Consider the following 144,179-nt stretch of genomic DNA (forward strand, 5'->3'; position numbering starts at 1 on the left):
GCACGTGGTACAGGCTGGACACGTTGGAGATGCTGTAGGCCGATGGGGACACGTTACACAGCTGTACCACGAGGCAATATTGCTGTGACGCAATGCAACTGCTTGCTGGTGTACCATTAGTTATGTCGCGATGAGTGCTTCTTAGTAATCACAATTCTTTGTACCAAATTCATTCCTAACTGCTGAAGCCTTTGCCACATGTGTCGTAAGCTAAATTCCTTAGACCACACGGTTTTAGGTCGCGTAGTTTGCTCGTTCTCTCGTTTCATTGACTGTTATTGGCATCAGTTTTTCTCTCGCCCGGCTCTTGTCTTGTGCAAATTGGTCAACGAAGTTTTAAGTTTATCAGCATCACGAGTTTCTGTGGATGAGTAATAACAATTTTCTCTCTTGTTCTTTCCTCTCGGCAATGCCTATCTCTGTTGAAGCATGCTGGTGCTGGATCACGCACAAGCTTATAAAGTCCTTCGGCCTGTTCCCATAGAGGCACCCCCCCCCCCCCCCATGCCGATAACATTGTCAAGTCTGGATTTCGTAAGAGACAATAGCATGTAGAAACTTGGTTAGTGAGCAGGGTAGTGCAATGGCTAGCACACTGGACTCGCATTCGGGAGGACAGCGGTTGAAACCTGCCTCCGGCCCTCCTAATTTAGGTTTCCCGTGATTTTCCTAAATCGCTTAAGGCAAATACTGGGATGGTTCCTCCAACCTCCCATAATTCGAGCTTCTGCTCCGTCTCCAATGAACGGGATGTTAAACACTATTTCCGTGCTTCTCAGCTTTGTTGCTATGCAATTACACTACTGGCCATTATAATTGCTACACCAAGAAGAAATGCAGATGATAAACGGTTATTCATTGGACAAATATATTATACTAGAACTGACATGTGTTTACATTTTCAAGCAATTTGGGTGCATAGATCCTGAGAAATCAGTACCCAGAACAACCACTTCTGGCCGTAATAACGGCCTTAATATGCCTGGGCATTGAGTAAAACAGAGCTTGGACGGCGTGTACAGGTACAGCTGCCCATGCAGCTTCAACACGATACCACAGCTCATCAGGAGTAGTGACTGGTCTATTGTGACGAGATAGTTGCTCGGCGACCATTTATCAGACGTTTTCAGTTGGTGAGAGATCTACATCTACATCTACATCTATACTCCGCGAGCCACCTTACGGTGTGTGGCGGAGGGTACTTATTGTACCACTATCTGATCCCCCCTTCCCTGTTCCATTCACGAATTGTGCGTGGGAAGAACGACTGCTTGTAAGTCTCCGTATTTGCTCTAATTTCTCGGATCTTTTCGTTGTGATCATTACGCAAGATATATGTGGGCGGTAGTAATATGTTGCCCATCTCTTCCCGGAATGTGCTCTCTCGTAATTTCGATAATAAACCTCTCCGTATTGCGTAACGCCTTTCTTGAAGTGTCCGCCACTGGAGCTTGTTCAGCATCTCCGTAACGCTCTCGCGCTGACTAAATGTCCCCATGACGAATCGCGCTGCTTTTCGCTGGATCATGTCTATCTCTTCTATTAACCCAACCTGGTAGGGTCCCATACTGATGAGCAATACTCAAGAATCGGACGAACAAGCGTTTTGTAAGCTACTTCTTTCGTCGATGAGTCACATTTTCTTAGAATTCTTCCTATGAATCTCAACCTGGCGCCTGCTTTTCCCACTATTTGTTTTATGTGATCATTCCACTTCAGATCGCTCCGGATAGTAACTCCTAAGTATTTTACGGTCGTTACCGCTTCCAATGATTTACCACCTATGGCATAATCGTACTGGAATGGATTTCTGCCCCTATGTATGCGCATTATATTACATTTATCTACGTTTAGGGAAAGCTGCCAGCTGTCGCACCATGCATTAATCCTCTGCAGGTCCTCCTGGAGTACGTACGAGTCTTCTGATGTTGCTACTTTCTTGTAGACAACCGTGTCATCTGCAAATAGCCTCACGGAGCTACCGATGTTGTCAACTAAGTCATTTATGTATATTGTAAACAATAAAGGTCCTATCACGCTTCCCTGCGGTACTCCCGAAATTACCTCTACATCTGCAGATTTTGAACCGTTAAGAATGACATGTTGTGTTCTTTCTTCTAGGAAATCCTGAATCCAATCACAAACCTGGTGAATGTGCTGGCCAGGGCAGCAGTCGAACATTTTCTGTATCCAGAAAGGCCCGTACAGGACCTGCAACATGCGGTCGTGCATTATCCTGCTGAAATGCAGGGTTTAGGAGGGATCGAATGAAGGGTAGAGCCACAGGTCGTAACAGATCTGAAATGTAACGTCCACTGTTCAAAGTGCCGTCCATGCGAACAAGAGGTGACCGAGACGTGTAACCAATGGCACCCCATACCATCACGCTGGGTGATACGCCAGTATGGCTATAGCGAATACAAAAATGGTTCAAATGGCTCTGAGTACTATGGGACTCAACTTCTGAGGTCATTAGTCCCCTAGAACTTAGAACTAGTTAAACCTAACTAACCTAAGGACATCACACACATCTATGCCGAGGCAGGATTCGAACCTGCGACCGTAGCGGTCTCGCGGTTCCAGACTGCAGCGCCTAGAACCGCACGGCTGACGAATACACGCTTCCAATGTGCGTTCACCGCGATGTCGCCAAACACGGATGTGACCATCATTATGCTGTAAACAGAACCTGGATTCATCCGAAAAAATGACGTTTTGCCATTCGTGCACTCAGGTTCGTCGTTGAGTACACCATCGCAGGCGCTCCTGCCTGTGATGCAGCGTCAAGGGTAACCGCAGCCACGGGCTCCGAGCCGATAGTCTATGCTGCTGCAAACGTCGTCGAACTGTTCGTGCAGATAGTTGTGGTCTTCAAACGTCCCCATCTGTTGACTCGGGGATCGAGACGTGGCTGCGCGATCCGTTACAGCCATGCGGATAAGATGCCTGTCATCTCTACTGCTAGTGAGACGAGGCCGTTGGGATCCACCACGGCGTTCCGTATTACCCCCCTGAACCCACCGATTCCATATTCTGCTAACAGTCATTGGATCTCGACCAACGCGACCAGCAATGTCGCGATACGATAAACCTCATTCGCGATAGGCTACAATCGGACCTTTATCAAAGTCGGAAACGTGTTGGTACGCATTTCTCTTCCTTACACGAGGCATCACAACAACGTTTCACCAGGTAACGCCGGTCAACTGCTGTTTGTGTATGAGAAATCGGTTGGAAACTTTCCTCATGTCAGCACGTTGTAGGTGTCGCCACCGGCGCCAACCTTGTGTGAATGCTCTGAAAAACTAATCATTTGGATATCACAGCATCTTCTTCCTGTCGGTTAAATTTCGCGTCTGTAGCACGTCATCTTCGTGGTGTAGCAATTTTAATGGCCAGTTGTGTAACTTCATTCATGTATAAGCAACTGCAATAACTCCCAAAGCTTAAATTAAACCTTCCACTTCGACCTTTCTGGATCACTTTCAGTTGCACCACGCAATAGATTAAGAATTATATGAGATATTGCTCGAGTTGGTTTCGTGTAGATAATACCATACCATGGTGCTTGGTTCCATTGCGCCAGGATAAAAAATAGTTTTACATACTTTCAGGTCATAAATTACTCCTACTTTAATTCACCACGGTGTGGCCATTGCAATTATGTAACACGACTCCATCATCAGTGGACGCTACAGAAAAAGCAATAGCGATTGTTAGTTCCTATATTCAAGTCCCATTTTTGCCTATTCTTAACCAAAATCACAGATTAAGATCACTAGTCTACCGTCACATCACTCCATACTATGACACAGAGAAACATAGTCTGCGCCTTATACAGTGACTACAGTATCATCGAGTCACATTTGGAATCGGTCAACTCATACAAATACCGGAGAGTAACAGTACGTAGGGATATGATAAGGAACGACCTCAGAGACTCAGTCGTAAGTAAAACAGGCAGCAGAGTATGGTTCATTGGTAGAATACTAGTAAAGTGCAGTCACTCCACAGAAGAAACTGCATAAAAACAATTGTGCGAGCCGTCCTGGAGTATTGCTCATTTGTGCGGGAGGCGTACCATATAGGACTAACAGGTAACATTGAACGCATACAAAGAAGGACAGCTCGGATGGTCACAGGTTTGTTTGATTCAGGGGAGAGTGTCGCAGAGATGCTGAAAGAACTGAACCGACAAACGCTTGAGATAGACTCAAACCATCTTGCATGCCTGCTCACTAAGTTTCTAGAATAAGCTTGAAATGACGAATGTAGGAATATATCTCTAGCGCCTGTCGCGAAGACAATAATGGACTAATTACAACGTGCCGGGAGGAGTTACAGCTGTCGTTCTTCCCGCGTTCCATGCATGAATGGAATGGAAAAAGCCCTAATGATTAGTACACTTGGAAGTACCCTCTGCCATGCACTCTACAGTGGTTTCTAGGACTATGCGTGCAAGTACGTGACGTCTCTTTATGTTCAGATGGTTGGGCTGATATTACTTGGGCTATGTTTATAATCCAGCAGTGAGGCTGCATAGATTAGAAACTCTGTAGGATGTGTTGGTTGCAAAGAGTGATTACATAGACGTGTGCAACACCTTTTTTGGCATGTGACTTTATTTTTCAGGTTTGCACTCGTTTATAGAAATGTAAGAATTATATCTTGCAACTTTTCAATGCCCTTGGGCTTAGCGTGGAATTTACGCCATTGTGCATGTAAAATCACGAATATTCTTTATGCGATAACTAGCTGAGGGTCCAGCATTTGTTTTAAGATTAAACATGCATTTACTGTACTTTGTGTGTCAATAAGAGCTTCTATCCTTCTTACACCCTCCATCAACAGTAAATAAGAAGATCTTCATTTCATAAATTAAAAACACGGATGTGAATGCCGGGAGACCTCTCTCCAAGCAAAGCTTGCAATAAAATACATAAAACAAAACAATTTAATACTACAGGATCGTATGCTATTAACTCATGAAGACGACATGACTCATCTGATTATTTATTTTCTCTAAATGTGCAGTTTGACCTTTACGCTGATTGTTATGAATGTTAATACTGTAGCCAAAATTATATGTAATAGCTATTTACTTCTGCCTCGTTCGACCGCTGACCAGAAACTGTTTTGCAATCCTTGTTCGTATGTCAGCTACTGTTAGTGACATATGAACACGAAGATCTATCAACATATTTCTGCTCATGGCAGCATCCTTATTCACACACACACACACACACACACACACACACAGAGAGATATATATATATATATATACACACTCCTGGAAATTGAAATAAGAACACCGTGAATTCATTGTCCCAGGAAGGGGAAACTTTATTGACACATTCCTGGGGCCAGATACATCACATGATCACACTGACAGAACCACAGGCACATAGACACAGGCAACAGAGCATGCACAATGTCGGCACTAGTACAGTGTATATCCACCTTTCGCAGCAATGCAGGCTGCTATTCTCCCATGGAGACGATCGTAGAGATGCTGGATATAGTCCTGTGGAACGGCTTGCCATGCCATTTCCAACTGGCGCCTCAGTTGGACCAGCATTCGTGCTGGACGTGCAGACCGCGTGAGACGACGCTTCATCCAGTCCCAAACATGCTCAATGGGGGACAGATCCGGAGATCTTGCTGGCCAGGGTAGTTGACTTACACCTTCTAGAGCACATTGGGTGACACGGGATACATGCGGACGTGCATTGTCCTGTTGGAACAGCAAGTTCCCTTGCCGGTCTAGGAATGGTAGAACGATGGGTTCGATGACGGTTTGGATGTACCGTGCACTATTCAGTGTCCCCTCGACGATCACCAGTGGTGTACGGCCAGTGTAGGAGATCGCTCCCCACACCATGATGCCGGGTGTTGGCCCTGTGTGCCTCAGTCATATGCAGTCCTGATTGTGGCGCTCACCTGCACGACGCCAAACACGCATACGACCATCATTGGCACCAAGGCAGAAGCGACTCGCAACGCTGAAGACGACACGTCTCCATTCGTCCCTCCATTCACGCCTGTCGCGACACCACTGGAGGCGGGCTGCACGATGTTGGGGCGTGAGCGGAAGACGGCCTAACGGTGTGCGGGACCGTAGCCCAGCTTCATGGAGACGGTTGCGAATGGTCCTCGCCGATACCCCAGGAGCAACAGTGTCCCTAATTTGCTGGGAAGTGGCGGTGCGGTCCCCTACGGCACTGCGTAGGATCCTACGGTCTTGGCGTGCATCCGTGCGTCGCTGCGGTCCCGTCCCAGGTCGACGGGCACGTGCACCTTCCGCCGACCACTGGCGAGAACATCGATGTACTGTGGAGACCTCACGCCCCACGTGTTGAGCAATTCGGCGGTACGTCCACCCGGCCTCCCGCATGCCCACTATACGCCCTCGCTCAAAGTCCATCAACTGCACGTACGGTTCACGTCCACGCTGTCGCGGCATGCTACCAGTGTTAAAGACTGCGATGGAGCTCCGTATGCCACGGCAAAGTGGCTGACACTGACGGCGGCGGTGCACAAATGCTGCGCAGCTAGCGCCATTCGACGGCCAACACCGCGGTTCCTGGTGTGTCCGCTGTGCCGTGCGTGTGATCATTGCTTGTACAGCCCTCTCGCAGTGTCCGGAGCAAGTATGGTGGGTCTGACACACCGGTGTCAATGTGTTCTTTTTTCCATTTCCAGGAGTGTATATATATATATATATATATGACGCTCTCAGATCCGATTTTCGCAAGCCTATTTTCCATTATCGTTTCTGGTTGGTCATCTAAAGACATCAAAATCGCTTTTGAAAATGCATTTCCAACTGCCAGCTATCCCCTTCCACCACCGACATTCACTTCGATATAGACACTAAACAGTTTTTTGAAGAATGTTTCAGTTGTCAGGTTCCTGGTCTTGGCGGAACTAGTGTCAAGAAATGAGGGAAGTAGCGCCTCTTTTGGTAAACGTGCGAACTAGATGGAAGGAAAGTGAGTGTAGTAACAGAGCCGTCTGTAGTGTAGCCCGACTTCCAGCTAAGGCTGGAATGCTATAATTTTGTTGCTCACTAGCAGCAGTAAGCTTTCGGCCAACAAGGCCATCATCGGAAACGGACACATAGGCACACATACATGTTGTCTATTTCCGATGAAGGCCTTGTTGGCCGAAAGCAAACATTCTGACAGTCTTTTTGTTGTTCCCATCTGCGACTCAGCATCTCGGCTATATAGTGAGTAGCAACTATCATTTTCTTAATACTGTCAAAATTTGTAGAAATGGATGTACTTTGTTCGCTTCCATTTCATTTCATTACAGTCATAGATACGCACAATCTTGAATAATATTCACTACACATCTTGACACCTTTGTAAGCAGGAAGGAACTGTGCACCCGAGCAACTTATATAAAATGGCGTCATGGAAATTGACTACTGTTGTTGTTTTAAAAGGCACGGGAAAAATCTTGTAGTTGTTGGCGGAAAAACGGACTGCTTCTGACGAATGATATAAACATGATGAAAGTTCTTGTATTAGAAGGTACAGAATTGGGGGAAGCAGAGCCCTTAAAAGGGTTACGTACTGAAGGAGAATTTTGCTGATGTAAGTCACTGATGTGCCTAGCCTTCGACTGTCTAGTAGTCAAAGAGGTTTGCATGCATCTTTGCTGACTGACGGTCTTCACCAACTGATAAATTTTGTTCATTCAGCAGCTGCAATGGACTGCTTGTAGGTGGTACTTGGTGGATACAAAATGCGTGATATGTTTGTAGCTCAGTGCATCTACAGCTCTGACCATATGGACGACCCTGGGGCAACTGACAATGCCAGCTGCTCGCACCATGACGGAGAACACGCCCTGTTTACCAGAGCTGACGACATAACCCCTCAGTCAAAGTTCGAGGGAGAACTGCAGTGCATTCATTCTCATCAAACCATTAAAAAGGGTTGATAAGAACCAGCTGATACCACATAACTGGCACACAGCATGGTACTACTAAAATAAAATACTACTGTTTTACTCAATATAACAAATTATGTTTGTAAAAAAAGTAACTTGGTAAACTCATAAAAGTGTTTTATTTAACAAATTATATCAAATTTTAAGTTGTCTATGTGGGGTACTTGTATCATTCTCTGTGAAATTTTCTTCAGATTTGTTTGAAAAATCTCTCTCACTTTTGTGTAAAGCATTCCAGAAAAAAAGGACAAGCAGTGCATCTTCACACAACCCAGAACCATTTTATGACTCTAGCACACAGTTCAGAAATTTAGCAGCTGTATTTGTTCTTGTAGTATTATTGCCCCCCATAAACCATGGACATTGTCGTCAGTGGGGTGGCTAGCATGCCTCAGTGATACAGATATCTGCACCACAGATAGAACCACAAAGGTGGGGTATTTGTTGAGAGGCCGGATAGATGTGTGGTTCGTGAATAGGGGCAGCTGCCTTTTCAATAGTTGCAGGGACAGAAGTCTGGATTATTGACTCATCTGGCCTGGTAATAACAACCAAAATGGCCTTGATGTCCTCGTACCATGAATGGCAGAAAGCAAGGGGAAACTACAGCCATAATTTTTCCTGAGGACATGCAGCTCTCCTGTATGGTTAAATGATGATGGCGTCCTCTTGGGTAAAATATTCTGGGGGTAAAATAGTCCCCAATTTGGATCTGGAGGCAGGGACTACTCAGAAGAACGTCTTCATAAGGATCAATAAAACGCATTCTACCGATTTGAACATGCAATGTTAGATCCCTTAACTGGGCAGGTAGGTTACAAAATTTGAAAAGGGAAATGGATAGGTTGAAGTTAGATATAGTGGCACGAGGAACATAACATCTGGTGAGGTAAATACATGATCAGAAATACGAAGTAAAATGGGGGTACTGCAGGAGTGGTTTTAATAATGAATAAGAAAATAGGAATGCAGATAAGCTGTTATGAGCAGCATAGTAAATGCATGATTGTAGCCAAGATAGACACAAAGCCTACACCTACCACAGCAGTACAAGATTACATGCCAACTAGCTACGCAGATGATGAAGAAATTGAAGAAATGTATGATGAGATAAAAGAAATTATTCACGTAGTTAAAGGAAACGAAAATTTAATTGTAATGGGGACTGGAATTCGTGAGTAGGTAAATCACGAGAAGGAAAAATAGTGGGTGAGTATGGACTGGTGAAAAGGAATGAAAGAGGAAGCTGCTAGGTAGAGTTTTGCACTTTAATCATCGCTAACACTTGGTTTAAAATTCATAAAATAAGTCTGTATACATGGAAGAGACCTGGGGCCACTGGAAGATTTCTGATTGATTGTATAATGGTTAGACAGAGATTTAGGAACCAGATCTTAAACTGTAAGACATTCCTAGGAGTCTCTGACCACAATTTATTTGTTATGACCTGTAGATTAACACTGAAGAAATTGAAAAAAAAAATAGGAAATTAAAGAGGTGGGACTTGGATACATTGAAAGAACCAGAGGTTGTTGGCAGATTCAGAGGGAGCCTCAGGCAATAATTGATTACAACAGGGGAAAGGAATACAGTGGAAGACGAATGGATAGCATGAAGAGATGAAATAGTGAAGGCAGCAGAGAATCAAAAACGTAAAAGACAAGGCCTAGTAGGATTCCTTGGATAACACAAGAGTTATTGAATTTAATTGATGAAAGTAGAAAATTTTAAAATGCAGCAAATGAAACAGACGAAAGGGAATACAAACGTCTAAAAAATGGGATTGACAGGAAGTGCAAAATTGCTAATCAGGAATGGCTAGAGGACAAATGTAGGGATTCAGAAGCATATTTTACTAGAAGAAAGATAAATACTTCCTACAGGAAAATTAAAGAGGACTCTGGGGAAAAGAGAAGCAGCTGTATGAATGTCAAGAGCTCAGATCGTAAACAAGCCCTAAGCAACAAAGGGAAAGCCAGAAGATAGAAGGAGTCTATAGAGAATCTGTACAAGGGAGATGAACTGAAAGCCATGTTATAGAGAGGGGAATCAACGTAGATGAAGATACGGTACTGTGAGAAGCTCTGAAAGATCTAATTCGAAACAAGGACCTAGGAGTAGACGACATTCTGTCAGAATTACTGGTAGCCTTGGGAGACCCAGCTATGACAAAATTCTTCCATCTGGTGTGCAAGATTAATGAGACAAGTGAAATACCTTCACATTTCAAGAATAATGTGGTAATTCCAATTCCAAGGAAATCGGTTGCTGACAGGTGTGAAAATTACCGAACTATCAGTTTAATAAGTCATGGTTGCAAGATACTAACACGAATTATTTACAGAAGAATGGAAAAACTGGTAGAAACAGACCACTGGGAATATCAATTTGGATTCTGAAGAAATGCAGAACATGCAAGGCAATACTGACCCTATGACTTATCTTACAAGATAAGTCAAGGAAATGTAAACCTGCATTTATAGCATTTGTAGACTTAGAGAAAGCTTTTGACAATGTCGACTGGAACACTCTCCTTGAAATTCTGAAGGTAGCAGGGGTAAAATACAGGGAGCGAAAGGTTTTTTACAACTTGTACAGGAACCAGATAGCAGTAATAAGAGTCGAGGAGCATAAAGGGAAATAGTAGTTGAGGAGGGAGTGAGACACGGTTGTAGCCTATCCCCAATGTTATTCCATATGTGTATTGAACAAGCAGTAAAGAAAACAAAAGAAAAATTTCGAATAGGGATTAAAGTTCAAGGAGAAGAAGTAAAAGCTTTGAGGTTTTACTGATGACGTTGTAATTCTGTGAGAGATATAAGAGAGACATCAACAACAGCAAAACGAGGATTATGGAATGAAGTCTAATTAAATCAGGGAATTAGATTATGAAATGAAACATTTAAAGTAGTAGATGAGTTTTGCTATTTGGGCAGCAAAATAAGTGATGATGGACGAAATAGAGAGGATATAAAATGTAGACTGGCAATGGCAAGAAAAGCACTTCTGATGAAGAGAAATCTGTTTAACATCAAATATAGACTTTATAGACTTTAATGTTATGATAATTTTCTGAAGATATTTGTATGGAGTGTAGTCACATCTGGAAGTGAAACAAGGGCAATACATGGTTTAGATAAAAAGAGAATAGAAACTTTCGAAATGTAGTGCTACAGAATAATGCTGAAAATTAGGTGGGTCAATCAAGTAACTAATGAGGAAGAACTGAATAGAACTGTGGAGACAAGAAATTTGTGGCACAGCTTGACCAAAAGACGGGATTGGTTGATAGGACACATTCTGAGAAATCAAGGGATCACCAATTTAGTATTTGAGAGACGTTCAGGGGTAAAAAACGTAGAGGGAGACCAAGAGATGAATACAGTAAGTAGATTCAGAAAGTTGTGTGTTGCAATAGTTATTCAAGGATGAAGAGGCTCACACAGGGTAGAGGAGTATGGAGAACTGCATGAAACTAGTTTTCTGACTGAAATCCACAGCAATATTATTGATTAAACTGTTTTTTTTTCATTTCCAACAATTATCAAGTGGTAACATGATACCAACAGTTAAAAGATAACTTAAAGCATTAACCCACCAATACAATGTTTCACTCCATATCAGCCACATTTATATAGAATATGAAGCTGTGTCATACATTAAAGAACTAATCATACAATTTACAATAAATTTGTCTACCATTGGTATGTATTAATATTTCAAACACAATGAAGGATCCTGAAACTGTCATAAGGTCTCAGGAAAATGTTATAGTAGCAGAAATATTAATACCGCTATAGTTGGTTCATGGAAAAATTTGACTGACATATTAGACATATCATAACTATATCAAATTAAACAAAAAATCGAAAAGTTTCACAGAATGATAAAAGAGACATAGTTTTTAACAATCAAAAGTCATTAGTTTCACACAGAGTTTGTTTCTATAGCTTAGTGGCCAGTGTAGATGTCTGCCATGTGACTCACGTTCGATTCCCAGTATGTCACGGATTTTTCTTTGGCAGGATGACAGGAGCAGGGTGCACTCAGCCTTGTGATACTAATTGAGGGGCTACTTGATGGAGAGGTAGCAGCTCCAAGGCCTAAAGGCCGACAATGGCCAGAAAAGCTATGTGCTGACCCCACATCCCTCCATACCGCATCCGCATGACACCACATAGTAGAGGATGACGCAGCAGTCGAGTGACATCGCATGGTTTTCAGAGCCCATTCACACAGATTTTCTTACTTTTTATCGCTACTTTTCGTACATCACCAAAAATACCACATATTCAGAAACAAATACATTTAAAAATAATTTTATGCGCAAAACACAATATGTAAACACTAATAGCCAATTCTGTGTACAAAGAAGTACTATCTTTAAATAGGATGTACCAGTACTGTATTATACTGACTGGAACTGGGGACCTAGAAACGATGGAGAGGCTTTGTTCCCGCCGTAGCCCTCAGTGGTTCACAATCCCACAACAGGGTGCAGCAGTTCACTCACCCCACCGCTGTCCCACACCAAACGCAGGGTTATTGTGTGGTTCGGCCCCCAGTGCCCCCCCCCCCCCCCCAGGAACGTCTCACACTAGACGTGTGTAACCCCAATGTTTGCATGGTAGAGTAATGATGGTGTACGCGTACATGAAGAAAGTGTTTGCACAGCAATTGCCGACATAGTGTTACTGAGGCAGAATAAGGGGAACCAGCCCACATTCGCAGAGGCAGATGGAAAACCACATTGAAACCATCCACAGACTGACCAACACATCGGACCTCAACACTAATCTGACGTGCAGTTTCGTGCCGGGGACCGGTATTCCTTCACGCCAGGGAAGCAGCGCACTAGACTGTATGGCTAACTGGGTAGGCGAATGTACCAGTACACAGTTATAAAAATATTGTCAACTTTTCTTCACCACATATACAGAATTCTCTTTATTCTTGTCGCTACTCTTCGTCTTACTATCTTCCTTCAAAGCATGTAAAATTTCACAGCTGTCCGAATCTTAAATGAAACATGGTGTAAGAACCACAGGACAGAAATACAAAATTCCATTGTGTTGTTTCTTTGTTTTATGATCTCAATAGGCGGTTTAATATTTTTAAGGTTCTAATTTATTCTTTAATACACATTAAAAGCTGAACTTCAACAACTTCAATACCATTTCAATCCATCAATAACATTTCAATACACTTCTGAATAGTGATTATTATGTTGTTTACAAGTTTGATGTACAAAACACTCCAAAGGACTCTTCTCAGCTGAAGAATTCTTCGATCTTGTGTTAGAATGAATGTGAATGAATGTTCAACATAGTACCACTTTTATTTTTTATGTACATGTTCTTACAAAATGGCTCTGAGCACTATGGGACTCAACTGCTGTGGTCATAAGTCCCCTAGAACTTAGAACTACTTAAACCTAACTAACCTAAGGACATCACACACATCCATGCCCGAGGCAGGATTCGAACCTGCGACCGTAGCGGTCGTGCGGTTCCAGACTGTAGCGCCTTTAAGCGCTCGGCCACTCCGGCCGGCACGTTCTTACAAATATGTACAATAAACAGTGGAAAAACGCTGCTGTAAGAGCGCAAAAAAGGCAAATATGTTCCTCTTTAAAAGACTCTGATAGAAAACTGGGGAACCAGTTGCCTCAATCCTCATTCCACCATCCTCACTGAAAATGTTGGCTGCAAACAGTTTTGTGCTCTTTTAACACAGAACATTCCAAATCCTTTTACATGCTCTCTCTTTGTAGTTAATCCTTCAGACTCACCATCTCTCTCACTTATCACTGTCTGTATAAGCATATCCCTCTCCAACTGTCCCCTTTTGCTCCAATTGATCCCCACTGTCACCGTCTCCTCTCTCACTTACCCTGCCTCTTTCTATCTTTGTTTCCCATTGTCTCCGCCATGTCTCAGCAGTTAAAATATTCTGGGGGATCCCAGTTATTTTTTCCCCTCTACCCACTTGTTTAAAATTTCGGTCCAAAATGCTCCCTCCCCTATACGTATATGTTCGCCATTCTGGGAGGGTCCAAACCCCCTCCCCTCCAAGCCTATGTATGGTCTCCACTCACCTGCATTTTTCATTTCCACTATCTCCTCTCTCTTTTGCTCCCACTGCTCCCATCTCTACCCATCTCTCTTTGTCTTTTAATATCATTCTCCCTCAGAAAAAGCCATCTATATTTACTCTCTCTTTGGTGCCCACTACCATTGTCCTCACCCATCTCTCTTTCTCTTTCACTGTCACTTTCTCACTCCAACCATTAATGTCTCTTCTCTCTTTCTCTCTCACTCACACTAACTCCTCTCTGTGCCACTGTGACTGTCTCTCTACGACTCTCTTTCAGCACAAAAAAGTGTGAACACGTTCACATGACAAAATTTTTGGTGAAGGTGGAATGAGGATTGAGGTTGGTGGTTCCTCATGTTCCTGTCAGATTCTTTTAAAGAGGAACATATTCGTCTTTTTTGTGCCCTGACAGGAGCATTTTCCGCTGGTTCTCTTCTTTTCCTTGCTGCTTACATAAAATAATGCTGTAGAAGAGTAAATTTTTGACAGTTTAATTATATACTTCGACAAATCTATATACTTTGACACATGTAAATAACAAGTATGCATAATACAAAGTTAACACAAAATAGGTTGCTTTACGTTTTCTCTCGATACTTTGCTTATCAGTGACAGTTTATAGAAAACTCTTAGCTTATGGTTCATATCTTAAAAGAGTAAAAATTGTATTAGAAAAGCTTTAGTGAGTATGCATTCTTTCCTGTTTCACATAATGCTTGGCAGTCATTTTCCTCCCCTGCCATCTATCCATTTCTTCCTTCCCTCTCTCTGTCCATCTCCTGCTCCCTCTTCTTCCTGTTCCTCTACACCTTCCACCTTCCTCCTGCATCCCATCTCCTCCTCTTTCTCTGTCCTCCTCTACCGCTCTCTCTGATTATCAACTCCTCCCCCTCTCTCTGTCCTTCACCTTCTCTTGCCTCCATCTCCTCTGCACCCACTCTCTGTCCACTTTATCCTCCTCCACATTCTGTCTATCCATTTCTTCCTGTCCTTTCTCCATCTCTCTCCTTCTTACTACTTCTGTCCAACTCATCCCCACCTCCCCATCTGTCTCTCTCTCTCTCTGCCTATCCCCTCCCCCCTTCTCTCCATCCATTACCTCCTATCTCTGATCATCTCCTTCTCCTTCCTCTCCCTCTCCTGCTTCTCTGCCACTTCTTTCTTTCAGTCTCCTCTTCCCCTACTACATGTCCACCTGCTCCTTCCACTCTCTCTATCTCCTCCTACCCCCTCTCTTGGTCAATCTCTTCCACCCCTCTCTTTGTCCACCTCTCCATCTCCCCTACTGACCAAGGCAGTTCAGTGGTTAGCACACTGGATGCACATAAAGGAGGATGACATTTCAAACCCACTTCTGGCTATCCAGAATTAGGTTTTCCATGATTTCACTAAATCGCCCCAGGCAAATTCCAGAATGGTTCCTTCGAAAAAGGCATAGCCAATTTCCTTCCCCCATCCCTGACACAATCCAAGTTTGTGCTCCATCTCTAATTATCTCGGTGCTGACAGGATGTTAAACCCACTTTTCTTTCCTTTTTTTTCGACCCCACTCTCTCTGACCTTCTCTTCCATCCCCTCTTTCCTTTCAACCCACCCACTACCCCTTTACACCTTCCACCTGCCTCCTGCACTTCTTCCTCACACATCCACTCTCTGTCCATCGCCTCCTCCTCCTCTCAATATCTTCTTCTTCCCATCCTTCTACCCATCCCCTCCTCAGACTTCTCTCTATCCATCTCCTCTGCGCCCTCTCTCTGTCCATCTCATCCTCCTCCATTATCGATCTCTGCCCCCTCCTTTCTTTCATCTCTAGGTTCTCAATCTCTCTGTCCATCTCATTCTTCCCTCTCTCTCTGCCCATGCTTTCCTCCCTCTTCTCTTTGCCCATCACACCTCTGTCTGTTCATCTTCTGCCCTCTCCCATCCATCCCCTCCTCTCCCATGCTCTCTGTCTGCCTCAGCCTACTATCTCTGGTCATCTCCTCTTCCCCCCTCTGTACATCCTCTCCTCTCTCTGTTTACCCATCTCCTACTAACCCTCTCCTTGTTCACCTCAAGCTCCTCCTCTCTTACAGTCGATCTTCTCCCCTATTGTTTTTGCTCAGCTGTCACCATCCACACATTGTAGTCCCTGCAAGGCATGCCAATGCTACCCACACAACATACATGTTAAGCACAGCATCCTAAATGTCATCGTCGAAAATCCACTCATTCCTGTATTTATCTTATTATGGGAGATAGGAGACTATAATCCCACAGTGCTGATTCTCATACAGTAAGATAAGTGTATCAAATTTAATTGAAACCAAAGAAGTAGTTTAGGATATATAAGGTCATGATTAGCTGTATATAATTAAACAAGATGATGCAGTTGTAGGACTGTCCTTATTTACCAGACAAATCCTGTTCTGATCATCCAGATTAGTTTTTCCATGGTTTCTCAAAATCGCTTGAACTATTTGAAAGGTGCATGGCAATTGCCTTCTCCATCCTGTCCTACTCAGAACTTAGAATCCATCTCTAATGACACGATCATGTGTGGGATGTAAAACTTTAATTTTACTTCCTTCCTTGCATCATAATACATTTCTGCAGTACATCTAGACTTACAATTTTGGACATGTTTGTTGTTAGGAATACACATGTAAATTACTTGAGTACATCTTACTTACATGATTGTCCCACGTCATGTACCTATCAACAACAGTATATAAGAATTTATAATTTATAATTGAATTTGTATACTGCAGACAGACATCATTAGACATAATGTTCATTTCCTTATAAAAGCATGTCCACTTTTTTGTAGCAATAGAAAGAAATTATTTACACTCAGATAAATGTGTTTGATATCATTTTCTTGCAGCTCTTCTCCTAATTCATTACTTGCTATAGGAAATATGTCATCTGAATACATAGCTATACTGTAACTAATTGCTGTCATTTTCAATATGTATTAGCGAGCTGAGCTTTTTTGTTAAGTTTTCAGTCTGGAAGCGAGTCTAATGATCAGTGGATGGATCCAGTTATATGTTTATGCCCAACAATTATACTGAGTCCTGCCCAAATGTTGTCTTGTGCTTCTTTAGCTTATCTTGATCGACTTAAGTTTATTGTTTACTCTAATCAAATATCACTGTCATTTACCATTACCCTATGCTTTTGAAATACACTTTAGTTCACCCTAAAAATATCACTGCTAACGATTTCTGATACAGAAGCTTACTGTAACCAGTATTATCTGAGTTACACTGGTTTTTTGTATGCTTCAAACGCTGGATCCCTGTCGCGAATGCTTTGGCAGTTGATCATCAGGATTTTAAAAGTATGATTTTTGAGGAGCGATGTTTCTTTGTTTCTTACACTAATACTTCGGGATCACTAGGGTCACCACATTTATCGTCCGCCCCAGTAGCTGAGTGGTCAGCGTGACGGATTGCCGTCCTCTGGGCCCGGGTTCGATTCCCGGCTGGGTCGGAGATTTTCTCCGCTCAGGGACTGGGTGTTGTGTTGTGTTCATCATCATTTCATCCCCATCCGGCGTGCAGGTCGCCCAATGTGGCGCCGAATGTAATAAGACCTGCGCTATGGCGGCCGGACCTGCCCCGCGAGGGGCCTCCCGGCCAATGACGCCAAACGCTCATCATCATCATCACCACATTTATCGTTATCCGGACGACGTTGAGAGCAGCCTAATCAAAAAAAAAAAAAAAAAAGCCTTGTGTGAACACCACATATTGCAGTCTCTGGTGTGTAGTGCATTCCTGACACATTTTGGGGCACTCAACAGTTCTCAACTCTGTGGTGCAAGTACGTAAATTCTCGGTCCAGGTTGCTCTTGTCTCCAGTCCACAGAGAACCACTTACACACATTCAGTTCTGAGAACAATGCTGCAGAGTGTGAGTTTCGTTGAAATTCCATAAGCAAGGCTGGCCTTCTGACTCTTCTCTACTGGTCACTAGAATGACCCAAGTACGACCTTGAAGCCCAGGTGTCAGGCTTGCTCGTCCCAACATCATCCTCACTCTACAGTTGATAGAAACCTGTTCCCTCAATAACTGCTGGAACTGCCTTTCAACATGTTGAATGGAGTCCACAGGTGTGCACTCTGAATTCACATAGTCCTCCTTTCTATACCCTGCTGCTATTTGCCTATATGGTACCATTAGTCGCCATATGATTAACTGTCAACTGCTTTTTACAGTTAGTCTTGACTTCGAACACACTTGGCTGGCCACGAGGTGAAGTGTTCATACATACTCAGTTTAAGTGGGAGTTAGTACCTGATACATGTTTGAAAGAGTTCTCCCTGGTCGCTGCCTTCCCTATACAGGAACCCATAGGTCTGCCACTGACTTGTCACTCATCATCAAGGTGATATGTAGTTACAGGTGCTGTGAGAGGAGCCAGTATCCATGGGTGAGGACACTAATTAAGGAGCCTTTGGTATCTTTGTCACATGTCTCTGTGGTTCATTAACATACCCATTTACATCAGCTTCCATTTCCTTCCCAGCAGTTAGGGCAATTTCTAATGGCTTTCCAATAGCAACCAACTCATCCCTTGCCTTAGAAAACATGCACACTAGGGCTCGTAAATATTTTTAGGACTGTGAACAAATAACTTGAAATTAACCTAGCAGATTTTCATTTTAATGTCTGGACCTGTTATTTTACAAGAATTACAAGTTTCTTCTGTCAACTGAAGCTGCAACACCCAATTACCTATGTGTTCAGATGCATATTCTGTTATAGTTATCATTCCATGTCACATTTTTGACAGTGTGAAATAAGAGCTCAATGGGCGAAAAGCCTTGCAGCCAATTTATCGCTATGTGCAACCAAATTTATGTGATGACTTATCTCTGACCATGTCAGTACATTTGAACCTAGCATTATAAAATATAGCTACAATAGCATTCTCAGCAATACCATATTGCAGTTATTCAAGGAACATATGTACTTTGTGTATAAATTATAAGTTAAACCTAGTGATCATAGCAAAACAATGATTTTTCTACACAAAGCAGCGAATTTGCTTTGAATAATGAGTTTATAAGTTTGTAACACATGTAACTGTATCGTAATCATTTCCATTGTCCCAAATTTTAAGTACTTTTATAATCGCAATATGTGTGAATTTTTGAGACACTCTATATAGGTAATTACAGGCCTCTACTGTGTCAATACGAAGGCGAATGAAACATGATGTGAAGTACACTTATTTGAAAGTATTATTTACTAAAATGAATGTGACATATCGAGATGACTTTTTTTTTGCCTTTTGAGGCGGTATGCGAATCATCTGTATTGAAAGAAAGTAAGAAGGAAAGAAGAAAGTTACACAACTCATTAGCGAGAAATTATTTCTCGTTGTAGTTACAGGCATCAGTTACGACACTGGAAATGAGAAAGGTAAGTATGTAAGTAGCCACGTTAGGCTTATAATCTAACAGGTGATTAATAACGAATATAAACAATATTTGTGCACTTTGGACATGTTATCGAGAACCCGCTTGTTCTCACAACGCTGAGTGAATAAGCAGCGAAAATGTCAGAAACTTACCTACTGTCTTTCGAAGTTAAGCAAGCAGAATACCGATAAATGATTCGTAGTGATGTGATATGTATACTGGCGCCTAAAGAGTTAACACTTGTTTTCTGATACATAGACCAGCAACGCCATGAATGATGGTGTTATTGTGCACTACATTTAGAAATACGGTGTAATGTGAGTAAATTTCAACTTTACAAACGGATGTTTCCATAATAATTGGATCGTGCTACGGACGCAGAGTAACCTCTCTGGGAGAGTAGCGTCTCTGACAGAAACTTCGAGAGGAAGGCCAATAACTTGCTTAAATTCAAGGTTATTAGCTCTGTACTTTCAGTGCTTGACAGTCTGTCGTCGAGTGGGTTTGTGTGGAGTGGTTGGTTCGCAGTGTTGTAGTAAGTGTGTTAGATTATCTGTTAAGTTGTTATAGGTGTTTATTCGTATTGTGATTGCATTTGGTTACTATATTGCCTGTTTAGGTACACGTTTAGTTTGTCTTTTGTGAAAGACACTGGTACGTTCTCCTGCTCTTTGTTAACTTTCAATGAGATGTGCAGATCTGTCGATCATTAAAATAAGTGGCTTGTTGGCTGTTCTGTCAGATACAGTGTTGGTGGTGGTTAGCGAGTTATTTGAAACCAGGTACTTGGGATCTGACACAAGCGGTTGAAAGTGTATCGCCACAGTTGATATTGTTGTGTGGCTTGAGGCGCATCGCGGGAAACAGCTATTGTAGTAAATTTCGATATACTTTTGTCCTAATTATTAAATTAGCTTTGAAAAGATGCAAGTCTTCTGATTTGCGGTTTACTATAAACAAATGTGAAACATGCTTAGTAACAATTAATTGTGAAAAGCTTTGCCGAACACGCAATTCAAGATAATAAGCGCGGATGAGAAATTTCTATCGCGACTTTGAAATTGTCTTTTGGTAACGAGATCATCCGAAGAAAGGATGTTTGTTAATAGAAAAATTATTTCTTATAGCTGCTAACAAAGTCTCTTCGTAGTGTTAATGCCTATTGATGCAAAACTTAATTTACAAATAGCTTCTACCAAATGCTCAACAAATAAACCGTCCGACACTTTTAGCTGCGTTAAAACGGATAAGTAATTCATGTACTGGTGATGTGTGGAGTGTTAACTGCTAAATAACAAGTTTTAGTGCCATTAACTGATTAAATTTTGTTGCAGATGGCGCCAAAATATAAGTTAACTTATTTCCCTGTCAAGGCTTTGGGAGAACCTATCCGCTTTCTGTTATCATATGGTGATATTGAGTTTGAAGATGATCGTTTCGAAAGAGAGAAGTGGCCCTCAATTAAACCATGTAAGTAGTAGCGCATTTATTTGTTGGCTCTTACAAAAAAGTTTACCAATTGTGGACTATATTATTCTTAAAGCGTGAAGTGTAAAAACACCACACATGGTTCAGCCACTTGGTTTGTAGGAATGCAAATGTTTTACAGCAAGCAAGATAGCTAAATGAGGGTGAGAAATTGTATCTAATGTGACTGCGCATTGCGTATCGTATTGACGATGTACGAAGGGCTCTTGTGATTAGATTAGATTAGATTTACTGGAAATGGAAATAAAGATATGATAACCGTTGTTATTTCATGAGGTCTGAGAACCGTGCAGTTTTAATGTTTATGTATAATTTGCGTTTAAATTAATTTTTGTGATAACATTCGTGTCTTTGGCTGCGAAATCCATTTTTATATTACTGTTTTGAATAAAAATAGACCATTTGAATCGGATGTGTTCATAAGCTACAGGGATGTGTTCATCTTCAGAATATTGGGACTTGCCAGACATCTAAAGGTACAACAAAATAAAGGAGAAACTTTGCTTTTCAGTGTTCCTCCAAACTCGAGCAATTCTTATTGGGGTGGTGATGGTCACAGTGCTGGGATTCATTGGGAGTAAAAACATTTGTGCAAGTAATACTATATTGTTTCTATTTTTATCTAGCAACACCATTTGGACAAGTCCCTGTCCTTGAATTTGATGGAAAGAAGGCACATCAGTCAATTGCTATTTGCCGGTATTTGGGAAAGCAGTTGAAATTGGCTGGTGATAATGATTGGGAAGCTCTTCAGATAGATATGGCTGCTGACTGCTTAACAGATTTAAGAATGAGTATGTATCTTTCAATTTGTTCTTGTTCCTATATTTTTAATTTCAACATAAACTTTGTAAGACTAAGGTGTAAGATACATGTATGTTCCTAAGGTTGTTGCATCCAACTTTCCTGCTGTGATAATTTGTTACCCTCTGTTAAGAGAAAATTAAATTGTGTAAGGTACAATTTCTACATGCAAAATACTGCAAATAGCAAGACAATGATAAGAGACATAGTACATGGATTTGGGGGGGGGGGGAGGAGGAGGAGGAGGAGGTTATCAATGTCGTGTGTTTACATGACATTGCACTTTCCTGGCTGTTCGCTAAATACAGGTGACCTGCTGTAAGAGTTAATGTAATGTCAGCAATAAAAGTTGTGTTAGGAACTGTAGCCCAAACAAAAGTTAAATGTAAGGTCATTAAACATCCAAAAATCATGTGTATGGTGGATCTGGGAATGAGTTGATACGTTGTCCCCTCTCCTGTGTTGTTAATAGTAGATATTAAATGTATGTAATTTGCACCAGATTTATCTCCGGATTAGTCAGGGGGGTTGGTAAATGGTCGGTGATATGACAGGAATGATCAAATGCGTGAAAGTCCAAGAAATGTTGCTGCTAAAATGCTATGAGCACATCTTTCCCACTACAGTGGGACATCACTTACTGTTTAAAAGTGCTTGTAGTGTGTAAAGTATGCATTTTAGATCCCAAGTTTATTAGAGCTTTATGTGCCCATTGAACATTAATGTTCCTCTTTGCATAGGACAACCTGTATGATACAGTATGTTCACTATGGACTGAACAAAGATTGCTGGCTATATTGCAGATCGGTTCTAATGACTTCTTTTTTCTTTTCATGTTTGTTATTCATTGGTGTTGCAACTTGCATCAGCTTCTCTTCAAATCTCAAGTACAAATAACTCTGAAACTAAGTTTTTGTTCATTTCTGAATTGTAGCTTGCGTGCTGTTTCTGAAATAACTGCTCCATAACTTGGAGAGAATAATAGCTTCCGAGACAGTTTTTATTTTAATACAGAACTGTGTTAGCTCTACTGTGGAGATTTAGTGGATCTACATAGATTCCAGAGCTTCTGCTTTGAGTAAACACATACACTTCTCAAACAGCTAGACACCAGATTACCACAACCAGTACAAACACAAATATACTTTGTTCACTGCTTATTTTGTGTATAGTGTTAATTGTTAAATTACCAGTCTGTTGTATTGATGATACCTTTTTAACAAAAGGTTTAAGCGGAATAATTAAACATAGTTAAAGTATTTATCAGCTTTGATGTGACTTGTGTGTTAACAGAAACAAAAGATTAAGACATCAGTTTCAGAAAACATTTTGAATTTCAGAGCTGGGAAGCTTTTTCTACGAATCTGATGAAGCTGTAAAAGAGAAAAAGAAAGCACCAATCATCAATGAATTTCTGCCGTTCTTTTTGCCAAGACTTGATAACCTGGTTAAGGAGAATGGAGGCTATCTGGCAAATGGAAAGGTAAGCAGGACTGGTATTGTTAAACAGTTCATTGTAAGTGAATAGTTAACCTATATACATTTGAAAGGGGGGGAGGGGGTGACGAAATAGTTAATTTCAAAGGTTTAAAATGCAATAGTGCAGGACGAAATGCATCATAGCTGAGTAACTTTTCTTTCGTCCTGAATTATTAAGATCAATATGGAGCGATAAAAATTTAATGTGGAGGAAAAATCACTGCTTTAAGGCACGCACTGTTGTAAGCCAGAGTGTTCTTTGATAGTATACTACATTGTGGTCCAAAAACGCATGGCAATCTCTCATTGAGGATTAGTACATTCAGGAGATAAAATATGATCAGCCAGGAAATAAATGTCATAAGATATTGGAGATGGACATCAGTTACCATGTACTTTAATAATAATACTCCCTATGAAATTGCCCTAGCAGTCCTACAGTCCTGTGTGAAGACACTGTGATGTGACGGCAGTCTCTATGGACCATGGCTGAACTAGAATTACTGTTCTTTATGGTGGGCCCTACAGACTGCTCCGGCCAACATTGTACAACTTCTTTAGCACTTCACCACTGTGGTAAAGTGGGTTCCTGTAGGAACAAGTCGTGCACTGTTGGAAATGTATTGACTGCTTATTCTCCTGTGTGTACTGTTTGGCATTGGTGTATTAGGTTGTTAAGCATCCATGCATTTAAAGTAAGGTTTGGCAAAGGGCAGTGGTGTTGGAATTCATTGGTTGTATGAATCACTTTCTCCTCCAAAAGGGAAAATATTTTGTTGATACCAGCCTACATAGGGGTGATCACCTCGATAAAATAAGGGAAATCGGGGCTTGTATGGAAAGAGATAGGTGTTCATTTTTCCACACGCTATAAGAGATGGGAATAGTAAAGAATTGCAAAGGTGGTTCGATGAACCGTCTGCCAGGCAAGTAAACGTAATTTGCAGAGTATCGACATAGGTGTATGATACCCAGACCACTGGTGCCCTCGCAGAGAGAAATTTCCGGAAGTGAGCCACTGCTTATAGGAGCAGGGTAGTTCACATCTTTACCTGGAACGAGGGCAGCCATGGCGCACCACACGTAGCTGAGGAAGTTAGTTGTTGCAGTTGCAGAACGGAATCAGCAGTCTGCACTGGGTCATCAGGTGGACGTCAATCAAAACACTGTCTGGTGTGTATCTGAACAGGTGTGTGTATCGCCTGCAGTGGAGTGAGGCACTAGCCCCAGAGGATTTTCCTAGAAGATGTTAATTTTTGTCAGTGGTTTAGCCAACAATGCAGCATGAGGCTTCATTTTCCAGCAGTAATGGTCTCTGACAGACAACATTCATGCTTGATTGTATCCAGAATTTCCACAATCAGCATGAGTGAGCATACATCAATAAACATGCAGCTAGCCCGTCAAGAAAGGTTTGCCACAAATGTCTGGGCAGGGATTCAGGATCATCACTACTTTTTGAATTTGTGGGTGTAAAGGCAGTCCTTGTGCCGAAGGTTGACACCTGTGCATTTCACTAAACTGTGTTGGTAGATGTACTTATGCACAATGGTGCCTATGCCTGTTCTAGTGTTCTTGTCTGCCAACACCTGACTTAACTTTAAACTAATTGCTGCATAAGGGTGGACCAATTGCTTGGCCTGCACCTGCCTCAAATGCTTTAGACATTTTCCTGTGGGGCCACTTAAAGATGTCAATGTATACCACATTTGTGGAGTATGAAGCACCTCTTCTTGCAAGAATGCAGGTGGGCAGTCAAATATGAGAATTTTTGAATCTGTTTAGGCCTCATTGTGGCACCTTGCAGAAGCCAGACTGGCAAAGGGGGCAAGCACTTCAAATGCACCTTATCAGGAAGTGAACTGCAAAAAATGGTTCAAATGGCTCTGAGCACTATGCGACAACTTCTGAGGTCATCAGTCGCCTAGAACTTAGAACTAATTAAACCTAACTAACCTAAGGACATCACACACATCCATGCCCGAGGCAGGATTCGAACCTGCGACTGTAGTGGCCGCCCGGCTCCAGACTAGAGCCTAGAACCGCACGGCCACTCCGGCCGGCGAAGTGAACTGCATGTGTCACACTAGTTTCTCATTTGCTAGTTGACTGATTTCTGTGTCGGATATCTCAATTATATATTTCTCAATCCATGTTCATATGACTCTTTATCTCCTGCATGTGCGGAACCTAGCCGTGAGATAGTTGTACACTTTGGACACTACTATCAGTGGTGGTTAAACTCCGGATGTAATGTCGCATTATTACAAATGCAGATATTACTCCCTATAGCCAATGTAACTGAACTATCGTGCTAGAAATTGTGATACATAGAGGTTTTTCCAGGCTCTTGAGCTAAAATATTTTTTCAATGTGACAGTGTCTCCTGACAAACTACATAAAGCTGTATTATCAGGCACAAAAAGCATTTAAAGTATTCTGTGTATCTTGAATCTTTTCAAGGAGAGCTTAAGTAAATGTGTGAAAGGTGTCCATACCTTCAGCTTTTGAAACAGTAAAAACTTGGTGTACATGATGTGTTAAAATAATTAATTAGTAATAAGGTCAAGAGTAAGATATCTGAAAGTGCACTGAATATCACTTAGTATTACAAGGAAAAACTGTTTACTTATAGGCAGTTGGTGAGACTTTTTAAATTAGTTGCTCGTGGTCACCCTGCCCTCCCCCAAATTTGTGTGCTGCTTACGATGTTGCATAATACTTGCCCAGGAAATGGGGGTTCATTAGAGGATTCAAGATGAGCCTCTGTCTTCAGGGGGGGAAAAAAGACAAAATACAATTTGAACATTCACTGTCGGTTATAAATATTGGTATACTGTTGTCCTAAACTTTAGAAAGTTTCTTTTAGAGGAGAAAGACAAATTGGCAATTTTGTGCTATTTTGTAAAAGTTGTCCAATTTGACTATTAAATTTGGTACTAGACTGCCCTGCTTGGTGTTAAATTTGTACTCATTGCTCAGACTCCCATCAATCATCTAAAATGCTTACCATTACTGAATTTGTGCTGTCTAGTATGTTAAGTTAAATATTTTTTGTGCTACTTTTGCCTTTCTCTAAATACTAGTCTCATAATGGTAATTTCAGTGTTAATATCAGCTATTGCAATTAAATAGGTAACTGAAAATTTTTGGTTTCAGCTCTCATGGGCAGATTTCTATTTTGCTGGAATATTAGACTACGTTAATCATATGGCTGGCTTTGACATCACTAAAGATCATGCTAACCTTGCTGCACTCAAGAACAAGGTCCTTGAACTACCAGCTGTTAAGGCCTGGATTGCCAAGAGGCCAGACTCAGAAGTGTGAAAGATGAAATTGGAGATGATCTATCATGTTTGTGTGTCTGTCACAATATATATATTTTTCATGTCAATCTGTTTGTGTGTATGTTGAGTATAATACTGCAGTGATTCAATTTTTATTTTCTTGTGGAAGAAGTCCAGCAATAAATGTTTCAAAAAAGTTTCCTTATTTTATTCATAACTGTATTTAACCTCACAAGGATAAGGCACTTCTAGGTGTAGCCTTAATTGGAGTGTGGTTTGGCTCGCACATTGGCACATAAGCCATAAAATAAAGATGTCAATAGAGGAAGGTGTTCCAAATTATAGTAAGGTACCCTTCTAAAGACATGTCACATAATACAATGTTAACATGAGCAAAGTAGGCTCCTTTTTGAATTTAGATGATGCTGTGGTAGACTAGGTTGCTTAGATTATGTACAGCATACAAGTGGTGTAATGTAAGTGATGACTTTATTCCCAAATATCTTAAAGCCACTGGCAATATCTAGTTGACCATCCAATATGCAAAATTTAATTGGCTTGTGACCAAGCAGCTGGAAAAAAAACTGCTGTATATCTATTAACCTAATCGTGTATTGTGTTAAGCAAACTCTAAACCCATCTGCCTATATTGTCTTTGGTTCTCAGGAACAAAAGAGCAAAGTAAGACACAATGGAAAATACTCTCTGTACTACATTGCAACTGGCACATTAATTACTTAAGTTTTCTAGAAATTCTTTGAGTCTATGTGGCTCTGCATTAAGAGGCAAAATTACTCAAAGAATTTGAGGGAGAAAACTGTAGTTGACACAACCTTTTTTTTTTTTCAGCCACATTATCAGTGTCCCATGACAATGCCCAGGCAGTGATGTACCTGAGTGTCAGCCACCCTATTAAGTTAAAATAGTTCCCAAAAAACTTCTATCTTCTGTAAGGGATAGAATGAAAAGCAAACACAGGACACTATTGACCCATGAAATATTTCCATTGATAGTAACTACCGAATACATTAAGACACTTATGACAATGTGAGACAGTCTTAACATGTGTGGTGATTAGTTTTGAATGGAACCATTCTGTGGCCCTTTTGTGTTAGAGGGGTATGTGGGTTTTGTCTACTGCCCATCATACCTTTCGTACTACATTTCGATGCTGCCATGTTCTACAGAATTGTTTCAAAATTCGCCTATGTAGTGAGTGAGAAATTAAATTGACCTCGTTTAAGATAGTCCTTCTTCCTTTGAACTGAACACAAATCTCTTCATTGACTCTGCACGAAGTGCCATTTTTAGCAGCCATTGTTTCATGCCATCTTTCAGAAGTATAAAACCAGTACATAAGAGGACTAACTGGTGGTTGGGATTCAAAGTGAATACAGAAGTATATGGGAAATTATACTTTAATGTATGAACATCACAAGTCATTTGTAACAAAACTTGCGCTACCATTTCCAGGCACTGTGGCCAGAGCCTACCTCTCTTGGGATTATGGCAAGTTTTGGTTCAGACTATAGACATAAAAGCCACATAATTTGAGGAGCCAAGGGTTGAGTGACTTTAGAAAACTGAAAGAAGTCGTAGGGCATGTTCTCAAATTCTATTTTCTGTTGAAGCCCCAGTTACGTGGCAGTCAATAAGAGAAATTTGGCTAAGTGTAGATTACCACTAGTCATGGCTACCGAACGTGGGAGAAATTTCATTTGCCTAACAGAGGTCATTTCCCAACAGACTGTCATTAAAATATGAACGTAGTGTATATGACCTTCATTTTATAACACTTCATTGTTTAACTGTACAGATGCTTTTGCTGTGCTAAAAATAGGTGGATCATAGTGCCTTTCTATTTTTATATCAATTTGATAAAGTAGAACATTTGATTACTTGTGCACCATACAACCTCAAAATAATGTTTTGCATTTTATGAAGAAATTGAATGGGTAGAATTAATTGAAATTTTTATACTTAAACGCTTGATGTTAGAGTATTTAAACTTACTTTGATTTGCACATGTGCAGTCTGGTAAGAACGAAAAAGGTATTAAATGTGTTGGCAGACCTATGTATTAAATGCTTTTATAATCTGATTTAAACTAGTTGTCACTAGACAGGTAGCAGGCTGGATGACTTCTGCCACCAATAAACCAATGGGAGCATACTGGACTCAACTGTGTTGGCACTTAAGCTGTGGTGTGCTACCTAAAGTGTTGTGATGGTGGTTCGTGATCCTTGAATACTTGAAAATTGGGACTCTTACGTGGCCTTGGAAAAAAAACTAGTAAATTCAAATGAAGTTCCAGAATTCAGAACTTTCTTCTCCTATTAACTGTAACGTAGTAATTAATGAACTATTTTCTTATTAAAACGAGAACAAATAATTTTTATTCAAGTTTTTGTTGCTCTCTATCTTGTAATGCAACTTTGATTCACAAAATCCGGATGACCTTGATATTGATGACAGGGCATGTGGCAGGGGCTGTACCATGTAAATTGCGGCATCGATAGCTACGATGTCACAACATAGGTGCGCCCTGCAAAGTTGGCACTATGACACTGACGAAAGTGCCCTCTAGACGGCGCTGTGCAGCTCAAAGAGCGCCGCTCCGGATTCTGCCCATTTGATGCCAAGCAGACGACCAAGCAACATTGTTTCTATTTCACAGTGGGCGAGCCATTACTTGTAACTTTGTAACTTGATGTACAGCTTCACACCTACGTGCTCATCTCGGCCAAAGTTAAGTACATAGTAAAACCGCTTTCAATTGCAGTGCCAAGTATTCTACCTCACCTGCTCCTCCTAGCTTCCTACATTCGGCCTACCCTTCAAGTTTCAGGAGCAGACCAACACACTGCCTATCCAGGCGGGATACTGAATAAATAGTTGGACTTCCCTGTATCTCATTAACACACGTGTGCTGTTATTCTGTATACGTGCAAATATTATAAATAGCATTTTTATAGTGTACACTGATGCAATAAGTTAAAAGAGCTAACAAAATAACAGTTCTGTTGTGTTAGATGCCATGTTGGTATGACTGAATGAAAGTTCAGTTGTTGGTATACAACGTGATTTCTTATGTTGGTATACGATGCGATTTCTTATAGTTCAGATGTACAATGAAACGTTAAACATTTTTGTGATAATCATGCAAAATGTAAGGCACATCTGTATATCAAGCTTCTTTAAGAATTCTCGATTCTGTGGGTCGAGAAGAAATGTTAAGCTGTACGATGTGTATGTGATGCAATACTCCAACAAACATTTCCTCTATGGGGGGCCAGCAGCTCTTACTAACCACACACATTCTGAGAAACACAAGAAAATAGAAGATGACAGGAAAATATACCTTGCCTATGAATATGTTTTTGAAGGGTGACAGTCACAAAGTGAAGGAGAGGGTGGAATCCACCTGCAGGAATTCAGAAAAAGGTAGGTTCCGAAAACAGTGTACTGTTGAACATATAACATTATAATTCTATTATGTCAGTAAATGAAAATACTTTTCTTAACAAACAAATCTGCTGCAACTAGCTGGGGCTCATGTAAAGGAGCTAAATAGGGCCGTAGGTGCTCGAAATTATGAAAGGTAAGGTATTCAAATGAGTAACAGTAGAACAGGCAAATTCAATATTGTTTAGTTTAGATTAGATTAGTTTTTCGTTCCATAGATCCGTGCTGAGGAGATCCTCGTGGATGTGGAACATGTCAATTTATTTATTAATTTTATTTATTTATTTTTTTTAAAGCTGAAATAACAATACTAATAGTATGAATATATACAATACATCATTTGTCTCTATTAAAAAATTCGTCAATGGAGCAGGAGGAGTTGGCCACTAGTAAGTCTTTCAGGCTCCTTTTAAACTGATCTTTATTTGTAACTAAATTTTTTATGTTTACTGGCAAATTATTGAAGATTAGTGTTCCTGAGTAGTGGACCCCTTTTTGAACTAATGTAAGTGATTTTAAGTCCTTGTGCAGATCATTTTTGTTCCTGGTATTGTATGTATGAACTGAGCTGTTTGTTGGAAAAAGAGAGATATTATTTAGGACAAATTTGTCAACATAAGCAAAAAAGAAACACAACACTTTTTAAAGTAAAGCACAAAAATCACCTTAAAGCATGTGACCTTTGTTTATGACAGTAAAAACAGCTTTTCTTAAAAAAAAAAATCTAAACACACTGGTTTCATAAATTCAACTGTGGAATCTTTATGAAGTGTCCACAAGTTGCTCTTTGCCATCTATATAAATATTAAATTGCAAAACTTTATGAAAGGAAGTATGTGCGATAAGTGTAATGTAGAGTTTTTGTTTTTAGTAAGCACTAAGATTGCATGTGGCCCTTTTTCTGCAGGTTCTAAAATATTCTGTCGTGGAAACTGAAATGCCATTCATGTTACCAATCTCATTTCTGCTTTAGGTTCACTCTGGACTGATATTCAGATGCAAGGACTCCTTTCATGGCATTAAGGTGGTTACTGCAGTGGTCCCCATTAAGAATAGTGGGTTGTTTCTGTAGAAAATGGGGTAGTAATCTCTGCTATGTATGGAACACTGCTCAGTAGCCAGTGGCTTTCTAGAGAAAAGACTGTCAGCAGTAAATAATGTAAGCGACAAAATTCGTAAAAGAGCAGTAAATTTTTGCGTGTATATTGTGACAAGGCACAATCAATTGATTAGCTAGTGACTCGTCCTCTGGTTAAGAGAACAGTATGCTGCTGTGACAACTGTGAAACTACAAGTGCTATGTCTAACCTCCTATGATAGTGAAAGTAGTTTTATAAAACTGACTTAATCCCTTCACTGTTAAGCTAGGGTTTCTTACTGACCGGGTAGGAGGATTGTGCGGGGAAGGCGAATGGTATACTTTGAGAGAATTTCGGGAAAGTGTGGTCCATATATAAAGGAGATTGCATGTAGGACACTACTTTCATCTATTCTTTTTTCCTAAAGTCTTTGGGACCTGTACTACGTTAGAGTAAACAAAGATATTGAAGCTATTCAGAGGGAGGCTGCTAGATAGGTTACTGGTGGGTGCGGACAGCAAGATTGTTACAGAGATAATGCTTTAGGAACCCAAATGGGTATCAGTGGGAAGATGACATTATTTTCAAGAAATGATATTGAGAAAATTCAGAGAACCAGTATTTGAAACCAACTGCAGAATGACTCTACTGCTGCCAATATACATTTCATGTAAGAACCATGAAGATAAGATGCGAGAAATTAGGGCATGTAGATGGTCATCTTTCCACCAGTCCATTTCGAGTGGAACAGGAAAGGAAATGACTTAGTAGTGTTACAGGGTACCCTCTGCCACATGCGGTACAGTGGCTTGCAGAGTATGTAAATAGATGAAGACTTTACTCCTCTAGATCTATTTAGTATAATTCACATTCCACAGTATTTTATTTTCCATTTCGGAATTAATTATTAAGATTCTTTGTTTCAACTGACTAATTTTAATCATTATCAAAAGGGTGTTAATGATAATTCCCTCAAATGCCCTGAAGCCAACAAAAATAGAACAATTCACCTGCCTGGTAGTGCATCTGGCCAATGTTATTATGTCATGTAAGGGACCCTGTATCATTCTCAGCCATTTTGTATCCGCTGCTGGGTAAAGGCCTCCAGAGTTCTCCATGTATTATGAACTACAGCTGTGTATATCCATTTCACTCTTTGTTTTCTAATGTCTTGTACTCACCTTCCATTGTGTCATCTCATGTCTCTTTGGAATTCAGCAAAGTACTTCTTTCATTCTAATATGAACCTTTCATCTGGCTACATGTTTTTTCCACCTTCTCTTACTTGCTGTCACAAAGTTACGTCCCACATACAGAGATTTGTTACCAGTCACTCGTAGTAATTTTCTTCAAACTTTTTCTCCATTGCTTTTAGTGTACTGGACACGCATTTAGGAAGACCGCAGTTGCTGAAATCCCTGTACAGAGCTCCAGATTTGTATTTTCTGTTGTTTCCCAAATTTATTGAAGGAAATGCCAGGTTAGTTCCTAAGGTGCGGTTGTTCCCCATCCTTTGCCCCATCCGAGCTTGTGCTCCATCTTTAATGACATCATTATTGAACAGAACATTAAGTCTTAAATTTCTTTTCTATATTGCTTGCTAAACAACACTCAGATTTTGACTGGATTTCATGTTATACATATTATAGAAACCAGATAGTAGAAACTGACTAAACTTTTCTTTTCATACCTGTCAGAAATTTGGTTTTGTTAATGCAGCAGACTTTACAAAAGCACTGAAAGCTATTTTACTTTTGTTGCTTCTACTGTTAATCCAGTGATTTTTAAATATAAAAATTCCTCAGATTCAATGTTACGTGATCTATTTCTTTTTTGATAGGTTGGTTACACATTATTTTAGTGTGTCCAGTTTTCGGGCCTTCTTTTGTACATAGATTCTACTAGTTGTTGGGATTTGTAGGTACCAGAGCCAAACACCATAAACGAGGCAGATGCTTCACATATGTTCCCTTCCCTTTTTCCAACTTCAGGAATCTAAAAACACTCTAGGGCTGCTGAGAGTAGTTTGGTGATCTGGTATCCCCTTTCTTTGATCCCTCTTGAATATTTTTTCATTATATTGTTGTTTATTCAAAGCTTTTGCATTGATGTTTATATTCTTTATTACACGAGTACGCATTGTTTCAGTGCCTTGTTTCTCAGTTGCTATTTGTTGTACAGAGTTAGTTGAAATCATATCACAAAGAATCCTAAGCTGAGTGGTAACTCTGATATTTTATTCCTTCTACAATTTCATTCATGACTTGCAAATGGTCCCCTCCACTAGGGTCACTTCTGAACCCTACTTATCTATTATCTGATTAATATCAATTTGTTCTGTGAAGTTAGTGGCAATTTTAGTTAATATTACTTTTACATCAGTTTCACTCACTTCTACTGCTGCTATACTTGCAGGTGCCTTTCTTGCTTCATACACGTCTGGCCATCCGAACATTCCTTCATGAACTAGTTGTTCCGATTCATCTCTTGAACTATTCGAACATTAAAAGGAATCTTCAAATGCTTGTATAATTTTTTTCTGGTTACCTATCTTCTTAACTAATGAAATTTGTGCCTATCCCACTTAAATTTTTCTTAATCTCCATTTATTTTCCTTAACAAATTTCCATTGTACATTCCCACTTATGAAAGCCATTTCTGAATAGTTTCATTGTATTTTGTTCCTATTATTATTTGCATGAAACTCCTGCATTCTCTTTAATAGTTACCTAGTTTTATTTGAGATTTATACTTTCACATCTGCAAAATTGTTCATTCGGCAGTGTAACTCCTGTCCTTATATAATGGCCCTTTTCTCGTTATCAGTGAAATAACCATATTTTAAGATGATGAACCTAATGCTGAATTTGATTCTGTACACCATTGTGTTCTTACATAAATTTTCATTTACTACACTTCTGATTTTGTCCCTTTTGCTCTGGATTTTAATAATGAATAATTTATTGAGTAGTGTTTGATAAGAGTGTAATCAGTTTCAGTTGTTTCATTTGGTCTGTGAAAGTTCATTTTCTATGTGTTCTTCAGGAAAATTGTTGATGATGAAAGCAATCTTTACAAATTTTTCTTATGCATTACTTTCATGTTTTATCATATCCAAAATTTTTCACTGAAAAGTGATTCTTTAGTTTTTGTTCAACTTGTACATTAAAATTCTCCCCTACCATGTTACAAAACTTGTCATTTATCAATTTCGGTAAATCTTCCTAGGCATCCTCCACCTCTTAATCAAATTGTATTATGGACTTAAATGATTTTGATTGAGTGTTTTTTTTTAATCAGAATGAAAAATGCTCCTATAATAGCACTAAAAAATATATGAATATGTCCTTGGTAGAGTCGGGGATGTTAAAGAAGGAAACTTGCTTTTTGACTAATTTGGCATCTTCAAACATTTAAGTCAAAACATCTTCACATTTGTGCTTTGGTATTTGTTAGTATTAGCAGCCAGGCCATATAACATATGCATCATGGCGTTATGTTCTTCAGCCATATTGTTTTTTAACCCTGGTACATCTTATGGATTTGCAACACAGGATCAGGGACTTAGCCTATAAATCACAAGCTGCAGGTGTGCCAATATTTTGTAGCTAAGAACTCATAGTGCTGGGGAAGTAGGGTTAACACAAGTATGTCAAGATGTTTGACTGAAATGTATTTGAAACTGCCAGGTAAGTTAAAAAAAATAGTTCCCTTTTAAATCCCCAGCTCTGCCTGGGAAATATTTGCCTTTCTGTGTGCTATAACATTTTTCATTCTGATTCCCAGCTCTTACTGTGCCGTAATTTTGGCATTGAAACTGTTTAGTATAACATAAAGTTTCCTTAGAGCACACGAGCTTCACTAACACAAGACCACATGCCCACAGGAGGTTTCTCTTTTTATTTCTTTCACACTTTCATTTTATTATTTTTCATATTCTTTACTCTTCGATTTTATTTTTTCTTCATTGCTATATTCATTTTATAGGTACACACATTTCATTTGTACCCACATGAGACTGTCTATGCAAACAATGGAAAATAAGCAGAAATATTTAACATAGTGCATGAAATAACAGCGAACATAAATATGTGAGTAAACAAAATATTAAATAGTGTGCTAAGTTGATGATAATAATGTAGGTAAGAAGTTCATATTACATGGATAAACTTAATGTATGACATAGATGAACTTACTTAAAAGCTTACTATATTGGAAGCTGAATGATTTGCCCAGCTAATAATTTAACTGTTATCAAGTGTGTATCTGGTCATCATCTCCAATCTCAAATTCTTGTCATGGCTTATTTAAAGTATGAAAAAATAAAAATTGAGAAACAGTCGCCAGAAAAATTCGTGAATAATTTTGGGCATAAATTGTTCCAACCACCAATCCCATTTAAGTATGAGTATGATTGCCTGAAATAAGCAGAACTGCAAAACAACATATGCATGATAAAATACTAACAACTTTCAATCCTGTATGACAGTTGATAAACTTAAGCTTGTTCTGTCTGAAATAAATTGTCTAGAAGATACCATTGTAGTTATTGAAGAAAGTGCAGTAAAACATTTTCTGTTGGTTAGAAATAAGGTGTCCTTTTCTCTGACAATTATTGTTTTTTTTTTTTTCTTAGCAATTTTTGGATTTGTTTGATTTTCTGTGTGGTCATTGATCATTTGATCAAATCTTTTGTACAGGGCCGGGAATAATTGTGCTTTAGTACATGTACTGTTTCGTACATTCGAAGATTTTTCAGTGATTTTTAGTCACGGGTGAATAAAATCTTTTAACATATTAACAACAAACTGATAATCAACTGCAGTTACAAGTTTTTTTAATTATATCCAATTACAACACTTAAAATGCAACACATTTTTTACGTATCACATTTTCATGGGCAAATGGATGATTTTTTATTTTTAGTAAAACCCGAATGATGCAAGTTTTTTGCAGACGCTTCTTATAATTACCATAAGAAAATTGGCATGTGTGATTGTTTAAATCTGGAATTTATGTGCAGCTTCAGACCACTACATCGTAGCAATGTATGCGGATAAAGCTTTCACAAAACAAGACAAACATTAACACTTTCACTGCGGCATCGGTGCAGGTGCGCAACTCTCCAGTGCGGCCCAGCAACGTGTGTGTGTGGGTTGGTAACACTCTGAAAGGAAAGGTACCGCTCGGAGCCGACGCTCCTAAGACACCTGAGTCACAGGCCGACGTCAAGACCTTGTAAGATCTGTAGGATCAGGTTCTATACTGACTTAGTGATAACGCCTACACTTAGAGGTTTCCATTTACAGATCCTAGATCCCTCTTGTATTTTCGCTCGGCAATATGTTGACTGCGTTATCGTTCCTTTCGTCACCTACAAGTTGCAACAATTCATCTGTTACCAATAATCTGAAGAAATCCATAGGAGAATTGCCAGCAGGATGAATTTGCAGAAATTCTTCCTTCGTAAATGGGTGATACTGCATATTATGTGGTTCTTTATGCCAGGACTCACCTGGATTATCTCCATGTGACATGTCGGGCTCTTTTTCATCGTCGATTTCCACATAATCGTCGTGATTCGTATCGTCAGATTCGGAACTGTCACGAAACAGATTCGACAGCTGTGCTTCCACACTATCATCACTCTGCAATTCTTTTGAAGCCTCTAAATGACAATCTCGGTGGTATGCCTCGTCCACACTACACAGAAAATCACTGTTGTCTAGTACACTAAGTAACTGTTCCTCTGTCAATTTAACACTTTTCCTGCTCCTTTTCACATTGGAAGGTCCAGGTGTTGGTTCATTAGCTGCCATTACCAACAATATACATTCGATAACTGACCACACAAAACAAAAGTTTACACGCTTTGATGCTATTTTTTTATAGCTTAGACGCTGCAACTAAACTGAGTAATCCGACAGTGAGCGCTGACACTTATAAGCATCAGCCGCACTGGCTTGTGGCTTGTTTTGACGCTTATAATCGTCAGCCACAGCAAAAGTGTTAATTACATGTATTAGTCTACCTTCTTACAAAATTTGAACCGATTCATGCTGGTTTAAAGTATAGGAGTGATGTGCTCCAAGAGCCTCACAGAAAAATGTTTATTATTATTTATTTATTTATGTAAACGAAGTAAGATTTTTCAGACATTTAAAACTTATCTTAGTCAAAGAGCCACTACACCAGTAGACAAAATCTGAACCATCAGTCTCACTCCGGACTAGTTACTTAACTCATAGGTGACTGTGCTTGCATGTAAAATCTGACTGGTGCATGTTCTACTGTAACCATTAGTTTTGCAAAAGGAATAAATCAATTCAAATAATTTGCCTGGGTGGCAGCTCTGGTTTGTCATTCAAACCCTACTTAATTTCTGCATCACAGCTACGGTAAGACAGATCTTTGAATTGCTATATAAATAGCTGCTGGCCTAGGCTAAACCAAAAATACTCTACCCCATTACTAGCTGAAATAAGGAACCAAACACCAACACCTGCCCACCACCACCCGCCACAACTGAGATTCTGTGCATAGCCTTTCCATACACATTTGTTACAACACTTCTGCGCTGTAATGATTGTAAATAATAATATTATTCCATATTATCTTCCATTAGTATGTGTATTGCTTTATTCTCTTGTTTTAGGAGTTTTGATTTTAACTCCTCTTCCATCATAAAGGGCTTCTTTGCTAAACATTTTTCCTCAGTGCTAGTGTTTGAAGTTTTGTACCTCCACTATTTACAACATGAATCCGGCTCCACCAAGAAGGTTATATTCCTATGGCTCACTATTCTGCACTTGGTGAATACTAAGGTTGGGCTTCATATTGATAGACTGATATGAGACTACGTATCTTTATTATAAGCACCATCTTCCATAATATAAGGAAGCACTGAATTTGAAGTATTTGCAGACTAAACTGTGGCAGTGATACAAACTTGTGATTTGCATGGCGCACCAATACGAGACTTCAGTCATCATGTAACACCTACTTTTGGCAGAAATCTGAAATAATAAGTTTTGACCGATTATTTCCTATGTGCATAATGGGCACACATTGATGCCATTCCACATAGCCAGATCATTGAGAGGTTGGAGGTAGTCATTCTCAGTTTTAGATGGGCCGGGGTAAAATGCCATCGTTGAATATTTCACACCTGCTGAGAAAATTCTAGGGAGAAAAAGAACATCATCAGTAAGGTCATCTGCATGTTACTGCTCAGTTTCAGATCGGTGTCCTACCTTAAGTGCTCGCACACCCAATCAAGACATAAATATCCTGGCAAGAGACCTGCAGCAGCCTGTGGGTCACATCACAAGTTAGCCTATCATTGTCTTCAAGTGGTTCACTTGTGAACTTGGTGAGTCTCCATATCCATTCCCCCCAGACACTATATGGCATGGAAAATATGGTGTCATCTTCGCCGTGAGTAGATGCAGGAACATTTTGGTGTGGAGTGTGGTGATAGTGGTCCATTAATTTGCTTCAACCCGAGGATACATTAAAACTGTGTCATTGTTTTGGGTGGGTTGGTTGGTTGTTTTGTGGGGGATGAAGGGACCAGACTACAAAGGCCTCCGATACCATTGTTTTGGGAAATGGGACCAATATGGTGTTGGTTAGTGCTCTTTTCTGGTGTGGGATCATATAATGAGCACACAAACTAATAAAATCTTTTCCTTGATTACTATATTATGAAAATGATAGCTGCTACTCACCAAACAGTGGAGATGCTGAGTTACAGATAGGCACAACAAAAAGAATGTCAGAAAGTGAGCTTTTGGCTATCAAGGCCTTCAATGGAAATAATTAACATGCACACACTCGTGCAAATGCAACTCTCACACACTAGACCACAGACTCTGGCTGTTGAGGCCGGACTGCGAGCAGTAGTGCATGATGGGAGAAGTAACCAGGTGGTTGCAGAAAGGAGGAGGCTGGGGTGGGGAGGAGGAGGCATAGCATGTTAGGGCTCGAGATGGTAAAGTGCTGCTTGTGGGAGCATACAAGGACAAGGAGGAGAGAGGATACAGCTCAGCAATGGGGTGATCCAGCTGTTTCTTGGCCACAGTTTGTCCATGGCCATTCGTGCAGACAGATGGCTTGTTGGTTGTGATGCCCACGTAGAATGGAGTGTAGTGGTTGCAGCTTAGCTTGTAGATCACATGACTGGTTTCATGGGCATCCCTGCCTTTAATGGGATAAGTGATGCATCACCTATACAATTTAAAATGCTTAGCTGTAACACCACCACAGAGTAGCATACCTACAGATAGCACTTATCCAGTGGTTTGAAGTCTGATACACAGTATGGAGAGCTGCTTTGCTTCCTCTTTTGTAATGAAAGGATGATTTTAAAAACCACTTCATGGACATGAGCGTAAATTACTGGGTCCCTGTCCCTTATATAAGGGAATTTGTTGTTTATAAGTGAATGGTTGCCTTGACTGTAACGTATGTTTTACATTCTATATGCGTTTCTTCTGTGTGTTAATGAGCACCCAAGTCTTACAGATTTTTTACAAAATTACTGCACAATTTTTCGAATCTTCTTTGTGATGAGTGTTGTACTTGATGTACAATATTAACTAACTTTTAAGTATTTTAAATTGTTGGCTGTAATTTTGTTAAACTACTGAAGGAGTAATCATGTTGTAGGTCTGCTGCTATCTTGAGCTGGGTTTTGATTTGTGTCTAGTCATATTGTTTTTCCTTTCCTAATGTTACTGTAATTTGATTTGATGCAATATGGATTTTATGCTTTTGTTAACTGTTGATGAAAGACCAGGAGACTGTCAAACCCAGTGTCGAGACATGGTCTGTTTCTCTTAAAAAATTCCTTGATGCTGTTTACATGTATGCTTGTATGTGATGCACAGTTTTCTCCCTCCCACTCTGTTGGATAAGTTGCAACATGAAATGTAAATATTTGTGGGCTGTGCAAGATTTTGGTGCTGGCACTAAATCATGCCTCCCCAATGCTTTTAAACATATACCAGTCTGTTACTGTAGGATTGAAATTTTTCAGTTATTATTCATTTGGTTGTATGTTTACTATTTTTTAATTTCTCATGCTAAATTAAAATAACTCAGTTATTTTTATAATTTACATCTATGTTTTCCTACTTCTGCTCCTAGTATCTTGATGTTACCACTTCTGCTATTGTTTCTTCTACATATATACTCGACAAGTTGTCTTATGGTGTTAGCAAAGGGCACTTAGTGTACTGCAGTCACTTTTCCCTCTTCATGCTATAGTCTAAGAGTGGTTTGCAGGAGGAACAATCACTGTTAAGCCTCCATGTGAGCTCAAATCTCTAATTTTACCTTCTTGGACTTTCTGTGAGATTTACTTAAAATGAAGCAGTATATTGCTTGACTGTAAAGAGAACACTTACTCTTGAAACTTAAGCAGTAACCCAGACGTTGTTGCAGAATGTCTCTCTTGCAACATCTGCCACTTTAGTTGGCTGAGACTCTCAGCGATATCTTCATGCTTACTAAATGAACGTGTAACAAAACATGTTGCTCTTCTTTGGATCTTCTCCATTTCCTCTATCAGTCCTATCTGGTGCAGATCACTAAGCAATATTAAAGTATTGGTTTAAGAAGTGATTGTAAGCTGTGGCCTTTGTGGATAGACTAAATTTACTGAAGATTTTTCCAGTGAATCTGTCTGGCATCTGCCTTACCTGCAATTACTTTCATGAGATCATCCCACTGTAAATTGCTCCGTATGCATGCTCTTAGACATTCTATGGATGTGACTGCTTCCAATGATTGTTCTGCGGTCATAAAATCACACAGTAATAGGTCTTTCTGGCTATTTATGTGGAACACATTATATTTATGTTGAGGGTCAGTTGCTAATCCCTGCCAAAGTGTCTATCCACTGCAGGTCTCCCTGCATTGTGCTACAATTTTCTGACATTGTAACTTTTCCAAACTTTTCCATATGCAACAGTATCATCTGTGAAAAGCATCATGGAGTTTTCGATGTTCTGCTCCAGATCAATTGTATAAATTATAAAAAGGAATGGTCCTATAACAGTCCCTTGGGTAAAACTGAAGTTGCTTTACATTGTGAATGACATGTTGTGTTCTGTTTGTTAATCCAACCACATGGCTAGTCTGATTTTGTGTGTGTCTCTAGTAGTTCATTAAGTGGCAATGTGAACTGTGTTGAATGCCTCCTAGACGTCCTGGATAACTTCAGTCCGGATGCCAGTCTCTGTGGCTTTCTGGGTCTCATGAACAAACAGAGCAGTGAGCTGTGTTTTGCGCAAATCTTTTCGGAATCTATATTGAATACTACAGAAATTGGCAATACCCAGAAGTATCATAATACACAAGCATAAAACTTGCTCCAAACTTCTAGAACAGACCAGTGTTGGAGATGTGGGGCCATTGTTTTATGTCTGTCTTTGATTACCCTTCTTAAAAATGGGAGTGACCTCCGCATTTTTCCAGTCATAAGGAACACTTCGCTATTCCAGTGAGTGCTACTAGAGGAGGAGCTAATTCTTTCATATGATGTGTATAGAATCATATAGGTATCCCATCAGATCAGTAGCCTTTCTCTGTTTGGTGATGCCACAAGGCACTTGGGAGGGATCTGAAGTATAAGCCAGGACACTGGTGCATTCGGTCGAGAATTTCACATCACTGTCTCTCCTTCACAGGCTTTCCAAACATAGATGATAAAAATTCCTCCCATCACCATAATTAGAATCTGCTGTCTCTTGAATCAAATGTCACTGTGCAGGTGTGCATTAGCAGACTAGGCAGTGGAGGCAGGTAGCTGTTTTGTGTCCTAGCTGCATTTCAGCTTTCTCATTGGAGACCAGTTTTCAATAAGGCTGCTTCTTTTTTTTTCTTTTCCTTTTTTTTTTTTCTCTCCGGCCAAGCAACTAATTTAGTTGAAAGGATCTGAGAGTCCCATGTCAGAAAATTTGTTTTGGTACTCTGGGAATCAAGTCGTGAGACTCCGTGTCGGTTGTGAACAATGCTAAACACTGAGAATACAGCAGACATTTGAAGGTAGTGTTTATTCCCATGTTTGAGCCTTATTTGTTTCAGTTTCTCCTGAAACTACGAAGTTAACATTCTTTTACTGTTGTAGTTAGGCCATGTATAACATGTAGCTAGTAAGTTAATGAAAAAACAATTATATATGACATGCAGCTAAAAAGCTAATAAAAAGCAGTCAAGTCGATGTGTGGTATGAACACTAGAGTGCTCTGCGAGGTGTTGTAATGGAGAGGAGAATTCGAACTAGGGTGCAACTTGGATGTTTCATATACACAAAGGATTGTCAGGGGTGGAAACTCACATTAAGTGCCAGGAGAAAACTTCAGGCCTTTGCGAATCCATTCCGGTTCTCTAAGAGTTTGAAGTATCACGCACACAGCCACTAAGTTCACCATTTGATAAGAGTAGCAGGAGAAAACAATGTGGTTGTATTTACAGGGACTGGACAAAAATATGGAATCACCTCGAGAAATGCATACTTGTAGCCGCTAGCCAAGCCTACAGGTTGTGCTGTTATATTTGACAACGAGCAACACCTGTGCAATGTCAATATGTTGTAAGTGTCAGTAGTGATCAGACCAGAGTTCTGTGTGTCTGCGAGTGCATTATGTCGGAGCTAAGTTAATTCGAATGTAGGCAAATTGTTGGTGATAGCCAATGTAGCCGTAGTGTTTTCATGTTGCACCGTATCGAAGATTTATACTGCATACAGCGAAAACTGAGAAACATCATCCGCTAAGTTACAATGCGGACGAAGTAAACAGAATTGTGACGAAAAATGAGAGGACGACAGCTGCAAGAATCATTGCAGAACTGAATGTCGCGCTCGTGAACCCTTTCAGCACCAAAACACATGGGGCTCCATATGCAGGACGAGCTGGAATTCTAAAATTTCTCCACCAGTTATGCAAGTGCCCGTAAAAGGAAAACGTGGTGCAAAAAGCCACAAAACCTGGACTGCGGAACAATGGAAGAATGTTATTTGGTCGGATGACTCTTGTTTCAGAGTTCCCGTGGCGGAGATCGGTGATGACATGGGCATCCATATGGTAGTATTTCATGGGTTCCAGGGTAATCTCGAAGGTCACATTACTGCCAAGGACTGTAACCCTTTTGACTGATCAGGTCCATCCCATGGTACAATGTTTGTTCCCCAATGGTCATGCTGTGTTCCAAGATGAAAGGCCTGCTGTTCATACAGCTCGCATCATCCAGGACTGGTTTTGTGAACACAAGGATGAATTGTCGCATCTTCCCTGGCCACCAGACACCGGGTCTCAATGTTACTGACGCTTTGTGCTCTACTTTGGAGAGCAGGCCGCGTTATCGCTGTCCACCTCTATCATCGTTACCTGAACTTCCCACCCTTTTTCATGAAGAATGATGTGTGTCCCTTGAAAACCATATAGGACATGTATTTGTGCGCTGCGAAACGACTGGAAGCTGTTTTGAATGCTAACGGTTTTTTTACACTTTATTAGGCATCCTAATGCGTTGTGTTTTTGGTCTTTTCATACTATTATCCACCCCTTGTACTAGACCTCTTGTTAGGTGGTATGAGCGAAACACTTCGGTGCCACTGGTTACAGCTACGGGTGTGAACGATGGTGTTGTTGAAATCAGTGCTCTGATGTTGCTGTATTCATTACACAACGACGTGCAATAATGTGAGACATAATAGGGTACGCCTGCAGTATAGGATGTTCCCGTTGCGCAACACCGCCCCACCCACTCGACGTCAGTAACAGGCGCTATATAGCCGCCGGGTTCACGAATGCGCTGTCCAGTGTCGTTGGAAGCCTCGCTCGACTGAGATCGCAAAACGCTCACCCGGCAGTGGACGAACTTTGCGCTCAAAATCGGAAAGAATCCCTTGGTTTCCGAAGTGACTACCTTCCGCTCGAATTTCGCAAGAAATTAAAGCTACTATAAGGTAAGAGGAACTGACATACTAAAATTTTTCCTATACTGATGGTGTGTTTGGAGCGGTTGCAGGATATAAATTGTATAGATTGACATGTGACCTCAACTACTACGTACTACCACTACTAGCATCTCATCGACAGCGGCGTGTGACAGCATCAACCATTCTTGTACCCATGGGGATTGTATCCCTAACTGTTAATACGGAAACAATAGGATTTTCTTCGTGTTATCTGTCGTATTATTGTCCTGCGTAATAAGTTTTAAATAGAGCGGAAAATGTCAACAAATTAGCATGTTGCCAAAAATAAATTTTTGTCGCACTTATTTTCCATCATGAAACGGAGACGGTCCCGTGTTTAACACAAAAATGAGCTCACCTTTGATTGTGCCATCAGGCTCACAAAATAAGTTCAATTTTTGTTTTCCGGTTTCTATATTTTGCTGTGTTTCAAAAAGAAAAAAAAACAGAGGGCACAATTATGGAGATAATCCTGATGCGTTCAAGTGTAGGCAGCAGATCGGGTCACCATTTGGCTGGCGTTAATCACAGCTTTTCAGTTGTCATGAATACAGGCAGACTGAACAAACGTGAAGGTTGAAGGATCAAAATTTTCAAGTAAATAAAAACCGCAAATGAACATGGAACTTCTGGGGAGAATAATTTTACAGTGTTGAATTGGAAAATATTTTATTCAGTAAGTGATTAGCAAAGTGAAAGAAATCGCAAAAACATATGCCTGTAAAACCTGCTCAGGTTTTCATGCATCTTTTAGATGTTCTGTATCCGGGGAGGAAAAATTTGATCTCGCCCGTGATTCAAGTTAAATAGAGTACTGTCTGTCATATAATTTGTCTGAGGAAGATATGTGTTCTTAATAATCGTGCACAATACACGTTGACAATCTCTTTAACAAGAACAGAAATATATATTGAATACATATGTGACGTCGCATCACGTATCTCGGTAGAAAAGTATTCATTTAACTGATGTTAACACTCTGTTGCAGGACTTTTTTTTTTGTTAGGAAACCAGTTTCAGTGTAATATTGTCTGCGGCAAAATGCTATGTAAGAGGCTGAACATAGAAATTTTGATTTATTCTATGTTTCGGCAACAAACAGATGATATTGATTAATTATTAATCGTTCAGTTAGACACATGGGAAAATAATCTGTGCTACCATTTTACGCCCCTTAAAAGTATAACCAAATGTGATCTAACTGGCACTCTTTCGACTTCTTTCACGGTTGTTCACGGACATTCGACCTTTAGCATAGAATACCGATTTTCAATAGTTTCTGTCTACATTATGACACCAATCACAGGGTATCCCTATGCAGCCAGTGTGTGTGCGTTTTGCCAAACGGCAACACCACACATTTACGAGTAGTTTCCTTAACATTATACTTAAGTGTATGGTCTGTTGCCAACTTGCAACATCATGCATTGGCGTAGCGTCGCATTCCAGTGCTAACACTAAATTTACCGCCCCACCCCCCTCCCCAATTTTCACAATTAAGAAAAATATCTCAGCTCTGCCACTATTTCAGATGGATTCAAAATAAACGCGTTTATTTAATTAAAATTTTATTCTGTGTCTCTTTAGCGACGCGAACTCTTTTAATACATTCGCTAAGGCTAATGAGTACCTCTCATTCGGTTTCCAAACTGTTAAACTGAACGTGGACATCGCAGATCTTAAATAATTTCTAATCCGTTTCTATTTAGAGAAGCTTTTCTCGCAACTGGCATTACTTACGGCAGTTGTGGGGAATATTCTCAGCATTGTAACTATATTAGGTAGCCCTCCTTCACGTTTGGATTCAAAAACAATCTTTTAATAAACAGCAGTAGGCTGCCGGAACAATAAGTTATTTCTTACACCTTGTTGAAGCTACGAAAGTCCTTAGATACATGTACTCAAGCTTTAAATCTTCTGTCAAAATCTTGAGGAGCTTGGTCGAGGTTGCATTCCTCATCTGCGACGCCCAGTAGTAGTGCAGGCCTTAAGTATTTTTTGGCCGAAGTCTGGAGCGGCTTGAACCTTTCTCTAATTCCAGCAGTGGAGGTTCAGTAAAATTCCTCTCGTTCTTCTTCCAATGGCTCTGAGCACTATGGGACTTAACATCTGAGGTCATCAGTCCCCTAGAACTTAGAACTACTTAAACCTAACTAACTCAAGGACACCTCACACATCCACGCCCGAGGCAGGATGCGAACCTGCGACCGTAACGGTCGCGCGGTTCCAGACTGAAGCGCCTAGAACCGCTCGGCCACATCGGCCGGCGTTCTTCTTCCAATTCTGTCTGTAAGGCGAGTATTTTCTGAGCACATTCACTTCACACATCACAGGTTGCCAAAGACCCAAGAAACACACAAACGAAAATGACTGCATTGCAACTAGCAAATTTCCTGCTTCCGTTCATGCGTTCAAGCTTCTCTAGCGCTGTCAAAATCTCTTTGTAATGATTCCATGTCATGTGTTCCATCGCGTGTCCTGCACCCTCTTCATACTTGTCTGCACCGAAAGCGTAACAACCTTCCTATGTGCCGAAGAAAGTAGCTGAATTCACCTACACCTCCACCGAAGCTACATGTAAGCAAGCTGGGTTCAGAGAGTGTGGTATGAGCAGGGAACAAATTTATTCGTTGTTGCACTCCTGTCTGTCTTCTGACCTTTGTAACAGCATTATCACAAGGTTGCCTTTTACAGTTCGTTATGTCGAGTCCGTCATTGTCGAGTTTACTTACTCTAATTAATGTGTTCGGCTGTTTTGTTTTTCGTGTCAATAAAATCTGTAAAAGATTCCACTATTCGTACTTACCGATTTTCAATCATCACGTATTGTGATCTTTGTGGGAATTATCCGGGGTACTGTCGAATATCAGGAAATAATGCTTGGCCTCTCGAACCTGACCTAGTCTATAATTTTTTGGCGAACTTTCTTCACTACAATTTCCATAAACTCGTTTTTAATTTCTGGTGGTATATGATAAGTGAAACCTTATTAAATGTTCTCGGAGAATAGGATCGTACTTCGACAGTAGATGCAACAGCTCTAAAAAGTTGGCTCCATGGGCACAGGTGCCGCTTTCCCTGTGGTAACGTAGAGCTAAATTTTGTTTTGCTAAGAATGTTATTATGTCAAACGTTCTGGTTATCATTTCATGACATTTTTTAAATTTCTTTTGCCACGACGTCTTGGCTCTTTTTTATCAGTTGACTGCCCTTTCTCAAATATTGATTCCAACTCCTTCCATTTGCAAAATTTTTTTATGTAGCACTTCATCCATGGCTGGTGACTGTGGGGTTCAATTTCCACAGTGTATTGAAATAGTCAGTGAGGTAAACTTCGCGGTCTAAGGCGCTGCAGTCGTGGACTGTGCGGCTGGTGCCTGCGGAGGTTCGGGTCCTCCCTCGGGCATGGGTGTGTGTGTGTTTGTCCTTAGGATAATTTAGGTTAAGTAGTGTGTAAGCTTAGGGACTGATGACCTTAGCAGTTAAGTCCCTAGGATTTCACACACATTTGAACAGGTAAAACTTGGATGTGTTCGGTGAGTTTGCGTTTTCAAACAAACGACAGCAAAAGCAAAACAATGGTGCTTTAGAACGAGAATAAGCCACCCTAGTGCATAACGCGATATGTTTTCAAAAACCTTTCCAATCCTTATCTCACCCCCCTTAGAAGTCGAATTTCGAACAATCCCTTCTTAAATGATGCCTACAGTATGCGATCAACACCCTCACCAGATTTCAAGTTTCTGTCGTTATCGGTTTGGGCTGGGCGATGACGATTCAGTCAGTCGGGATAATGTCATTCAAAGGTCTGTGTAAAGAATGTAGATTGCGATACTCTTACCCATCTTACAAGTTAGTTGTCATGAAAATGCTAATCATTTCCATATTAATACACGTATTACACTATATGCAAACTTGACATTTGTTGCATGCCGCATTCATCATGGTCTTGCCATTTCAATGGTCAGCAGCATATATAACGAAAAGACGGCTGTTGCGGCAAAGCAGACTTTGCGAGGCACATCTGACTGTCCTTTCTGTTTATAAATAAAGTTTACAAAGACGTGTAGTGTAGTTGAATTCATACGCTCCGAATGCAGGACGTAACACGAAAGTGAGAATTGCTCCTGCCAGTAATAATCGTTGTTCAGGCTTCCTTGAAATTTACCAGTTGCTTTTAATGGTTACTAGTTTGTTTACCGCAGTTACTTAAATTTGTCTCTGAAGAGCCCGTCGTCGGCTTCGTAGCTGTATCGACTGTTTCAGCATCGCATAGCAGAAGCTTGATCGCAGCCGGTCGTATTGTGAGCCCAGGGCGCGTTACTTCTCCCTCTCCCTCGTGCCCCTTCTCTCCCTCCGTCCCGCTCTCTCTCTCTCTCTCTCTCTCTCTCTCTCACTCTCACTCTGACTCAGCTTTCTACGCATCTTCCTTTTTTCTTCGGCAGTCAGCAAGGCCGAGAAAAACGTGCCTGTCATAATAACCGGCTTGCCGGGCTCGATTGAGGGCTACACAGCGTTGGCTTCTTGGCGCGCTGTGCAACCAACCGTGTTGGTCAGAAAACCCGCGGGAGACCATTCTGTTGGGTAGCGCATATGACTGTGAAACATTCTCATATTAAGTTACTGTTGCTGATAGTTCTACTCAGTACCTCATATAATACAGCTGGATGCAAATTATTTGATGCAGAAGGAAACGGTAGATGACGTGCTGGGAGAGTGTGTTTTTAACAAAAGAGATATAAAAAACAATCTATAGTTACAATATTTGCCAAATGAGATGGGATACTTTGAACGTTTAGGTACAAGGGCTGTATAATTAGAGCATGAATGAAACTATGATGCGTCTCATAGTCTTTCACGTTTTTTATTATCGCATATACGAAAAGAGCCGCGAAATATCTGTTAATAATGCCGTGCTTTGAATTTCTTTATCATCATTACCTTTTAACAAAGCAAAATATATATATTGAGATCTTATTGTTCTGTATCTGGCCTACAATTAAAGGAACGTTTTTTCGTGACTGTAACTCATTCTAAAAATCAACATATCTTCCCTTCTTTATAGTTATTGAAAATTGAAATTACTTGGTTATGAACACTGATGTTACAGTTCGTATGATCGTTCAACAACAAAATTTTGCAGTGGATTTTGTTTCTCGGTAAAACACCATTCAATACCACGACTAGCACAAGAACATGAGACTCTTATTAAAAAAAATACGTTTTCACTATAAAGTTTGCCAGACCAGAACGGAGCACAGCAAGATTCCTATTAGATTTTGACGGTACATTAACTTATTTGTACTGTGAGTTATATACTATCAGCAGCCCGCGTCAACCTGCAACACATCATAAAATCTGTTGATCTGCACTGCAAGTCTGGAAGCTAGAAGAAATAATATTATTTTACTGTTACTTTACCGCTTCCTTGCGGTATGATAGACTATATTGGAAGTCGTTTGAATACGCCGCGGCAGCGGCTTTTTCGTTCGCCACGCAGCTCAGCACCACAGATAATATTTATATAACTGAAAAATGTCTCAACAGGATGGGATAATAGGCAAGCAAGCTTTAACAATTAATAATGCAAGTTTTCATTTACATAACTCTATTAAAACATTTAAAAATTTCACTTTTTTACACACCTTTATGAATTCACACGTAATGGCGTACATCTCTTAGTCTCGACAAAAGAATGCTACACTAGCGTTCGCTACTACGACACAGGATATCTTACTCGTTCGACTCCCAGATGAAGAAGACAAAGAAATTGCTATTCGTCACGTATTATATACTAGTTACTTATTTTAATCTTTGTTCGACATTTATCGTCTGTGGCGGTTTCATTACTCGCCGACGCAGATATTCTCAAAAATAAATAATAAAAAAAATACATAATTTTATACAATAACACAATATGATACATATAATTTTCTCGTTACTACATAATATGTTGTTTTTGTTTCTTACTCGACGTTACAAGTCGCAAGGCTTGCTTTATTTTCTCACTGATCAAACACCATACCCTGCACATTGTAAACCGCCCATATTATTTTAGTGCTTTTATTAATGAAAATAATTAATTAAAACTTGGTTTAGTCTAGCTAGTTACGAAATTAGACAACAGGTATTAATAATTAGCCAGATATTGATGGCGGACTTACTCCCAACGTATATGTGCCAACAAATGAAGTGCTGACCGTGAGACTAAGATGTTTGCCCTTTTGTCTCACATTTTTATGTGGTTCTGTCCCTTCCAAAATAATTTTATTAATAATGAAGAGGTTTTTAATATGTGAACACTTTTGTACGATGCAGTTATTTTATTGTAAAGGGATTCAAGGAAAACATACCTATTAGTTCAGATTTCATTCACACTACAATTGCAGTCGCTCATTTATCACACGCTTGTGTGACTGTACCACTAGGAACCTGCTCAGCAAGCTTGCTCCGGATCTACTGACAATATTCCGCAACATCGCAGAACTTACTCATTTTTTTTACGAGCTCCCTGCACCGGCCCTGCTGACTTGGTCTTAGGCCTGCTCGGGCTTGAATTACTCACTCTTTGCGCCAAAATATTTCCAGGCGTGACTTTCTCCCTTCTAGAACGATGGGGCAGCGATGTACTGTAGTTGTGCTGTAGCAAAAGTGCTGAAAGGTAGATTCGATCCTTCAAGTATAGGGTCGATAGCTGTACCCTTTCTACACCAGTGTGAAACAGGAAAAATGTGATAAAGAGGGTGACTAAACACCTCTGGCACACGTGAAGGTAATTTATCAGCATCTGTGGGAGCATGCGAGCCAAAGCTAACTGATAATGGTTGGTTGGTTATTTTGGGGAAGGAGACCAGACAGCGAGGTCATCGGTCTCATCGGATTAGGGAAGGACGGGGAAGGAAGTCGGCCGTGCCCTTTCAAAGGAACCATCCCGGCATTTGCCTGGAGTGATTTAGAGAAATCACGGAAAACCTAAATCAGGATGGCCGGACGCGGGATTGAACCGTCGTCCTCCCGAATGCGAGTCCAGTGTCTAACCACTGCGCCACCTCGCTCGGTAACTGATAATGGAACGAGTCAGTACCTAGTTCATATATGAAGACCACAGGGAAAGAAGGGGTTTAGTCCATTACATCGATTTTCCAGGAGAGCAATTTTAAAGGTTAAAACGTTACAGTATCATTGGTTACCGAAAGATGCTTTTGTAATTTATGTGGCAGTGGGTGTGTGGCACTTTCCAGCCACCTTGGGTAGCGGTACTTGCGTCATCAGCGAACGTCACGGCAGTCATCTTGAATGATGTCAATCGCGTCACACTGCGACGTCTTGGATCACTGTACTTTGGGATGATGTCCTTGTTGTCTGCGAGAGGCAGTGGATCAGAGCGTCTTACTATCAGCTTAGAACCTGAGAAAGACCTCGAAGTCGTGGCAGAAAAACAAAATGTTTTGCAGTGTACAGATCATATTAGAGCAGAAAAAATAATCAGTAAACACTTCCGGGTTAAGTTGCCGTGGTCGATCTATAGAACTTCTTCTCCCTGACGTTTCGTTCTCAACTACTGAGGACATCTTCCGAGGTGAGTCGACGACTGGCTGCCAGGAAGGAAAGGATGGGGCCCCTCCACGCCCGCACCAACGTGGTGACCAACACAAAAGTTCTACTGTCACCTCCGTATGCATGTTAGTTTTGAATCAGGCGTCACAGGATGCAGGCTGTGATGTTATCCATGCGTCTGGGTAAGACTACTCATTAACATGGTCCATCAGGAGATAGAAGTGGTCGAAAACGATCGAAGGGTAGCGGTTGTAAGAGCAGAGGGAAAAAAGTGCCAAGGCCAGCGCCAAGGCAAAAAAAAACCTTTGCGACAGTAGGAGGGGTAGTAAGGGCAGTAGCGGCTTGCTATCTGCGACAGTGCATGCAAGGTGTGGTTGTGTTAGTTCGAGGTATCGTGCATCATTACCTTTGTCGTTGTTGGAGCTTGTTGCGGCGCTTCCTGCAGTTGCTGCGTCCCTGCAACAGTTCAAGGTCGTTGTGGATTAATGGGCGATCGGTCATAGATCGGGTCACGGACTGTGTAGGGGTGTGTGTGTGGCTGGTTTGCGTGCTGTGTACAGTACGGTTTCCCTGCGGTTGCCTGTTTTTCGGCTAGTCGCACATCTGGGTTTCCAGTAATAACTGTGTTGCAGGGGCTCGCCAGTACTGTCGTGTTAGCGTTCTATAGACCATAGATGTTCAGTTCCTAGCCAGTAATGTCTTTGGTCTGTTATACTTCCATCTATGGTTGTGGTCGTAGTTACCCAGAGAAAGGATAAACGGGTTGCGCGAGTGTCTCGTGTTATTGTACAGTCGTGTGGAGAGTTTTTGGAATACCTGCAAGATAGTATCTAGCCGGTATTCCCGGTGAAGGTCCGCGATGCGTGTGTAGCGCGGAGCGTAGCTTATGATTTTGAGTACTTTGTTCTGTATGAGCTGCAGACGGCGCAGGCGAGTTGGCGCAGCGTATCCCCAGACAGGGGCTGCGTACGTCATCAGGGGTCTAATAAGTGTCATGTACATGGACCTAGACACCCTCCTGTTTAGTGTGCTACGCCTGTTAAGCATAGGGTAGAGTTGTTAGAGCCTCGCGTTAGCTTTGTTGGTCACGTGTTGAATGTGGTCCCCCCAGAGTAGTTTCCTGTCCAGCCGGACACCGAGGTATTTGACCTTGGCTGCCAGGAGCTGGGGCCGCCGCTTATATAGAGGTCGTAGGGGGCGCCACTCACGCGTCACGTGGCGTCGATGTGCAGCTATCTCTGGCTGTCGTCTGTTCTCTCGATTGCAGGCAATCGATTGTCACGTGATTGATGCAACGTCGACCGCCATATCTTATCCGATTTTAATCCTTCTTCTTTACGATTAAAATTGTATTGATGTCTGTGGATTTCAATTGCCTCTCTATACATACGTGTATAATAGTGCGACGTCCTCGCTAGCACGCTTGTTTCACCAAATTTTATTTAGTGATCTCCATCCTTAAAAACATGTTCCGCTACTGCCGATTTGTCGATATGTCCCAAGCGACAGTTTCTTTTGTGCTCCGTCAACCGTGTATTGATGCTTCTTTTTGTAGTTCCTATGTAAACCCTGCCACAACTACACGGAATTTTATATACCCCTGGGTTGGCTAGGGGGTGACGAGCATCTTTTGTTGATCTTAGGCATTCACTAATTTTCTTAGTAGGTCTAAAAATGATCTCTACCTGAAACTTGGCTAGTACTTTTCCAATTCGATCCGTGATATTATGGATGAACGGCAGAAATACTTTTCAAGCTGATGGTTGTTGCTGTCTCCTATTTTTAGGCATTTTTCTATTTGGGTGAAGTGCTCGGTTAATCTCGTTTTTCGTAAAACCATTTTTCGCAAAGGCCATTCGTAAACGATTTAGTTCTTCCTGTAAGTAGCCTGGTGGCGCCCCTACGATCTCTATATAAGCGGCGGCCCCAACAGCTCCTAGCAGCCAGTCGTCGACTCACCTCGGAAGATATTCTCCGTAGTTGAGAACGAAACGTCAGGGAGAAGAAGTTCTACAGATCGACCACGGCAACTTAGCCCGGAAGTGTTTACTAATAAAGACGCCGGCCGTGAAAGCCTACATGGAAAGAAAAAATAATGTTTCAAACAACGAGACAGGGTCACATGGAGCGTCTCTTGCGGCTTACAGTATGGTCTGTGGGGTATACGGTCATCCTCCTACAGTACAGGTGATGGAACTTTAAACTGGTCTGTGAAGTTGATCAATAACTGTATATTTAATAGGATCGTCACGTGCTCAATGCCAGCATGCATGCGGTATTTGTTTTCTACATACGGGAGGAGGGAGAGGCAGTAAAAATCTTATCTGGTTATCTATCAGATGAAGTTAGTTGAGCTTTTATAGGTCATAATTTTTCTCTGATGGATGGTACAGAATAACGAAGATAGCGCGTTGGGGAGATAGATGTCAATGGACATGGATCTGTAGTATGTGTATGTAGTTTAGAGAAGCACCACAATGTAGTAGCAAAACCCACGTCCTTCCCCCAGTTCCCGTACTGTCTTTTATACTACTTCATGTTGCAGGAGCAGGCCTCATTTCCATAGAATGGTCAAAACACAGCTCTGTCACAGCAACTCAGCTTCGTCTGTTTCTGCACGAATTGCAGGAGGTGATAGATGTAGTATCCTCTGACCCCTACTCAGTTCCGACGTACAATGGAACAATCATGTGCGCAAAGGTGCGGGGATGGTAGCATAGTGTCTGAGGAGGCATTTGCAGGATGCATGGGGGCTACCTAAAATTATTCGGTAATTTTACTGTAGGAGATAGATTAGAGGAAGGTGGATCGTTTGGAGACATAAGAGTGCCAGAAATACGATTGAGTAGTGGTTGTAATCGTTAAAGGACACATTGCAGTTATGTGCTTGAATGGAAAGACTTGATTCCAAATCCCAGACAGCATTTCTAGTGGATAGCGTGGCATCAGAGACCTGAAAAGCTTGTGTACATGTCTTATGACCTCAATCATCACATCATCTACTACTGTTTGTGATCCTTCTCAATCAACCATTGCCTGTAGCCCAGTGGATATATCACCGACCCTCTGACATTGCGTCGAGATAGAATGCGTTACAAATACTATAGAATTATCTAGCTGGGGCTGTGTGAGGGAGTTGCAAATACCGCTTACCTACCACGTTCCTTAGCCGAATCACCTTCAAAATGCGGTAATTTTATCACAAGGTTTCAATGTGGGCTAAGTGTTGGTCTGATAATACACATTCCTACCGTCACCGTCTCGGTATTTGTCTGGAAAAAACCACCTCATTCAGAGATTATGTCGTACCTCAATTTATAAAGCCAGTATAGCTTTTAACATGGACACTTGTATGGATCTGTAGAACCAAGACCGCTTGTGACATTAACATACAGTAGTTGCTGCAATCAGGTTTTTTTAACATCTGACCGATTACGTCTCTCTTTCTACGACACAGTGGTAGCACTCACAAGAAAAAACCTATGAGACATGCCAACCCATCATTGATTTTCGGTCAGTATTATTGTGCATCATGTGGAATCATTTATTGGTCAAGTGTTATACTTAGTAGTAGTAGGGGATACGTGATAGGATTGCCTTGAGCATCAGGCTTATAATGTATGTGTTTGTGTTCCAACAAGTGCAAAAGGGAATGACTATGTCCAGTCGTAAGGAAGGTATGGATTTGACATCGAGTACTGGGATAGCAAAGGGAAGAGTATGTCAAGTCATAAGAATGGTAAATATATTTCTATTTCCAGAGCCACAGCTGTATTTCCGATACTTCACTCATTGTCGAATGTCGCTCAACTGAGACCTCAATCGTATCATTTAGTTGTAAGCACATGGATAAAATATATATGTAACCAGTTTCCTAGGGTGATGATTCTAACTGTGCATGGTTGCCGTGCAGTGCTGGTGACATGTGTGGGGATGATTTACGTTTCCCATTAACGGTAGAAGCCCTCCGAATGGAGAGACCTGTTGGAGTGCAGGAATGTAGACGTCTTAACCGGATTGTCCTCGACTGAATAGCGAACTAATTCTTAGCATGTGTTGGATAGCTTTCGTGATCACATGGAAATTTGACTAGATTCAATACGGACATGTGTTTGTGCTGGACCATTTTACCATCCTATATGAATTGTTCAGTTGACTGCTTCTTCACATTTTACGTCTTTATTTAGTTGAGAGAACATCAATTGTGTAGTGTGCATCTAGCATGTGGAAGACACATTTGCCGGTTCTGTAGACGTGAGAAACACCTTAGTTGATCTTGTAAACTATAGGGATGATTTGGAATCTGTTACATCACCAACATCGGTATTCGAGGGTGGAAATATCAGTTTCCTCTATTTGTTTCGAGTTCTCACATAAAGGTCCCCGTAGACGGAATAAGGGCTAAAGTTTCAGGTTTGTAAAGAAATAATTTCCAGTCTATATCTTCGGAATTAGGTTGTGCGAGCGATCGGTAGGCTACTGCTGTGTGATTGATATCGAGAAGTACCGCGAAAATAGTAAAATATTAAGGCGAACCATGCAAAAATACATGTGTTCTTGTAATCCCACAGTCTGGAGATGGGTGTAGAAAAGCAAGCAAGCAATCAGGTCCGGACCAGAAACAGTAAAGTATTTGTGACAAGGGGAAGCGAGTCCGAATTTGTAGAACAGTTCTGGGCGTGACTTTGGTCCACTGAGGGTGAGCTGGTCATGCTCCTGTCCTCGGTGGGAGAGCAGTGTAATTGAGTAGGAGGCTTTCCATATTGGATGATATATAGGGTACACGATGATATATTGATGGGTCGCAGGTCGATTTCACGTTCTAATATTCAAGCTCTTGCGCTCAGTGGGTGGGCGTTGTAATTGAGTAAGAGTCTTTCCATATTTGACGATATATAGGGCTCGTTAGAGGATTTAATTGTTGGTGCAATATGGTGCCTGTATAAAATAGTTTTTTGCCGCTGAAAGCCTTGTCTGCAGAAAGAAGAAACAAGGCTGACAGTGCTTCCACATCGATGGCATCAGTAATTCGGCGGGTAAATTCGATAAGAGCCAATCATAATGCTAGATTCATTCACAAGACAGCCTTTGTGCTGGGATGTAGGAGTGTCTACAAACAGATTTGAACAAGATGGAGGCAAGGTATGTATGGAAAGTTCTGAGAAAGCAAGTGTTCAAAGACAAGTTTAAGCATACCATCCATCTCTGGTGGGGATGCTGTCACTCATCTGCACTGTAGCATTAGGACATCTCCAGACCTGTAGCTGTAGGATACCGAAAATTCGTGACATTTTTTTCTCTTCTGTATGGCAGTGCTTCGATTTCTGTTTGCGTAATTGTTCTGAAATGCCCCATCTGTGCTTAGACAGTGATCTATTTCCAAACAAGGAGAATGCTCTTATGATTAAGGGTGTTTTCGCAAGTGTGCACAGGCTTTTAGCTGTGTGAACGTTTAACGTTTCTGACAGGTGTATTGACAGCAGGATGAGCATTCCACCATGAGGCGTGACCCACGCTGGGTATGCAGGTACGGCTAGACACGTCACGCATGATCTGTTAGAATTGCTAGGGAGAAAACAGCGTATGCTATTCTGGAACTGATTTCTGCAGCATCACTCGGCAATTGGCTCTTCGCCAGACTGCAGGTAGGGGGAGGGTTGACGTCAGCAGTGTCGAACACATGCAAGCACAGCCCACCTTGGAGCGTCTGCACTTTGAAAATAGGTCTTCGCCCCTGTCCAATCGCATCATCAATGACGCCTAGGTGATCACATATTTCGAGAGGAATTTCCCAGGTGCCAAGTATGAAGCGGATGCCGCCACCTCATGCTTGAGGGACCCAAATGTGCACCTGTGCTTGGCTTGGCAGTTAACAGCGACGTCACTTCGTGGGGGTTGCCGCTAGCCCCCTCTGCGGTCCAGTGGACAGGGGGAGGTGGGCAGTGCCTGTGTATGTTCTTTGCGTGTCTGTTGCATTATTTTGTGAGCAGGTCTGTAGGCTGTGCTGTGCACTATTTGGACAGTTTACGAGTACTGAGCTTGTCTACACATCAGATGGAATGGAAAACAGCGCTTTCTGGTGGCAGTACTGTGTACTAGGTCAGTTGGACTCTAGACCTCGTGGTGGAGACACGGGATTGTGGTAGTGGCTCAAATTGTTTAAATAAAGACTGGTGCATGATTTCAACAGCTGATGATTAGCAAGCCTGGTTGCAGAGTCTTTTAGGGTTTGCATGTCTGTAGGCTGTGTGGCGTGACCCCAAGCATGTCAGAGCACGTGTTTTGTATCAGTGTAATAAATATACTCCTAAATAAATTATTCCAAAATAAATAAAGTACTCTCCTTCCCCTCTCCAACAGCCTGGCACTATTCAAGTCCTTTTTCCATGAATCTGTAGGAGGTGGCGGTTGGATGACTTAGGTTAGTGGGGGTATCCCAAGTGACCTATCTTCCCGTGCATATCTTAGGTTAGTAGAGATAACCTTGGTGTGATGCATTATCCTGTTGAAATTTGAACTTCCCGCCATTTTCTGGTGGAGGAGAGGGGTGAGGAGGAGAGTGGGGGTTAGGTTAATGGAGGTAGCCCAAGTGTCCTTTCTTTCGCGCCATTTTCTTAGGTTAATAGAGGTAGCCCAGTTGATCTATCTTCCCGCCAAAATTCAAACTTGGCGCCAGTTCCTAGGATACCTTTCTTCCCCCCATTTCTTAGGTTAGTAGAGGTTACATTGTCCTGATGGAACTTGAACTTCCCACCAGGTGTGGGAGAGGGGGGGGGGGGCGTGGCAGGGGGTGTGGCACTTTCCACCATCTTGGATAACGGTACTTTGGGCCAGAAACTGCCTTGGGGTTGGGTGACATCACGGCCATAATCTTGGATGACGTCATCAACTGACGCCAGTTGATGACGTCACCGCTGCCATCTAGGATAACAGTACTTTGGTGCAGAACTGACCTTGCCCCAATACTTACATTGATCCTGCAATATTAATCACTTGAAAATGTTATATAGTCAAATGTATTCCAAAACTTCATTACATTAATTAATTTTTGTTGTTGTGATTTTTCTTCTCAGTGTATGTGTTTTGTATGAATTTCTGTGTCTTCATCATTACTGCCTGAAAAAACCTTATGTGACGGGGGGAAACCAGTAACATTTCTGAATTTACCGTATCAAAAAACATTAAAACCAACTAAAAATATCGAGAAAAAATTGCGAAGTATAGATTGCTAGACCTGTGTTATTTGAGTTTTCTGTTTATCTTAGTGGAGGAACTTCCAGTAGTTCGCCGAATGAGGAAATGTGTTCGACATGGGTACAATTAAGCCTCGCTCACTCGAAGCGCTATTGCATACAACATTCCTTGGAACATTCTAGTGGAAACTGCCAATATGCAGGGGATCGACAATAAATTAGAAAGAGTGTGTTAAAAACAGTGGTGTGGTTAACACCAGCATTGTATGGAATAACTAAGAAAGTGAGCTATTAAACTGCTGGACAAGGGAAAAAACAAAGATAAAATTACGAGAGCTAGAAGCACTATTATTCTTCATAATAAAAAGTTAAATAGAGAGAGATCGGCACTAAAGTAGCGGAAGAGTGATGGAAACAGTGGTCTTGTTTGTGATTCACACCGGAATTATCGAGGGTCGTGCAAAAACAAACATTAAACTGGCTGACGAGGGAAAGAAAGGCATAAAGATAAGATTATGAGAGGTTGCAAGTTATACCAGCAGATAGAAACGTGCATGTCATTCAAAGTAAAAAGAGACTCCGGAAGAAATGAAAAGCACTAAGTGTACTTCGTGAACCTAGTAAGAATTTGGTATTACCGTGTTAGCTTTTGTCATTTGCCTGGCAATGTCTGAGACGTTTTATTACTGATTTACATTTCAATTCTAAGCACATTCGTTCAAAAATCGTAACTGATAATATCGTTAAGGGTCTAGTTTATATTTATTCTCACTACCAATTAATAAAATGTGTCAAGTAAGTTGCAGCTTATCACTGACAGCTACTAAGTCCCATAAATGTTGAAGCACGTGACACGCTACCGGAATTCTTATTTCACGTGGTTGTCAACCATTCGACTGGTCGTTTTAGGGAAAACTGATAAATACTCCCCCTTAATTTTTTCTGATGTAATTCAGTCCCCAAGCCGGGGTCAGTCAGTAATCCAACTGTCGAAAAAAGTTTCCAACTGGCAATAGATAACTTGCCAACCATTCACGTGGGATCATACTCATAACGCCAATTTTCCGAGTTCAAAAGTGTGTAACGCGAGGCCCGTTCAGGAGCTGGCAAACCAACTACTGCTTCTCAGAATATTTCTACTTATTGAGATTTATCATGAACAATATCTCTTTCTCTGCGCAAGAGCTCTCTTCATGGAATCAATAGTAGAAACGCGAATAATCTATATGAAGACTAATAATCATTTAATTTCGTCCATAAATGTGTCCGTTATTCAGGACCACACATTTTCTGTGGCTTCGTAACAATCGTAAAAAACTTAGCTACTAATAATGTACAGTTTAAGAGGTGCCTAGGGATATATTGGTGGACAACTCTTTCTGCCCCATTGATGTATTTCTTAGAAGAACCAGTTGATGTGTAATATTATTAGTAATGTCATATAATGTGTTACATAAATTATAACTTCTGCACATCTTCAGTGCAATAATGCAAGCTGTGTATGTAAGTGTTGTAAACCAAGTACATTTATTTGTGGGAAAGTACATACGTCCAAAAATGTACAATTCCACAGGAAACTTCAGCCAGAAACGGTTATTATCAGTTCCTCACAGCTCGACGACTACGAGGTTTGACAAAAAGAAGAGAGACAGAGAGGACTGCTTGCATTACCATTAGTAAGCAATTATTTTTAGCGCTGTACACTGATGACCATTAAAACTGCAACACTATGAAGGCGGCATCCAAATTGCCATGAACTGATGCTCGGATGTGCAAATCATTAGCATTTCATCACAACTGCACAAAGCAGATATGAGTAACGTCACATATACTCCGTATGTAAGAGAACATTACACAGCGGGTTCCTTATTCAGAAATCGCTTCTGAATATTAGCTGTATGTGAGACGATCGTATTGTATCTCATTTAGGATGGAGAAACGTGTTGGAATACGACAGCGGCAGGGTCGTCATCAATGAGGACGTGGTTTATGTTCACGTTGATCGTGACCCCGCGAATATGAAATCGATGGGTTCAGGAGCACAGGATCGCACAGTTGAGGCACGTTACTTGAGCTAGCAAATGGGCTTGTTTTACAGTAAGACAAACATCGACAAGGACAGAGCGCCGACGTATGAAGCACTACTGTCAGCACAGCTAAATATTGACATCGTGATCTGACGTCAGCTTGCATGCAATCGTCTAGTCATGGGCCCTGCAGATTTAATAGTCAACGTCTGAGCTTCCTTCCAGTCTGCGGGATGATGCGTTATAAGGAAAAACGATAGATGTAGACGTCATATTTTTTTCCTCCAGCAAACTGTTAACGAAAAATAACAACGTAACGCCCAACTACATGTCAGTGTGTTTCCCGCAGCACGAGGAGAAACGGTTCTTCCTTTACCTATTACCCGTTTGTCCAGCTGGTGACTGACTGGACAGATGTCAATTAATTCAACTCGTTCACTATTCCTTTAGCATCTCTCAATGTTAACAATAAAATTAATATAATTTAATGAAAAGCCGTTGTTAATAAGAACTTTATGAAGTCCACGACCGCATTCGGCATTTATATCACATCATTTTCAAGTGTATCTGAAATTGCCATTGTTAATGCATAATACGATGGATATATAAATATTTTACATAACAGGAAAACTACAGAAATAAATAAAAAAACAGAAATAAAACTTTCGTTGTACTATAGAGAAGCAAGGTCAAATGATAAAAACAGTAAAAGCTGCATGAATTGAAAAAGTTATATGCCCAAAGACATCTTTTTTCTTGATTATAAAATCTGTACAATTTGATACATTGAAAGTATTAGCATGCTATAGCTTTTAGAAAAGTTGTATTCTGACTGTTAAAATATCAAAATGCATGCTTTACCAACAAAAGACTAAAACTTTTTTTTTTTAGATTTAATTAAAGTGTAGTATAGTCGGAGTGGACGTGATGTCGAAGTGAGTGGAATGTTATGTCCTCTAGCGTGCTAAAGTTGAACCATAGGGGACAGTAGAGAGCTCTGGCGTAGATTGGACGCACCGCAGACTGCTTACAAAAGCATATTCGTAAACATTTTCGAAGTAGCGCAGCATCTGTAAAGGACGTTGCCAGAACCGGTTTTTCTTGTGTGTATTGCTCTTCAAGCGTGTTTTTCTGTGGTTTTTCCAGGTGGGTATAAATTTCTATTTCTTTATATATGTCCATAAAGTACCCCTTCTTCGTTGTATGACGGATTACCAGATCGTTTCCGATGTTGTGCACAGTGTAACTATCTTGTGTGAAGTGAGCTGCGTAGGTGCATTTACTTCTTAGGTTCATTTCGTTTTAATTCTGTGTGTTACTTGTATTGCATTTTAAATTTCCTCCTCTTTTGTTTGATGTAGGTAGCCTTGCAATCAGGGCACAAAATTTTGTGTGTGCCACAGTTTTGATATTAGTCTTGCGTTGCGTTACTGCCATATATTGAAAGTCGTAAAAATGTAGGCTGAGATGTATATGCGATGTTTACATGGTTTTTAAAACCTATTCAGTTTACATGAGACCTGCCCATTGAAAGGAAACAGTACGAATTATTTGTTATGTCGTACCCCGTTTTGTGTTTGTTGATTCCTTTTAGATGAAATGAAATTATAAATTTCATCATCGACCACGCTATGATAGCCGTCATTCCTGGATATATTTCGCAACCAGCGAAGTTCCTTTTTTACTTCATTAGTATGTAGTGGCAGTTTAACCCTTAGTCATTTTTTTTTTGTCACAGTCCTAGGTGGCAGCCTAACACACTGGTGTATTTAAATAGCCATAAAAATTGTATTTAACAGTTTCAGTGAAAAAAGTAGCCTACAGCTTTTATGCAAAAGGTTAGATTAATACCACACAAAATATATATTCAAATAAATTTTAAAAATTATTTTTACGAAAAAACGCATTTAAACAGAAATCTGCTCAAAATGAACACAGTTATTACATGCTAATGTTAATATTATGAAAACTCAAATACGTTGCACTCCAAACTTTACTTTTTGCTATATCTTTTTTATTTTGTATTATACATGTAATAATAAAACAGAAAAATCCCATAAAACATTCAAAAAATTAAAATTTCACTTGTACTTTTTAAATTTTTAGTTTTCTTACAGAGATTTGTTTGCGCTCCCAGGACATTTTTGAAGAGATTAGAGTCAGATTGGTTTCTTGCAACAAAGGCGTGTTTCTCTTCGTTTCTGGGCGACAGGTGGGGCATGTTTTGCGTTTTTCCAATCGTTCTATAACGAATTCCGTTCTCTACACCCAAAACACTGTGAATGGGATACCGAACAAGGTGCCGCAGTGGTGAGCACGCTGGACTCGCATTCCGGAGGATGACGGATCAAACCCTCGTCCGCCCATCCTCGTTAAGTTTCCCGTGATTTCCTTAAATCGCACCAGGCAAATGTTGATGATTCCTTTGAAAGGACACGGCCAACTTCTTTCCCCATCCTTCCCTAAGCTCTACGGTGAATGGATGCACGAAGTGCACGGGGTAGGTGATAGTTATTGACTCGCATTTTGTGTGTGGTGCCACCAAGGAGTTAGCAAAAATTAAAGCTGCATACCTGAGTGTCGTCTTTGTAGGAATTATGAAGGACAAACGCTTTCACCCCACTTATGTCCAACATGCGGAAAAATGCAATTGCCCAACGTTGGAAGAGGCTTAGACGACAAGCCTTATTTGTTTCGACCATATATACCTCTAGAAAAACCTTTACTAAAGATTCAGTCTCTACACCACTGTCTTCATTACGTGCTTCATTCAAGGCATTCACAGGTGAGAAAACAAATTCGTCTTCACTTCCGCACTGTTCCTACCCTGAATTATGTTCGCTTTCAGTTTGGTTGTCGCTATCTGATCCAACATCACTTCCTAAACTGTCCACAGGGTTTTTTTTTTTTTTTTTTTTTTTTTTTTAAACGTACCCTTGAAGTCAGGTTCTATAACACGAACAGTAGACGAAGAGCTGGCTACTGAATCTATAACGCAAAGTCGCACTTGCGATCTGAGAGACCACTAACACGAAAGAACAGTAATAGTACAGGTCGACGTCACATTCTAGTCGCTACTGACGAAGGAAACCACCGCAGCTTCAGGAAAGAACTGGAAAACGCTGTATCTCTTACCTCACCCCCATGCAGTAGCAGCAGAGTAACAATGATTTATGGCAGTGGAAATAAAAAGTTAATGCTTTTTTTCCCGCTGGTGCTTGCCAATAAAAATTATGCATTTTGTTAAAGACATTTACACACTGATCAAATTCTTGTTGTTGTTGTTGTTGTGGTGGTGGTGGTGGTGGTGGTGGTGGTGATTGGATTGTCGGACGCTCAACTGCGCGGTCATAACGCCCGTACCAATTTTTACACAGTCCATTTTCTTTTCACAATCCAATCTAGTCTCTCTCACAAATGGTGGTGATGAAATCACGAGAACACACCCAGTCCCTGGGTAGAGAAAATCCCCAACCTGGCCTGGAATCGAACCCGGAACCCCCGTGATCCAGACGCAGCAACGCTAGCCCCTTGACCACGAGCTGCGGACATATTCTCGTTGTGAGCCACAGAATATGACGGAATATGTTATCAACGTAACGTTTGTAGTACACTAAGCAGGCGTCAGTTTTTAAATCCACTTGACTTCTGTTGTTTCTGCTATTTGTCGTTGCTTCCCTATAGCGCAGAGAAGTATAGATTGTTTCTGAACTTAAACTGTACCTATCTTAGCATCTTTTAACAACGGTAGTTTCAGACACATTTGAAAAAGGCCTAGAATAAAGGTCTCATTAGCAACTGGCGCCACTGTTCATTAATTTAACATACAATTGTGCCATCATCGCCCTTCGTACATGGAGAAACTAATAATGAAATGACTTCTTACAAACAAGGGAAGCATACACACAACAGGTAATAGATTTTGCTGTCTCAAGATTGTAGTACGTACCTAGATGTAACAAAAGATGCTGCTCTAATAATAAGCTTTTCAAGCACTTTCAAGAAATCGAGATTCAAAGTTTTTCGAGCAGTTGCATACCGTACGAGAGCGCTTACCACCGAGCAGTGGCAGACCACAAATCTGTCCTAATGAAGTTCAGGTCTCGTTATTTTTTGTTCTAATCTTCCACCAAACGCTTGGGTGCCTGCTGTTCATTCGAAGTTGAAACTACTGGTAACGGCTCCAGTTACAAAATGCGTTAGCAGTATATTTGGCATGAACAGAAATGAAAGATCGTCCAGAGTGGTTATGAGCTGTTGACTCGTACCTCGATCACTGGTATCGAAATGAAGCGATCTTTAACACAGTGGGTAAGAAAGCAGGCGGCTCTGGCCCATTCCACGAATAGGGGACACAGCTGTTTCCTCTTCAAAAGTAGTACAAATACAGTGTCCATTATTCAAAGCAGGTATAGTCCGCTATGACTTCACTGTGATACGCAGATAAATGTAAAGGTAAATACTCATCACCATTCTTTAGTATACCATGCTTCGACTCTGCCATTTCATTATTATTATTATTGTTGTTGTTGTTTTTTGAAGTAACGTGATTCGTTGTAACTTACAATGATACCAGTCTCTGATGGAAGGTAAAAAAATTAATGCTGAAACGGCCAGACTTGTAGAGTTTTGCTTAGGCCGGTGCTCCGGTAATGTGTTAAGTAGTCTCGTAAAACGGAACCTCGAGACGTCACAAACCCTTGAGAAGCTGGTCGTACTAAAGCAGCAGCGTTTGTTTCAACTAAGTATGTCCAGGTACTGCAGTCCTTACGACACATGAGTGAAAATTTGGATGGGGCCCCTCCACGCCCGCACCAACGTTATGACCAAACCAAAAGTTCTACTGTCACTTCCGTATAACATGTTAGTTTTCAAATCGTGAGTCACAGGATGCGGGCTGTGATGTTGTCCATGCGTCTGGGTAGGATTACTCATTGACATGGTCCATCAGGAGACAGAAAGTGGACGAAAGCGATCGAAGGGTAGCGGTTTGTAAGGGCAGAGGGAAAAAAGTGCCAAGGCAAGCTCCAAGGCAAAAAAACCTCTGCGACAGTAGGACGGGTAGTAAGCGCAGTAGCGGCTTGCTAGCTGCAACAGTGCATGCAATGTGTGGATATGTTAGTGCGAGGTATCGTGCGTCGTTATCTTTGTCGTTGCGGGTGCTCGTTGTAGGGCCTGCTGCAGCTGCTGCGTTCCTGTAATAGTTCAAGGTCGTCATACGTTAGTGGGCGATCGGTCATAGATCAGCTCACAGTGCAGGGGGGGGGGGGGGGCTGGTTTGCGTGCTGTGTACAGTACGGTTTCCCTGCAATTGCCTGTTTTTCGGCGGGTAGAGCATCTTGGGTTGCCAGTGGTAGCTGTGTTGCAGGGGCTCGCCAGCACTGTCGTGTTAGCGTGCTATGGACCGTAGATGTTTAGTTTCTTGCTAATAGTGTCTTTGGTCTATTATGTTTCCATCTATGGTTGTGGTCGTAGTTACCCAGAGAGAAGATAAACCGGTTACGCGAGTGTCTCGTGTTTCTGTACAATCGTTTGGAGAGTTTTTGGAATACCTGCAAGATGATATCTAGTCGATATTCCCGGTGAAGATCCGCGGTGCGTGTATAGCGCGGAGCGTTGCTTATGATTCTGAGTACTTTGTTCTGTATGAGCTGCAGAGGGCGCAGGCGTGTGGGCGCAGCGTATCACCAGACGGGAGCAGCATACGTCATCAGAGGTCTGATAAGTGTGGTGTACATGGACCTGGACACCCTTCTATTCAGTGTGCTACACCTGTTAAGCATAGGGTAGAGTTGCGTTTGCTTTGTTGGTCACGTGTTGAATGTGGTCCCCCCAGAACATTTTCCGGTCCAGCCAGACACGAAACGTATTGGGCGTGCATGTAGTGTTGTTGGGTTGCAGTGGTGATGTTTGCGCAGTAGTTTCGGTCTTCTAGTGAACAGAACGGCTTCGCACTTGTCGACGTTTATTCTAACACGCCATTTCACCATCAAGGCAGTTCGCTCCCCTCCATAAATCTGGAGTTCTGGATTTTTATTCATTATAGAATTGTAATACACTTCCAGAAGCGATTTCCTGTGATTCTGCGAAACCACTCGTTTAGCCTGTTATAGCATTGCGTGGCCAGTAGCAGTGTGACAGTACTGTGGCTTTAGCAGTTACTGTATAACTTATGTTTTGTTGCAACAATGCCCATGGACAATTATACCATTTTCTCGTTGCGGCTTACACCTTCCCCCTTCCCACTTCCTCCCCGGCCACTTGTAAATTTTTGCGGACACCCATACTCACTCCCGCCTCCTTCGCATTTGTCTTTCTCAACATTTTTCAGTCTTTCTTTACTTTACTCATAGCGTATCCTTCCTCTTCTCTAACTGCTGTTAATTCTGTCACATTTTCATTACAAAACAATGTGCTACTTCTTTACTGGTGACTGCTGTTCCTAAAGTAATCTTAAATTTTAGCAGCACTACTCATCGAAGCCCTTCGAGGATGTAGGTCGTTTTGTACGTGGCAAATTGTTATGGAAACGGTCACAACAGAGAAAATATCGATAGTGAATTCAGCGTAACGGATGAGCTGAATAAGATGTCTTCTCGCAGCACCCGGCAGATAAACACACCTAAATTTCGATTAGGGGATGTGGAGAGGAAAACTAAGATTTTTTTCCCTTATTCATTGCTGTGTATTTAGGAAAACTTAAGTCGTACAGAAATAAATGTCCTACAGTAAGCAGGGTGTACAAAATGATGGATAACAGTGTACCTTCTTAGTTTTCATAATATATTGGCCAGTTTATTTGCGACTTTGACTGTATGAGATTATTAGCACTGATTTGTGGATGTAATAAACCAGTATCCTGAGGTATCATAAATTTGGTAATGGAGGGAACTGTAGAAGAAAGGGAGGTAGAGGAGGGGGGTTATTAGAATAGCAGAGGAAGGCCACTAAAGTTAACCAGGTTCAAAAGAATGTAGGTTGCAGTGGTTAAGCAGAGATGAGGCCTGCACAGGATAGACTAGCGTGGTGAGCTGCATCAAACCAGTCTTCAGGCTTAAGACCTCAACAAACTTTTGCGCGGAAGTATACGAAGAGATCCATTGCTCTTCGAGTAAGCTACTGGCAAAAACAACTGTAAGACATCTAGTAGTAAGGAGCCAGAGCGTCCTAAAATGGAATGACCGCATGAAACTGATTATAGGAGATGATGCCAGGATTGGATCCAGTGGAAAAATCTAAAAGAAATGTAATTTGTAGATGATCAACGAAGTACAGTGATAAATGTTACAAGAGACGCAGTGTGTGTCACGGAGTTGTTTACTGTCGATATTCCGAGAGCGTACATACAAGGAATAGGCAGGCAACGTATTATTTCCTCCCATATACGTCTTGCGAAAAGATCACGACGAGCAAATCAAAGATATTAGATGTCATACGGAGGTTTATCGACAGTTAGTCTTCCCATACACTATTTGCGAATCTATTAGTGAAGGGAGACAGAGAATAGTGGTACAAAAGGTGTACCCTCCGCCACATGTCGTAGGGTGACTTGCGGAGTATAGATGTAGATGTACAGGCATATAAAGAGTAATACGTATGTTTTCCTCGCTCCATAAGGGATGGACGAGGCCAAAATGTCGCTGTTATTCACACAGAGTACCCTCTGCCATGCAGGGTAATACTGTGATGTTATTACAAAGTTCCAGAGATGATGGAGAAGAGTAAGTCTATAAATTTGAGGTAAGGGACTCTGGTCCGGAAACGACGTGGGCTGTAAGATGCTTATCTCAAAAGCTATGAGCACTCATTCAGTAGAAGAGATGGACGAGTGCTGATCTCTCTTTAAGGTGCGTACTTTAGAGAACATGCCTACTGGACATTTTTTTCTAGTTTTTGACCATACTACGTCCTCACAAAATACGGAAAGCAAAGAAATTTAAGTAGAAGGGGTCCTCTGTCAGAGATATCTTCACGATATTCGCTTATAACTTTCGACTCAGTCGTTTCCAGACAGATCCCTTACCTCAAATTGATACATTTATCCTTCTCCATCATCCCTTAAAGTTTGTAACATAATGACGGAATCACCCTATATATAAACTTATTATAGATAACTGCATCGTCTGCAAAAAAATCTGAGGTTTATATTAATATTGTCTGCCACATAGTTAGTATATTACACGAACAAAAAGGATCTCAACATATTTTAATATGGTCGTCTGAAATTACTTCCACTTCAGTTTTGGGTGTCCGTCGAGGATGCATGCTGCGTCCATCCTACCAAGGAATTCTCAGCCCAGTCACTTTTTTTATGCCCCATATAATAGTGCTTTTGCTAATAAACGCAAGTGTAGGAACGAGTCAAATGATTTTCGGGAGTCAAGAAGTGGTGTATCTGATTGATAGCCTTGATCCATGACTTACAGGATTTCGTGTATGAAAAGCGCTATTTAGGTTCAACATGGTCGATATTGTAGGAATCCATTCTGCAAGCATCGACGAGTTTGTTCTGTTCGAGATACCTAATTATGTTTGAATTCAGAATATGTTAATGCTCAAGTGCTATTTAATCACCGGAGGTAACTACATTTTGTAATCAATTGGGCGATTCTTTTGTCACCAGTCATAGCACTCGCAGAAGGCGACTTGGTGTGCAGAAACATCTGGCAGGAAATATTCATTCGGGGAGATTATATTCGACGTATTACCGCACAACGATTGAAAGGCGGCTTTGTTCGATAAGAGTGCAGCAGACTGTTGACAGTTTCCAGTTGGCGGTCACGGTCAGAGATACGCGCCACAGGCGTCGTGGGTTAACCCTGCGGCAGGAACCAACTGGATGTTGGCCAGTGGAAATATATTCTAAAACAAAAAGAAGACGTACCACAAAGTGATTATCCTTAAGGGACAGAAATCCGTAGATGTAATGTACATGTACAGACTAACAAATGATTATAATGTCAGAAAAATTGGATGCTTGATTGAAGACAAGCCGCGCGGGATTAGCCGAGCGGTCTTAGGCGCTGCAGTCATGGACTGTGCGGCTGATCCCGGCGGAGGTTCGAGTCCTCCCTTGGGCATGGGTGTGTTTGTTTGTCCTTTGGATAATTTAGGTTAAGTAATGTGTAAGCTTAGGGACTGATGACCTTAGCAGTTAAGTCCCATAAGATTTCACACACATTTGAACATATTGAATGATGTGAATTGGCAGGAGCCAATTCACGGAGTATGGAGGAAGCCGAAAGGCACGCGTTTAAGCTCACGCAAACTGGCGTGAGGTCTGGAACAGTTAAAGGAGTTGAGTCTAATAAATAAAGTACGAAGCTCTTGGAATACTTAACTTTAATCCACAATTGGAGAACATCGCTCTTGTTGATACATAATGATAATCTCAATATAAACTGGTCATGGCGCCTTGCTAGGTCGTAGCAAATGACGTAGCTGAAGGCTATGCTAACTATCGTCTCGGCAAATGAGAGCGTATTTGTCAGTGTAGCATCGCTAGCAAAGTCGGCTGTACAACTGGGGCGAGTACTAGGAAGTCTCTCTAGACCTGCCGTGTGGTGGCGCTCGGTCTGCAATCACTGACAGTGGCGACACGCGGGTCCGACGTATACTAGCGGACCGCGGCCGATTTAAAGGCTACCACCTAGCAAGTGTGGTGTCTGGCGGTGACACCACATTGAAGACTCACAAAATCAGGAAGTCAATAACGCTTTGGTCCACATCTGGCCGTTATGCAAACAGTAATTCGCCTTGTCATTGATTGACGGAGTTGGTGGATGTCCTGAGAACTATAGTGCAAAATTATCTGTTAAATCGTCAAAATGCTGAGATGATTGGAGGGCCCTGTCCATAATGTTCCAAACGTTGCCTATTGGGGAGAGATCCAGCGACCCTGCTGATCGAGGTAGGGACTGGCAAACACGACAACAAGTAGAAACTCCCTCCATGTGCGAGAGGACATTATCTTGCTGCAATTTAAGCCCAGTACGGTTGCCATAAATGGGATCAAAATGGGGCGTGGAACATGATCGACGTAACGCTGTGTTGTAAGAATGAAACAGAATGGCAGCCCACACCATCACTCCTGGATGTCGGCTGGTAGGGCGAGTGAAAGTCCGGTTGGAATCCCACCACTGTCTGAGGCGTCTTCAGAAACGTGTTCTTTGGTCATCGGGGATCAGTTCGCAGCGGGATTCATCACTGCCGAAGACGTGTCTGGAGACACCTTAGACAGCAGTTGGGTACCAGTCCGACTGTCGCGCTCCATACAACCCGACAACCAGGAGTGATCGTCTGGGGTGCTATTTTATTTCATAAGAGGACATTTTAGGTTGTCATTCGCGGTACGTCGACGATATTCTACATCCCGTTTTGTTGTCCTTCATGGCAAGTCATCCTCGACTTACCCCCCAGAGGATCCACAACTCTTTTTGTGGATACGTGCGTAGCGAGCACGGGACCCCGACCTAATGAGGCCCTCCTTCCTTTCCGGGCTGCATGCCTTCCCTTTCCGCATCCTTTCCTATCTCTGATCTTCGCCCCCCCCCCCCCCCCTCCCCTCACCACTGGCTCTTTACTTCCCTTTCTCCCCCTCTGGGAGTATTGTTTGTGCCTATGTCCGGAGATGGACGCTCGTAAATGTAACACATTCTTTGCCTTCTTTGCTTGTATGTCTTCATCCTTCCTTTGTCCTTCTCTTTTTCTTACCTCTTCTCTTTACCCTTTTCTCTGCTGCGGCGTTTGAGACCTCTCTTCTTTCCTTTCCCTTTCTTTGTTTTTCCCTTTCTCTTTCTTCCTCCCTGTGCGTGTCTGAAGGCCGACCCACGCATTTCCATGCGTAGCCGGTGACGGGGTAACGCGTAATTCCCCGCCCCGGGTAGATAGGTAGGACACGTACGTACCCCCAGGTTACGGCCAGGCCCAGGGAGGGGTGATTACCCGAGCTGATACCTTCCGAAAGTGCCGACTGGTCCCTCCGTCCGTTTGTCGGGAGGTGTGACCTGAGGTGTGAACAATCACCTAAGGCGGGAGTGCCCTCAGAGAGGGCCCCCACAAGGGAGGAGCGCGCCATCGGAGACGCCGGTAATCATGGGGGATTCTTCCGCAATGGTTTCCTCACCTTCCACTGTGTCTGCTCACAAGCGCAAGTTCGCTGAGTCTCAGCCACAGACAGTTCTTCCTTCGTTGCCACAGTTCCTTGTTGTTTCTCGGTCTGACGAAGGTCACGACTTCTCCACGGTCAACCCTTTCATTATTCAGAAAGGTGTCGACGCAATTGCAGGTCCTGTAAAGTCTTGTTCCAGATTACGGAATGGCACCTTGTTGTTAGAAACAGTCAGTGCCCTCCAGGCACAAAAATTGCTGCATTCTTCACTGCTCCACACCTTCCCTGTCCGGGTTGAAGTGCACCGCACTTTAAATTCCTCACAGGGAGTCGTTTATACACGCTCCCTCGATGGATTGTCCGATGAAGAAATTCAGCACTACCTGTCTGACCAGGGCGTAATGGCTGTTCATAGAGTTATGAAAAGGGTTGATACGAACATCATTCCAACCCGCACTGTCTTCTTGACATTTGACAAAGTTCAACTCCCATCGAAAATCAAAGCAGGCTATGAGATAATTTCCGTTCGCCCTTATGTCCCAAAGCCTACGCGTTGCTATCGGTGTCAAAGGTTCAATCGCACCAGCCAGTCCTGTTCCAATCCGGCCAAATGTGTTACGTGTGGCAAAGATGCCCATGAGGGTGCTTGTCCACCTCCATCCCCTCACTGCATCAACTGTATGGGTGACCACGCTGCTTCCTCTCGAGATTATCCCATTTTTAAATGACGAAAAGCTCATCCAGGAAATAAGAGTGAAGGAAAAGGTGTCGACCTTTGCTGCTCGAAAATTATTCGCCAGTCGACAGCCCACCGTGCCTCAGACAGGAAAATACAGCACTGTCCTTGCTTCTCCTCGGCCAACAAAGGAGGCGGCCACGCAGACTTGCGACCTCACCTTTAGTGCCACGGTCGTCAGATCGGCCAGCGCAAAGATCGCCCGTTCAACCTCACCACTTTGGCCTGCCCACTCTATGGCTCACTCTTCATCGGGTTCTGCTAAATCTCGAGCTCAAAAGTCAGACACCAAGACTTCGAAAAAAAGAGCATACTCGTGAAGATTTTTTACGTACCCCAACTTCACAACCATCGGTTCCTCCTTCATCTAAACATCATATTTCCAAGAAGGCTAATAAGAAACCCAGTTCCTCTCCTTCTCCGCCCAGGCGTGCCTCATCTACAGCACCACCTGGCGGAAATCGCCCTCGTCCGTCCTCTGTGTCGCCGAGGCGCACTGCTGGCGGCCGATCAACCGGCCGATCGCTGGTGGCAGGAGCTGCTCCTGAACAACCTATGGATCAGGATCTTCTGCCTTCGGCTGAATGCCATTCCGTGCTGTCGGTCGCAAGCTCTGAGCAGTCGTTGACGGCAACCTTGGTCACATTCCTCCATTTTCTGTTCACCCTATGTCGATTATCCACTGGAATATCCGCGGCATTCGAGCCAATCGGGATGAATTGTCGATCCTCTTACGATCCTACTCGCCGGTCATCTTCTGTCTTCAGGAAACAAAGCTGCGTCCCCATGACCGATTTGTTCTCCCCCATTTTCAGTCTGTCCGATTTGATCTCCCCTCTGTTGAAGGCACTCCAGCCCATGGAGGACTCATGATTCTTCTCCATGATACTCTCCATTATCACCCAATCCACTTAAACACTTCCTTCCAAGCTGTCGCTGTCCGTCTCTCCCTTTCTGGATATACCTTTTCTCTTTGTACTGTATACATTCCATCGTCCACACCAATGGCACGAGCTGATCTCCTTCATCTTCTTGGTCAGCTTTCACCCCCGTATTTGCTGGTTGGGGACTTCAATGCCTACCACCCGCTTTGGGGATCTCCACATCCTTGTTCACGTGGCTCACTATTGCTAGACGTCTTCCACCAAGCGGATCTAGTTTGCCTCAGCACTGGGGTCCCTACATTTTTGTCTGCCTCCACGGCAAATTTCTCTCATTTGGACCTTTCGGTCGGTACTGTTCCGCTAGCTCGGCGCTTCGAATGGTTCGCCCTTGATGATACACACTCGAGTGACCACTTTCCATGTGTCCTTAGACTGCAGCCTCAACTGCCATATATGCGCCCGCGGCGCTGGAAGTTTGCCCAAGCCGATTGGACACTTTTTTCGTCTCTAGCAACATTAGAGACCGTCACTTTCCTAGCGTCGACGATGAGGTCACATATCTTACCGACGTTATTCTTACAGCTGCGGACCGTTCAATACCACGCACCTCCGAATTGCCCCGGCGCCCCCCAGTTCCTTGGTGGAACGAGGCATGCCGTGACGCAATACGTGAGCGGCGCCGTGCTCTTCGCGTTTTCCGCCACCATCCTACTTTGGCCAACTGTATCCGCTATAAGCAGTTCCGTGCGCGATGCCGTCGCGTCATCCGCGATAGCAAGAAGGCAAGCTGGAGATTCTTTACTAGCTCATTTAACAACTTCACTCCCTCCTCAGAAGTTTGGAGTCTACTTCGACGGTTATCTGGCGCGCCTAGTTTCTCCCCGGTGTCTGGGCTCACTGTCGCTCGTGATACGTTAGTGGACCCCGTCGCAATTTCTAACTCCTTGGGTCAACACTTTGCTGAGATTTCGAGCTCTTCAAATTACCCGCCAGCGTTTCTCCCGAAGAAACGTGCAGCGGAAGTGCAACCTCTTGCTTTCTCCTCTCAAAATCACGAAAGCTATAATACTGTTTTCTCCATGCGGGAACTCCAACATGCACTCTATTCTTCTCGCTCCTCCGCCCCAGAACCGGATGGTATCCACATCCAAATGTTGCTGCATTTATCAGCCCATAGTCTGCGTTACCTCCTTCGCATTTATAATCGAATTTGGACCGACAGTACTTTTCCCAGACGATGGCGGGAAGCAATCGTCGTTCCTGTTCCGAAACCTGGAAAGGACAAACATCTCCCCGATAGCTATCGCCCCATTTCTCTCACGAGTAGTGTATGTAAGGTTTTGGAGCGTATGGTGAATTGCCGTTTAGCTTGGTGGCTGGAGTCCCGCAGTCTTTTAACACCTGCCCAATGCGGTTTCCGAAAGCATCGTTCTGCAGTTGACCATCTTGTTTCTCTCTCCACTTATATCATGAACAATTTTCTCCGGAAACGCCAAACAGTAGCAATATTTTTTGATCTGGAGAGAGCATACGATACCTGTTGGAGGACAGGCATCCTTCGCACACTGTTCTCTTGGGGTTTTCGAGGTCGGCTGCCCCTTTTTCTTCGCGAACTTATGGCAGAGCGCACGTTTAGAGTGCGGGTGAACACTACTCTCTCCCGTACTTTCTCCCAAGAAAACGGGGTACCTCAGGGCTCCGTGCTGAGTGTTGTACTGTTTGCCATTGCCATAAATCCAATTATGGATTGTCTCCTTCCTGATGTCTCGGGCTCCCTCTTTGTGGACGATTTTGCGATCTTCTACAGCTCTCAACGGACCAGCCTTCTTGAACGACGTCTTCAAGGATGTCTCGATCGCCTCTACTCTTGGAGCATCGAAACCGGCTTCCGTTTTTCTCCCAGTAAGACCGTTTGTGTTAATTTTTGGCGACGTCAGGAGTTTCTTCCACCCTCCTTACATCTAGGACCTGTCAACCTTCCGTTTTCGGACGTCGCTAAATTCTTGGGTCTTATGTTTGACAGAAAACTGTGCTGGTCCTCCCACGTTTCCTATCTTTCGGCTCGCTGTCTGCGATCCCTCAACACCCTCCGTGTCCTGAATGGTACCTCCTGGGGAGCGGACCGAGTGGTCCTTCTCCGCCTCTATCGTGCCTTAGTGCGCTCGAAATTGGACTATGGAAGCATAGTTTACTCCTCTGCTCGGCCGTCTATTCTTCGGCGTCTCGACTCTATCCACCACCGTGGATTACGTTTAGTGCCTGGAGCTTTTTACACCAGCCCTGTGGAAAGCCTTTATGCTGAGACTGCTGAACCTCCGCTGTCCAGTCGGCGAGCAGTCCTTCTGAGTCGTTATGCTAGCCATCTGTCTTTCATGCCTGCTAATCCAGCCCATGACATTTTTTTCGACGCCTCCTTTGATGTAGGGTATGCAGGCCGCCCCTCCTCCCTACTACCACCGGGAGTCCGCTTCCGTCAACTGCTCCATTCTCTTTCCTTCCGCTTTCCTAAAACCTTCTTGACAACTTGGGGTACAGCTCCGCCTTGGCTCCGTCCCCAGATCTGCCTGCTGCGTGACCTTTGTCAATTTCCCAAGGATAGTACCCCTTCACTTGTTTATCGTCGGGCGTTTGCTGCTCTATGTGCACAAATGAAGGAAGCCACATTTATTTGCACTGATGGCTCGAAAACATCGTTAGGTGTAGGGAGTGCCTATATTGTTGGCGACACCCCAAATCAATTTCGGCTTCCCGACCAGTGTTCGGTTTATACTGCGGAGCTTTACGCTGTTCTCCAGGCTGTCCACTACATCCGCCGCCATCAGCGGATACAGTACGTTATCTGCTCAGATTCTCTCAGCTCTCTCCTCAGTCTCCAAGCTCTTTGCCCTGTCCACCCTCTGGTCCACCGGATTCAGGACTGTCTGCGCCTGCTCCACCTGGGGGGCGTCTCGGTGGCGTTCCTCTGGATCCCGGGACACGTTGGTATCTGTGGAAATGAGGCGGCCGATATAGCGGCCAAGGTTGCAGTCTATCTTCTTCGGCCAGCTATTCAATCGATTCCCTTCACCGATCTACGGAGCGTTTTATGTCGTCGAGTTGTTCTTTTATGCCACGCACATCGGTGCTTGGACCTCTTCCTCCCGAACGCGTCGTCGGGAGGAGGTAATTTTAACTAGACTCCGGATAGGGCACTGTCTTTTTAGCCATCGACATCTTTTAAGCGGCGATCCTCCCCCACTCTGTCCCCACTGCTCTCAGCTGTGGACGGTAAGACACCTTTTAATTGAGTGCACCTATTTTACTCCGTTACGCGCCCGTCTACAGCTGTCGCCTGATATATCGTCCATTTTAGCAGATGACACACGCTCGGCCGATCGCGTTCTCGAGTTTATTAGTGCCAGTGAAATGACGTCAGTCATTTGAAGCTTTTTTTTGGGGATAACCAACCCCTTTCTGTAGTGGATTTTTAAGCCTTCCTTCTGCTTTTAGTTTCTCCAATTTTTTGAGTTTCGTTCCCATTTCTGCTGGTTTCCATTTTCGGTTTTTACTGTTTCCTAAGTCACGGACCGGGTGCTAATGACCATAGCAGTTTTGCGCCCTAAAACCAAAACAAAACAAAACAAAAAAAATCCTCGACTTACATTTCAGCAAGATAATGCCCGCTTCACACGGCGAGAATTTCCATTGATTGTCTTCATGCTTGCCAAACCCAACCTTGGGCAAGCCGGATCTCTCCCCAACTGAGTGCGCTTGGGGAATTATTGGCAGGGCCCTCTAACGAGCTAGGGATTTCGACAGTCTAACGCCCGGACGGAATTTGGGCGCTATCACTCAGGAGGACATCCAACAATTCTATCAATCAATACCAAGCTGAATTACTGCTTGCGTAAGGGCCAGACGTGGACCAACACGTTATTGGCTTGCTCTATCTGTGAAGCTCCTTCTCTTAAATAAATCACCCAATTTTTCTGAATTTGTAATCATTTATTTGTCCGTACATTAACATCACGTCTACTGATTTCCTTCCATTAGGATAATTCATTCGTGGAGCGAAGGTTTCTTTTTCTTTCTTTTGTATTAGAGCGTTATGCTCATGAAGAGAATGTGGCAGGCACGAGAAGAGGAAAAGTAGGAGGTGCAATTCCGAATTACTACACTACTGGCCATTAAAATCGCTACACCACGAAGATGACGTGCTACAGACGCGAAATTTAACCAACAGGAAGATGATGCTGTGATATGCAAATGATCAGCTTTTCAGAGCATTCACACAAGGTTGACGCTGGTGGTGACACCTACAACGTGCTGACATGGGGAAAGTTTCCAACCGATTTCTCATACACAAACAGCAGTTGACCGGCGTTGCCTTGTGAAACGTTGTTGTGATGCCTCGTGTAAGGAGGAGAAATGCGTACCATCACGTTTCCGGCTTTGATAAAGGTAGGATTGTAGCCTATCGCGATTGCGGTTTATCGTATCGCGACATTGCTGCTCGCGTTGGTCGAGATCCAATGACTGTTAGCAGACTATGGAATCTGTGGTTTCAGGAGGGTAATACGGAACGCCGTGCTGGATCCCAACGGCCTCGTATCACTAGTAGTCGTCGAGATGACAGGCATCTTATTCGCATGGCTGTAACGGATCGTGCAGCCACGTCTTGATCCCTGAGTCAACAGATGGGGACGTTGGCAAGACAACCATCCGCACGAACAGTTCGACGACGTTTGCAGCAGCATGTACCATCAGTTCGGAGACCATGGTTGCGGTTACCCTTGACGCTGCACCACAGATAGGAGCGCCTGCGATGGTGTACTCAACGACGAACCTCGCTGCATGAATGACAAAACGTTATTTTTTCGGATGAATCCAGGTTCTGTTTATAGCATCATGATGGTCGCATCCGTGTGTGGCGACATCGCGGTGAACGCACATTGGAAGCGTGTATTCGTCATCGCCATACTGGCGTATCATCCGGCGTGATGGTATGGGGTGCCATTGGTTACACGCCTCTGTCACCCCTTGTTCGCATTGACGGCGCTTTGAACAGTGGACGTTACATTTCAGATGTATTACGACCCGTGGCTCTACCCTTTATTCGATCCCTGAGAAGCCCTACATTTCAGCAGGATAATGCACGACCGCATGTTGAAGGCCCTGTACGGGCCTTTCTGGATACATAAAATGTTAGACTGGTGCCCTGGCCAGCACATTCTCCAGATCTCTCACCAATTGAAAACGTCTGGTCAATTGTGGCCGAGCAACTGGCTCGTCACAGTACGCCAATCACTACTCTTGATGAACTGTGGTATCGTGTTGAAGCTGCAAGGGCAGCTGTACCTGTACACGCCATCCAAGCTCTGTTTGGCTCAATCAGGGAATAAAACTGTATAGTAAATCGCCAAAGGAAATGAAAAATATTACTAAAATATTTCTCTTTAAGAAGGTTGCTAAAACATTCTCCATAAGTAATGCATATTCATAATTAAAGATTACCTACAGGGGTCAGAGTAGTGGGTACTAATGAAACGGGACAACTACAACACCCTCTGGCACTTCAGTACGACATCACGGTTTACTGTTTTCACAAGGAAATCGTGTTAAAAATGTAAAATGCATGATAGGAATGTCTTGTCATTCTCATGAGTTCGTCTCACTCATCGGGAAGGGGGGCAGCTGATTCAGTTGTTCAAGTAGACTGAGAAGCATAGTAGAAAGTTTGCAGACACGGGACCTGCTTTGTGAACAGACTGTAGTTGATGCAAGAGCCATAACAGGACCTTCACAGTCCAGGAGTCTTCAACGCGTGTCCGTAGTGTGTTCGGCGTCGTAGACCGCTACTGTATTTTATGTTAAGACTTATCTGAAACAGACTGTGTGTAAATTATGGAACATTGTACAATAGGAAGCAACCGAATGGGGCAGTGTGTCTGTTCAGACAATGACCTCATATTTGGGAGGATGGAGTTGCTTGTCCGGCCATCCTGATTTGCATATTCCGTGTGGCTGTTCTGAATCACTAAGGCAAATTCCGGGAAGGCTCCTTAATCGAAATCACGGCCGACCACCTCTCTTATCCTCTTAAAGCATGTTAAATATTCAGTATATTTTGCATGGTTTGAGCTGTTGTTTTGCGTTGAATTACCTCGACAGTTCCTGTATCATAGTGAGATGATCCTTGACTAAATAATGACGATGATGATAATAATAAATATAAGATAATAATGTCCTTTTCAAGAAAGTTGCAAATGTATTAAGATGCCGAATGACAACGGTTAAGGTGGCGTTGAAGTGACAGCGATGGAGTAATTTACCGACATTACACTGCACAAAAATAACAACTGCAGCGGAATTAATAGTCGACATTTCGTGCAGGCGTTGCAAAATGCTGTTTTCACGCGGCTTAATAATATTGTCGGATATTGAGAGCATCAAAATGTAATAATCGCAAAATCCAGGTTGTTGTTGTTGTTGTTGTGGTCTTCAGTCCTGAGACTGGTTTGATGCAGCTCTCCATGCTACTCTATCCTGTGCAAGCTTCTTCATCTCCCAGTACCTACTGCAACCTACATCCTTCTGAATCTGCTTAGTGTATTCATCTCTTGGTCTCCCCCTATGATTCTTACCATCCACGCTGCCCTCCTATACTAAATTGGTGATCCCTTGATGCCTCAGAACATGTCTTACCAACCAATCCCTTCTTCTAGTCAAGTTGTGCCACAAACTTCTCTTCTCCCCAATCCTATTCAGTACCTCCTCATTAGTTATGTGATCTACCCATCTAATCTTCAGCATTCTTCTGTAGCATCACATTTCGAAAGCTTCTATTCTCTTCTTGTCCAAACTATTTACCGTCCATGTTTCACTTCCATACATGGCTACACTCCATACAAATACTTTCAGAAATGACTTCCTGACACTTAAATCAATACTGGATGTTAACAAATTTCTCTTCTTCAGAAACGCTTTCCTTGCCATTGCCAGTCTACATTTTATATCCTCTCTACTTCGTCCATCATCAGTTATTTTGCTCCCCAAATAGCAAAACTCCTTTACTACCTTAAGTGTCTCATTTCCTAATCTAATTCCCACAGCATCACCCGACTTAACTCGACTACATTCCATTATCCTCGTTTTGCTTTTGCTGATGTTCATCTTATATCCTCCCTTCAAGACACCATCCATTCCGTTCAACTGCTCTTCCAAGTCCTTTGCTGTCTCTGCCAGAATTACAATGTCATCGGCGAACCTCAAAGTTTTTATTTCTTCTCCATGGATTTTAATACCTACTCCAAATTTTTCTATTGTTTCCTTTACTGCTTGCTCAATATAGAGATTGAATAACATCTGGGAGAGGCTACAACCCTGTCTTACTCCCTTCCCAACCACTGCTTCCCTTTCATGTCCCTCAACTCTTATAACTGCCATCTGGTTTCTGTACAAGTTGTAAATAGCCTTTCGCTCCCTGTATTTTACCCCTGCCACCTTTAGAATTTGAAAGAGAGTATTCCAGTCAACATTGTCAAAAGCATTTCTCTAAGTCTACAAATGCTAGAAACGTAGGTTTGCCTTTCCTTAATCTTTCTTCTAAGATAAGTCGTAAGGTCAGTATTGCCTCACGTGTTCCAGTATTTCTACGGAATCCAAACTGATCTTCCCCGAGGTCGGCTTCTACTAGTTTTTCCATTCGTCTGTAAAGAATTCGTGTTAGTATTTTGCAGCTGTGACTTATTAAACTGATTGTTCGGTAATTTTCACATCTGTCAACACCTGCTTTCTTTGGGATTGGAATTATTATATTCTTCTTGAAGTCTGAGGGTATTTCGCCTGTTTCATACATCTTGCTCACCAGATGGTAGAGTTTTGTCGTCAAATTTGAAAATCCAGGTATTGAAGTAAATATTATTCTTTTATCACGCGTTGCTTCAAGTTTTTGGTGGCTGTTTATATGCAAACCTCAGTTAATCATTCGTCACTTGCATTAGGTTTGACACTTTTCGTCCAATAAAAGTAAAAGCCGAACGACTTGTGACGCTAAATGACAAGTTAGGCTAATGAAGGATAAATTAAACGACACATAACGGCGATTCTAAAAAGGTGATGGTGGAAGTTTTACTGTATGAGTGTTTGCTTAAATGAAATGGCAACAGTCTTCGATATTAGCGGGGTTGAGTTCTTCACATGGTCATCCTGATTCAGTTTTTCCTGCCCCCACTGTTACATCTCCCCTCTCTAAAACACGTGAGGTGATTTTTGGAATAGTGCCTTAAACAAGGCCACGACTGATTTTGTTCTGCATCTCTGTTCCGTAAGCCGCCAAATGGTGTGTTACTTCATGTTCGGGGTGGCCGAGCGGTTCTAGGCGCTACAGTTTGGAACTGCGTGACCACTACGGTCGCAGGTTAGAATCCTGCCTCGGGCATGGATGTGTGTGATGTCCTTAGGTTAGTTATGTTTAACTAGTTCTAAGTTCTAGGGGACTGATGACCTCAGAAGTTAAGTCCTATAGTGCTCAGAGCCATTTGAACTTCATGTTCGATTGTCCCTCCCCAATTTCCTGCCCAAGTCTCACGAATGGTGGCTCGAATCTCTCTAGTCTTACCGTCACGGTATTTTCACGAGATAAAAGTTTTAGAAAGCAGTTGGCTGACTCTTCTAAGAACGTATGTCCTCAGAGTTTCAATAGTAAACTACACCGTGATCCACAAACCCTCTATCGTACTTTCTGCCACTGGAGTTGCCTCGTGACGCTTTCATACTTACAAACTAACCCTGGACGAAGGGTTCTGCGATTATTTGTATCCTCCCTAGTTCACCTGTCACTTCTTCCTGGTAAGGATCTCAGACTTAGAACAAATACAGGATGCTTGTAATTAAAGTTCCAGTTTCAAAATGCTGCAAAAAACGAATGTCGTCAAATTTGAAAAGAATGCTATCGAAGAAGGGGAAAACGTTGTAGCAACAAAAAAAGTTTATCTAAAACCATGCTATTGTATGACGCTGTAAGTGGCAGACTATGCAAAATAAAAGACGCAGGGTACACGACTGCCCCTCAATTTGCGTCTGAAACGCTCGGCATGAAATGTCTCAGTGCAGGATCCTGCGCTATTGGTAAAGCTATTTTACAAGAACGGCTACTGTGCATCCAGTAGCTGTGCAGAAATTGCAGACACTCAAGGGGATGAGAAAAGGTGTTGGTCCGATGTCTGCCAAAGGTCTGGAGAAGATGGTTGAGAAATTCGAATAGACTTTTTCTTTTAAAGTGGAATATGGCAGAGGGTGGTAAACAATTGATCCGATTCAGTAGATGATGTGACCACAGCATCGCTGGAGAGGTCGAGTGGTGGTGTGCAAACTTGCAGTGCACGGGGAATTGCTCGAACTGTGGACATGCATGAGACCATGGTGCATAAAATTCTACAAAACGTCCTGCATTGCTGTCCATACAAAAGTACCCATGTTCATGAGTTGCTTCATGCTGTCCTGCCACTAAGACAAACATTTGCTTTAGAATTTTTCGCTCGTCTGGAATTAGACAGTGAATGGCTTTGGATCATTCTGTGGACAGATGAAGCATATTTCCATCTCCAACGACCTGTCAGTAAACAGAATTGCATAATATGGGCAACGGAAAATCTGCTTGTACATCAACCGGTACCGCCTCATTATGAAAGGGTAATTGTGTGGTGCGGGTTGACGGCATTGCTGATCGTAGGGTCATGTTTTTTCGAGAAGGTGGGTCCTGCGAGTCCTGTTACCTTTACCGTCACTGGTAATCGTTGTGAGAGCCTTTTTGCGCACCAACGTCATTCTATCCCTTCAACAGCACTGACGCGCGAGTAACATCATGTTTATGCAAGATGGCGCTCCTCTGCACATTGCACAGCTAATGAAGCGGCTGCTGCAGAGACATTATGGAAATGCTAGAATCATCAGCTGTCTTTTCCCTAGAGCATGGCCGTCCAGATGACCTGACCTTAATCAGCGTGACTTCTGGCCGTGGGGTTATCAGAAAGATGGTGTGCTCTGTGTCCTGATTACAAACGTAGCTGAATTGAGGTGATGCATTGCGCAACACATACTGAACGTGAGCCCTGAGACATTCCAAGTTGTTGTGGAATGTGCTGTCTCTTGATTTCAATTTGTGGCAGAAAATGGTGGTCAGGATGTTGAATGTGCCTTGCGCCAGTCTCACGATAGAAACCGATTTGCTTGTTGTTTTTTGTGTCTTTTTGACTACAGGACTGTTAAAAACCTTTCTCACTGTACCTTTTTGTGCCATTTTTGGCCGCAGGACAATTAAGACCTCGTTTTTCCCATTCGATGTGGTACGACCTTGTGTGGTGGGTGGACTTACCAAACGAACAGTGCCACAACTATTGAACACCAAACCTGAGCGATCAGGCACATTGAATAATACGGTTGCTTTAATGTGCAACTCCTACCATGGGCTTGGTATTGCAATTCATCTATCATTTGTAACCAACTACATAATGACGCTTACAGCACCATCTAGTGGGAAAATTTTCGTTTTTTGCCACATCGTTTCCCTCATTTTTTATAATACTACAGTCAAATTCGTCGTCATTTTAAGAATTTTTGCAATAAATCTCAACCATTTCTGCTATTAGTGTGATGTGGTCACTCAAATTTAAATCATTCCACGCGCATACTTCTAGATATATAATGGATCACGACTGTTTCCAGTGATTGTGTGGCAGTTGTGCAGTCAAACAATAATGGGTCTTTCTGCCTATTTTTACGCAATCCATTACATCAGTTTATGTTGAGAGTCAATCTGCTGTAGGTCTTCAAACAGTTCTCGGCATGTTTCTAGCATTCGACTACTCCACACACACACACACACACACACACACACACACACACACACACACAAACAAACAAACAAACAAAACCATCGTCGTCATTCCCGAATGTGGAGATTCTGTCACTATCCATTAGATCATTTATGTACAATGTTTCAGACTTATTGTACAGACACTTCGTCTCTGAAAACCTCAGTTTGCTTGTATATGCATATGTTTCCAACTCATACTATCATCACTGGAGTAGATTATAATGATTTAACAATTGACTTGACTGGGATAGTAACAGTTTTGTAAGTAGTTGGCGAAACAAGACACCCTGTGAAACATTGCTAAATGCCTTCTCTGAAAACTACATAAAACATATTGCAGAACCAATTCATTATGGAAATACATTAGGTCTAAATCCAATAAATAGTCCTGACTTACCTGAGGATGTCAACACTGGAATTGATCTGTGACTATGTGGCAGTTGTAGCAAAAATGTTTGCCAAAGTACAAAGGGCAACTAAAATAAGTAGAAAGATTTAGATGTTTAGTATAGTAGATACTAAGGCAGTGATATCATATCTAAAGAAGGAACATGAGACATTTAGCTTTGGCAGGAGCATATAGAAAGATCATGAAAAGTAGTTTAGGAAATCCTTCAGCTATAAAGAAATGTTAAGCTTTTACTTCCTTTATCCATGTCAAGATCAAACTGTTTAAGACTCAAACATCAGTTGATTAGATCTATAGAAGGAAAAGCACTAGATGTGAGCAAGCATTGCAGTGAAGACTATGACAGAATTACACACTGGAAATGTCTACATAACACACTTCATGTGAATGAAAAATATAATATATTCTGTCACATAAACATAGACTGTGAAAAGAATTGTTCTTAAAATGGATTTGTACAAGTAGATTAGATGATCCTAAATCCCACAAATATAATCACAATATCGTAGAGAATAAGCATTAAGGGACTTCACTGATTCTAGTGTTAAATCATATTACAAACTTAAGGAAAATCATCATAGAATCAAAATGCATGTGATTTCAAACAGAGAAGGAAAATCATGCAGTAACATCCTGTTGGCAATCATGCCATTAAAGTGGGGAAGAACAGGGAACAAAATCAGCTGTGTCCTTTCAGAGGAACCACCTTGCTTTCATCTTGAGAAACTTAAGGAAATCACAAAAAACCTAAATCTCGTTGGCTGGGTGGAGATTTGAATTGCCATCCTGAATACAAGTCAGTGTTTTACCACTGAATATATTTTTGAGAAAAATGAGCTTCTTCAGCAACAATAAAACCTGTTTGGAACATGGTAAAAAAATGAGGCACAAAAAATATTCAGTGCAATAAGTAAATTTCTTTAAACAGATTGAAGGTGACCCAAAACCTGTAGAAATTTTCGGTAATATTTTCATGAAAGCAGCAGATAATTTCAGTCTGAATAATTTCTTAGTGGATAGATTACAATTACCATAAAAATATTCCAAAACATGTTAAAGAAAGTCTAGGTCAATACACAGCTCTGTGTAGTTATCCATGTCATGTCTAAGAATGTGACTGAGCCAGTACCTGACAAATAAGGACATTGAGTCACTGCATGATGACATTTTATCCTTCCTTTTACTAATCATCTCATATTTAAGTAAAATGTCACAATTTGTTTTCCATTCTTTAATGTATTCACAACAACTCGCGCCATAACACACTTCTAACTTACATCATTTCAGCATAAAATGTGACATACTACTTACAAAGATCAACTGGTATACAGATACAAAAGATCACAGTTATAGATTACAAAATACATTGATTTTATACTTCCAGAGAGTTTCATATATATAATTAAATACTTCTTGTTAATTGTTTTCAGAATAATTTTTACAAATAGGAATAATGAGAATAGTTTTAAAATATGATTACAGTTTCAAATTAAGTTGGAGGTAAATCTTGTGTCGATTCCATATATCATTTCTATATCTGAAAAATGTAAGAGTGAGTTACGTTATTAGGTTTACAATTTTGATTCCATTGGATCATGTCGTGAATTTAATGTGAGTACCATGTTCTGTGATATTTTAGAGACATAGTAGCACTGAGCAGTTCCCTTACAACTTAAAAGTGACCAATTTCTTTGTTATAATTCTATAAGGGGAACAAGCTACCACTCACCTATAGATGATGTGTACAAATGTACAAGGGGCAGTCATAAAGTTTTAAGTATCACCTCTGAAAAATGTTGCTACATAAATAAATTTCTGCTGGCTTGCAGGTGTACAATTTTCATCCTGGTACATATTCATATTGCAGCATTGCTCTACCATAGCATGTCACCAGAGGAGCAAAAACAAAATGGTACATACCACTTATTAAGTACAGATCATGTGGACATTTTTATTCTGCATTTTGATGGGGAACAGTGCTGCAAAAATCCATGCTGAGTTGGAAAAAGTGTATGGCAACAATGCACTATCATACGACACAGTCACTAGGTAGTACAGGCAGGACAAAGAAGGAAGTAAGTGGAAAAAGGCATAGACCCAACTATCACTGGGCAAGGTGAACAAAGTGTTACCATTGTGTGCAGCTAATAGACAGGAGCCGTGGCAAGGGGGGAGGAGGGGGTTATGGGAGTCCCCCCCCCCCCCCCCCAATGGAGTATCATATTACACTGGATAAAATGACTTCAGAAATCAGCGAATATATTACTTCAACAGATTCAATCATTTGTAAAAAAGAAATGTATAGCAATATAGGTTGCAATGTATTTCAAACACATTTTAACGAAAGGATAAAAGTGGCAAATAGCTTACTATCTAAACCAATAAATATCATTTAACTTAAAATGGGTGTCTTATTATTTATTAATATGCACTGGATGTATTTTAATGTATGAGTACCACTTACAATAATCAAGAAAGCTAAAGATGCCAGATATGCCTACCAACACTTAAATTGCTGACCCCAGACAAAAACTTCAAAATAAGTGGACATCTGGGTCAAATTGTGTTATTTCCTGGGCACACACATTCTGTAGATACGTTTTAACCCTGAACTCCAAAACAGTTATCAAAAACTACTATAAGCAAATCCAAATTTTACCAGTTTGTCAGTGGAGGACCCCGACTCTCCTTTTGTTAAGCAATATTCCATTCCCCCAACCCCCTCTCTTCCCCCCCCCCCCCCCCACCATTAGCCCCCCCCCCCCCACCATTAGCCGGCCCCCCCTTGACCGACTTCTAGAACCGCCCCTGCTAATAGATGATTCTTATAATGGGTAAACTGTTACCGGAACATGCTATCAGAACCAGCTGATGAGGTATGAGATGCTCTCAAGACAAAGTGCTGCAGGAAGCTGTCCAAGGGGGGTATTTTTGTTCCATGGCAACACCCCAGTTCATTCTGCACAGGACCCAGTCATACATGCTGCTTGTTTGGGCTGTAATATTCTGCCTCATTCCCCCATATTCTCCTGACACTGAACCCAGTGATTTTTTTCAGCTTTCCTCAGATGAAGAAACTGTTCCATGAGAGGCATTTCCTGAATGACAAAGAGGTGATTTGCAAAGTGGAACATTTTCTGAACAGCCATATTACTGACTTATACAAGCAAGGTCTCCAGAAAGTCATCTATTGTTGGTGTTGCATTGAAAGATGAATATGTAAAGAAGGGCTAATGCTGTCACCTACAATTATTTCCCTTAAGACCATACTGTTGTCACCACTTACAACACAGCACAAATTTGACAGTGTGGGCCTGGAAATGACTGTGTCTATTACTTGAAGAAGTACATCTGTATAATTGCCTGTTGGTGAATAGTAGCTTGTTCTGTTTTTGAAAATGTAACAAAAAATAGTCACTTTTGACCCAAAGGACACACTGACAGTTATCTAACTGTCAGTGTGTCTACAATCTACAATTAAAAGATAGCATATGTCAGTCAGAGGTTGTCCAGAAACATGTAGATATGTCTAGTATTTGAAGTAGTACATTTGTAAAATCATCTAAGGTGAGTGGTAGCCAGTTCTCTTATAATTACTTCCATCCTGGTTTTCCATTGACATTAAATTTTTGTTTGTGATTAGATGTAGATAAAAAGTAAAAATAGAGACAAACAAACGTAATTACATCTAAAAACACTAAAATCTGTCAAATATATAAAAACAATATGCAAGTCTTTGACATTGGTATTGTATAGTTCATTAAATAAACATTATCCAGATGATCCCCAAAACAAAGAAATGTTTTCCTTTACAAAACATCTGCACTTTGTCATGGAAAAAAAGAGATGATAGTAATTAGCAATACAACATTGAAGTTTGTGCAAATTTAATGGGGTGTTTACCTTTTAACCATTTGTAACATACTTGTAATAACTGCTACAGTTTGCCAGAACCAACAACAAACAGCTTCTTTGTGGGACTGCTAAAGAGCACTCAGTGTACTTAATTTGTTTAAAAGTTATTGCAACAACAAAATGGTTGCAAATCGTCACAATTGATTCTTCTATAACTTCACACATCTGCTTCACGTAAATGGTACTGAACATAGCCTTGAAATTCTGACAGTGTGAAGAGCACAAAACGTTGTCTATCAAATACAGATATCTTGTTTACATTACTGCTAATTTCTGTTTTAACCTGTCTTAAATTTTTTCCCAAACTTGAGCTACCTTAACATTTTGCAGCCCTCCACTGAAAGCCTCTTAAACTTTAATGTTTTTGCATTTTGAATTCAGAATTGTGCACAGTTTATTTTAGTTCTTTGGGAAAGATTTGTGAAAAATTTCATTCAGATAGCAGCTCATCAGGTGGGGACCAGTGGTCCATTTGATGTGGAATGACTCAATAAGATTAAATGCTCATATAATTTCACATGAAATTGTTTCTAGTGGACACAACCAATGAAAGATTCTCCTAAATTTTAAGTACAGTTTTCTTAAGATCAACAGAATTTATCACATTATTTTCCCCTAATGTGCTGAGCAGTTTATTTTATTACCAAAACTGTTGGACTGGAAATGCTCTATGTACAACATACCGTCTTGTGTTTCTCTCGCTGTTTGGTATGTAACTTTCCTTGCAGTATTTACGCAATTGATTTTTATTAGTGTTAGCATTTATAACAACAATGATTCATCCCAGTTAATAATACAAAAAGCTTCAAAATAATTGTTACCAATGGTTTGCTTAAATGGTTGTGTAATTGTAAGTATTGTTGAAGATTCATCTGTTAACAATAGCCACATAATACAGGAAAATACCTTTTACTATTTTTTCCAGACTAAGGTCACACAGATGGTGTCATTACGAATGTTAACATTTTAGGAAGTCGTCATCAGATGATCTGAATTTGAGTAGATGCACCAAATAGCTGCTTATAGTAAGTAATCTTTATTCACAACAGTCTGGAAACACATAAAAAAAGGTATTTTCCTGTATGATGTGGCTATTGTTAACAGACGAATTTTCTACAAATCTTAAGATTTTAAACCAATTAAAAATTACCTGAAGCAGACCATTAGTAACAATTATTTTGAAACCTTTTGTACGAGGGCCGTTCAGAAAGTAACCTCCGGTTGATTTAAAAAAATACACCAAGTTAAATAAAAATATTTTAATATATACATCTTACAACTACATCTTTGCACTATTTTTCTACATACTCTCCATAGCGATTGAGGCACTTATCGTATCTCTTCACAAGCTTTGAAATTCCTTCTGCATAAAAATCGCCCGCTTGTGCCTGGAGCCAGCCTGTGACCGCATCTTTGAACTCTTCGTCGTCATCAAACCGCTGTGACCCGAGCCATTTCTTCAAATGCATGAAGAGGTGATAATCACTTGGCGCCAGGTCTGGGCTGTAAGGTGGATAGTTGATAACGTCCCACTTGAAGGACTCAAGAAGGGCCGTTGTTCTGCGAGCAGAGTGAGGACGGGCGTTATCGTGCAAAAAAACGATACCGGAAGTCAGCATACCACGGCGTTTGTTCTGTATAGCCCGTCGTAACTTTTTTATTGTTTCACAGTACACGTCTTGATTAATGGTCGTACCACGTTCCATGAATTCAAACACCACCACCCCTTTGGCATCCCAAAACACCGTTGCCATCAGTTTTCTGGCAGAAAAATCTTGCGAGGCTTTTCTTGGTTTGGCAGGCGAATTTGAATGTGCCCACATCTTTGATTGTTCTTTTGTCTCAGGGTTCACATACTTAATCCAGGTTTCGTCACCGGTCACGATTCTGTTTAACAATGGTTCTCCTTTGTCCTCATAACGTGACAGAAAGTCTAATGCAGAGGCCATTCTTTGAGTTTTGTGGTGGTCGGTAAGAATTTTGGGCACCCATCGTGCACAGAACTTACGGTAACCCAATCTTGCTGTCACTATCTCGTACAAGAGAGTCTTAGAAATCTGTGGAAAACCAGTAGACAACTCCGACATTGAGAAACGTCGATTTTCACGAACTTTTGCATCAACTGTCTGAACGAGTTCGTCAGTCACCAATGATGGTCTACCACTCCTCTCTTCATCATGAACGTTTTCTCGTCCACTTTTAAATAAACGTACCCATTCACGGACAACTCCTTCACTCATAACTCTTGGTCCGTACACGGCACAAAGCTCACGATGAATAGCTGCTGCAGAATATCCTTTGGCTGTAAAAAACCTTATGACAGCACGCACTTCACATTTGGCGGAGTTTTCTATTGCAGCACACATTTCAAACTGCCACAAAAACTAAACTAGCGCAGGTACGACGTTCACTCGACCACGGCTTGATGCCGACTGACCTGTTGAGTGCGTGAACGCACAGATGGCGTCGCTACTCCCCCCACAACCCGCACTGTGACCAATCGGAGGTTACTTTCTGAACCGCCCTCGTATTATTAACAGGTCTGAAAGAAGAAAATTTGATCAGAATGTAACTCTTGAAAAGGATGTGTACAGTAACTTGACAAAAGTGCAAGTTTTGGTGTGAAAATAATCTGATAATGACTTTCTGATGATTTTTTTTTTTTTTTTTTTTTTTTTTTTTACAATATGGTCACCATGTTCCTCTTAGGGAGTGTGTCAAGTTTACATAAGTGAAATATATTTTCACTTAGCTACAGGTATGAAAAGATTGTTATTGTACAGTGTCCTCCAGAAAAATGTATACACACTTTAAGGAATGAGAAATATTGCTTATGTGTTTATTTTACATTTAATAATTGATCACACATGTTGTACAAACTTCAGTTTAGCACATGGCTACTTTAAAAGTTCAAAATATTCTCCCTTGATTGCGGTACACATAACAGAATGTCGAGCAGTCACCACAACTACGTCAGTCAATGTTACACTGGAGATCGGTGCACATGTAACTGTAATCGCCTGGCGATGTTCCTCCAGCATGCATGACTTACATTGATAGACATTATCTTTCACAGTTCCCCACAAGTAAAAGTCCATAGGTGTTAGGTGTGGCAACCATGAAGGGAACTCTTTGTCCAATTTTATGCCCCAGAAAAATGTCATCCAGGAAAGCTCATACAGCTAGGTGGTAGTGCAATGGTGCCGCATCCTGTTGGTCGAAGACCTCTTGATCAGCTCCATAAAGCACACATGCGCACGTATACCTGGCAAAATTGATGTGCGTAACATATCCAGGTACATTTCTCCTCTGACAATAGCATCAAAGAAAAATGGTTGTACTAAGCCTCTAGATGATAGTCCACACCACACATGAGCCCCTGATAGATTGACCACTTTATCCACATAAATGTGCGGATATTCCGGTGCCCAGTACACAATGTTACGCCAATTCATGGTTCCATTAAGTTTAAATTGTTCCTCGTCACTCTACACTACCTTCATCACAAATTGTTTGTCATCAGTTACCATTTGCTGATCATTCACAAAACTGCATTCGGCGATCAGGATTGTCATCATTAATCTCGCGCAGTAATCGTGGAATGTAAACTTTCCACTTGGAAGCTTTCAGAATTCTTCGTACAGTTGTACTGTTAACCCCCACTTCATGTGCACATTACGTAGCAGAATTCTGTGGAGAATTAACAAACTTTTCCAACACGAAAGCTAACGAAGCAGGACTTGTAGCTGTATGCTGTCCTCCTGATCTTCCTTTGTGAATATCACAAATTGTTCCATGCAATTCAAACTTGTCAATGATGTGTTTAATTGTTAGGCAGGTTGGTGGTTCTGCTTCAAACTCCCACCTCCACTGACATTGCACTTCAATGGCATTATCAAACTTGAAAAACCACTTTACAATACATTTTCATTGCTCGAAAGTCAAGTGTGCTCCAGCCACTTTGTTTGTTCAAAACTGAGATGAAAGAACTGCTGTTGAGGCAAAGACCATACAACAACACACTCGTAACCCAGATTGAACGACAATATCGATATCTCAATAGAGCCTGACAAAGAGTGTATACATTTTTTTGGCTGACTCTGTAGAATGTATACTATCCATTAATGTAAGTAATGTGTCAGTCTGAATAATTTAAAAAAAGATATTCTAAACATTGGAAACATTTATCCTGGAAGGCACTGAAGCTAATAAATATCAGTAGTTTTTACATATTTTGTCAGTGCTTGTGGTACTTTGAATTTATTTTTTCATTAAAACAGTGAGGAAGGTAGTAGACAGAGATATATGAATTAGAACCATTGATGTGGCCACACTAGAAGTAAATAATAATAAATAATATATTTTTATTTATATTAAATGTGCTCATATATTTCAATTTTTAAATTTTTAATATAAATTACTTCCAGATGGCACCAAAATGTAAATTAACTTACTTCGCTCTTATGGGGCTTGGTGAACCAATACGTTTTCTTTTGTCCTATGGGAAGATGGACTTTGAGGATATTCGTTATGAATTTGAGCAGTGGCCACCAGTGAAAACATGTAAGTATGGTGTCTGGATTAGTGTATACTTCATTTAAAACATTTCTTTTCTGTATCAGTATAGTTGTAGAAATTGAATACAAGCAATTTAATCAAAGATATCTAAATAAATTTGGTATGCTGAAAGGTGATTTTGTATCAAACGGTAGTATATGTAGGAAAAGAGAACTAACTCATGAACCAGGGAACTTATCAAGCAGATTACCATCTAACAAAAATATTGAATTCATAATGTTATGTTGTGTATGATCTGACAAAGTATATTTGTATTTTAGGGGAACCTTGCTAGTTCTTGTAATTTACTTGTGCAGCTAATCTGAGTTTATAACACCTTCATAGACACATGAGTAAAATCATACTGTATTTAACAGTAGAGTAGTGAATTTAATCTAATAATATTATTTTCTTTGTTTTTTCTCTCTCCTTCTCTGTTTGTTTCTACTGAAGCTAACATGGTATGTCACACTGGAGGTGTCCAGTAATACAATTCACAATAATCTTTAATATTGATGCAAATTAACACATTTTAAGTGAAAGATTGTAGTATAAAATGATAGACAGCTCAGGGATCATCAGTATTTGCATTTGACTTGTAGTACCACATTCTAATCCTGGGTGTGCTTACAAACTGTTTTCATTTCAGTGCATAGTTATTGTGAAATGGTATGTACTTTAATTCCTCTTGTTGTCTCTCATGTGAGGTATTGAGTTATCTAAACCATTTAGCAGGTACCTGTAATCTGTATGTGCTTATCTTGACTTACTAAGTTGATGATGCCTCATATTTAACTTGAGATTTTTTTCCCTCAGGATGGTATTTAAATTCATGCAATTCACTGCAAATTTAATAGATACTAACACCATTTATGAATGAAGGGTGCCAAAATTATCAAGACTTTTTTAGGTTATATACACTGAGATTAGGCCACTGGCTATAAATGAGACAACAGATGAATAAATAGACTACAAAACCACTCTGGAAAAAATACAGTAGTGATGGAGCTTACTTTGGAGAAATTCAAGTCATTTACCAAATATCTGGATTTGTCTTGTGGCATTTCTGCTATTTGTGTTTCTATAAGACATGTTATACTTTTATTTCAGTTATGTATGGCTCTATCAAACACGTTTGACTGTCATATCTCTAACTGGATATCACCACTGCATTTCTTATTGGAGACATAGACAAAGAAACAGTCATGGAGCAGCCATATTTGTTGACCAATGTGATTGGATTCTGGGTATACACACTGTAAATCTAAAAAGTCAATTATGTACACAATTAGGCATGTAACAATGGTTAATTTAAGTTAAATGCAACTTTAAAATCAATATTATTGGAATTATAAAACTCAGACCCATGTCTGTATAGCCAATCAAAGACAACAGCCAGTCTTCATATTCATGTACATAGGTAACATAATAAATAATATAGAAATCAGGAATGAGATATACACATGCTTTTGTGTAAAGGTCCTAGGAACCAGAAGGTACTGCCAAGCTACAGAGGCCAATTAACCTGAAAATAAAATACAAATAATGGCAAATTTGTTATGTCTGAGAAAATGTACACCAATTCAGCATACAAGAAAGAAAGCTGACAAGGACACTACTGTAATTGGAAGTAATTTGCGTACATAAACAGCCACTTGAGAACACAAAACTCATGATTAATTCAGAGAATTTGTTTAATATCAATTCTACATTTCTGTCAGTTTTTGAACCAAAACAAGTTACACAATTGCCTTATCAAGCTACAATAACATTAATCATAATGCTCTTTGGCAAATGGCTGACTCCTGATGTGTATTGGAGGAACCATAGAGAAGAAAATCATCTACTTCTCCAGTTTTACAGATGCGGATTGGGGAAATTCTGGCACAAGGTAGAAAATCATGCTGTTTGTGGAATTCTGGTACTAGTGCAAAATTATATACAGGCTACAACTTCATATCCTGATGGGTGATATGATAGTTCTCAGTATGCACAAATCTATTGCTCTTTCACTGACTGAAGTCAAGTACAGCTGTCTCATTGAAGCAGTGAAGGAAGTAATTTAACTGCCAGTTTTCATGAAAGTACCAAATCTGAAGAAACTATCATACTTCATCTTATAATAACAATGAATATTCTGGAAAACTGTCGTGCAACTCATATTTTCACATGAAAATCAAGCACATTCAAATAAGGTTTCACTTTAAAAATATTACTTTTCTGTAGTGTTCTGACATTGGAATATTTGTCAACAAAAGATACAATAGTAAACATACCAGTGAAGCCTCTTCCACCAGCCAGACATGACAAGTGTATTAAATGACTTTGTATTCAAGTGTCTTGGATTAAAGTTTGATTTCTTTTAGTATAATAAGCTACATAACTTAAGATGCAATATAAAATGTAAATTGTTACAGCCATGTGTTATCATTGGTCACCATAAATGTTGCTGTAGAGCGTTAGCCCAGTCTTTATTTTTCAGTATTGTACAGTAAAATTGAAATAAATTGTTAAATGACTACATGCTGTGTCCATGAATCATCCCCTTTCAAATATTATTGAATAACTGAGATGCTGAGCCATTGATAGGCACATACAAAACTCTGAGAACTTTGCTAACTTTTGGTCAAATCCTTCTTCAGAGATATAGAGTATACATCTACACCTGCACCTGTACTTTACAAGCCTCCTTGTATTGTGTGGTGGAGAGTGCCTCTGGTACCATTATCTTCCTCTCTGTTCCAGTTGCAAATAGTGTATGGGAAGAACAACTGTCTATAAACTCTCTTATAAGCCTGTAGAGCTATATTGTGCATTGTGCCGGCACTGCAACTCAGGTGGGAGGGAGGGGGGGGGAGAGGATGTAGGAAAAGACACAATTGGATGATAAGACAGATATAACAGATGCTGTGCTCAAGGCAGAGGGCACAAGGAATAGCACAGAAGGGTAAAAATGAGGTTACAAATTTGGTAAAAACGTCCTTGATGTGGTTTGTGTGTGTGTAGTCAGATGATGGTGTAGCATAGTTGGTTCAGACTCTGCAACATCTGCTATGGATGAAAAGTCCCTCTCAAGAGTGGCAGTCTCTGCTGCAGTTTGGGCACTTGAAATGTGAAGGACTTCCACCAGAGGCCACCCTCTCCTTCCATCTTGCTCTCTTCCTGATGTCTTCTTGTATGTATTCGTTCTCTGCAAGCTCAACCCCATTGCACACAGCATGTTTCCACTTGACACGGTCACCAGTATTTTTTCAGTATTCGCTCAGGATCCACGAGCCTGACATGTCCCAGCCACCTTAGACATTGGTGGTTTAGGAGTGCATGAATGCTGGTTGTGCTTGCGAGCCATTATACTTTGGTGTTGGGTACTCTATCCTTCCAAGAGATCTGAAGGATCCTTCGGAGATAATGGAGATGGAAGCTGTTCAGTCGAGATTCGTGTTTAGCAAGAGTTTTCCATGTCTCACAGCTATACAAAAGGGTGCTGATAACCCAAGCATTATCTGCTTTCAATTTAGTTTTTAATGTGAGTAGTCCATTCTTCCATATTCTGTTTTTCAATCTACTCATTACAGCCGATGCTTTTGCAATTCTTTTGGTAATCTCAGTGTCCACAGACAAGTTGCTACATATTGTAGATCCCAAGTAGGTAAAATCATCAACTACCTGCAGAGGATTGCTGTCAGTGCTGATGGATGGAAGGTTGGTGGTGCTGTGTGCCATGATCTTTAGTCTTTTGGAGGCTGATGATGGTAAGACCAAGCTTCCCACACGCATGTGATAACTTATACTGCAGCTCTTCCTCTGAGTTTTTCTACCAGAGCTGCATCGTCTGCTTACAACAACTTCCGAATAACAATTGTATTGACTTTGGTCTTGGCCTTGAGACAGGCAATATTGAAGAGATTTCCATCAGACCTTGTTTGTAAATACACTCCCTCCTCACAGTCTCGAAAATCAAATCTCAGCAGAAGGGAAAAGAAAATGCCAAACAGAGTAGGAACTAGCACACACCCCTGCTTTACACCGCTATTTACAGGGAATGATTCTGTTGTTTTGCCATTGAAACAGACTGTTGCTTGCATTTTCTCATGGAAAGAGACAGTTAGTTATTATAGTAGTTTAGGTGGGCAACTAATCTTCTGCAGCAACTTGAAGAGCCCGGTTCTGCTCACTAAACCAAATACTTTGACGAGGTCAACAAAATCAATATACAGTGGTCTCTGCTGCTCAAAGCACTTCTCTTGCAGTTGTAGAGAAAAAATCGTACCCACGGTTGATCGGCCAGGTCTGAAGCCACATTGGGATTCTTGGTAAATTCTAGATGCTATGAATTGCAATTGCATTTGGATGACTCGTACATAAGCCTTCCCAGCTACAGTGAAATGCCTTGGTAATTGTTGCAATCACTTCTATCTTCTTTCTGTTTATACAAAGTAACAATCTTTGAATTTTGCATACTTAGTGGGCACAGCCTTCTTCCCAGATGGTTGTGAGAAGTGAATATAGGTGCTGTAGAAGGGCAGGGTTGTTATACTTAATAATCTCTGCAGGGATCCCATCTTCACTTGGGGCCTTTCCATTAGCTAGGCAGTCTATCGCTCTGCCAAGTTCTTAGATAGTGAGCATTGCATCGAGCTCTTCCATAACTGGCATTTGTTTGATGGCATCAAGTCCATCCTTCCTTACTTCATTTTCGGCTGTACACAGCTCAAGGTAGTGTTCAACCCAGCACTCCATGTGCTTGCCTTCATCAGTAATAACTTCTCCTGTCTTCGTCTTCAGAGGGGCTGCTTTTTGGACAGTTGGACCAACCGCTTTCTTAATACCATCGTACGTTGCCTTAATGTCCCCATAATTGGCAGCTTTCTGTATATCTGCACATAAATTTCGCCTAGATGTTTGTTGCGCCCTGTTCTTTGCTTCACTCCAGTCATCCAAAGTTCTTCAATTTGGGTTTCTTGTATAAGAAAGCAGGGCTTCCCATTTTGCCTCAATGACTGTTTCCATCTCTTCCAAATTTTGCTCATGCTAGTCCTTGTATCTATTCTTTTTCATTCCATAGGCCAATACTGGTGAGTTGTAGAGAATCAGAAAGTTGTGCCCATTTTTTATCAATATTCATTTCTGTTTGTGCATTTCTTGATAAAGCACTTTCAAAACTACTGGCAAATTCTTGTTTTCATTGAAAGCTATGAACATGATATGTGTTGATCTGTGGTTGACCTCTCTGTTTAGCATGGTGATATTTCTTAGGCGTGAGCCTCAGTCTGCTTGCCACCAGAGCATGGTCAGTGTTGCAGTCAGCACTATGATAGCTTTGTTTCAGTAGGACATTTTTTTTAGATCTGAACGCCAAGCTAAGACAAGATCAAATTGGTGCCAGTAATGAGAGAGGGGATGTCACCAGGTCACCTTGTGTTGATCTTTAAGTTGGAAATATGTGTTTTTGATACACAGGCCATGAAAGCAGCGTACTTCCAGCACTCCCTGGCCATTATCATTTATTTTTCCCACTCCGTCATGACCCAGACAAGTCAGCCACATGTCATTAGCTGACCCAACTCGAGGATTAAAGTCGCCTAGAATATATAGTGACTCTGAGCCAGGCACTTCGGTTATTCTGTCACTGAGTAAATCGTAAAACAGATCCTTCTCTTCTATGCTGGATGATAAGGTGGGAGCATACACATTAATGATGGTGATGGTTCCACTTGAAGAGCATACTTATAAAGTAAGAATCTGCTCTGTTCTACCAGATTGTAGCACAATACTGTTCAGGAGGGCCGTTTTTAACTGCAGTTCCTACACTTTGAAGTCTGGGCTCATCTTGTGACTTCTCCTGCCAGAAGAATGTATAATTAGCTTCTCTAATAGAGGCCATGTCTGGTAGCCGCATCTCCTGTAGTCACACATTGCCCTAATTCGAGCAGTGGAGCTCTCTATCAATAACTGCAGTCTTACAAATGAAATCAACCTCTTGGGAATCATTGATGTCTCTTAGGCACATGGTCCTGACATTCCAGGTGGCAATATGGAATGGCGGTTTCTTTATTATTTCCTTTTTGTTTCTTGTAGGTGTACTTTATCTACCTCCACACACTTTATGAAGCAGGGAGATGACTTAAGAATTATTTTATGACTAAATTTAGAAAAAAATGTTGACAGAAAAACAGTTTTTCATTTTTGCAAGAACTTGTGTTGTCTCACTTTGAGGTGTCACATGTGTTCAAGGATTCAAGTTATAGCAGCAATATGAATAGCTATTCTGCATCAGAATTCATCATTCATGTTTTCTTTTTATCTTTGTATTTGATTACTGGAGAAATAAATCTCTATATATAAGGATTTCAAAGTGAACTCACCAGTACAATTAATTTCATTTATGTGATTTCTCTTTTGTTTATGTGCAAAAGATGAATTATTGTTTCCAATTTTGAAGCTACACCATATGGAAAGCTTCCCCTTCTTGAAATTGATGGAAAGAAGATGCATCAATCCACTGCTATATGCCGCTATTTAGGCAAGAAGCTGGGGCTGGCAGGTGAAAATGATTGGGAATCTGCTGAGATTGATATGGCTGTTGATACGATAACAGACTTGAGATTGAGTAAGTTTTGTGTTTATTAATATTTGAAATACGGTTTATGAAATAATTAATTTCATTCTAGATGTATAATGTACTAGCACAGTGTTTGACAAACAGAATCCACATGTTATGGATTGAAACCTACTATTTGGCTGCTCATTATTGTAGATCTAGTATGAGAAAAGGTGGAGTTGCAGTTTCTTTATAGAAATAATGAAGTATATAAATCTCTAGATTTAAGTGAATACTGTGCTAAACAGTGCTTGGATGTGTGTGGCAGAGAGGTAATTGAATGTAATGCAACAGTTGTTGTTGTGTCAATTTACAGTGTTCCTGCTGGAACTTCATTGTTTTTCTCTTTTCCGTTGCTGTCTAGGAAAACTAATTCATTCATTGTAATGAGCTACTTTCATTTGAACTTCTTAACAGACAATAGAAACAGAATAGACCTTGTACACCTGATGTGCTATTACAACTTAGTGTCAGTGGTAAAACTCTCAAACTAGAGCACCAGCCAATTCCAGTACTTCAGTAGACAACATGTTTATACACAAGGATGGATATAATAATTTAACAGTGAAAAATATTATAGATGTCCTCTTTGACCATGATGGATAGTTTCTCATCATAAAAAGTAAAAGAAAAGTAAATTTCATGTGAAAAATCTGGAGGATTATCATCAAACGAACCATGGAACACTTTAATCATCAGCTACAGCTTGTGGTCTGGTTTCCTGTGTGTGCTACTGTTGATGTTAATTCCATATTTAATATATTTGTTAATGAGATTACAAGTGTATTTGAAGAAATATTTCCTAAAAATTTAGTGGAAACCTTTTTAAATCAGGTTGTAGGCCTTGGATTACTATGAGTGTCAAAATTTCTTGTAGAACAAGAGAGGAGCTTTACGCAGAATGCCAAGAAATCAAATAATCCAAACAAGATTATGCATTATAAACTGTACAGTACAATTCTTAACAAGACTATATATAAATAAAAGATCATGTTTTTGAAGGCAGGAATTGATAATTCAAACAATAAAGTAAAAACTATCTGAAATTTCGTATAGAAGGAAACAGAAAAGTGCAGGTTTTAGAGACAGAAAAAAATAAATAAAAAATGTAGATAATCTCATTGTGTCCAAATGCAGGTGCTGATGTTCCCAAAAAAATCTTTTTAGTAGTAACAGAACAAATAGGGTTATGAGGCTCCATAAATCAAGCCAGTAATTTTCTGCAAGCCAGTGTATATAGCACAGTACAACAGAATGAGGTAACAGGCACTACACAGGAAATTGAAAGAATCATTAAGTCTGTGAAAAGTAAAAATTCTACAGGAGTTTGCAACATATTTAATAATTATTAAGATACTGGTATAGCCATGTAAGTAAAATCCTTTTCCACATTTTTGATGCATCAGTTACGCAAAGAATAGTTCCTGAAAGGCTTTAAATAAGTTGTACAACCACTGTATAAAAAGAGAGAGAGGGGAGATCATGCTAATTATCAGTCAAGCTCTCTGCCCTCTAGTTTTTCTGAGGGTTTGGAGGAACTAATGTGTGCCAGAAGTATTAAGCATGTTAGTGACCACAATATCATCAGAAAAAGTCAATTTGGATTTCAGAGAGGGTGATAAATAGAAGATGCAACATTTGCATTTTCTGTCAATGTTTTGGAGTCCATCAATAAAATAATGAAAATGTCTGGAATACTTTGCAACCCAACAAAAAGGTTTGATTGTGTCAGACACCTAATACTGTTACACAAAGAATAGAAATCAGAAAGCAGGTATCTCACCATCATCAGAGTGGGGTATCATTACGTGTGGAGTTTTTCAGGGCTCAGTTTTGGGCTCTCTACTTTTTATTATTTTTATTAAGCTGAGGCCTGAAGCTGAGGGCTACACTGGAAGCAGTGTAGCTACTTGGAGGGTCTCATGTGCCAGGCAGGTCTCAACAGATGAAGCTGATGAAGTATGTCCTGTGATGTCCCATCTTTTCCCATGTCATTTTCCACAGTACTTTTCCCCAACACCTTAGGACCCAGTGGCGAAGCAAATGGAAGAGGAACACTTCACAGCTGAGATTCCAAACTGGCATGTCAAATGAATTGGGTGTAAAGATGCTGCTCATGGCAGTTCACTGCAGTTCTGGTTTGTGAAATAACCTGTCTGATACCCATGTGCGTGATGTATGGTTTACAAAATCATAGTGAGTGGGTAACTTCCTTGTAATCTGAGATCCACCTTAAACTACCAGGTGAATGGCAGTTTCTCCTGTCATTCTCTTTAAAGTTCAATGGTGATGGGATAAGGATGACTGTGACAATGGTAGATATCTTAATATAAAATGTAATAGTACCATTTACATAATACCATAGGATGATACCACAACAAATCTGCATGACTGACTTGTTCTGTATCCTATGATATGTTCACAATGTGGACCACAGAAACAAAAAATGATGGATAAATAAGTAAATAATAGAATGGAATACCAAATAACATGACTAGTTGTCCACTTAGATCTTCACACTATCAGGCCAGAGCATATTTTTCACCTTGAACATCTTCGTTAAATAGGGTGCTGATGGTCTTTACATGTCCAACAGACACAATAATGAAACAATATTGTTGTATTGTGATTCACTAGCTTTACATTATAAGAGGCAGTCAAATGAAACTGATACAAATGGGGAAAAAAGGATGTAAACTGTTAACTACCTCTGGAATAATCATTGTAGCTGTTAAAACATTTATCCCACTGTGAGATGGTCAATGCCTTCATGGAAAAATGTTTGCAGTTGCCTGCAGAACCATGATTGTACCAGGCATGCATCTCTTTGTCTGATGCATATTGATGGCCATGAATGCCTCTCATTAGGGTTCCAGAAATATGGAAATCACATGGGGAAAGATCAGGATTGTATGGAGGCTTTGTAAGAGTTTTCCAGCAGAACTTTTGCACTGTAGTCAAATTAACAGGCACGGCAGCTCCAGGAAAGCATAATGACTTTTTCTTGTTAACTGCTAGGGCCCACTGGTCACAGATTTTCTGGAACACAGAACCCAAATTACTGCACAGCACTGTGTGGGAACTTTGTGAAAATTGTTGCATTGTAGTGCATCATCAAATCCAAACACCCAGGAAAGTTGACAATAGCATCATCATTCTACCTGCATACATTTTATTTATTTAGCCTGAGAATTTATGACAGTACATTGTACTCTGGACCATTTTTTAATCATGGCATATATTTCTTGAAATTTTTTATGCCCATCGCTTTAGAAAAAGGTAATATTGGAAAATATTTTATTACTCTATACATTTCACAAAAACAGTTGACTGACAAACTATTGCTGCAGTTTTGTTTTTCTGGATACTCCCTTACTGTGTAGATGCAGTGCTTGATCAAGTAATTCTTCTCCGTTGATTTGAAATTCTGTCTGTTCATTATTATTGCATGTTGGTATGCATTATACAGTTTGATCCCAGGATGGAATTAACCATTCTGTAATAGGATTGTATTGTCTGTTGTATGTGTACATCATTTGTGTCTCGTATGGTAGATTTAATGATTGTCACCCCAAGTCATATATTACACACCTGTGACACTCTTTCACCTATTTTCTGATAATACAAAATGAGCTGCCCTTCTTCAGACTTTCTTGATGTTGTTCTTCAATCCGATCTGGTAGATCCCATACCACACAGCAATACTCTAGCAGAGGACAGCCAAGTATAATGTAGGCAGTTCCTTTAGTAGACCTGTTCAAGTGTTCTGCCAATCAAACATAGTTTTTGATTTGTCTTCCCCACAATGTTCTCTCTGATTATTCCAGTTTAAGTTTCTTGTAATTATAATTCCTAGATATTTAGCTGCATTTGCAGTCTTTAGATTTATGTGATTTATTATGTAACCAAAATTTACCAGAGTCCTTTCAGTACTTATATTGATGACCTTAGGATAATTAGGGCCACTTTTTGATGCATGGATATGTCTTGTCTAAATAATTTTGCAATCAGTTTTAAACTTATGATGATTTTACTAGATGGTAAACGACAGAATCATCTGAAAACAATCTAATATGGCTGCTCAGATTGTCTCCTAAATCATTTATATAGATCAGAAATACCAAGAGCTTATAACACTTCCTTGTGGAGTGCCAGATATCATTTCTGCTTTACTTGATGACTTGTTATCAGTTACTACGAACTGTGAAATTCCTGACAGGAAATTGTGGATCTAGTCACATAACTGAGGTGATACTCCTTAGGTTCGCAATTTGATTAGAAGCCATTTAAGAGAAAAGATATCGAAAGCCTTTTGGAAATCGAGAAACATGGAATCAATTTGAGAACCCCTGTCAACAGCACCCTTTACTTCGTGTGAGTAAAGAGCTAGTCGTATTTCACACGAACAATATTATCTGAATCCATTCTGTCTATTTGTCAATAGGCTATTTCCTTTGAAGTAAATCTTTATGTCTGAACACAGGATATGTTCCTAATTTATGCACACACTATATTTACATGATGTGTGTGACTAGATTTAGATGGAAATCAGGGGGGAAATTTACAGTTATTAGTAGGCGACCAGTGATAGAAAGTGGAGTTAGGTCCAGCTCACTGTGTTAGAACTCTGCAAGTGTTTATTTAAAGATTTTTATTTTTGTTCCTCACAGCTCAACTTATAAAAAGAAACATAGTCAATCCTTTAAGTTGTATTTGTTTCTGTGTACTACATTAGTATTAGGTTGTTAGCACTTCCTGGACAATAATAGTACTGAATTTTTATCGAGTTTTTAATACATCATGTATCTGAATAAAATTACTTAAAAATATAACTTCTGGGACTAATTACATGCATTTAAAAAAAATCGTAATTTCACTGGCAGTAATAAATATTGAGTTACGTGTTTACAAATCTGTGTTTTCACATTTATGTTCTAAATAACAAACTTATTTTTCCTATTTTGATGCAGAGTTAAGTGACTATTACTGGGAACCTGATGAAGCTATTAAGCAGAAGAAGAAAGAAACTGTGTTTAATGAAACACTACCCTTCTATCTTGAAAGGCTTAATGAACAGGTGAAGGAAAATGGAGGATATCTTGCAGCAGGCAAGGTAAGTAACATTACGTGCTCTACAGAGAGAGTAACAATTCTAGCCAAGTGACAAACCCAAGGTTGTGGTAAAGCTAAATACTAAAAACAAATCTGCTCTCTTAGAAATCCTAGCCCTGCAGTACCATGGAGGAGTACCTGCAGAATTAAGAAAGTGGGAATAATTCTATAAATAGTCAGTTTTAAATCAGCCCTTAACATTTCCTGAATAGTGGAGTTTGGGATATGCACTCTCAAGGAAAGGTATTATCTCTGGTTTAGGGCACAGTATGGTACACTATTTTAGCAGCTCAGATGTAATAAATACAAAATATATTATTCAGTTCACAGGGAAATTCCATCTTGTATGTGATATTACTCAAGTATCATCCATGATTATTGTTGCCTACTCATTTGTTAAGTGTTTAATGACTTTCTGCACTATAGTGCAGTATTAAAAATGTCTATTACTATGAAACTGATGAAGCTGAGAAAGAGACCCACATGGTTATTGGTTATTTTAAACTGAATGTGGTCCATTGGAATACACAAGAGATTCCAGAAACGTACTCCAAAGAAAAAACATAGTGGAAAAACTTCTAAGGAGTACCGTCCACAACACACCTACACTTTAATATGAACTTTCTCACCTGTCCATTCAACTGATGATATTTATTTGTAAATCACTGGAAATCAACAATAATGGCTTATGATTGGAACAACTGATAAAATATTTCTATCTACCTGCTCACACCCCGGAGAGAAAGAAATAAATTCACAATTGATGGTATTCATGACATGGTTGTCTCTTTGTTGTATTCTGTTCTTTTTTATATATAATCATACAGTTGACTGTGTTTGTTTTCATGCAGAATTCATATAAAACTGTGGAAGCTATTGTTGTTTTGTTGTAATTTCTAAATACCATGTTGGATCTTCATAATACATTAATGGTGCTGAAAACTATTTATGTATTTCTCATATTTCATCTATAAATAGCAAACCTGGCAATATGTACCATTGCTAAATATGTGTGAGAATTGGATACATGTTCAAATCTCCTTCTCTTCCCCCTCTGCGTCCATATCCCCTGCTCCTTGCCCACAACCTCCCTCTCCCCTCGCCATCTCCCTCTGTCTGTCCATCACAATCTTCCCCCCTCTCCCCCTCACCGCACCTTCTCTCTCTCTCTCTCTCTCTCTCTCTCTCTCTCTCTCTCTCTCTCTCTCTCTCTCTCTACCCATCTCCTCCTTCCCCCTCTCAATGCTCATTCCCCCCTCCCCCCTCTTTACCCATATCCTCATCCTCATCCTCCTCCTCCTCCCTCTGTCTGTACATCACCATCTCTACCCACTCCCATGTGTCTGTCCACCACATCTTCCTCTTGCTCTCTGTCCACATCCTCCTTACCCCACTCTGTGTCCATTTCCTTCTCTCCCCCCCTTTCTCTGACATTGAGCCTTGTTCATTGTTATAGGAAACAAAACTTTGATTGGGAATTGAAGTCACTCAAATTGAATGGGTAGATCGATTGGGATCATTGAACGTTGGTAGATGCCTCTCCAGTTACTGGATCAGTGAGAATGATAGCTTCAGTGACAGTAGTTTGCACAGATTTAATCAGTGAATGCATAGGATTACAAAGTGTCAGATAATTCAGATTATGTTACAGTATTCTAATCATAAGCCAATAAGCCATAAATACAGATTTCGTGTGTTCTGTGAAAACTGACTGTGAGGAAGAGAACAAAACATCACAGTGTTGTGTATACAATTTTTATTTAAAATTATATGCAAGGTAAAAGGATATATATGGCAGAAACAATTTGTCTACTGATTTAAATGCCGTGCTAACACAGTTAAAACTGTCTGCAAGAAATGTTTATTATTTTTGATAGCAATGTCAAATGATGTCTTGTCTTTGTATAGTATTACAGAACTGCAGGTAACAGTTTTCTACGTGTATTTGGTAAGTCATAATCTGTATAAATAATTTCTCAGAAGTCCAGTTAATTAAAAATGTAATATAATTTTAAATGTAATATGACTGCAAGGTACAGTCCAGTAAGTTTGTAGTGAATAGGGGGCCTATATTCCATCAAGTGATGGTAATAGCTTACGTGGTTTTTATTTTATTCATTTATTTATTTTTTTAATATGACTAACATACAAAATCCAAGTTTCTGACCTCACCAGCCCCCTGGATCACTTTTGAGTATCCCAAAACTGCAAAATTTTTCCACTTTTTCAGTTTTTCCTACTTTGAACAAGAAGGAAGACGTTTCTGTCAATGATGTTTTTAAACTAGATTTAATTTGCTACAATTTGAGACCAAAATTGACTCAGAAGACCTAATAGTTTCTGATATAGAGCTTTTCAAAATGTGCCAAATTTTCCAAACTTGAAAATTTTAAGCTAATTTTCATGTTTCGTCATAGTCATTTGTCTAAGACAGTCAATAACCTGTGTGAAATGATTGAGTGAAGTAAAAATATATCCAATTTGATACTTTGAAAGCAGAGAATACATAGATATAGGAATAATAACACATAGTGAGAGATGGGAACCTACTGATGGTTTCTGCGAACTTAATATTATAAGTGAATTGATGAAAGAAGCAGAAGTATAAATTACATCATTGTGAATTACTAGAGATGAATCTGATAAAAAGAGACTGTGTGACTGATTTTTGAAGTACCCTCCATTCCATAAAATGGGGTTGATAATGTTCTTAAGCAATGGAGATATAGGAGAGAAAAGTGTCAAAAGATAATAGGAAGTGGCAAAAGATAATAGGAAAAAAAAAGCGCTTTGAAGGTTTTGGTGGAAAACTTCCAAAACGTCAAATTTGGGTCTAAAATCAAAGTCTCTCTCTTTTCTCTTCCACGTGTACTGTTAGTGTTGACAGTAGACAAGTGACCTCTGACCCACTCACCCTGTTCCACAGGGTATGCATTTTGAAAAAGTCGGATGAAGAACTGGAGAACTTCTACATGTATGAACTGTAACCATTCTTGATGTTTGTACTCACTCAAGAGGGGATGAGGAAGGGCAATAAATCCTCTTATCCTTGAGGAAACAACCACTCCCATTGTTTCCCAAGGAAATTTTTTATCTACTAATAAAAACAAATTAAGGTTCATTCAACTGCTGAAGGTGAAATTTGAAGCCAAACACATTGAGGTTATTCAGGCTGAAGAAGGTGCTGACACATTAATCATCACGACCACTATCAGAAAGGACTCTTAATTTTCATGTCATGCTTATTGCAGGAGTGGATGAAGACTTGTAAGTCATTCTCACTGATCTTGGTGGTCCACACAAGGTACTATATATATTCAGAAGTGTGGAAGAGGCGAAATGCCAGATGCCTTCTACTTAACCACCCCAACATTCAGTCACCTCATGCCTTCAGTGACTGTGTTTTCATTGCATGCTTCTCTGGCCAGGGGAAACTGTAGTTGTTTCACATACTAAAGAAACATGTAGACCTTAAAGAGACAGCTGCAGTTTTTTTCTAATCCAGCTGTGACAACTGCTGAAGTAGCTGGATCAGAGGAGAAACTCCTCATTGAGCTGTGCAATGGGGAAAGGTCCAGTCAAATCCTCAACAATCTGTGCTACCTGCTCTTCACACGGGCTGCTTACAAGACCAGTTTTGACATGGTGAGACTTCCTCCCATGCAAGATGCTACAGAGCTACATTCGTTTCGCACATAACACCAGGAGCAGCAGTGACTGGGTTACAAAAACAAACTGCTCGAAATGGGATGAGTTGCTACAGTCCAAAGCCTTTTGACAAAGATGGTGTCGAGGGGAAAAAGCCCCCTCAAACCTGCTAAATGTGATTTCCTGCAGAAATGCTTGCAGCTATAGGAAAGCCTGCAGTAGACAACCTGCAAAAAGCAGCCAGAAATTATGGTAGACATAAATTTCAAAACCCAAGACTTGGACAAGTTCAATGAAGATGCTGAGATGTATAGGCTGCTCAGACAAGTCGAGGAAAAATATCAGGTATTGATATCATTATTTCTATCAATTAATACTTACCAACATGTGGGTTGCCTTTGTATTAGGACTTTTTGATAAGGTTATACCTTGAGATAATCAACAAATACATATTTACATTCCATTTACGGACATTCAGGACAATGAAAATGGCACTGAACAAGGCAGATTATCAGATTTGCTTAGCCCTGGTCCTTTGAAGAGGAGGAAACACCTTTAATTCACATTTTGTGTACACTATCATTCACATCATTTACACTTTTTGCATTCACCTCATGTAAATGTTTGTTAAATAAACTTTTTATGTACACTTTTTTTCTACAATTTCAGTCACCTTGTTGTGAACAGTGACCTCCCACCAAACATCAGCTTCTCCAAATGCCAATCAAAATGTTAAATTGAATAATTATTTACTTTGCTGAAACATTTCGGACAGGTTATTGAAGATAGAAAGACTACAGCATGTGATGATACATGAAAATTAGCTTAAAATTTCCAAGTTTGGAAAATCTGCCAGACTTTGAAAAATTGTATCTCAGATAATATAAGCTCTTCCAAGCCCATTTTAATCTCAAATTGCAACAAATTCAGCCTAGTTTAAAAATGTATAGAATGATTTTTGTTGCTTCTTCATGGTCAAAATGGCAAAAAAGGTGCAAAACTTGAATTTTGCATCTGTCACACTCCACACTAGAAAGAAAAAAGAAACCTACCACCACCATTTGATGCAACAGTGTACTAGGTTACTGGAATAATGTTTTTTGAAGAGCTTTGTATTCAGGACTTTTATTACTAAGTGTCAGGTAGTTTCTCAACAAATTGGAAGCTCATGTGAAATGATATGTTCCAGAACAGTTCAGTATTGTGTGTGTTGTGTGAAAGTTTTATTCAGTCTGGTATTATCTTAGTGAGCACCATAGTTTCCTTACATTATAGTTGCCTTACTGTACATCATCTTCCCATTAATTTTGGAAAATAATGTCATTAGTGTATATTTTGTGCTTCTATTTCTCATAAAACCAAACTGCTCCTCAGTCAAGTCCACTTCCATTATCTTTTTCAGTCTTTTTGTCTTGCACCTTAACTTAACTGTGGTGGCATGTTCAATTAGGCTAATTATCCTGTGTTCAAGACATTCTTTTATTTCCTGTTTCTCTGGTATTAGCATCATTAGTACTGTCAAAAAGTTCTCTGACCATTCACAACTCTCATGTATTTTGTTGCATAGCCTCAGTATTTCTCTTATTGCTTCTTGGTTCAAATTAAGTATTTCTCCTGATCTCACATCTGTACTTGTTGCCTTCCTATTTTTCATTTAAACTGCACTAGCTAGTGGTTCTTTCTTAACATCATCCACATCATTCAAGGATTCGAACTGTAGATTTGTTGGTTTGTGATCTGTGTCATATTGCAATTTTAAATACTCTTCCCATGTCTGGAGGACTTTCTTGTGACATTTGTACATTACATTTTTGTCTTTCAATAGTAGCGTCTAAAAAAGTTTGGATTTCAAGCTCAAGCCTACTCTTTACTCACTTCAACAGTAAATAATGTCTTCCCTTTCTCCCCATTTAATGAGTTGTACTACAATTCTCTTTTAGCCACTTTTTTCTAGCTTGTTCTGAGCATTTTTTATCTTTATTGTTCTTGAGTTTGAATTTTCTTTTCTTCTTCTTCTTCTTCTTCTAGGTAGTCATTTCTTGTGCAACCCAAGATTTTTTTTTTCACATGTCATATACATTTATGTTCTCTTTTAATGGTGCCTTCTATTGGCATACTTCAATACTCATTGACGTTATGAGGTAGTTATTTGTCTTTAAGTGTACCAATAAGTCCAAGTGATAGTGGTGATGATATACACTGCCTGACAGAAAAGTGAAGCACCCAGAAAGAGAGGAGGAAACAAAGTGAAACTTCACAGGTTGAGAGGGTATGTGATGTTATTGTAGTAATTACAAAATCAAGTAAATTTCCCAAGAACTTGCAGTATGAACCCACTTATGAGAATGGCATTGCACACCCTGTACCTGTATGCATGCACTGATTTAATTGGGAAGAATGTCATAAAGCCATTGTATTCCCTTCTGGGCCAAGCTGGCCTACAACTGTTGTAACTGGCCCATGCTATCCTGCATACTGGCACTAGGATGCATTTGACATATGAGCTGGTCCTGCAACTGTGCTACCACGAACAGATCTGGGGATTTTGCTGGCCACAGAATAATCTCCATATCAGACAAGCAGTTCATAAAGACATGTGGTACGTGTCAACAAGGATTGTCCTGTTGAAAAATGGCACCATGTTACTGTCAGATGTGAGGCAACAGATGAGGACACAGAATGTCTGTGGTGTACCACTGTGTCGTCAGAGTACCCTCAGGCACTACCAGCCATGACGTGAAGTCATACCCAATGGTGCAGGATGACATAGTGCATTGCAGGGAGTCTATTACTTGTACTCGGATGGCAGCACAGATGTGAAGAGGTTATGCAATGCATGGTGCACAATATTTCAATCCTCCTGTGTGGTGGTCAGATGTGGCCAATGGAACCTTGACAGTGTGAATGCCTGCCCTCAACTTCTCATTCTGTCTAACACTGGCTCACTGTCATATCCAAGTGCCCCACAAGTTTGGATATTGCATGATTCAACCGGTTGGCCAAATGTAAATCCCCCTTTCAGTGTCTGTCAGATGCTGATAATGATGTCTCACATGGGTATGTGGCAGACCAAAGAAATTATACATCATAAACTGATGTCACTTGAAAATAAGAATGACATACTGTCTTGCTCACATTAGGAGTTCAGAAGGGCAAAATCAACACAGACAGCAATTTGTGAATGACTCAGCAGTGTGTTAAATCTAATGTATGATAAACAATTAAAGAATATATGCTTTTAAATTGGAAGAAGCTATTACTGTGGATGATAACAAATATCTTCTCATAAGAACAGATAATGGTGATATCTGAAATTTCTATAAAAAATACTTCAATTAACTCTTTTATTAAAGCAAAATTGATTTCAGTAAGGTATTCTGATCAAAAGTAGAAAAAAATCACTGAAATATAGCCAAGTGAATGCAGTCACTTTGGTGTGTCCCTAGGATTGGCTAATCCTGCTATACATTTATCATCTGAGAGCAAATGTAAATGAAAAGATTGTTTTATTTGTTGGGGATATGATAGTTCTAGTAAATGACGAGAAACTATAGTGTTGTGTAATGTCTTTCATGAAGCAAATCAGTATATGGACACCAGTATATGGACACTGCTTTGCCAGTTCATTTCATGGGACATTATGTTCTATGCACCACTACAGAAACAATTTTGAGTACTTGCTACCCAACATTCTGTAATGGAATAATGATGTAGAGAATTTGTGGCATCACACAGTGCACTTGCAACACAAAACAGTGCCATTACGTAGTGAATGGAGGTAAAAGTAAGGGAATCATACAAACATCCTTTCAAAGTGCTTAATAACTTTCCATAACATATATTTAAATTAGAAAACACTTTTGTTTTTAAAATCAACTCTGACTGATAAAGACAGTTGGGTTTCAGATATAATGCAGGCAAATCCATGCACTACAGACATCATTTTCCAAAATTTATGCGAGGTGATGTATCCTTCATAAATCACAGTTTGAAATTCAGAAGACATGCTGAACTGAGAATGCTCTCTACACTTTTCACGATCATCAAATAACAAATCAACACTGGGATTGGTATGTTCTGTGACCTATCTAGAGCATTTGACCATGTGAATCATAATACTCCCCTAAAAATATTGAGGTTTTATGGAACTGACAGTTTAGCCAATAAATGGATAATGTCACATCAAAATAAAAGCATGCAGAAAGTCGTGCTTAATAATTCAATCAAAGTAAACAATGGAAAATCTTCTGAATGGGGAGAGATCAATTTTTGGGTTCCATAAGGCTCGATCTTGGATCCACTATTGTGTCATATATATAAAGGAACTTCCATCATATATGCAACAAGCAAAATCACTTCTTTTTGCAGATGGCACTAGTATTATAAAAAGCACAATCTTACAGACAGAAATAGAAGAAATAATAATGGAGTCAATTGGTTGTAGGAAAGGCAGATTTCAACAGTGGCAAGGTCATAGGTGTAGGTGATGTTAGTGTAGAGGGAGGTGGCACAGAACAGGAGTGAGTGGGGTGCCAGGTGGTAAAGGAAGAGGAACAGCCCACTAAACATTTCCTGTACTGACACTCCATAGGTCTTGTTCCTTTAGAGTCCACACACAATACCGTAGCTGGTAGATGCATAGGTGGCAGGGAGAGCAGTAGTGATGGGGATTGTGGGAAGGCACTGTAGGGGAAATGCCAACTGTTGGAGAGGAACTGCCATTTGAAACTGAAGCCTACACTCATATTTTTTTGTAAATATTAAGTGGGCCCTCTCCACGCCCACACTTGCATGGTGACCATTCAAAAAATATGTCACCTCCGCTTTGGTTAGTATCTAAAAAGAATTCTGCCGAAAATGCAACAGTTTATTTTAGCCTGGCATGTTATTCATTTGCAACCTTCAGAGAAGCGTCATGAGTGGCAAATTTTGAGTAAAAGCAATGTTTTTTGTCTTGTTACCATGTTAAAATTTGCTTTTTTTTTCAAAGCACAGTGGACTTTAAACAGTGTCACTTAATTAACATGTTGTGCAGAAGCAATTGCAAGAGAATTCTGAAACAGTGGTTTATGAAGTTCATTGAGTGAGGAACTGAAGAAAGAATTGAAGAAGCACTTGAAATGAAAACACAAAGGACCTGCTACCACAGAAGAAAATGGATGCAGATAATAAGCTCCATTTGAGGTTACTACTGAAGGCCATTGTCAACCACTGTGTATGTCAATGCCTCGGTGTGAAAGACTATATTAGGCATGGGTTCACAATCTCCTCCTGCAATACCTTTCTGAATGAATGCAAAACAAATGGTGAAAAACATAGAGCTTCCAGATGGAATGCACTCGTGTCACTGGCTAAGACTTATGTGTATTCCGCTATAATAATTACATTTTGGCTATTTTATGTATCGTGCTGGAGTTGAGAAATGTTGTGTAACAGTAATCACCAATGTGAAGGAAGCTTTCTTTGGGGATTCATGCTTAAAAGCAAACTGAAGTATTAAGAGAAATTGGTGATGTATGTGTCTATTAAAAACAAAAAGTGAATGCTATTCACTTGAATGCATCCATAATCCCATCACACAGATGTTAGTCCATACAATGAGAAGGCAGCTTGGATACACATCAGTGAAACTATCTTCTGCGCCTCATTATTAAAGTAATTTGTGAAAATAGTTTTCGTTCAGCTAACAACCAGTTCTGTATGTATTTTCTTACTTAAAATGCATGCAACATATTTCAGAAAAATGATATAGATAAAAGTATTTAACTGGATAGATAAAAAATCTATTTACCAAGCGGCAGCAGAACACACACGTAAAAGACTGTTGAGATTAGCAAGCTTTCGAAGCCAGTGGCTCCTTCTTCAGGCAGAAGGGTTGAAGGGGAAGGAAGTAGGGTAAAGGAAACAGACTTGAGAGTTCTAGGAAAAGGAGTAGATTTTGGGAAAGTCACCCAGAACTGCAGGTCATGGGAGACGTACCGTACGGGGTGAGAGGGAAAGACTGATTGTTGGGGACTGCATTGGATGAGATTTGGAAACCTGAGAGCTTAAAGATGGGGCGTGCACAAGTTAATTAGAGTGAGAAGCTAAGTGCAATGAACATAACAGAGGTGGGAGGGGGTGGTGAAAAATAGGCAGGAAAGACGATGAAAGATGTAGGAAATTAAAATGGTGTGAAGCAAAGAGTAGTTACAGTGAAGAAAAGCTGAGACAGAAGAAACCAATGTAAATTAAGGCCAGGATAGGACCACCTGAAATTTGATTGGTTCTCTTCCCAATCCCAATCCCATTCCACTTCTCTTGATCTTGATCTTGTCCTCACCGAAGGCCAGCTACACATTTCTGCCCACATTAAACCTACCAACAAACAACAGTACTTACATCCCATCCTTTCCATGTCAAATGTTCCCTCCCATACAGCCTTGGCATCTGAGGCAAATGTATTTGTTCGGATGCAGACTCTTTACAGCAACACACCACCATTCTCACCTCAGCCTTCATTGCACATAATTATCCCACCAGCCTAGTTAAAAAGCAGATTTCCAGGCCATCACATCCAATCCTGGTACTGCTGATAACTCCACAAAACAGCTTTGGAGCACGCCATTGGTGACTTAGTATTATCCTGGTCTGGAATGTGTTAATCAGCTACTTTGACAGGGCCATGATTTCCTAAAATTATGCCCTGAAATGAGATCCATTCTGTCTGAGATTTTGCCCACCACATCTAGAATAGCGTCTTGTCGCCCTCCCAATTTCCGCAATATTCTTATCAGACCCTATGCTCCCTCTGCACTCATCTCCCTTCCCTACAGCTCCTATCCATGTTACCATACCCACTGCAATACTTGCCCCATGCACCCTCCTACCACCATCTATAATAGCCCTTTAACTGGCAAAACATATACTATCAAAGGGAGAGGCACCTGCAAAACGACATGTCATATACCAGCTGTTATGTAAACACTGATCAGCCTTCTACATTGGCATAGCTACCACCAAATTATCAATTAGAATGAATGGGCATAGGCAGAGGATGTATACTGGCAATTTGCAATATCCTGTTGCAGAGCATGCTCTACGACATGACACATGTGACCTCGGTGGCTGTTTCACCACACACGCCATCTTGATTCTTCCCCCAGACAACAGTTTCTTAGAACTCCACTGGTGGGAACTAGCACAACAACATGTCCATGGTTCTTTCCACCCACCTGACCTTAATCTACATTAGTTTCTTCCGTCTCAGCATGTCCTCACTGTAACTACTCTTTGCTTCACTTCGTTTTAATTTCATACGCTTTTCATTGTCTTTTCCATTTATTTTTCACCACCCCCTCACACCTCTGTTATGCACTTAGCTTCTCACTCATATTAACTTGTGTATGATGTTTCAGTAGTAATCTCTGTCTTGCATATTACCTTGTTTTCTACCTTTAAGCTCTCAGGTTTTCAAATCTTATCTGATGCAGTCCCCAACAATCAATCTTTCCTTCTCATCCCATATGGTAAGTCTCCCATGACCTGCGGTTTTGGGTGATTTTCCCAAAATCTACCCCTTTTCCTATACCTCTCCACCCTTTTCCTTCACCTTTCTTCTTTCCCCTTCAACCGACCTGCCTGAAGAAGGAGCCACTGGCTCCAAAACTTGCTAATCACAACGATATTTTATGTGTTTGCTCTGCCGCCACTCAGTGAGTAGATTTGTTATCTATCCAGTTAAATAATTTTATCAATAATTGATTGTTTTCATTGTGATATAGGTATAAGTGTAATACATGAGGATGCAGAACTGTGTGTTTGTGTCAGATTCATCTTTCATGCTGAAATTAAGCAGTAAGGCACTTACATGTAAAAATCCTAGCAGTTGATTCAATGATAGATCTTTCAAGAACCTTACACATGACCATACTTAATCTCACTAGATTTTCCAGGGATAATGTAAAGATTTTCGGATTGTCTTTATACATTTTAAAGTAGTGTGATAAGTTGCTATGACACATTTCTGTACTTCACATTATTCATATTCATAATACTGATTCTCTTAAAACTCATATTAAAAGAACAACCATTATGCTGCTGTATGTTTCAACTTCCAGAAGTGTTACTTTCAGTGAACCCCGGTTGTATTTTTTAATAGTTTACCCTATTTTCCCCAACCCTAAAACTTTTCTTATGTCTTCGATTGCCTATTAGTACTTTTGTTAGTAATTGTGCATGAATCATAGAATATGATGCTAGTGCCAGCTAAATACATACAGTGGAAGTCTATCGTCTTCAATGTTCAGTAGTAAGTGACAAATTTTGTAGAAGTAATGCTGCTAAGTTCAATTTATTCATGCCAATTGTAGCTCATATAGACATTTCATTACTCAAAAAATTTAACTTAGTTCTAGCTAAGTACAGTGCCTACAAAGATGCATGCCTATTGTCAGTTTTATATATCATTCCAACTGCAGCTCATATAGACTTTCCATTGCTCAAAAAATTTAACTTAGTTCTAGCTAAGTACAAGCAAAGATGTATGCCCATTGTCTGTTAATACGAGGGGTGTTTGAAAAGTCCGTGCAAAAATAAAAACTACTTACATGTTTGGGGTAAACCTTTTTTATTTTTCAATATAGTCTCCTTTTAGACTTATATGCTTCATCCAATGCTGTTCTAATTTTTTGATCCCTTCCGAATAATAGGAATTGTCTAATTCTGGAAAATAGCTATTAGTTGCTGCAATCACCTCCTAGTTTGAATAAAATCTTTGTCCTGCCAGCCATTTCTTCAAATTGGGGACGGGGACCATATAGTAGTCCAAGGGAGCCAAATCTGGAGAATAGGGGAGATGTGAAACGAGTTGGAGTCCTATTTCCATTAATTTTGCAACCACAATTGCTGAGGTGTGTGCTGGTGCATTTTCATGATGGAAAAGGACTTTGTTGTGGTCCAATTGCCGGCATTTTTCTTGCAGCTCGGTTTTCAGATGGTCCAGTAATGATGAATAATATGTACCTCTAATAGTTTTACCCTTTTCCAGATAGTCAATGAGGATTATCCCTTGCAAATCCCAAAAGACAGTCACCATAACCTTTCCAGCCGAAGGAACGGTCTTCAACTTTTTTGGTGCAGATTCTCCCTTGGTAGCCCATTGTTTGGATTGTTGTTTGGTCTCAGGAGTGTAGTAATGTATCCATGTTTCATCCACAGTGATGAAACGACGCTTAAAGTCCTGCGGATTCTTCCTGAACAGCTGCAAACGATCATTGCAACACTTCACACGATTCCGTTTTTGGTCAAGTGTGAGCAATCGCGGAACCCATCTTGCGGATAGCTTTCTCATGTCCAAATGTTTATGCAAAATGTTATGTACCCATTCATTCGAGACACCCACGGCACTAGCAATCTCACGCACATTTACTCTTCTGTCATCCATCACCATATCATGGATTTTATCAATGATTTCTGCAGTCATAACCTCCACAGGGAATCCAGAACATTCAGCATCACTTGTGCCCATATGGCCACTCCAAAAATTTTGAAACCACTTATAAACCGTTCTAACTGAAGGTGCAGAGTCACCGTAATGTTTATCAAGCTTCTCTTTAGTCTCCTGAGGCTTTTTGCCGTTCACAAAGTAATGTTTAATCACCACAAGAAATTCTTTTTCGTCCATTTTTTGACAATCACTCAACTTTCTTGATTCACGTGAATGACAGACACAAAGAAATAGAAAAATACGGCTGAAACTTGGTGTGTTCTTTCCAAAGATGCTACTAACTAAATATGACGTCGATACGCATCGGTGGTGCCATCTCGCGGATTTTGCATGGATGTTTTAAACACCCCTCATATATACCAAATGCTAGTTGCAAAATAATGGATTATATTTAAATATTTTTAGATGTCAGGTAGCTCTGTATAAATGAAGTTAAAAGGAAATGCAGCTGTTAATTGTTTAAGAAATTTCTGGAATATTGGGACACAGATATTAATATGAAAAGTAAAAACTATAGTATTGACATATTCATTTTACTTCACTTCAATCCTGTTGTAATTAATATGAAATCTGAAATATCACTTAATATGTATTTTCATTTTCTCTTTTGTTTTAGCTGACTTGGGGAGACATTTTCTTTGCTGCACTGTGTGATTACATGAATTGTGTGGCTCAGTTTGATATTACAAAAGATTATCCAAATCTAGCATCTCTTAAGAAGAAGACAAGTGAACTGCCAGCCATAAAAGAATGGATCAGCAAGAGACCAGTGACAAACCTTTGAGGCCACAATTGTTTCATAATGTTGAAGAAAATATAGAGAATGAATTATATTTTTAAATAATTGAACTTACATTGATTTAAATATGTAATTTTTTCTTGCTGTTTTATAACAGAAAAATAAGCTCCTGCAACAAAGTTGCATGTTTATATTAATTGTGTATCTTTACAATATATGCTAAAAACTGTTTCTCTTGTTTTGTTTCAAAAATATCACTTACATTGTTGTAAAAACAGAGCACAGGTCCCTTGTTCTTAAACTCCTGTCCTGTGGGGGGGCTGGTATGCCAAAAACAAAACTCTGGAATATGTGTCTTCTATATTTGGTGTAGTTATATATTGGAAGAACAAGATGCTAGATCTGTAACAGTACAATAAACGAAAGTAAGACACAGAATGGCACATGAAGCACTGACTGATTTATTTTACATTTTGTGCTAGTACTATTTGCATGTAAACTTTTATAACTTGAAAATAAGATTTGGCAAGTCTTTTAGTTTATTATGTGAAAGGGACTGGCATCAGAGGGCTTACAACTGAACTACAATTGAAGTTCATGTTGTTGTTTAAACAAAGTAAGAATATAATTGTTTTACAGAGCTGCTGCTTAATATCCATGCCAGCAGACATTGAGATGGATGCAGAGAATCTGTTGTGATTATTGCAAACGGATAGTACACTTTACTCTCACAGAGGGTGTGTGTGAAGTGTGTCATGGGCAGAGCCACTGACCCAGGTGTTTATCTGCCTGCAGCAATAGGTCTGACCCAGTAGTTCTAACAATTCTTCCAATGCCCATGGATCAAGACTGAGCCTCATCCAGTGCTCTGTTTCCATTCTCCACTCTCCTGTGGATTGGCTTGCATGTAAAAATTTATTCCCTTTTCAGGGGTTTCAGTTCCCAGGCTTGTAGTCAAGGCATTATAATCTAGCTTAGTTACATCTGTGCTGACGGTGATGGTTTCATGGCATTATCACTCAATGTAGATACTAAGTGATGCCTACTGCACTTCAACACTGTGATCTGAGCTCCCACTAACAATATCAATCATAAATTGTCCCTAATGTTTGAAAAATAATGTAACAGTCATAGAGCAAATGTAATAATACTGTTCTCAAATCTGGTAATCATCTTATGAGAGATTCAACTTAACACAAGAAAGAAGAGCTTCATCTCATTTATCATAACAACACTACTATATTTTTCAGTATTTGATGTGAAAATAAGATTGTGAAATTTTACAGCCTGGTGGAAAATGTGGTCTGTATGGATTATGACAGTATGATATAGGTAGTGACTGTTCTTCATGTAAGGCTCATCATGAAGTTGCATTAAATAAATATTTAAAATGTTCATTTATATATGTGTGAATGCTCAATGATGAACAATAAGCTGGACAGGATAGAAATACGTAAGATGGGTTAGAAAAATAATGAATCCAATACAAACTATAGATGATTGAAAAATGAGAAATGATGAAATCTATAATAATGTGTAGGAAAAAAGTAATGCAAAAGTAAAGATTAAATGTTGTATGACACCTCTGCTGAGTGACAGGCTAATGAAACAAACATCCCTGAAAAGGAAATTGGCAGTAGTGTGGATTGCAGAAATAAGAAAATAACTACAAAGAATCAGTATCAAAGAAACTGAAATAACAGAAAGAAACATTTAAAAAATAAAATATTGAATCTGGAAGGCTTTCAAAGCAGAAGAAAAAGAAACTGGAATGATATGGGGAGAAGATGAAGGCACAAGAAAAATAGGAAACAAAAACTAAACAGTAGGAACTGAAGTCATTACATGCTCCTAGTTGGTCAAAACAAAAATCGAAGAGACAAATTAAGCAACTGATCATACAGAAATAATCTGAAAATTAACTGAAAAAGTCATGATCTTTCATATAAGAAAGGAAAGTATTGCCCCAAATGTAAAAATTCATGGTTGTTGAGTTTCTCATATTAGAAACCAAATTTATAAGCTTGTAGATCCAAACTCAAATGACATATGTGTATTACCTGCATACAATGTACACACTACACACACTAAACATACATCATTTCACCTGTCATCAGGAGTATGATAATGTCCACATGCCTCTATTAAATGTTTCTGTACACTGAAGTGACAAAAGTCATGGGAAAATAATATGCACATATGCGAATGGTTGTGGTATCACTTATACAATGTATAAAAGGATAGTGCACTGGTGGAGATGTCATTTGTACTCCAGTCGTTCATGTGAAAAGGTTGATGGTGTGATTATGGCTGCACGATGGGGATTAACAGACTTGGAGTGCAGATTGGTCATTGGAGGTAGACGCATGGGACATTCCATTTCAGAAATTTTTAAGGAATTAAATATTCTGAGATCCACAGGGTCAAGAATAACAAATTTCAGCCCTTACCTCTCACCATGGGCATCACAGTGGCCAGTGGCCTTCACTTAATAATTGAGAGCAGCGGTGTTTGTGTAGAGTTGTCAGTGCTAACAGACAATCAGCTCTGCATGAAATAGCTGCAGAAATCAATGTGGGACATACAAAGTCAGGACAGTGAAGTGAAACTTGGCATTAATGGGCTATAGCAGCAGATGACCAACACGAATGCCTTTGCTAACAGCCTGATATTGCCTGTAGCACCTCTCCTGGTCTCATGATTGTATTGTTTGATCCATAGTCTACTGGAAGATGGTGGCCTGGTCTGATGAGTCCCAATTTCAGTTGGTGATAGCTGGTGGTAGGGTGGCACAGACCCCACAAAGCCGTGGACCTAACTTGTGAACAAGGTAGTATGCTAGCTGGTGGTGGCTCCATAACAGTGTGGGCTGTGTTTACTTGGAATGGACTGGGTCCTCCGGTCCAACTGAACCAACCATTGACTGTAAATGATTATATTCAGCTACTTGGAGATCATTTGCACCCATTCATGGAGTTCATGTTATTAAACATGTCACCAGGCCACAATTCTTGGCAATTGGTTTGAAGAATATTCTGGACAATTTGAGTGAATGTTTTGGCCACCCAGATCGCTCAACATGAATCCCACTAAATATTTATAGGATTTAATCAAGAGGTCAGTTCATGTGCAAAATCCGGCACCAGCAACACTTTCAAATTTGTGGATGGCTATAAAGGTGGTATGGGTCAGTATTTCTACAGGGGAGAAAGTCTGGCTGGATATTTGATGGCGTCCCAAAACTTTTGTCACCTCAGTGTATGGTACCATTTGTGTGAAAAACTGAGTTAGGATGCCTTCAGATTGAAGGAAACATTTGTCACAGAAAGATGAAAGAAGATTAGCATTTTCCCATTATTATAAATGTTACTATGCAAGTATGTTGTGGCATGACAGAGCTGTTTTATTTTATAATTTTTATCAATATTAACATTTTTACCATCACCTAAATTGTATATTAGCACTCACCAGATGTCTTAGGACATAATAGGCAAAATAAATACAGAAAATGTCCTCACTTGCATCATTCAGTTTGTTTCCTACCACTTCCCTGATTAATAATACCGGGATGAGAAGCTGTATTGCCAGAGCCAGAGGCAACTACAATTACCTAGAGTGAGTACACTTGTTGATGGTATGCTCCAAATGTTATGCTTTTAGCCTGTTTATTCTATAAAAAACTGCATACTTGATTGGATAGTGCCATTTGTCCTTTTGTAATACCATCATGCTGTCTCACTGGACCACACTACATCAGGACAGTTTTCAATGAATAGTAGTTAAGATTTCAGATTATTCAACTTATTTTCATTTTGTACTTCATACTAGTCATGTTAGTAACTTCAATTGTTCAATAAGTGACTATTTCTGCGGTTGTACGTAGGTATTGCTCATAAACTCATCTGCGTATTTCATTTTAGTCAGTTCTCTACAACTGAGACACCTATTTATTGCAAAGGTTTCATATGACTAATTTTTTATTTTGCACTCAAAATCTTTTATACTCTACTGCCAGCCATTTCGGTGACCCTTAACTGTCAAATACCCAATAACATATTGTAAAGTAAAAGTGAAGTTCTGCATTCTGGCCCTGAGGGGCCAGTCAGGCCTACTGACTGTCATGTCATCCTCAGCCATTGGCATCATCAGATGCAGTATGGAGAGACATGTGGTCAGCAGGCTACTGTCCCTGTTGTCATTGGATTCCTTGACCTTGGAACCACCAGTAATCAGCTGAGCAGCTCTTCAGGTGGCCTCATAAGGCTGAGGGCACCCTGCACCAGTCTTTCCACAAATGAAAAATCTCTTGCAGTTCTGGGAATCGAACCTGGGTTCTCTGCATGGCAGTCATTAGCACTGACCACTCAGCTGTGGAGGTGGACATAAAATGCTATCCATGTTCACATTCTTTTTTCCCCCCATGTACCCTTCCAAATTTTGGCCGAACTTCACGAGTCATCTACAAGAGAAGTACAATGCTGTTTATGTTCACTCACCCATCTTTAAAAGTGGACACACAGTCTTCTCATAAACTATCACCACTACTACCCACAACAAAGAGTTCAATGACAACATGGTATTCCAGTTGTCCTATTTGAATGTAAAGCCCAGAAAAATACTCATAAAAATGTCATATAAACAAATCTGTTCTGCAAGTCAAATTGATATCTTCTGGGCTAGCAGTGTAACCCATATTAACACACAGTCAGTACAATACTGAAAAGAGGAAACACCCAGCAAATTCATGTTGTTAAAAGTATCTAATGAAACACTGTGTTGAATCACTACCACATAGTTTTCAGAACCTACATGTGATATAAAGACAAATCTTTGGGGGAAAATGTGAGTGATCATAACAATGTGCAAACAGGTAGATAATAATGATCAAATAGCAAATTTCCTGGTATTGGCTGTCATTAATAAGGTGTGATGTTACTGACCTGTTTTACGCCTTCTCTGTCTCAAGGATGTGCACCAGTCTAATATTTCTCTGATGATTATTAAGTTATAAAAGCAGTTACAAATGATGCAATGTATCACAGTCAATTTTACTTTCAAATTTCATTCATATTTATTGTTACTGTACACCTCAGATGATCAGCTTGCTGATAGTATGAAATAGATTCCACAACACAGATCAGTAAGTTATACATACTATAAATGGCCTGAAAAATTCTTATTTGTTAAACATATCTAAAAACAAAGATGATGAGACTTACCGAACAAAAGCGCTGGCAGGTCGATAGGCACACAAACGAACACAAACATACACACAAAATTCTAGGTTTCGCAACCAACGGTTGCTTCGTCAGGAAAGAGGGAAGGAGAGGGAAGACGAAAGGATGTGGGTTTTAAGGGAGAGGGTAAGGAGTCATTCCAATCCCGGGAGCGGAAAGACTTACCTTAGGGGGAAAAAAGGACGGGTATACACTCGAGCGCGAGCGCGCGCGCGCGCGCGCGCACACATATCCATCTGCACATACACAGACACAGACACAAGCAGACATTTGTAAAGCCAAAGAGTTTCGGCAGAGATGGCAGTCGAGGCGGAAGTAAAGAGGCAAAGATGTTGTTGAAAGACAGGTGAGGTATGAGCGGCAGCAACTTGAAATTAGCGGAGGTTGAGGCCTGGTGGATAACGAGAAGAGAGGATATACTGAACGGCAAGTTCCCATCTCCGGAGTTCTGACAGGTTGGTGTTAGTGGGAAGTATCCAGATAACCCGGACGGTGTAACACTGTGCCAAGATGTGCTGGCCGTTCACCAAGGCATGTTTAGCCACAGGGTGATCCTCATTACCAACAAACACTGTCTGCCTGTGTCCATTCATGCGAATGGACAGTTTGTTTCTGGTCATTCCCACATAGAAAGCTTCACAGTGTAGGCAGGTTAGTTGGTAAATCACGTGGGTGCTTTCACACGTGGCTCTGCCTTTGATCCTGTACACCTTCCGGGTTACAGGACTGGAGTAGGTGGTGGTGGGAGGGTGCATGGGACAGGTTTTACACCGGGGGCGGTTACGAGGGTAGGAGCCAGAGGGCAGGGAAGGTGGTTTGGAGATTTCATAGGGATGAACTAAGAGGTTATGAAGGTTAGGTGGATGGCAGAAAGACACGCTTGGTGGAGTGGGGAGGATTTCATGAAGGATGGATCTCATTTCAGGGCAGGATTTGAGGAAGGTGTATCCCTGCTGGAGAGCCACATTCAGAGTCTGATCCAGTACCGGAAAGTATCCTGTCACAAGTGGGGCACTTTTGTGGTTCTTCTGTGGGAGGTTCTGGGTTTGAGGGGATGAGGATGTGGCTCTGGTTATTTGCTTCTGTACCAGGTCTGGAGGGTAGTTGCGAGATGTGAAAGCTGTTTTCAGGTTGTTGGTGTAATGGTTCAGGGATTCCGAACTGGAGCAGATTCGTTTGCCACAAAGACCTAGGCTGTAGGGAAGGGACCATTTGATGTGGAATGGGTGGCAGCTGTCATAATGGAGGTACTGTTGTTTGTTGGTGGGTTTGATGTGGACGGACGTGTGAAGCTGGCCATTGGACAGATGGAGGTCAACGTCAAGGAAAGTGGCATGGAATTTGGAGTAGGACCAGGTGAATCTGATGGAACCAAAGGCGTTGAGGTTGGAGAGGAAATTCTGGAGTTCTTCTTCACTGTGAGTTCAGATCATGAAGATGTCATCAATAAATCTGTACCAAACTTTGGGTTGGCAGGCCTGGGTAACGAAGAAGGCTTCCTCTAAGCGACCCATAAATAAGTTGGCATACGAGGGGGCCATCCTGGTACCCATGGCTGTTCCCTTTAATTGTTGGTATGTCTGGCCTTCAAAAGTGAAGAAGTTGTGGGTCAGGATGAAGCTGGCTAAGGTAATGATGAAAGAGGTTTTAGGTAGGGTGGCAGGTGATCGGCGTGATAGGAAGTGCTCCATCGCAGCGAGGCCCTGGACATGTGGAATATTAGTGTATAAAGAAGTGGCATCAATGGTTACAAGGATGGTTTCCAGGGGTAACAGACTGGGTAAGGATTCCAGGGGTTCGAGAAACTGGTTGGTGTCTTTGATGAAGGATGGGAGACTGCATGTAATGGGTTGAAGGTGTTGATCTACGTAGGCAGAAATACGTTCTGTGGGGGCTTGGTAACCAGCTACAATGGGACGGCCAGGATGATTGGGTTTGTGAATTTTAGGAAGAAGGTAGGAGGTAGGGGTGCGGGGTGTCGGTGGGGTCAGGAGTTGATGGAGTCAGGTGAAAGGATTTGTAGGGGGCCTAAGGTTCTGAGGATTCCTTGAAGCTCCGCCTGGACATCAGGAATGGGATTACCTTGGCAAACTTTGTATGTGTTGTTGTCTGAAAGCTGACGTAGTCCCTCAGCCACATACTCCCGACGATCAAGTACCACGGTTGTGGAACCCTTGTCCGCCGGAAGAATGACGATGGAACGGTCAGCCTTCAGATCACGGATCGCTTGGGCTTCAGCAGTGGTGATGTTGGGAATAGGATTAAGGTTTTTTAAGGAGGATTGAGAGGCAAGGCTGGAAGTCAGAAATTCCTAGAAGGTTTGGAGAGGGTGATTTTGAGGAAGAGGAGATGGGTCCCGCTGTGACGGAGGATGGAACTGTTCCAGGCAGGGTTCAATTCGGATAATGTCTTGGGGAGTTGGATCATTAGGAGTAGGATTAGGATCATTTTTCTTCGTGGCTAAGTGATATTTCCAGCAGAGAGTACAAGTGTAGGACAGTAAATCTTTGACGAGGGCTGTTTGGTTGAATCTGGGAGTGGGGCTGAAGGTGAGGCCTTTGGATAGGACAGAGGTTTCGAATTGGGAGAGAGGTTTGGAGGAAATGTTAACTACTGAATTAGGGTGTTGTGGTTCCAGATTGTATTGATTGGAATTTTGAGGTTTTAGGGGGAGTGGGGCTGGAAGTGGGAGATTGAGTAGATGGGAGAGACTGGGTCTGTGTGCAATGAGAGGAGGTTGAGGTTTCCTGGAAAGGTTGTGAAGGGTGAGTGAGTTGCCTTTCCGGAGGTGGGAAACCAGGAGATTGGATAGTTTTTTAAGGTGGAGGGTGGCATGCTGTTCTAATTTGCGGTTGGCCTGTAGGAGGATGCTCTGAACAGCCGGTGTGGATGTGGGAGAGGAAAGATTGAGGACTTTTATTAAGGATAGGAGTTGACGGGTGCGTTCATTGGCTGAGTTGATGTGTAGGTGAAGGATTAGGTGGGTGAGGCCCTCTCCAAACCTTCCAGGAATTTCTGACTTCCAGCCTTGCCTCTCAATCCTTCTTAAAAAAACCTTAATCCTACTCCCAACATCACCACTGCTGAAGCCCAAGCTATCCGTGATCTGAAGGCTGACCCTTCCATCATCATTCCATCAGGATCACCCTGTGGCTAAACATGCCTTGGTGCACGGCCAGCACATCTTGGCACAGTGTTACACCATCCGGGTTATCTGGATACTTCCCATTAACACCAACCTGTCAGAACTCCGGAGATGGGAACTTGCCGTTCAGTATATCCTCTCTTCTTGTTATCTGCCAGGCCTCAACCTCCGCTAATTTAAAGTTGCCGCCGCTCATACCTCACCTGTCTTTCAACAACATCTTTGCCTCTTTACTTCCGCCTCGACTGACATCTCTGCCGAAACTCTTTGCCTTTACAAATGTCTGCTTGTGTCTGTGTATGTGCGGATGGATATGTGTGTGTGTGCGCGAGTGTATACCCGTCCATTTTTCCCCCTAAGGTAAGTCTTTCCGCTCCCGGGATTGGAATGACTCCTTACCCTCTCCCTTAAAACCCACATCCTTTCGTCTTTCCCTCTCCTTCCCTCTTTCCTGACGAAGCAACCATTGGTTGCGAAAGCTAGAATTTTGTGTGTATGTTTGTGTTTGTTTGTGTGTCTATCGACCTGCCAGCGCTTTTGTTCGGTAAGTCTCATCATCTTTGTTTTTAGATATATTTTTCCCACGTGGAATGTTTCCCTCTATTATATTCATATCATTAATTTGAACCCAACAATTACGTTTGTTATTGTATTTGTTAAACACATAGACCTGACACAAAAGTTTCCTGCCAAACTCTAAGGCTACTGTTTTGTGTGTGATACCTATTTATAGATGTGTATATTACAGAAATTACAAAGTAGTAAAATACACGACTATTAGATACTCCCACTTTGCTCTGTTACATCACCTCTCACCTCCAACCCCAACCCCCACCCCAAAATCCTATACCAACCCCACAAAAAACTGGATTAAACTGATAGATATTGAAAGTACATTACTGGATGAGATGATGTGGAAAAAAAAAATCACAAAATACACAGTGTAGTCAAAACATAATAAATCACAAGCTGTCACAAACCATTAAATATAATTCAGTTTTGAAAAGTATAAATAACAGTTATACATTACAGATTTTCATAAATTAAATTTTACAAATATGAAATCATCAGTAACAAGTTTGTACATTGATATGCAACTTATTGTAAAAAAAAATTTGAATTCTTGGAAATATTTGTCCATTTCACTGATTTTTCACAAGAAATTTATGGAAACACTTTTACAGTTGCCTTTAATGTGGCATTACTACTTTTTTCATTTCTCGTCTTTATTTCACATATGTGATTCTTCAACATTTTTGTGTGGTTCAACTTACTAATTCCTCCCTTATACTGTCCAAATACTTTGTTCACTTCTTCCACTAAGACAATTTCTCAGCTCAACTCCCAACATCCACTAGTTCTTTCTACTACTCTTACCAACACTCAGTGTTCATTTGCTCATCACTAAGTATTCTACATTCTGTATCAAAAAAGTTAAGTTTCAATTAAGTGGATATAAACTGTATTGGAAGATACAAATAATCTCAGAATTAAATCAAATTATTAATTTTTAAAATCCAGCTACTTTTGAATTTTTTGAAATCTGTTGTTAATTTCTGTCAGGTAATTATTTATTCCATATTCAGTTATTTTGATTCCGCATGAACATACTTTCCAAAGCAATCCAATACTTGCATGGTGATGCAATTAGCCAAACATTAAGATCAGGCAAAAGTGTGAAATATCTTTGCATTTCTTGTTGATGAGTCCTTTGGGGCATTCCATACTTCTCTGCCAGTGTCTTCTCGCTGTGTTCCATAATGTATATCCTCTATTGCTGGTCATCTGTATTCTGTTAGTAAATTAACAAAGTATGTGTCACTAATATTGTTCACACTTCTTCTCACAAGTAGTGACCCTAACCAGTGCCATGTCAGGCGACAAACACATCAGAAGCAAGGATCTTGTGTCTGCTGCTGTGAATGCCACCTCTTGAGGGCAGCTGTTGTGTACCTCAGAGGAAGTAACTACTGTTCCACCGGCAATGATAAATTTCAGACAAGTGCCAGGCACTTCGTGTGACTTGGGTCTCATGGACAATTCGCCAGGAAGAACCATGAGGATAATTTTGTTGCCCCATCATACATGCTACAACAACCAGACCTATATTTCCAGCTCCTAGAACTTTCAGTTTCCACCTGTGGTATCAGTCATGACAACCTTTAGTTTGTTCTTACAATTGGAGCATTAGACTCCAACACTTCGGGGTTGTTGTCTGATATTGTGCATAACATGCTACAAGTGTGGAAATATGTGCACCTTACAGACAATGTGCTTCATCAAGTGTGTAAACTGACAGATCTTCAAATCCAACAAGTCTTGACAGATGAAATTATTGCTGACAAATGACCTTCTGTATTCTGGCATCATTTCTGGCCACTAATGTCTGAATCTGAAGTATTAGAGGCAATACTGAAACAACTGTCAGTTAATCAGTTGCCTCTTGTTGTCAAAAGTGCTTAGGTTTCCAGTCACACTTCAAATTTGTAATTGCAGTTGCCCACTGCTGATCAAATATATAATATATTGTTACATGATAACACAATTTGTGCTCCACAAACTGGAAATGGCATCACAAATTTATTACAGGGGGCATTGCTAGAGGGGAGGAGCATTCTGTGACTTCAGCACTCTCCAGTGACAATCTCAGCAAGGTCCAGTAAGCCCCAGCAGTCCATTGCTTGCCAGAGGATGAATCACTCATTGTGACATCAGAAAGTACTTAAGACAGTGTTGGTATCATTCCCACTTTGGATGGCTGGCTGGAAAATGTATCCATCAATGCAACTACCCAAACAAGAACAGCATTTCATGCATAGACATGACTGACTGCTGTGATGTAATATGCCTACACCCTACCATGACAAGAAATTATGTATTAGCTAATGTCAACAATGTGAACACTCATTTGCAAGAAGATGGATTTTTTGCACTGTTAACAGTTTTATTACTCGACACTGCTGGTACATCCAGCATTCTACCAGTGAAATTTGAAGACCAATCTTCCATTGCCTTCTGGCTCACCACTGACTCCCGACAGTTACCCTGTTCCACACAACCAGTATTTTGCAGCTGCATAATGAAGTGCTCAGCTGTTGAGCATTCTCGATTTCCAAAAAGCATATAACTAGATTCGGGATACTGTAAAGACAGCAGTGATCACACCATTTGGCCTCTCTGAAACGTCAGAATGCCATTTTGTCTTAAAAAAGCAGCCAAACATGGCAGTGTTTCATCGATGAAGGGCTTTGTGGCCAACCCTTCTGTTTTGCTTATCTGGAAGACGTGTTGTTTCTCAAATTCCACTGTGGAACATGACAAACATCTACATATTATTTCTGATAGACTTTCACATTACATGTTGAAAACTAACAAAGGAAAATATGTGCTCGTGCAGGAAGAGGTGGACTTTGTTGGACATAATGTTACCTCTTGCACATACAGCCCTTACAAAATAAGAGGGACTTGATTCAGACTGAGTTTCCTCCAGAGAACGTCCCTCGTCAACTCTAGCTTAAGGGATGTAGTGATTCTAGCGCATCCTATTCCCTTCGTGCCTGTACCTATTGTAGTTGATGCAAGCCAAACAACAACAGCAATTAATTAGTACATAGCAGCCACTTGTATTATTTTCCAGAAAATTGTTGGAGTCACAATCAGAATGAAGCACCTATGACAGAGAACTTATTGGTTAAATATTCATTATTTCATTCTATTTTTTAAAGAACTCTCTTGGACTGTACTGTGTCACCATTATATCACTCAAAATAGGAGACAGTTTTAACTTGAGTATAATAACTTTTCATAAGTCTTCATAACATACCCAAAACCACACAGATGTTTTCTTGCAACAAATGCTATCTGTCTTACACAATCATATTTTGATATTAACAAATATTTGTTACGCCATTTGTCTCTACTTATTACTACATTATTTTAATTACAATTAGCTGTCTATTGAGGTGCAGTCACAGAAAGTAACTAATGCAGACGGAATGTCTAACAAGTGACTGATAGCTGCTATGCTCCACAATACTTAGACCCATGTTGTTGTTGTTGTTGTTGTTGTGGTCATCAGTCGTGAGACTGGTTTGATGCAGCTCCCCATGCTACTCTATCCTGTGCAAGCTTCTTCATCTCCCAGTACCTACTGCAGCCAACATCCTTCTGAATCTGCTTAGTGTATTCATCTCTTGGTCTCCTTCTATGATTTTTACCCTCCACGCTGCCCTCCAATACTAAATTGATGATCCCTTGATGCCTCAGAACGTGCCCTACCAACTGATCCCTTCTTCTAGTCAAGTTGTGCCACAAACTTCTCTTCTCCCCAATCCTATTCAACACCTCCTCATTAGTTATGTGATCTACCCATGTAATCTTCAGCATTCCTCTGTATCACCACATTTCAAAAGCTTCTATTCTCTTCTTGTCTAAACTATTTATCGTCCATGTTTCACTTCCATACATGGCTACACTCCATACAAATACTTTCAGAAATGACTTCCTGACACTTCAATCAGTACTCAATGTTAACAAATTTCTCTTCTTCAGAAACGCTTTCCTGGCCATTGCCAGTCTACATTTTATATCCTCTCTACTTCGACCATCACCAGTTATTTTGCTCCCCAAATAGCAAAACTCCTTTACTACTTTAAGTGTCTCATTTCCTAATCTAATTCCAACAGCATAACCCGACTTAATTCAACTACATTCCATTATCCTCATTTTGCTTTTGTTGATGTTCATCTTATACCCTCCTTTCGAGAAACTGTCCATTTTGTTCAACTGCTTTTCCAAGTCCTTTGCTGTCTCTGACACAATTACAATGTCATCGGCGAAGCTCAAAGTTTTTATTTCTTCTCCATGGATTTTAATACCTACTCTGAACTTTTCTTTCGTTTCTTTTACTGCTTGCTCAATATACAGATTGAATAGCATCAGAGAGAGGCTACAACCCTGTCTCACTCCCTTCCCAACCACTGCTTCCCTTTCATGTCCCTCGACTCTTGTAACTGCCATCTGGTTTCTGTACAAATTGTAAATAGTGTTTCGCTCCCTGTATTTTACCCCTGCCACCTTCAGAATTTGAAAGAGAGTATTCCAGTCAACATTGTCAAAAGCTTTCTCTAAGTCTACAAATGCTAGAAACGTAGGTTTGCCTTTCCTTAATCTTTCTTCTAAGATTTCTACGGAATCCAAACTGATCTTCCCTGAGGTTGGCTTCTACCAGTTTTTCCATTTGTCTGTAAAGAATTCGCGTTAGTATTTTGCAGCTGTGACTTATTAAACTGATAGTTCAGTAATTTTCACATCTGTCAACACCTGCTTTCTTTGGGATTGGAATTATTATATTCTTCTTGAAGTCTGAGGGAATTTCGCCTGTCTCATACGTCTTGCTCACCAGATGGTAAAGTTTTGTCTGGACTGGCTCTCCCAAGTCTGTCAGTAGTTCTAATGGAATGTTGTCTACTCCCGGGGCCTTGTTTCGACATAGGTCTTTCACTGCTCTGTCAAACTCTTCACGCAGTGTCATATCTCCAATTTCATCTTCATCTACCTCCTCTTCCATTTCTATAATATTGTCCTCAAGAACATCGCCCTTGTGTAGACCCTCTATATACTCCTTCCACCTTTCTGCTTTCCCTTCTTTGCTTAGAACTGGGTTTCCATCTGAGCTCTTGATATTCATGCAAGTGGTTCTCTTTTCTCCAAAGGTCTCTTTAATTTTCCTATAGGCAGTATCTATCTTACCCATCATGAAATAAGCCTCTACATCCTTACATTTGTCCTCTAGCTACCCCCGCTTAGCCATTTTGCACTTCCTGTCGATCTCATTTTTGAGACATTTGTATTCCTTTTTGCCTGCTTCACTTGTTGCATTTTTTTATTTTCTCCTTTCATCAATTAAATTCAGTATCTCTTCTGTTACCCAAGGATTTCTACTAGCCCTCGTCTTTTTACCTAAATGATCCTCTGCTGCCTTCACTATTTCATTCCTCAAAGCTACCCATTCTTCTCCTACTGTATTTCTTTCCACCATTCCTATCAATTGTTCCCTTATGCTCTCCCTGAAACTCTGTACAACCTCTGGTTCTTTCATTTTATCCCGGTCCCATCTCCTTCAATTCCCACCTTTTTGCAGTTTCTTCAGTTTTAATCTACAGTTCATAACCAATAGATTGTGGTCAGAGTCCACATCTGCCCCTGGAAATGTCTTACAATTTAAAATGTGGTTCCCAGTCTTACCATTATATAATTTATCTGAAACCTGTCAGTATCTCCAGGGTTCTTCCATGTATACAACCTTCTTTCATGATTCTTGAACCAAGTGTTAGCTGTGATTAAGTTACGCTCTGTGCAAAATTCTACCAGACGGCTTCCTCTTTCATTTCTTAGCCCCAATCCATATTCACCTACTACGTTTCCTTCTCTTCATTTTCCTGCTGTCGAATTCCAGTCACCCATGGCTATTAAATTTTCATCTCCCTTCAATACCTAAATAATTTATTTTATCTGATCATACATTTCATCAACTTCTTCATCATCTGCAGAGCTAGTTCGCATATAAACTTGTACTACTGTAGCAGACGTGGGCTTCGTGTCTATCTTGGCCACAATAATGCGTTCATTATGCTGTTTGTAGTAGCTTATCCGCACTCCTATTTTTTTATTCATTATTAAACCTACTCCTGCATTACCCCTATTTGATTTTGTATTTATAACCCTGTAATCACCTGACCAAAAGTCTTGTTCCTCCTGCCACCGAACTTCACTAATTCCTACTATATCTAACTTTAACCTATCCATTTCCCTTTTTAAATTTTCTAACCTACCTGCCCGATTAAGGGATCTGACATTCCACACTCCGATCCGTAGAATGCCAGTTTTCTTTCTCCTGATAACGATGTCCTCTTGAGCTGTCCCCGCCCGGAGATCCGAATGGAGGACTATTTTACCTCCGGAATATTTTACCCAAGAGGACACCATCATCATTTAATCATACAGTAAAGCTGCATGGCCTCGGGAAAAATTACGACTGTAGTTTCCCCTTGCATTCAGCTGTTCGCAGTACCAAAACAGCAAGGCCATTTCGGTTGGTGTTACAGGGCCAGATCAGTCAATCATCCAGACTGTTGCCCCCGCAACTACCGAAAAGGCTGCTGCCCCTCTTCAGCAACCACACGTTTGTCTGGCCTCTCAACAGGTACCCTTCCGTTGTGGTTGCACGCACGGTACGGCTATCTGTATCGCTGAGGCATGCAAGCCTCCCCACCAAAGGCAAGGACCATGGTTCATGGGGGGGGGGGGGGGGGGACTTAGACCACTCTATAGCATGTTGGGCATGTTCAGGGATAAGTGAGTGGTGTTGACACACTGTTGTTCCCAGGACAAATGCTGTTAACAGTTACAAATAACTTTTATTGATTCTGATACATTATGTAGTGGGGTAGGCATGCCTCTCCTTGTTGACCCTGACTGGGGCTCATGAATGGGTGGTGACTTCCACTTGGTGCTGCTGAGCTCGTGCTTCATGCTGCTGAGTCTGGCAGCCTTTGTAGGCCACGGCCTTTTATGTTAGCGATGCTTCTTGTTGTACTGTAATGGTGTCCCAGTAGGGAGATGGCCCTTATGCCTTGTATGCAGCTGTGGCATCAGCCTGTGAAGTCTACTGTGTGCAATGTGCAACCCCCTCTTGTCTGAGAGAAGCTGGCAGGTAGCTGGCAGCGTTGCACCAATTCCCATTAGAAACCCAATGTCAGTGACAGCAGGCATGGAAAGCAGGATGATCACACAAAGACCTGTGAAGGACTTAATGCAGACAACAGGCACAGCTCGATTTCGAACCCTTGGCGGCATCTGGCAGAGCCCAGTCATCTCACTGGCCAGCAGTGCCCTGGCATCGAGGTGGTACTGTTTACTTCCAGCATTGGCTACTGATTCCTGCCTTAAAATCCGGACTTATTTATATGACTCTAGTGTCCACTTGTTTCACTAAAACCCAGTGCTTATTCATGATACCATAACAAGAGGCTTGCCCTGGTGTGGTCATCACTCCCCTTACTGTGTGGTTACTCAGCTATCCTCACTGTGCAGTCAGCTGGCATGTCCATATTTTTGATCAATATGTCATACTGGCTGCTATCGACTCATGGCTATTAACACAATGCCCTGTGGCACTCTCATGTTAGCTTTCTCTTGCTTTTGTTAAAACCAATAATGTTCTGAACAAAGGCTGGGTCACGGCACTACATTGCCCTTCTGTGTTGGAGAAGACCCAGTCCCTGGGGACTTACCCTGGCCCAGTTCTATGCTTAATCCATGAAACTAGTACCCAATACTAACTCTGCTATTCTTAACTACAATGCAAATTACTGTGCTAAACCCAGATTTCATAAATCTGTCTTTCATCTCTCACTCAGGGTATCCCATTTGAAGAAACCTGGACGCACTCCTTTTATGAATATATGAGAGCTAGGCAGAACAAAATCAGAGTTGCCATGGTGCTAGGAGCTGCGATGCTCAAGGTCTCAGTTACCTGTTGTGTACAATACACGTATTGTTCTACATGCTGCAACAATTGCGCTGTAGTGATCCACCTGCCCTATACTGCTATCATCCTGCTTAATGAATTCCCTAGATTGCCAGCAAGGAAAGCAAGGTTTTTTTTGGACGTTATCTCTAGAGGTTGGCCTGGCCAGTACGGCTGTGGCTATGTGACATTTAGTAGAGTAACTCCATACAGTAGCTGCAAAATGAGATGAGGCTCCTGTAACATCACATATAGTCATGTTGATCAACAGTCGACTACCTTACAATTCTAAATATACAGCCCCCATGAGTTTCCCTTGCTCATAGCAACTAGCGGTCACCACTATATCATTGTACAGTGGGTATATCCAATGTAAACTGGCTTCTAAAATGTGGTTCCGGTTTGATCAGATCTTTTTGGCAAGGACATTCCGGTGTTTTATCCCTGAAGAGTTGCATGATGCATGTGCTCCTACATGTCACAGTTCAGCTCACCCTCACTCATCATCGCTTGTTGATACCTATCTTCCATTAATGGCAGCATCTTCTCTTCTCTTACTTGCATAAATTTCCCAACTTCTTCTAACTTTACTGGATAAGTATGCACCACCAAACCTAGCAGCCTTATTCTTCAGCCTTTCTGATGTATGGCAACTTGAGGACAGTGACCAATATCACCTCCCCTCCCCCAAGCAGCCTGCCATCTCTGAACAGCATGTCTCAATTCACTTACGAGAAGACCTTCTCTAACACAAGCATGTAACTTTATCCAAAACGGCATTAGTACCCAAAAGAAAAATATGCAGAAATTGCAAAAATCACACAAGATACCAATTAATTACTTGACCTCAATAGATAATGAGATTGAGGTTTCTGAACCTCTCTATCCTGTCATTCATCTGTCCACTTCTTCCTTTACTTCTCTCTCCTCACTTTTATCAGTACTGCTTATGGAATTGCTTCTGGCTCACCCTTGTATAGTCATAGATGCCTAACATGCACAATTATTGTTATCTTCATCGGCAGCTGCAGCTTCACATTTACCGGTGATGTAGTTTCAATTACTTGGTTCAGTCCCTGGTACTGTTTTACAGACTTCTTTGCCTTTCCCTTGATGGGGTCATCCATTGAGCCAGTTTATATTAAGGTAACGATTTCACTCACTTGATCACCTCTTCCTGCATCTCCCACACATTGTATTTGCTCACTGAACACCTCTGTACTTTCCTTAGCGTTTTAGCAAACTCCCACACTGCCTTTCCTTTCCTTCCACCTTTCTGTTTAATAATACCGAATGGTGATGGCTTCTTTTTTCCCAACCACCATGAGTGGCAACAGCTGTATACTAGTGTGTACTTTGGAGTTGTGTGCACTCATCATGAAGGATAGGTACATATCTCAGTCTGAATGGTATGAGCTCAATTAATAACTAAGCATCTTCCCAATTGTTCGGTGCTCTCATTCCATTCTTTCATCAGCTTGTGGATGAAGTCGACTGGTTCTCAGTTGTTTCACGTTTAGCAATGGACAAAACTCGTTCATCATGTCTGACATGAAGTTCATCACTTGCTACACAATTATTGTCTAAAGGTGCCCAGACTTCAGTATCCACCTATTGATCAACACTTTTTCGATCATCACTGCCTTTCGGTCTGGCATCGGTACCATATTGATGTAACAAGAAAAATTGACTATTACAATCAACATAAAATGACTACCTATTGATGTTCGGTTGAATGGGTATAACACGCCCGCCCCAGTGAAACTCAACAGTTCCATTGCTTCTTACAGCCTCTGTAACAGTACTAGCTTCTAACTCAAATTTCCTCACTGCACACAATCCAAACAATACCTGACGTATCGATCAATGCCATCTTTCTTTCCCTTCCACCAGTACTTTCCAGTCACTCTGTGATTCGTCTCCTGGTATCCCCCACGGCCCTATAAAATGTGATCAAGCATCACACATAACACTTCTAGTTACAGCTTGGCTGCCACTGCTATAAGTGGTCCTAATCTCGTCTCTCTACATAATAATCTGTTTTGTATGTTAAACCACTGTTGCTCACCATACTGCTCACACTCTTCGTCGGTGCTCTGCACTGCTTGCCATTCCCCATGATCGTTACCTAGTACCTGTGTTACAGTTATTTGCTGATTTGTCCGTCTGCACTTTCTTCCTTGGTTTGTGGGTTACTTCAGACTCAAATCCTCTAAGATTATTTGCTGATTTGTCCGTCTGCACTTTCTTCCTTGGTTTGTGGGTTACTTCAGACTCAAATCCTCTAAGATTCAATGCTCACCTTGTCAGTTGGCTGGGTGGGTTCTTCAAACCTAGTAACTACTTCAGAGCAGTGAGGTCCATCACTATCTTGAACTTACTTGCTTACAGGTAACACCAGAAGTATGTCGCTCCACACATCAAGCTAATTATTACCCCCTCTCTGCTTAGAACAATTCTTTTCCACCACGTTTAATGCACAGAGAAATTCATGACTTCACCTGCCAGCAAACACTTGCTAAACATTTGCATCTGGCTGTATCAGAAAACAGATGAAGATGGATGCTCTGGACTGAGAGCTACTCTACTACTAGCTCTACCAGTGGTCCATCTTCTTCGTATAGTCAGGATGACTGGTCTCCTTAGAAGATATAACTCGAATGAAATGCAAGTAAAGAATGATAACGAGGCAAGGTGAATTCACAGTTTTATCTCGGTTTCCAAAGAATGTCAAAATTCCCAGGCCCGCATGCTAAGAATCCATTACCGCTGATAGCCCAAAGCCTGCAGCTACTAAGAGAAGTGGAAGAGACTGTTGCAACTGCCTCCAGCTGGCACCTGTTGCACATGGTGGAGAGAACTATCAACGAAGTAATCAAGATGAAACAAGAAGTGGCTGCTTGTCGTTAGCTGCCATCTTATGGATTTTAATTAATGAATTAGTGACTAAAGCAATCAAAAGAAAATTTGGATACGGTGACTCCTTTACCAGAGCATATTACTGACAGTTCTCCTGGCTCAGTCCCACGAAAGTAAACATGTAAAATTTTACTATACAGTTTCAATGAAACTAAAATACATTAACATACCAAAATGCAAGTTAGATGACTACAATCATTAATTTTATTAATTATATGGCACTATTATCCAAGGGAAACCTCTTGATATTTGATGTGCTCCAAAGGGAACTCGTTAAACCCTGATGGTAGCTAATACTGTGGGGAGGAATGCAGCGACGACATACGTACATTTGGAGCACAACATTGTATGGTAGCGAAACATGAGGGACTGTGGGAAAATCGGAACAGAAGAGAATCGAAGCATTTGAGATGTGTTGCTATGGACACATGTTGAAAATTAGATACACTGATCAGGTGAGGAAGGAGGAGGTTCTGCGCAGAATTGGAGAGGAAAGGAATATGTGGAAAATAAATATGATGATGGTATCTGTTCTTTCGGTTAAGGCTCACTGGCCATTTGACCATCTACTGTGAGGATGCACACACATTACCCGAACTCTTACGGGAATCGGTAAAGCAACGAGTAATTAGTGTAATGGGCAGCGGCACTACGAATATAGGGCGGGACAATAAGTTGGGAACGTGGGTCTCACGGGAGGCGAGCCAGAGATTAGTCCCTGCAGTCGCACTATCCTCTGTGTCCTCAGTGGCTCAGAGCATCTGCCATGTAAACAGGAGATCCTGGGATCGAGTCACGGCTGAGGCACACATTTTCAATTGTTCCCATTGATGTATATCAACTCCCGTATGCAGCTAAGGGTATTCATTTCATTGTACTGATTTAATTGTAATTTCATATGTGGAAAACACTGACAAGAAGTAGTGACCTGACTGTAGGACATCTGTTAACACATCAGGGAATAACTTCAATGGTACTAGAGGGAGATGTAGAGTGTAAACACCGTATAGGAAGACAGAGATTGGAGTACATCCAGCAAATAACTGAAGACGTAGATTGCTACTCTGGGATGAAGAGGTTGGCACAGGAGAGGAATTTGTGGTGGACTACATCAAACGAGTCACAAGACTGATGACTCAAAAAAGTGGTCTTCCGAAGACAGGCTGACTGTCACTCTATTGGACGTACTTCCTTTGTCATCAAATCAGCCTGCTCTAGACTGATGAGGTTCTGGATGACAAACCATTCTGGCGGTAAGGAGTTAAAGGTAGATGAGCAACTGGAGGTTGGGGCACATTTTTGTACCTGAGAAGGGAAATGTCACGTGCATGTGCATGAACCAGCTGTTGTCATTGGCATGGAACACTTCAGTTACACCAGTTTAATCCAGCTTCTTCGGCTGAGGAAGTAAATGAAGGCAGCAGTGGAGTTGGATTCTCCAATCTTCATTGAGTAAGAAAAATGCTGTCTGCAACTGTAAATCTCTTATTCAAATCGCATCCGTACCCACAAGTACGTTATCCACGCCCAAATCTGCAGATGTAAAAATTTTGTAAACCACTTTAAACCTCCAGCGGCCAATCATCATTACATAATAGTACAATGTAGCCAGCACATCCTTGATGGTTTCGTCGAAATTTCTCACAATGGTAGTCAAGGGATTTTGGGGTTTCAGCAAAAATATCACCATGTACAACTTCTCAAAGTATAAAACTCTTTACTGACGATATTGATGCATTAGTTTTTTGCCAAAGCGACTTCATTATTTGTGATAGCATCAAGAATTTTGACAGTTCAGTTAGTGTTAAAAAAATACTATTTTTCCAGTGTCACACCCCTCTTTCAAAATATTTAGAGTCCCATCTTGAGAATATACTGCTTTACACTAAAGCAAGCCACTATATCTTTGATTTTCACCTTGGCATCAAACATAGCCAAATTTCTGTCAAATCGTCGTTTTCAATTTTGAGTCCGGCATTAGTGCCACCCTGCTTCAGCTTACTCTTACACCTTAAATTTGTGTCCACTATAACATACTCGTGTGCAAAACTTAAGGGCGAAATTAGTTTTGACATTGTCCTTGCATAAAGTTAAGCACCGGCATGCCGGTAAGGAACGTTAGAGCATAGAGGGCTGTGAAGAAGACGTCAGCCAATAGCACGCTGACCGACCCCTCTCTAGGACGACAACGAGGCAGCAGAGACCTCTAAGCGAAGAGAACATAAACACCGCACTGCCTGGCCGCCCACTTCCAGAGCGGCATCAAGAATAGGCACTTGTATAGCAGCGACTTAGGAACTGTATTACTTCTCATGTATTACGAATTGTACGTACTGAAGAGATTGCTTATGTTGCATGTTGCCCTTTGCTTGCGGCACATCATTGTAAATTTCTTAAAGTTAGGTATTGCCATTTATTTTCTCTAAATAAAATTCATTAATAGATTTGCTTGAATTGTTGTCTAGCGATCTGAGAAAGCAGATTTACTAGGCACCCCATGTTTGACGAGTATGCAGGATATAACACACAATGTGTCAGTGCGAAGTAACATAGCTACAAGGGTTGAATGAAAAGTAATGCCTTCACCTTCATTAATTGGGTTTGGATGGGAATATTTTAATAAATCTAACGCAGGAATAATCCTTAGAATGTGATCTTTAATAACCAATATTCACTTTTCCACATAATCACCAGCCAATAGGATACATTTCTGCCAACAATGAACAAGTTTTCTGAAGCTGTCACGGAAGAAGTCGACACACTGTTTCCGCAACCACAGTCTTACAGTTCCCTCAACATCTTCATCAGAAGCATAATGATGTCCCTGCCAATCATCTTTCATTATCAGGAACAGAAGAAAGTCAGACGCTGCTAAATCTGGACTTTATGGAGGATGACATACGATGATGAGATTCGGTCTCTGAAGTTCTGCTGTGGTGGCACATGAAGTGTGTGGTTTGGCATTGTCATGCTGCAGGAAAACATTTCCCTTTCCCTTTCGAACCCTTGTTAGCCGTCGTTTCAGAGATCGTGGAGTTGTGATATAATGCTCTGAATTTATTGTTGTTCCACGATCAAAGAAATCAACATGGATAACACCATCTGTGTCCCAGAACACTGTGGCCATGAATTTTCCAGCTGAGGGCTGCGTTTTGAATTTCTTTTTCTGGGGCGAGTCTTTGTGTCGATATTCCATAGACTGACATTTCATTCTCTGATGAATCTCCTTTGGGGTGACACCTTCTCCTGTCAAGAATTCAATGATTGCACGTTGCTTAAATCACATTGACCGACCGTCTGCGCAGGGTTCCATACTTTACACTGTGACAACACAACCGTTCAATGCTGAGTCTTCCCACCCATGGGGGTGAAAGCTATATGGGCGAAGAAGCAACAAGCCACGTAGATCCATTCCAGACCACTAGAGGTGCTAGGGGTCAAATGAAGCTGGAATTGACCAATGAGAGCTGTCTAAACTCCAATGGTGGTGGTTTGGAAATATTCCATCATCTTGCCCTGCACTGAAGTCTGTGGTCCTCGGTTACAGTCGTCTATGTATTTGTTTTATATTTATTTACCACTCATCTTCATTATAAACAGATTTTTTACTTTAAATTCATAAAGTTCACCGTGGAATTGAAGAGATTTCCTGCTTAAAAATGTCCACAATTAATTGTAAGGTAAGACATTTAATTTTTCATTAAATAAACTCGTAGCCTATAAATTAAATGTATTCTCTTCTATCGTGAATTAAGCAGTGTGGTTTCCGTTTCTTTATTTAAATAACTTTGATATGTCTGTAGTAGTTTTATTTAATCAAGACTTTTATGTTTTTTTTCAGAATATTCAACACAACAGATTGACGTCGAAATACTCCTGCAAGTTTCCCGGCTGTTCACCTGGCTATTACGGGGGTTCAATGGAGGAAATTTGCAACAAGCATTTCTACAGGTTTCCAAAACAACATCAAGAGTTGCTTCTAAAGTGGAAGAGTGTTTGTAAATTGTCACCAGATGTGAACTGTGCTTCTTATTTTGTTTGTGAAGATCATTTTTTCGAAGAAGATTTTATGAATAAAAGTGGGCATAGGCCAAACAGGGGTGTGTTTCCAAAACATGTGACAGGTGTTCCTCGTGAAAAATGGTTTAAAGCTTTATAACAGTTAAAAGAAAAAAAATTTTGTGTGCTTGAGAAATAAATAAAAAGTAAGTTTTGTTTTCATTTCACTGTTTTTATCCACCATTCCTGCTTTTGGTACTTGATATTGATGTTTGCTTTTTTGTGTTGAAGCATTTACAGTAGTAAGATGTAGGAACCTTTTTAAGAAATTAATGGTCAGTAGCGCAAGTTTGCTGAGCAGTTACTCAGAACTTACTAGTCCTGAAACATAGTTGTAACAAATTTTAGAATTCTTCATTAATTAATACTGTGATAAATATTTCTTAATTGAACCTCTTTAACTGCTGCTTATTCTCTTAATAATAGGCTTTTTTTTCTCCATTGATCCAGCAGCTTGTACGAGGTAAAAATTATGACATTATTCAGGAATATTTGTAGTCTAGTTTAGCTGCTACAATGTTATTTTTCTTTTGCTTCAATTATTTACAATACAAACTTGTTTCGACTTACTGTGTTTCGAGTGTTGCATCTAGGCTGGAGCTTTTTTACATGTTGATAGGTAACAATATAAGCACGTCAATTTAAAAATGTATTTTTGACGTTTGCGCCTGACAGTCGCTGCTCCTATCATGTTTTCCTGTCTGTCAGACACAAACGTCAAAAGTAGACTGAAAATATTAGTGAATAGGTTTCTCTCTGTTGTAGTACAGTGTGCTATAGCTGAGTTTCAATTATTTTATTATGATGCCAGCCAAAATAATTACATAGCACGCCCAGAAAAATAAGCTAATAGAATTAAAAGAAAAATAAAAACCTACAACGTAAGTAAATTGGGGGGGGGGGGGGGGGGGATGCAACCTGCAATTTCTCATATTTTAGTTCATCTCCATACCACTTGAGGCACTGCTGTCGGTCTGTGTTTCCCACTTTTAACACGGGAGTTGTGGAGTTGCGTTCCTCTTTTTTCTTGTTTTGTGTTCCCGCCAACTGGAGCTGTAGAGAAGAGGATACGGAACAAGCAAGTATCTGCCACATATCAATGCTGCCAACTGTTGAAGAGTTAGGAAGGTGGAGGCATTACTTTTCAGTCAACCCTTGTAGATAACACTTGCACCACACATAGAAGGCAGTGCAACAGTGTAGTACAGAACATTACTGAAATAAACACCCAATGAGATGAACAGAATTGACACTTATTTTCAAAGACAATAATTACGCTGAAGTCACCTCAATTTGTGAAGATCTCCTGGACATTTGCCTACAAAAGGCGAAACACAGTATGCGTGAGAACTACGGACAGCAATGCATGTTCTGCAACTTGCTCACATGCCAGCCACAAG

General features: G+C 40.7%; 2 protein-coding genes across 2 annotated transcripts; both read left to right on the forward strand.

Annotated features, from left to right (window-relative positions):
- Positions 1 to 19,850: 19,850 nt before the first annotated feature.
- LOC124776512 (glutathione S-transferase-like) lies at positions 19,851 to 26,852 on the forward strand. The gene is made up of 5 exons (XM_047251535.1): positions 19,851 to 20,004; positions 20,804 to 20,939; positions 21,584 to 21,751; positions 23,102 to 23,244; positions 26,400 to 26,852. Exons 2-5 carry the CDS (start codon positions 20,804 to 20,806, stop codon positions 26,565 to 26,567), a joined length of 615 nt encoding a protein of 204 aa, XP_047107491.1. The 5' UTR covers positions 19,851 to 20,004; the 3' UTR covers positions 26,568 to 26,852.
- A 17,033-nt stretch (positions 26,853 to 43,885) lies between these two features.
- Positions 43,886 to 119,118, forward strand: LOC124777723 (glutathione S-transferase-like). The gene is made up of 5 exons (XM_047253221.1): positions 43,886 to 44,047; positions 93,173 to 93,308; positions 99,745 to 99,912; positions 104,874 to 105,016; positions 118,767 to 119,118. The coding sequence occupies exons 2-5, from the start codon at positions 93,173 to 93,175 to the stop codon at positions 118,932 to 118,934; spliced, it is 615 nt and encodes a 204-aa protein (XP_047109177.1). The 5' UTR covers positions 43,886 to 44,047; the 3' UTR covers positions 118,935 to 119,118.
- Positions 119,119 to 144,179: the final 25,061 nt, after the last annotated feature.

Source organism: Schistocerca piceifrons, chromosome 2 (genome assembly GCF_021461385.2).
Source record: "Schistocerca piceifrons isolate TAMUIC-IGC-003096 chromosome 2, iqSchPice1.1, whole genome shotgun sequence".
NCBI classification, from domain to species: Eukaryota; Metazoa; Arthropoda; class Insecta; order Orthoptera; family Acrididae; genus Schistocerca; species Schistocerca piceifrons.

Excerpts from the sequence above, each read along its gene's own strand:
- LOC124776512 (XM_047251535.1), top strand. The coding sequence starts at position 20,804 with ATGGCGCCAAAATATAAGTTAACTTATTTCCCTGTCAAGGCTTTGGGA. Across the intron at positions 21,752-23,101 it reads CTTAACAGATTTAAGAATGA|AGCTGGGAAGCTTTTTCTAC; the intron begins GTATGTATCTTT and ends TTTGAATTTCAG. Across the intron at positions 23,245-26,399 it reads GCTATCTGGCAAATGGAAAG|CTCTCATGGGCAGATTTCTA; the intron begins GTAAGCAGGACT and ends TTTTGGTTTCAG.
- LOC124777723 (XM_047253221.1), top strand. The coding sequence starts at position 93,173 with ATGGCACCAAAATGTAAATTAACTTACTTCGCTCTTATGGGGCTTGGT. Across the intron at positions 93,309-99,744 it reads GTGGCCACCAGTGAAAACAT|CTACACCATATGGAAAGCTT; the intron begins GTAAGTATGGTG and ends CCAATTTTGAAG. Across the intron at positions 105,017-118,766 it reads GATATCTTGCAGCAGGCAAG|CTGACTTGGGGAGACATTTT; the intron begins GTAAGTAACATT and ends CTTTTGTTTTAG.